The 141,366-nt window shown below is 43.7% G+C and overlaps 2 protein-coding genes and 2 long non-coding RNA genes across 7 annotated transcripts; 2 read left to right on the top strand and 2 right to left on the bottom strand.

Moving 5' to 3' along the window:
- Positions 1 to 29,530: 29,530 nt before the first annotated feature.
- Positions 29,531 to 38,665, top strand: LOC127044215 (uncharacterized). Its single transcript, XR_007772422.1, has 2 exons — positions 29,531 to 29,887; positions 37,919 to 38,665. It is a non-coding gene; the product is annotated as an uncharacterized LOC127044215 (long non-coding RNA).
- A 579-nt stretch (positions 38,666 to 39,244) lies between these two features.
- LOC127044172 (uncharacterized) lies at positions 39,245 to 48,503 on the bottom strand. Of its 2 annotated transcripts, XM_050938720.1 has the most exons (3): positions 48,152 to 48,503; positions 47,719 to 47,871; positions 39,245 to 44,011 (listed from the first exon to the last, which is right to left on the bottom strand). In XM_050938720.1, exons 1-3 carry the CDS (start codon positions 48,208 to 48,210, stop codon positions 43,345 to 43,347), a joined length of 879 nt encoding a protein of 292 aa, XP_050794677.1. In that variant the 5' UTR covers positions 48,211 to 48,503; the 3' UTR covers positions 39,245 to 43,344. The 2 variants fall into 2 exon arrangements, 1 of the variants encoding a protein (XP_050794677.1); XR_007772415.1 differs by lacking the exon at positions 39,245 to 44,011 and having other exon boundaries at positions 47,724 to 47,871; positions 47,975 to 48,503.
- Positions 47,882 to 73,861, top strand: LOC127044218 (uncharacterized). 3 transcript variants are annotated; one of them, XR_007772427.1, is made up of 3 exons: positions 50,782 to 51,317; positions 68,565 to 68,618; positions 73,630 to 73,861. It is a non-coding gene; the product is annotated as an uncharacterized LOC127044218 (long non-coding RNA). The 3 variants fall into 3 exon arrangements; XR_007772426.1 differs by lacking the exons at positions 50,782 to 51,317; positions 68,565 to 68,618 and adding an exon at positions 47,882 to 48,004; XR_007772425.1 differs by lacking the exon at positions 68,565 to 68,618.
- NPY (neuropeptide Y) lies at positions 68,755 to 85,397 on the bottom strand. Its single transcript, XM_050938784.1, has 4 exons — positions 85,123 to 85,397; positions 84,181 to 84,368; positions 76,218 to 76,298; positions 68,755 to 70,359 (listed from the first exon to the last, which is right to left on the bottom strand). Exons 2-4 carry the CDS (start codon positions 84,366 to 84,368, stop codon positions 70,335 to 70,337), a joined length of 294 nt encoding a protein of 97 aa, XP_050794741.1. The 5' UTR covers positions 85,123 to 85,397; the 3' UTR covers positions 68,755 to 70,334.
- Between the last annotated feature and the right edge of the window lie 55,969 nt (positions 85,398 to 141,366).

Here is a 141,366-nt window from a genome sequence, read left to right as displayed (position 1 = left end):
CTATCAGGGCAAATGGAGCCCAACAATGCTTGCAGACTATTGCTGGACAGTGACAAGAGAATGAATACAAGAGACAAGCCAAGAAGCGCCGAGTAGACACTGAATAGGACTAAACTATGTACATAATAGTTTTTTGCCTTTTGTTTCATAAATTTTATTTATATAACCCTTTTTCTGATATTTAAAGTGTTACATAAACAGGACAGGTGAAATATTATCATGTAAAGCAACCATAAACACATGAAAACCTAGGTGTACAATTTATGATTAAAACTCTACTATCCACACAATATACATAGACATAAAATGTAAAGACTTAAATATCTTAGAAACAGTAGCCAATCAGTTGTTTTCATTGTCATACTTGAATTTAGCACATCAAAATACATAATAATCACATTTTATCTCTGAAGCAGACAACTTCTCAAAAATTGTAGACCAGTGTTAAAGGTGCCTGACTTGAAAGATTTGGCATTAACCTCTCTCTGCCTCATTTTCCACATGTGTAACAGGGGACTACTATTCCCTTATATTACAGATTGGTTGTGACAATGAAATGGTTAATGTGTGCAATATGCCATATAAAACCCCTAACCTTGACAACGTTCATGCAAAAACCTCCAGTGGCTAAGGACATATCTGCACCACCAATCCCCAGGTTTTTGGAAAATTATCCTTTGCAAAACTTTTCCAAATGTCGGCAAGTACCCACAGACTCAGGCCAAAAAGAGCAACGTGACTCATCCTCTTGCTCAAGGCTGAGGGTGAGTCGGACCTAAAGAAGCTTATCCTCCACCTTCACATCAATGTAGGTTATGTGTAAGACACTCGTTAAACAAACAAAGGCACAGTCCAGTCCCCACTATGAAGAGCTCAGAATCTAAGACAACAGGCAACAAACAAAGGTGGTGAGGGGAAGAGACCAAAAAAGGTACAATCAACATCTGATGGTTTTTATAGGTAAAAGATATAAGTATCCCCCCCGGCCTTTGAGCCAGTCCTTGTGGGTTGGACGGTGGCGGGAAGAGTTGAAGAAAGAGAGGGAATTAGCCTTATGAAGCTGCTCAGGGAGGGTGTTGTATGCGTAAAGGAGTCTGGAAGACCGAAGGCCATTATAGGAGTAGACAAAGGGGTGGTGATCCAAGGCTAGCACCAGTTACACAGTAGGAGGAAGCAGGGCACAGTAAGAGACCAAAGAGGCTAGACAGGAAAGGAGAGTTGTGAAGGGCCAGTAAAATTAGAGTGTGTGGCAAACTCTGGGCATATTGGCAGTCAGCCAGATCCAAAATGCAACCAGCCCTTGAGATATTGGCAGGATCCTGGTAGACAGGAATCTTTTGCAGTTCTGAAGTCTCAGTGCAATGACTGACTGAGAATCAAGCTCGAGGTGGAAGAACTGGCTTGAAGCAGTGCTCACTGAGAGGCTTCGTGAGTGGCAGGGCAGCAACATTATTGCATGACCAATTACAGTAACGCCTCACTTAATGGTGTAGTTATGTTCCTGAAAAATGCGACTTTAAGTGAAACATTTTTAAGCGAATCCAATTTCCCCATAAGAATTAATGTAAATAGGGTTAGGTTCCAGGAAAATTTTTTTTTGCCAGACAAAATGTATTATATACATTTTAAACAAGCAATTTAATACTACGCTGGGGGGGGAGTAGTGTGCACATGCTGTGTGTTTAGTACTGTACTGTATGTACAGTATGTTTGTATAGTTGGGAGGTGTCCCTGCCTTACTCCACACAGGCACAGCCCACTGGCACTGGAGAGGAGGCAGGCAAGGGGGCTGAAGGTGCTGTAGACTAGGAGAAGCACGTTGTGCAGTAGCAACAGCTTCCCCTACTCTGCAAGCACCAAGGGTGTGCGAGGAGGGGGCTCAACCCTCAGCCCACCCAGTCCCCCCAAGCCCCCATCTTTGACCTGCCTTTTCTCCCCACCTCCTCCCCCTTTACTTCCCACACTACATCCTCACTCCTCTCCCCTCCCTCCCCTCCCTTCTAAATGCCAAAAGCCAGCTGATTGCCGCTGGCAGGAGGGGGGCTCCGAGTCCTCGCTCCTCCCCCCTCCCTCGGGCAATCAGTTGGCTTGCAGCGTTGGGGAGGCAGGGGAGGGAGCGGGGAGCCTGCGCACCCAGTCCTCACTCCTCCCCCCTCCAACCTTCCCCAAAAATGCTACAAGCCAGCTGATTGCTGCAGACAGGAGGTGGGGGGGAGGAGGGGGAAGGCGCTGATGCGTGGGTTCTTCTGGCAGGTGGGAGGCGCTATGCGGAGGGAGGGGCATAGGGAGGCTGCCACCTATGGAGACAGAAGGCAGCCAAACAAACAACATAAGAGTGGAGCATTGCACAACTTTAAATGAGTATGTTCCCAAATTGATCAGCAACGTAACAACAAAATATTAACTGGGATGACTTAAAGTGAGGAGTTACTGTACTATCATTTATTCTTTGTATTTGTAAAGTCCTAGACACCATTGTGCTAGGCACTGTACAAACATAACAAAAGATGGTCCCTGCCCCAAAGAACCTGCAATCCACATAGACAAGGAGGTGATCCAGGAAGTACAGTTATATTCCCCTTGCCTACATCCTATGTTACTAGGGTTGTCAGGGATCCTGTTTTTGAGAAGAAAGCCCAGTCAAAACAGGACTCTGGCAGCTCCAGTTGGCAGCACAGTGGGGGCCCGGGGCTAAGGCAGGTTCCCTGCCTGCCCTAGCTGCGTGTGGCTCCTAGAAGTGGGCACCAGGTCCCTGTGGCCACTAGGAACATGGGCAGCCAAGGAGGCTCCACGCACTGCTCCTGCCCCAGTGCCAGCTCCACAGCTCCCATTGACCGGGAACTGCAACCAATGGGAGCTTCAGGGGCAGTGTCTGAGGGTGTGAGGGCAGCCCACAGAGCCTCCCTGGCCACCCAAGTGCCTAAGAGCCACAGGACCCTGGTAGCTGCTTCCTGGGAGCCGTGATAAGGGATGTACCTCAAACCCCCTCCTGCACCTCAACCCTCTGCCCCAGCCCAGAGTCCCCTCCTGCACCCAAACTCCCTCCTGGAGCCCGCACCCCCAGTCCAGAGCCCATCTCCCCTTCCCCCTTGCATCCCAACCCCCTTCCCCAGCCTGGAGCCCTCTCCTGCACTCCAAACCCCTCATCCCTGGCCCCACCCCAGAGCCCACACCCCCCTCACGCACACCAACCCGCTACCCGCAGCCCAATGAAAGTGAGAGAGGCTGGGAGAGAGCGAGCGACAGAGGGAGGAGGGGGAGATGGAGTGAGCGTAGCCAGGGCCTCAGAGAAGGGGCGGGGTAGGGGTGTTTGGTTTTGTGCCATTAGAAAGTTGGCAACCCTACATGTTACCAGCTCAGCAACTCCTTCTGGGCACCAGTCTCCTCAGAACAATACAGTGCTGTCTTTAAAATGGACAAAAACGTGCCCTGAAAATAGACACTCTTCTTTTCAGGGACGCTTACTCACTTTATTTTGTTATAAATACCTAGCTGCGCTGTTCACTCACATTAATGCAAAGTGGTGTCTATTCAACTAGATTTTTTGGAGGTGGAAAGTAGAAGAGTCAGCCATTTTCATGGAGATACGATTTGCAGATAGTTCTGGCAAAAAACTGCTGAACTCAAGCCTGCTGGAATATTTTCTGGGTGAGATGACTCTTTCCCCTCATTTTTCAAAATGCACTGCAATTAGCAGGGGCGGCTCCAGGCCCCAGCATGCCAAGCGCGTGCTTGGGGCAGCATGCCATGGGGGGCGCTCTGCCAGTCACCGGGAGGGCAGGTAGGCAGCCTTCGGCAGCATGTCTGCAGAGCGTCCGCCGGTCCCTCGGACCTCCTGTAGGCATGCCTGCAGAGAGTCCGCTGGTCCAGCGGCTTTGGTGGAGCCTCAGGACCAGCGGACCCTCCGCAAGCATGCCTACAGGAGGTCCACCGGAGTCGCGAGACCGGCGACCGGCAGAGCTCCCCCTGCAGCATAACACCGTGCTTGGGGCGGCGAAATGTCTAGAGCCGCCCCTGGCAATTAGATAGCGTAAAACATGCAATCCACAGGAACAGAAACTTTCTGGAGGCTGTGAAAACTTGTTGGCCTACTCCTTGGTTTCACAAAGCTAGTTTGAACTTGTGAACCTTTTCTTAAACCTGTAATTTTAACCTCTTCCCCACCAAAACCCATATATTTTAAAATACATGTTTCTCTTACTAAAAGGAAGCCTTTGCTATGTACTGGAAACAGAAGAACCCTCCTCTTCCCAAAGCTAGACAGGTTCAACTGGACGCCCACTATAAATATATATGAATGTTATTTTTAAAGTTAGAATTCTTTTCTCTCTCATCTGACACATGACATGAATTGGCACCCACTGCTTGGCAGGCACACTTACATACAATACCCTGTAAGAAAAAGTTTTTGTGATTACAATTATTAGGCCCAGCTCCTGCAAACATTTTGGCATGCTTAAAATATTTTATTGTATGTGCTTCACTTTACCACCAGGAGTAGTCCCACTGAGGTTAATATTGCGTTTGCAGTGTGAACTACTTGCAAGGTTGGGGCCTTGGAATGGAGCCAGCAGGAAAGATACCTTATTGTGGCAGGAATACTATATCAAATGTCCTCATGCCTCATCTGCAGTGACATCAGTTCATTGAGAAGGACATTATGGACAGTTTCATTTTAGAAAGCGACTGATCATCCTTTCAGATTTTTCCAGCTCAGGACATATTTTTTGCTAAGACACCTGAACAGCTATGTAAGTGCAACACTGTGTTTACATGTTAGGGATGTAAGCAGAGTCAGGATGAGCTCTACCCTGACATCTGGTGGAAAGAATTTCAGAGTGTATTTGCATAGGCACGCCTACCCTATCCCAGGCTGCCGAGCTGTGGGACTGCTTTGTGACAGAAATGACTCAACCTCAGTTGAGTGGTACTTGCTAGACAAGGGACATGGGTTCCAAAACCCAGTGAATTGAGAGAGGTGGGGACAGGTATCTGTGCCTGGTGGTGCAGTCTCCTTGTGGAGCCAGAAGCACCAGTTCCACCCCCTCCTCTCTCCACTGTGGAATGTCAGAGTTGATTTTTTTATTCCCTCAAAAATCTAGATACAGGTTACTGAGCTGAACTCACTTTGGGCTAATGGTGCACTAGCACTGGGACTCCCCTACTAAGAGCTGAGATCACTAAGAGTTGAAATCACTAAAGAGCTGAAATTGCTGAGCTGAAAGCACTGAGTACTGTGCTAACTAGTGAGGGAGCCTGAAGCTATACTGCAGAACAGAGCAGCTGGCGGAGTGGAGCAGTTTGTGGGGATGGCTGGAGCGGATCACGGGACAGCTGGTGGAGCGGAGCAGCTGGCAGAGCGGAGTAGCTGTGGGATGGGTGGAGCGGCCCACAGAGCGAGCAGAGCCGAGCAGTTTGCAGGGAGAACTGGAGCAGAGCAGCTGGTGGAGGGGAGCAGTTTGTGAGGACGGCTGGAGGAGCAGAGTGGAGCGGCTGGTAAAGCGGAGCAGTTTGTGGAGAAGGCGGAAGCAGAACCCATGGAGAGGCAGGGCAGTTGGCCCCAGACCATGTAAGGTGCCCCTTTCTACCCAGGCTGGGGGGAGGGACTCTAAGGTGGCATTGACCAGAGACTTTTGGGTTGTTGGACTTTGGGGTGATTGGACTTAAAACCCTGTTTGTGGTGTTTCTCCAATGGGATGCCACATTGATTCCTTCCTTTATTAAAAAGATTTTGCTACACTCAGACTCTGTGCTTGCAAGAGGGGTAGTATTGCCTCCTAGAGGTGCCCAGGCGGGTGTGGTATGTAAGTGCCCCAGGTCACTGGGTGTGGGGTCAAGCCGGTTATGCATTGTGTTACTGAAACAGAACCCCTGGATACTGAACCCGGCCCTTGTTGCTGCCAACTCAGAGGGGCAGAAGGGTTACAGGAATATTGCAGGTGTTTTGAGGAATGTAGTTTCACTTGCTGGAAGATTACACAAACTGTTATAAAGCAGCAACTCATTTATTTATATTCACTGGTATCCATTTTCTTTACTCAGTTCTTTCATAATATATAGAATAGATATTACTACGCTGTTAAAACGGTTCTTCTTTTATTGTCCCACTAGAGGGTGCTGTAGCAAAATATCTTAAATACTTGATTTAACACTCCATGATAGAATCATCAAGTTATAGGGGAGGGGTAGGCAACCTATGGCATGCGTGCCGAAGGTGACACACGAGCTGATTTGCAGTGACACTCACACTGCCTGGGTCCTGGCCACCAGTCTGGGGGGCTCAGCATTTTAATTTAATTTTAAAATGAAGCTTCTTAAACATTTAAAAAAAAACTTATTTACTTTACATACAATAGTTTGGTCATATATTATAGACTTAAAAAGAGACCTTCTAAAAATGTTAAAATGTATTACTGGCACACAAAACCTTAAATTAGAGTGAATAAATGAAGACTTGGAACACTACTTCTGAAAGGTTGGTGACCCCTGATATAGGGTAAATTAACATTGAAAAATGCCCAATTATTTTAAGTTGCTATGAAAAACATGACAAGAGTGGAGCAAAGATTCTGCAATGTGTCTGTGCGAGTGCAAGAGGGTGGTCAGCATACAAATAAATTAAATAATGCAAATGACTATTGTGCACATTAGTGGCAGCTTTATGAAAGAGAAATTTCCTAATATCTAATGCTTTACAAAAACAATAACCCTGAAGATCCTGGCTGCCTTGCAAAAACATCAATTATATTTTATCTCAGTTTGCTAGTATCTTGGGTTAACTCAGTGGATAAACATCAGAGCTGGTCAATTCAAACTGTCTCAGTAACTGTTACGTTGATAGTTTTGCAGTGTTTCCAATTATCATTGTATTGTGAGTTTCAAAATATTGGGTGTTTTTCTTAAAGCCCCAGGTCCTGCAGTCCTGTGATTGCCTGAGAATCAAGGTGTTCATGGGGGGCGGGGGGAAAAGGGTATAAGGCTTCATTGAAATCAGTGGCAAAACTCCTCTCCCCATCCAAAGGCTAGGATTTCACCATGAGCCCTCATACTTGCAGAGAAAAGTTTGAAAATATTACCCTGAAGGCTTAAAATTCAAGAGCCAAATAAAAACCCAAACTTTATTCCTTTAAAAAAAAAAAAAAAACCTCTTGATTTACAGGCTTGGCTTATAGCAGGGGTGGGTAAACTACAGCCTGCAGGCTAGATCCAGCCCATCAGGGCTTTGGATCCAGCCCACAGGATTGCCATCCCTGTGACACCATGGGCCCCCATGCCACTCCTGGAAGTGGCTGGTATCACCATATCCCTACAGCCCCTGGGGGAGGGGGCAGCAGAGGGCTCTGTGTGCTGCCCTTGCCTGCAGGTACCACCCCCCGCAGCTCCCATTGGCCGGGAACTGGGAAACACGGCCAGTGGGAGCTTCGGGGGAAGTACCCGCAGGGGAAGGCAGCGCATGGAGCCCTCTGCTCCCCTGCCCCCAGGGGCCGCAGGAACATGGTGCTGGCTGCTTCCAGAAGTGGTGCAGGGCCAGGGCAGGCAGGGAGCCTGCCTTAGCCTCACTACATGCCACTGCCACCCTGGAGCCACTCCAGGTAAGTGGTACTGGGCTGGAGCCTGCACCCATCCTGCACCCCACCCCCCCTGCCCTGAGCCCCCTCCTGTACCTCAACCCCCTGCTGAGCCCCCTCATACACCCTGCATTCCTCCTGCACCCCAACCCCTTGCCCTGAGCCCCTTCCTGCATACCACACCTCCTCCCAGACCCCAACCGCCTGTAGGAAATTCCCCTGTAGCTGTAATCACAGCCTAGACAAAGTAGCAGATCTCCTCAGTGATATGTTCATATTGTGAAAGACTATACTGGGTCTGACTGAGCCAGGGTTTAGTCATAGTGTCAGATAATGACAAGGGAAAGAGGCTCTATCTCCTTCATCGCTGGTACTCAATAGAGACCTGACGTTTATCATCAGATAAATATGGCAAGTAGTGGCTGTTGAAGTTTACTATATTGTAGCTGCTGAAAGACATAGGCAGCAAAGCAGTAAAACTGGAGGTGGTTTTACTGTAAGCTACAAATCTGTCATTAGTGGCATAAGTAAAACTTCACTAACAGTCCAAAGGAGAATTCTACCAGTGTTGTCACATGACAGTAAAAGGCACTGAAATCATAGAAATATAGGACTGGAAGGAACCTCGATAGATCATCTAATCCAGTCCCCTGCACTGAGGCAGGACTATTATCTAGACCAGCGGTCCCCAAAATTTTCATGGTTGCACCCCTCCCTTACCCTTGTCTATGCCTCACTCCCCACCCCAGGAGCCAGGGCTGGGAGTGGGATCATGGCTCCTGGGGTGGGGGGAGGGGAGACTGGGGCTGCAGCTGGGGGAGGGTCTGGGGCCAGGAAGGGAGCCTCGGCCAGGGGGCAAGGCTGGAGGTGTGACTGGGGATGGGGCCAAAGTCCTAGACTGGGGCTGAGGCTGAGGGTGGGGCCAGGAGGAGAGCCATGGCCGCAATGGGGCTGGGTGGTGCTCCCACCCTGACCCCCGGAGGCTGACCCAGGCCCCACCATGCATCCTGAACATTTCTGCACATAACCCTGGCGGGGGACGCACCCCACAGTTTGGGGACCTCTGATCTCAACCATCCCTGGCCGGTGTTTGTCCAACCTGTTCTTAAAAACCTCCAGTAACTGATTTCACAACCTCCTTAGACAATTTGTTCCAGTGCTTAACTACCGTTACAGTTAGGAAGTTTTTCTTAATGTCTAACCTAAAGTCTCCCTCGCTGCAATTTAGTCTAGAGTCCAAACAAAAGTACCTTGATCTACAAAATAGTTAAACAAATAAAGCTTCTCAAAACTAATCTCACCTTTTCTTTTTATTTTTCTCTAATATCGAATTCATGTGGTTGACTTAAAGCTCTTCGGTTCATCTGCACTCTTCTGGATATTCCTGGGAGAGTGTCTACTCATCCAAATGCGTAGTTAAATCTGGGAGAACACAGATGGGCTCTGAGCAGAATAAGATTTAAAACTAATTGGATTTTTATAAACCAATTTGGTTTGTTTGTAAACTGTGTAATACAAGTAATTGATTTATATGTTAACCATTCATATTATACATAATCTACTTTTTCAAATATAGTTACAGTTAGGTAGCAAATGGTTAACACATGAGAAGTTTATGTACTATGGGAAGTTTATGATGTTTTATTTTGTGTGTGTGTGTGTGTGTGTGTGTGTGTGTGTGTGTGTGTGTGTGTGTGTGTGTATTAAACATTTAATAAAACATTATATGAACAAATGGGCTCTGAATTCATTTTAAAAAGACAGATTCTCTCTCTCGCTCGCTGTGTCTAAATTGCCTTTTTTTCTTGAAAGAGTTCCCATTTCTGCTAATATTGGTGCAGCTCCGCTGAAGATATAGCAAGCACTTAGCGAAAATAGAGCTCTAGGCAGCTGCTGGCATTTTAACTACAGTGCCATCTGAGCCTCCTCAGAGCATTTTTTAAATGAAATGGTGGTAAAAATACTGGCGATAGGCAGTGCAGGCAGTGGTACCTGTAGTTAAGATAGCCAGACACTTCTCATTGTAAGGCCCTATTTTCAGTTATTTACCACTTAGCCAAACTTTAAGTTTCCCAGGCTGAGAGCATGCCCCCAGGCTGAATTTTGTTGGAAATTTTTAGCCAGAATGGTTCATCTGTGTCTAAGAATAAGGCTAGGAGAAAATACATTGTTTTGCCCATGTTCAGGAATTGGTTGAATTTGTCTTTTTTTTTTAAGAAGCTCTAGTGTAAAGCCCTGCACAGATACCCACTTCATATCCATGGATATCTGCATCTGTGGATATAAATTTTGTGTCTGTGGAGCTGCCAGGCTCACCAGGAACCGCAGCAGCAAAAGCATCACCCCCTCCTGAATCCAGCCAGAACATAAGGCAGCTGAGGTTCGACTACCTCATTAATTTGCATCAGGATTAGTTTCTCCATCATCTTGACAGTAAAACACAGCAGAGAAATTGGTCACTAGGTCTTTGGGTCTGTCAATGGTTTCCGTGCATGGGAACACTTAGCGACCTTTGCTCTGTGACAGACTTTTGGGATGCTGCAAGCATGGGGACGAATCAGAAATCAAAGCAGCCAGCTTTAGGCTATTGATTCAAAGTGAGAGGTGAACTCGTGGATGTTATCTAGCCCAGGAGCCTTGTGAGGCTGCAGTTGGTGTATAACCAGGCCACACTTTTGATCAGTAAAATGAGGCATTGGGTTCGTGGCCACTCTCAGAGCCTGCCTTGATCAGTAAAATGAGGCATTGGGTTCGTGGCCACTCTCAGAGCCTGCCTCTCTCAGCAACCATCATTTTAACTGCCCAGCAGGAAACTTTATACTGATTAGGAGCTCTGCCATCTGCCACCAGCTGAGATGCCATGGAGTTTGCTGTGAGTGGTTATTCCCACTTGTTCTAATATTATAAACTACGAGACAGAATTGAGCTAGAAGGTCACTAAGAGAAGTAGTTTTTTTAAAACAGGATTCCTGAAGAAAGGTGTTGCAGCAAAAGGGCATTTCCCCTCTTTGGGCCTGACCTCAGGCTGACTGAAGCCAATGGAAAGAGTCTCATTAACTTCAATAGGCTTTGGTCAGGCCAGTAGAGTGCTCTGGGCAAATGACTTTTCCAGTAAAAACACAAGGTGACTGAGATTTTAACTCTAATTACACTGAGAAAACCTAGAGAACAGGGAAGTTACTTGCCTTTAGAGTCATTTGGGAAAGGAATGCAGCCCTGAATCACAACTGATAGGAAGGAAGGGAAAAGGTGGTTTTCTTAAGTGATTTGAGTTAAAGCCAGATCCAGTATTTTAAACAAAGGTCCCCACATCCATTTTCCTCATTAGCATGTTATAAATCTTGAGTGTTTGTGCTATAAAGAAGATAGGTGAAGGCTGGAAGCTCTGTTCACTTTTCAGCCATATGGAGACTTATGTGCTTTAGTCACTGCTGAAACCCAGCATTCAGTCTGCAAGGCAGGGTAATGGTATTATCCTCATTTTACAGATGGGGAAATTGAGGCAAAGGTTAAATGACTTTCCCAAGTTGAAACAATGATTCATAGTAACCTGTACTCACCATAGGTAGTACTGCCTCCAGGCCACTCTGGGGATTAGCTCTTTCAGTCCAACGCCTTCTTCTTGCAGTTCTTCAGCCTCTTATCTCCCTCTCTTGGTTTGCAGCCACTCTCTTGCTCCTGGGGACCTGCCGCACCCATGTTCGTGGCTTAGCCACTAGAGTCCTCCCTTTCTAGGGTACTATTACAGTCTTCCACACCGTCCCAGGCAGGCCTTATCTCCATTGCCACATTTGGGCCACTCCTTCAGTGGCAAGAACAAATAGTCCAGGACAGCCTCCTATTTCACTATCCAGACTGCGCTTCTCACACTGTGACTGATGGGGAACCCAGGTCCCCCCCCCATACACTGGGTTCCAGGCCAGGGATCCTGTCTGCAGCAGCAAAGAGCTGGGCAACTACAAACCTTCTTGCCACTCCCCTGGACTTCTTCCTACCTTGCCTGTCCTAGCTCACATTCTCTACCCTTCTAGCTAAACCCCTGTCTCCTGGGTCTGGTAGACAAACCCTTCTTCTTGGGTCCAAATCTCTTTCTTGCCTTTGTCCTAGGAAGAATGGCTGCACCCCCTCTCTGCTACCAGCTCCCTGGTTTTATATCAGCCCCGCCTGTTCCTGCACAAGTGAGCTTCTCTTAATTAGGGCTCTCCTCTTAGCCTAAATGTCCCCCAAGTTGCAGCCTAATTGGTTAATTGACCCCTCTGGCCAACATTAACCTCTTCAGGCAAGTGTGGGGAGCACACGCCATCACAGAGTCGCAGCGCTGGCAATAGAACCCAGTGGTCCTGCCCACTAGGTCTTCTGTGCTCCAATGATAAGACTGTACTCCTGTAAAAGATCACTTGTGAACTGAGTAAGATGAAAGTGAGGAGAGGAGAAGGAGGAGCCAAATTATGAGATTATGCCCTCACCATAAAAGGTTCCTGCTGTTCCCGCAGTGAGGATGGTGAGTTTGGTAGGAATGGAGTGCGAAATTTCCCCCCAGGGCATGATAAAGGCAGCCAGGACCAGAAGGGAACTCTTGGTGCACCCATGTTCCTTTGATTCTGAGACTCTTGGGGAACAGGAGATGGAAGCAGGGATTTTACTGAATAGAGAGGGAATAAGACAGTGATTATTTGGGGATATGGGTGAGTTCCCAGATGGCATTTCACATATTACCCATGCTGCATGTTAAAATTTGGATTTTTAAAATTGTGTCCACTGCACACCCCAGACAATAACAGCTGGGACAGAAATACAGGTCCCTGTCACTGGAGCTGAAGGAGAACTCTTTCAGCAGTGCAGGGCCTAGGACACATGGCAGTTCTTGATCCCATCCAGTACAGCACAGTAGTACACTTATACCAGCCTGTTCATTATATTTTTTGCTCTTCTATAGTACTTTTTAGATGCCCATCACCACTGGATCATAGTCCCAAGGTATAATGACAGAGCTAAGGTGGTGGGAATAGGCTAGGAATTTGGAGTAGCAGTGGATTTTGTGGGGGCAAGACTGGGGATGCCCAGGGAAAGGTGTTTGGTTTGGGGGATTGGGTCACCCATAACTGGAACAAAAGGGGATGTTGCAGGTCTGGTTTGGGTTAAAATCACTAACACATCCTTGAAACAAAACTTCATCTCTGGGTGACTCTTAGATTCAGGAAACCCAGTAGGACTCAGGAGAGATTTCTCTGCCAAAAGTGGTGGTAGGTCATGCCAGGACCACTACAGCTAGTCCCCTGGAGTGGCTGCCCCATTGTTACCTCACTGCCAAGGTATAGCTCAGCCCATTTTTTATTCCATAATTAAGCTGCTGGGGAGTTCTTCAGCTGAGACCCACTGAGCTTCATGGGGAAGGGGAGCAGAAGGTGCTGGTGCTGCCTGGGTGTTCTTGTGGTTTTTACAAGCATTAAATAGTAAACTTAAAAAAAGTTCTCTGTAGAACTGGACACTAAACCCTCATCCCCGTGATCTGATCAGAGGGGATTTAAAGATGAAGGACAGAGAATGAGGATGGGCTGACTCATGATAAGGGAGATCTTTTACCCCTGTATCTGAGACAGGTTTATGCGGAACTGCATGGACACTACTGATCATCTATTAGGAACACTGGAACTCTGGGCTGGTCTACACTAGGGGGGGAAATCGATCTAAAATACGCAACTTCAGCTACATGAATAGTGTAGCTGAAGTCAAAGTATCTTAGATCGAGTTATCTACCATCCTCAAGGCGCAGGATCGACGTCCGCGCTTCCCCTGTCGACTCCGCTACCACCATTTGCGTTGGTGGAGTTCCGGAGTCGACAGGAGCTCGTTCGGGGATCCATATATCACGTCTAGATGAGAAGCGATATATCGATCCCCAAGAAATCGATTGCTACCCGCTAATACGGCTGGTAGTGAAGACGTAGCCTCTGAAGGGAGTAGAACTAGGGTTTGTTACTAGAAGAAATTCAGATAAGTGCTGACATGTAGGGGAAATGGGAAAAACAAAGAGAAGAGTTGTGGATAGAACAGGTTTTGTTCTCACAGGCCTGAGAGAGGGGAAGAAATCTCCCCCTTCTCATTTATTTTAATTCTCTGTTTAAGTCTTTTTCTTATTCTTCCTCTTACAATAAAACCCCAGGAGGCTAAACCTTCCCCTGTGAGAATGGGTTTGAATCACCTTCCCTTTGCTTCTTTCCACCTTTATCTTTGTTGACAAGAAGAATGAGCCAAAATCAAAATCCAAGATCCAAACACCTTGGGCCAGATCCACAGCTGGCATAAAGGTGTAAATCAGCTGAACTTCACAGAGGTGAGTGGAGCTTTGCCTATTAACACAAGTTGAGAAGCTATGCTCTTGGGAGCTTGAACCTGGATCAGAACCGCATCTCCATTTGATCGAAGAGCAGATTGGCAAAGGGATTTGCTTTCTCCGGACATTTTATTCTGCCTGTTAAATTCTGCTGCCTGTATTTTTAACAGACCGTGGTGTCCAGGGAGTGTAAAGCTAAAATCCCTGGGAGGTGATTACATAAGGTCACATTGTTCCCAAGCCAATGTTGGGGCATGGGGTGGAAACTAGCTTTCATTCCTCTCTGGCTCTTCTGTTCCTCTGTCATTTGCTGCTGCTTCCACCTGCTCTATGGTGTTGAGATCAACTGCTGGCCCCCTCCCAGTTCTTCTCAAGGTTTCTGTTGGGCACCTTTGTTTCCTCACACCAGTTGGTTTCCCTGTGACAACTTCTCATGGCAGTCTGTGAGTTGGTATCAGAGAACATGTCCCAAATATGCCCTGTGCTTCCTTCTGATTTTAGTAGAGGTGAGTTGCAGGTTGATGATTTCTCAGATCTCTTCTTTGGTGACTTAGGGTACGTCTATGCTGCAGTGTAAGCCCAGGATTCAAACTCAGGCACAAGCCTAACCCCTGCTTCCTTCTACACACTAGCTCAGGGCTTGGGCCCAGCATCCCAGGACCCCACAGGGGTGGAGATTCTGAACCTAAGTAAAGCTGGGACCCACTGTTCAAGCCCTATTGCATTAAAGGCAGTGTAGATGCAGCCCCACTGGACTTATGCTTTGGCCACCCACAAAAAGTATCCCACAGTCCCAGGGGCTGACTTTCTTTGTCTTTGGACAGGCAAGTTTTCCCACACTGCACAATGAATAAAAAGCTAAATCAGCCACATTTTGGGAGGGTGCTAGGAAGTCTGGGATATGGGCAGTTAGAACCAGGCCCGCATAATGCAGTGTAGATGCTGGAACCACAGTCTGGACCAGGGTTCAACAATTCCTAACCTGGGATTATAAATGAGTGTAGACATTCAAGCCATAGCTTAACAAACCAGGGTTTGCCAACTTGTGTTCTACCCATCCTAGGCTTACATTGCACTGTGGACTTACATTGCACCTTGTGTCTTTCTATCCAGTGCACAGGATCTTTTGTAGGCACTTACTTTCAAAGGCATCTAGTTTTCTGTCTAACATTTTGTTAGCTCTCCAGCTCTTGCGGTCACGTTAGCACTGAGATAACATTTGAGTGGAAAATTCTCAGTGTTCTGATGCTATATATCTTTGATTTCCATATGTTGTTGAGTTTAGCAAATGCTGTGGATGCCTTTCCCTGTACTTGATGTCACTTCCTTCTCAAGGTCTTCATTGACAAGTTAGGTGCTGCCCAGATAGATGGACTGTTTCTTGGTGTTTTTGCCTTCTAATGCGATGTTGCAGCTTGATGTCTGGATTTCGAGGATATTTATTTTGGCATAACTGATTATGAGCCCTGCTTGGCCTCCAGTTTTTGTATGTCTTTGTAGCTTTTAGTGGGTGTCACTCAGGAGCAAAGATCATCTCACTATTATTTAGTTTATGTAATCTATCCTTGCTATCACACATCCTAGAACAGCCTCCTGGGGCTCAGCTTTTATTTGTATTTCACCTAGATGTTAACCAAATTGCAAGACCTACTTCAGGGTGTAAGATTTAAAAAGGAAGATACATAAAAACATCCACTATTACTTTTTTTCCTTAAATATTTCACCCTGAAAAGGTTTGAACAGGGGTCCCCAACCTCTCAGGGGCATGTCCTAACCACTGAGATATGGGATGTTCTGATGCAGGGGCCCCTTAATTAATTCTGTTGAAACTGTTCCACTTTGGATCAATAATTAGTCCCTGGAGCAGGGGTACTGGACCCTGCATCTCTCACATCTCAGGGGAATGGTCTAACCACTAAACTAGAAGTTATCAGGTAGGCACTGCCACCTTCTTGTCTCCTGGGATTTTGTATGGGCCCCAGTCTGGTAGGCCTGCTCTGAGCACACCAAATGGAGAGGCCCACATGGAAGACAGGCAGAGGAACATCAGTCTTCATCTAGTCTGACAATCCTGCTGGGCCTTATGCCTGAGACAGGTTTAGGGGCACTGGGTGCCTAGATTGAGTTGTTCTGTTGATGCCCAGAAGTAGAAATATAGGGGACTTTTATGACAAAAATTTAGTAAACAAGGGATTTTAGTCACCCACAGAGGTAGATAGCAGATGAGCAGGGGTCTTGAGGATTACAGCACTGCCTAAATTTTGGACTTAGGCACCTAACTACCCACTATAAGGACCAATATCCCCTTGTGGATCCAGGCCTTAGCTTCTAATGTCAGGGGAGGGCTCTGAAGACACAGCAATGTGTGAAAATAACCCTGTGAAGAGGGCCAGCCCCAAAGTTATGCACCAGGCAAGCTCCAGTTTGAAGGCTCTTTTTGTACTCCAGTGAAGCCTAGGCCTTTTGCACAGAGGTGAACTGCACCGCGGGAGCTGATCTATTGCATAGTAAAATCTCACACAGGCAAAGAGGAAGCATAGTCCATAAGGAAGAGATTTCCTTTAAAATATTTGTGTAACTTTATCCTCAAACTAATCAGGTAATTTGAGTAAATCTAGGTGGAGCAGCCAGATTCTATAGCCATGCAGCAAGAGGGAAGGAAAGGTTATCCGTGCTTATAATTATGTCATGAGGTCTTATTCCTGGTGATTTACTGCTTAAACAATAAAATGGTGTACATCTGTTTTATATCAGTTTGATCAGGTGATACCATCAGCACAGAAGAGTGATTAACTCTTTGCCGTGAGGACATTTTTAGAAGGCACTTGCTATCAGCGGTTTGTATAAGAGTAACTTTCTTTAAAACCTCTAATTTAGACATTTGTCATATCATCTGACAGATCTATTTCTCATTCCATAATAACACTACATTGATTTTAAAGCTAGAAGTCAAGCACTCAAAAATTAGGAAACGCCAGAATTAAAGTTGCCCACACAACCTTAGTTCAGTCCCTTAATTACATGATCACATACTATTTTCACCATGGGACCTCTGCCGCATTCAGTACACAGAATGGATGGTGCTCAAAGAGCAGCTACTCAATATTTTGTTTTATCCTCATCATTCAACATGTGGTGCATGCTTTATTTGCCAATCACCATCTAAACCTTGCACCAGATACAGAACTATTCATTTTCTCATGGACTTTTCTATGGGATTCTCATCCTAATATCTTTGGGCATGTCTACACTACGAAATTAGGTTGATTTTACAGAAGGCGATTTTTACAAATCTATTTTATACAGTTGATTGCATATGTCCACACTAAGCACATTAAGTAGGCGGAGTGCGTCCCCACTACCGTGGCTAGCATTGACTTACGGTATGGTACACTGTGGGCAGCTATCCCACAGTTCCTGCAGTCTCCACTGCCCATTGGAATTCTGGGTTAAGCTCCCAATGCCTGATGGGGCAAAAACATTGTCGTGGGTGATTTTGGGTACATGTCATCAGTCGCCCCTCCTGCCATGAAAGTAAAGGCAGACAATTGTTTCGTGCCAGACACCAGGGCGATTAGAAGAACACAGCAAGGTGCGCTGTGCATGAAAGAGGCTTTGAAAACCAGTTTCATGACTGACCAGGCTTCAGTGTGACAGCTGTGTGTGTGTTTCTCCTTGATGCAAACCCACCCCGTTTGTTGATTTTAATTCACTGTAAGCCAACCACCCTTCCCCCTTCGAAATAAAGTAATTATTGTTTTGAAACCATGCATTCTTTCTTTATTAATTAAAAAAATTGAGATAACGGACAAGGTAGCCCAGGTGGGGTGGGGGAGGAGGGAAGGAGAAGGCCACATTGCTTATTGTAGCCACACAAAAAATCAAACTGTTTGAATGACAGCCTTCTGTTGCATGGGCTATCCTCTGCAGTGGAGTGGCTGGTGCCCAGAGCCTTCCCACCCCCACATTCTTGGGCAGCTGGGTAAGGAGGCTATGGTACATGGGGAGGAGGGTAGGCAGTTATACAGTGGATGCAGCAGGGGGTTGTGCTCTTGTTGGCTTTCCTGCAGCTCCAACAGATGCTTCATCATGTCCGTTTGCTCCTCCATTAGCCTCAGCATTGCATCCTGCCTCCACTATTCATGCTCACTTAATTCTTTCCTGGCTTCTGCCACTGAATGCCTCCATGCATTAAGCTGTGCCCTATCAGTGTGGGAGGACTGCATGAGCTTGGAAAACATGTCATTGCAAGTGCGTTTTTTTCACCTTCTAATCTGCGATAACCTCAGGGACGGAGATGATAGCAGGAGCATAGAAACATTCTATGCTCTACGATTCTGTGCTACTGAGTTTGCCACACTGACCAAACAGGAAATGAAATTAAAAAGTTCCCGGGGCTTTTCCGGTGTACCTGGCTACTGCATCGTAGTTCAAAGTGCTGTCCAGAGCGGTCACAATGGGGCACTCTGGGGAAGGCCGGCTCCAGGTTTTCTCCCACCTCATTAACCCTGGTGTCCCATTCAATCCCCTCATACCTATAGGCAGTGATGAGCTGCCAAAATATTAACAACCGGTTCCCTCCTCCTCACCCCACGAGGGGGTCGTCCCCCCCACCCCCCGGGACTCCTGCCCCATCCAACCTACCACATTCCATGACACCCCACCCCCAGGACCCCTACCCCATCCACCCCCCTTTCCTGCCCCCTAACTGCCCCCTGCCACCCCATCCAACCCCTCCTCTTATTCCTGATGGCCACCTAGGACCCCTGCCCCATCCAACCACCCCTTCTTTCTGTCCCAACTGCCCCTGGAACCCCTGCCCCTGACTGCCTCCCACTGCCCGATCCAACCCCTGCTCCTTCCTGATTGCCCCCCCCCCCCCCCGGGACCCTTGCTCCCATTCAATTCCTCTGTTCCCTGCCCTCTGACCACCTCGAGTCCCGACCCTAATCCACCCCGTCCTCTATCCAACACCCCCTCCCTGCTACCCTTACTGCGCTGCCTGGAGGCGCGCTGCCTGGCCGGCCGGAGTCGGGGCCTGGGCCAGGGTCCAGCCCAGAGCCACGCTGCCCGGCTGGCCGGCGTCAGGGTTGGGGGCCGTGGCCGGAGACGTGCAGTGCCTAGACCCCTCCTTGTGCCCCCCTCCCCAGCTCACCTGCAGGAAGCTGCTGCTTCCTTCTCAGCCCTCCCAGGCTTCCCCTGCTAACAGATGATTGGCGGGAAGCCCAGAGGGGGAGCCTTCAGAGGAGGAGGCAGAGGCAGAGCTGGAGCCAGGTGAGCTGGGGCCGGGGGCAGGGCAGGGAGCTGCTGGAGCTTTTGTTAAATTTAAAAGGGTTTCTAAATTTAACAATTGGTTCCCGCAAACTGGTGGGAACTGGCTCCAGCTCACCACTGCCTATAGGCCCAATACACCAGAAATTTAGGATAAAGTACATCACATGTTTTTGTAAGACTGACACAAAGGTGAACCCTACCCTAATTCTAATCTGGTTACAAACACTACTTTTATCAAGGTAATCAATTTGGAACACTTGGTGCTATATCACCTCTTCATCCATTCCTAGCTATATCAAACATTTGATTCCATTCTTAAGTTCTGACCAAATGTGTTACTTAATACAGCCACAATGGAATTCAGCAACTATTTAAAAAAAAAAAAACCAAGCCAAGCAAAACCAATCAAAACACTGTGTATATTGGTCAGGGAAACCTCGCTAGAACAGTGGTAAACCATGTTTATTGTTTCTAAAATGGTTTTAAGTTGTAGACCCAGATTCTACAAAGAGAACCATGGAGGATCTGTGTGGACTCAGGGGTCTGCCTATGCAGAAAAAGTTGTTGGATGGGGACAGTAATGTGCACAATGTGTCAATTACATTGTTTGAGAGACATTGTATAAGGTTCCTGGGAACAATCCCAGTTAAGTAGATGCACCATATATCAAGTACTGTATTCAAACCTAACATTTTGGGGGCAGGAATTAATGCAAAATATTCTTTGATAAATGCCACAATAACACTGCAAAATAACAATTTAACATTTAAGTGTATGCATAATTAGACTAGATAAGTTATATAAATAAAGTAAAAGCTGTGATCATTACTATAGCGTAAAAGTACAATATGTGTTATTTTATTTTTTGCATGCAGAAAAAAATTATTTGGCACCAAGAAGCAATTGTTTAGCTTAATTGTCTTACTTGATTGTGATTATACATCAGTCAGACAGCATTTAGTAGACGTATTAAAGTATATTAGCTCTCTGCTGGTGCTTAATGACAAACAGGCATAGTCCATATTCACCAAGCAATTATTTATATCATGACCTTTTACAGAGTTGTGAATTATCCCTTAGGATTTTCACAGTGACTGATATTTCTAATACACTCTTAATTTTGTTCCATAAATTGGTGGTATTTTTTTATGGGGAACTAGAAGCTGTAAAATTAAACTCCCTATGCAAGCTGTGCAAATCAGGTCTATGAGATTAAGAGGCAGTTGCAGGTCACTCTAACGTAACAATACTGCACCATTACAATACAAATTATGGGAAACATTACTATCTACAAATGGACTTTTGTGAAAATAGCTGTATCTAAATTGCTAATGTAAAGAATTTATGTAAGTGCTGCCACTTCTGCTATTGAGACAGGCTTTAGATATTTTTTAGTACTCACCAGATATACCCTCATTTTTCTGTAATCGAATATTGTGGTTGTTGATGATATGTTAGACAGTTGTCACACACTACAGCTGTTGTTGTGGCCAGCACTTGGCCATCAGGACCCCACTGATATGGGTACTGCAAAATTTTCATAGCAATTACAAATAACCATACATTGAAAAAATAAAATGCAGTTCCTGGGCCTGATCTTGCACTCTCTTACTCGAGCAAAATTCCCTTTGATGTTGACTAAAGATTTGGCTGAATAAGGAACGCAGATCAGGATCTCTGATTTTTGGCCCCAATTCAGCAATGCACTTGGGCCCAGTTTTTGAAAGGTATTTAGGCATTGCTCCACTCAACGTTGCAAGGCCCAAGTGACTTAAGTTATATCTTTATTATAAACCCTTCAGTGTAGACCTCATGGCAGTGATGGGAGGGGTTTTTCTGTTGCCGTAGTTAATCCACCCCCACAAGAGATTTGTTCCATGGAAAAGCACTGTAATAACATTAATTACATTGAGTTTTGGGTGAAGGGGTGTAGATGTGGCCAGTGGATCTGCAACTATGAGCAATCATGAACTGCAATGGTGAAAGCAGTTTCACTAGGGCTTCATGGCCCAGCAGGAGAGAATTCCATCTCCCCAAACCACACAGAGAGAGGTTTTGTGCAGGGAGGCAGGATTTGCCCAGATAATGGTGTTTCTTTGAATGTTCTGTTTGAAAAATCCAAATATTTCACAAGCAGGTCTGTTTTCCACTTTCTGCTGATGTACTTTCATCATTTATACAACAAGAACATATTCCTGTAGGATCCTGTGACATTTTTTACAATGCTTACATCATAAAAAATGACAAGTACCATAATAAAAATGCCAAAGACAGACTGTGACAGACTTTCTTATTGTCCACACACACAAATGGAAATTGTCTTTTTCCATAAAGGGCTTTACCCTCTCCTGCAATATCTCACAATCTAATTTTGTATGGAATCCTGTCTACCAAGAAAGCATCAATAAGAACATACAATATTGTGTAAACATATTTCTGTCAAAGAGAAAAACCCTGATGTGTTCCTGAGACTGTGGTGATTCCAGTTTGGGAAAAGTAATCAACAGCTATAGTACATGATTTTGTGATGGTGGATAACTGGGAAAGATTAATGTCCTGGCCTCACAGTTCATGGAGAAGTATCTCCAGTTACCCAGAAATAAAGTAACACCACCAAAAGCAATTGGTTTTAGATTGCTTCTTGACATATAGGCTGGAATGACAACCATGGGGAGTTTAAACAAGATTGCTTACTTTGAAATGTCTCAAGTGGCTGAGGAAATATCAGAATCATTGTAACTACAACTATTGGTGTTACTTTTAAGTCATTTTAGTTCCTCCAAGTTTTTCCTAGTCGTAGTATTCAAGATGTCAGACTTGTATAGTTTAGCATTAACAAAAGTGAAACTATATTTCCCTAGACTGCTGTGTCTTGACAGGAGCTCTTCTTATTTATTAATACAAACATTGCTTTCCATTTTATCTACTACCTAACCAGTAATTAGATCTGGACAACTGTAGACAGTAATTTCTTAGTCAGTTTTAGTCCTTTTAGCTGTTTGGAAAGTGTCTTTGAACAGACAACAGTTTCTTCAGATTTGTTTCCTGGTTGAAATTGTTTAATATTTTATGCCAACACATTTTAGCCTGTGCGTTGCTTTCAAACTGTTAGTTGTTAGTATTACTTTAAGAAGTCAAAATTTATAATTGAACTGTTTTGCTGGGACACATAGATCACATGGTATGTTTCTGTTCTCTGATTGGATGAGAACAAAGAGTTCTTGTGTGAATATGAGTAAATACAAATTCAGATTCACTTTCCACAAATATTTTGCAGTAATTGTTTAGAACTGGATGTTTGGCTGAACAGTCTTGTCAGTGAAATTAACTAGAGCATTAACAGAAGACAAATTTAAGAGAACAAACATATTAAAAAAAACCTCATTTAAAAATTGGCACTCATTTCTGAAACTCCACAAAGCTGACACAATCTTGCCTCTAAACAGAGTTGTCCTCTGGAGAACATGCTACTTGCAGTGTCAGACTGAAGTATTGCCAACCCCAAGCATTCAAAAAACACGAGGCAGGACTCAAAAAAACCCATGAAATGGTTAATAGAAAAAATGGGAAATTCAGGTTTCTTTTTGGCTTGTGATTTCTCCAAAGCCTTTAAGCTTCACCCTTATAACTTTTCTCTGCAAACCTGGAAGGATAGCAGGGTCTAAACTGATTTGTTTATGAAAGCTGAGATTTTCATTGATAACATGACTCCAGCAGCTGGAGCTTTAAGATAAACCCACACATTGCAAGACTTATAAAACTGTGAAAGTTGGCAATAATGAGACTGTGAAACCAACATAGTAGTTTGCTTATCAAAGAGCACATACTTTCAGTCCCTGGACCAGGCTGTGGTGGTGGCTTGTTTGTTTTACGGGGTTTTGGTTTGGTTTGGTTTTGGTTTTGGCACAGCAGAGGCTGAGAGTGCTTCAAGGATAGTCTGCTCAACGCTGTAGAAGGAGGCATGAAGAGGGACTAATACACCTTTCTCAGCTGTGCCCTTTTTGGCTGACTGAGGAGTGGTGGTATCAGGGCCTGAAGGAAGTCCTATCCATTTTTCCTTAGATGGAAACAGGGCCAGCTCCAGCTTTTTTTCCACCCCAAGTAGTGAAAAAAAAGAAAAACCCGATTGAGCTGCCACCAAAGTGCCGCCGAGGAGGAAGCCAGGGACGGATGGACCCGCTGCCGAAGACTCAAGCGGGCCGATTGAGCTGCCACCGAAGTGCCAACGACAACGACCTGGATGTGCTGCCCCAGCAACAAACGAACTGCCGCCCCTTTCTATTGGCTGCCCCATGCACCTGCTTCCTTCGCTGGTGCCTTCAGCCGGCCCTGGATAGAAATATGGTGGCCTTGACATGTGGCCTTTGAGAGAGGTTACAGCAAGGGAAATGAAGAACCTAGGCCCACCTTAACAACTTGAAGAAAGGCCATCCCTCATTTCCTGCAATCATTCACATAATAAACAATCACTAGGCATTTTCTTGTCCTCAATGAACCCCTGTTCTGCCTAGGCTGACAGATCCAGCCAGGGGAAAAGTAAGGAATTAATGGCTTTGTCTAGCTGTGAATTATAACCTCACAAGACTGTAGCTACAATGCCCTGCTTTGGGGATGCCATGGAACCACACCACCCCAACAGGGGCACCAGGAGGGGCTGTGGCAAGGAACATGCCTTAGGACTGTGAAGAATGCACTTCCTTCCAGGGCTGGCCAGATTTGCAGGCCAGTGCATAGGTATGCTGGGCTAAGGCCCTGCTTCCTTTCTGCCTCCTTTGGAGGGACTTGAATCCCAGAGGATGTTAGGAGGTAATGAGAAATTGGAGGGGAAAAGGGCAACTCTGTAAACCCCAACTCTGTACACAGTCACAATCTCACCCATCCTCTGATCTGAGTCTGCCTGTGTTAAGAGAGGAGTCTTTTAGAGCAGGCATACTACTAGCTGCCACTATCTACTTAATCCAAGCTCTATATAAGAGGGTAATACATTTTTAATATTAAGCATACATTAGCAATAACACAGCCTGAGACATGACAGACTTTATTTAATATATCGGCTTTAAAGTGCTGTGTATAGTTTCAGCCTTGTTGAGGAAATTCAAGGCTCATGTTGTTTGGACATAACTGACAGGGTGAACTGCTTTTGACAGACTACATTAAGCAATACCTTGCAGAAGGCAAATACTTGATATTCTCAAATCATAAAGCTTTGTAGATTGCTGACAGCCTTCTTGGTCCTGCTCCTGTTTAGCTCCCCCCATTCCCCCCCCAAGAAAGAAAGAAGAGAGTTATTAAGGAATTTATAAACAATAATTTTCCATTACATTTGTACATTTCTAGAAACTTTTGTCTGACCTCTAAAAATATCCGAAATATCAACCCTGAGGAGACTTGAAAGAAAGAAGCCAATACCATGTCTATAAATTAATTTGTAAATTTGTAAATAACATGTTTTAAGAGACTATATTTCTCTTGCCATACTGTCAAAAACACTTTACAAATATCAAGTCTCACAACAGCTCTGTTGAGTAGAGACATCTCATTACCCCCACTTTATAGATAGGGAAAATGAAGTCCCACAAGGTTAAATGACTTTCTAAGCCTACATGGCTTCATTGCATTTATCAACAGAACCCAAGAGTCCAGAGCCCCAATTCCCTGTTCATTGTTATTTCTGCCAATTACAAAAAATAATCATTCCTATTCTTTCTCACTTTCTTTTATCATAAAGTTTTCATATATATAAATATGACACCCACAGGGTTTAGTTCTGTATTATTAATACTGCACTGATCTTCTGTTAATATAACTGGGAATTACTTGTGCAATTATAGAAAAATATCCTTGTAAGTAGAGCTGGGGGAAAATTTTCAGCCAAAAAAATTTTTCAACAAAAAATGCAGATTTGGTGACATCACAATAATTTGTGAATTGTCTGCTTCTCCAAGTTGTTCATTTAGAAAACAAAACAAAATCTGAAAAAAATCAAAATGTTCCATTTTGACATTTTCAAAAAGAAACATTTCAAATGTTTAGTTTGAAATTAATTTTCACTTAAAATTTCCTTTATTTTAATCAAAAAATATGTAAAAATGGTTGAAATCAATACAAAATATTTTGTTAACCCAAAACATAATTTTTTTTACTTTTTATTTTTTGAAATTTTTGAAAATTTTAATTTAGGCCAGGAAAATAATTTTCCGCTGGACTTTTTGAAATTTCCAACAAATCAAAAAAATCTGTTCCTGCTCAGCTCTACTCAAGTTTTTCTCCTTTCTGTTGTCTTCCGAGTACTCTCCTACAAATCATTGGTTGTGAAAGATCTCAAAGAAAATACTCAAGTCACAAAATGTTATTTTATTTTTAGTGCCATAACCTTAAAATAATGTTACAGTATTTATGAAATCAGATCAGGAAGATGGCACCTTAAATTTCCTCCTTCAAAGTGGACCCTTGGACACTCTTCAGTGAGCTGACAATGGGTGAGCTGCTATGCATATCTTCACCTCCACTTATTTCAGAACTTCAACCCAAATAAAATAAATATGTTTCCTCATGATGGTCCTTCATGCGGAGACTAGGTGTGCCTATGTATTGATGAATGAGAGTGGCTGCAAGCCACACTGTAGAACTCAATTGACCACTCTTTAGTTACCCCAAACCATATACAAGCTGTCATCAGGATTTTAGGTGGGGTCAGTTTAATGGTGGGGATCACAAGTATGAGCCATGTCTACATTACCATTTATGTCGGCAAAATTTTTGTTGCTCAGGGGTATGAAAAATCATACCCTGGAGCTACATAAGTTTCACCAGCATAAGTGGCGGTGTGCACAGTGCCATGTCAGCGGGATAGCTTCTCCCGTTGACATAGGTACCACGCTCATTGAGGTGGCTTTATTATATCAGTGGGAGAGCTCTTGCCCGTCAGCATAGAGCAGCTATATGAGCAATCTTCCAGTGGCACAGCTGCATCAGTACAGCTGTACTGCTGTAAGCTCACTAGTGTAGACATGGCCTAATACACCTCTTAGGAGAAAGTGTTAGGGGATTTTTCCTCTAAAAAAATCTTCACACTAAAGAAAGCTTCAGTATTACAGCAGAGGGCCTACCTGCAAAGTGCCCCTATGGGAGGTGACAAGGCTGCTCTATGCCTTCCACTGGTACAGGTAGTTCTGTACCGAACGGCCTCTTAGAGGCTGTATCTTCACTACCAGCAGGGAGCAGTTGTAGCAAGACTAGCTCCTCTCCATCTCCCCCTAGAGTTGCCAACTTGCTAATCACACAAAACCGAAACCCTAGCCTCGCCCCTTCTCCAAGGCCGCACCCCACCCCTTCTCTGGGGCCCCACTCACTACATTCCCTCTCCCTTGGTGGCTCGCTCTCCCCCACCCTCACTCACTTTCACTGGGCTGGGGCAGGAGGTTGGGGTGCGGGAGGGGGGTGAGGGCTCTTACTGGGGTTCAGGCTCTGGCATGGGACCAGAAATGAGGGGTTCAGGGTGCAGGAAGGGTCTCCTCATGGGGACAGAAAGTTGGGGTGTGGGAAGGCTCTGGCTTGGGTGGGGCTGGGGCTGGGGATGATGGGTTTGGGGTGCAGGAGGGGGCTTCAGACTGGAGGATGGGGCCAAGGGATTCAGAATGTGGGAGGGGGTTTGCAGGTTGAGGCAGGGGATTGGGCTGTGGGAGGGGGTATAGGCTCTGGGCTGGGGCCAGGGATGATGGGTTTGGGGTGCAGGAGGGGGCTTCAGTCTGGGGGATGGGGCCAAGGGATTCGGAGGAACGGGGTTGGTGTGTAGGTTTGGGTAGGAGTTCTGGGATGGGGGTGCAGGCTCTGGGGATAAGGGGTTTGGGGTGCAGGAGGGGCTCCAAGTTTGAGGGGGCTCAGGGCTGGGTCAGGGGATTGGGACTTGGGCACAGTCTTACCTCAGGCCGCTCCTGGTCAGCAGTGCAGCAGGGATAAGACAAGCTTTCTGCCTGTCCTGGCTCTGTGATGCACCCCAGAGGCAGCCAGCAGGTCTGGCTCCTAGGTGAGGGTGGCCAGGAGGCTCCATGTGTTGCTCTCGCCCACAGGCACTGCCCCTCCAGCTCCCACTGGCCGTGGTTCCCGGCCAATGGAACAGCAGAGCCAGTGCTTGGGGCGGGGGCAGTGTGCGGAGCCCCATGGTCTCCCCCACCTAGGAGATGGATCTGCTGGCCACCTCCAGGAAGCAGCACCGTGCCGGGACAGGTAGGGACTAGCCTGCCTTGGACCCTGCAGCACTGCTGACCAGACTTTTAATGGCCCAATGGGCAGTGCTGACTGGAGCTGCCAGGGTCCCTTTTTGACTGGGTGTTCTGATCAAAAACTGGACATCTGGCACCCCACATCTATACCCTACCCTATTTCCCCGTCCCACCTCCACTGCAAGTAATTGCAGCATGACTTGAAGCCAAGGATTCCTCATAATCCCTCCATGCCATGACACAGTTTTAATCCCTAACAAAAACACTTGGTTAAAGGAGAATTAGGGATGCTTAGCAGAGCCTCAGACTCTTCCAGAACATGCAGTTGGCAGCTAAAAACAAAAACCTCTCAGCCACACAAAACACAAATGTTAGAAGAAAGCCAGCAAACGAACAGCTGAGGTAAATGCAGTCTGAGACATACTATTCTTTCTAATGTCAAAGGGAGTAATTTCAGTCAAGACAGTTTCTAGTACTGGCCCACCCCATCCCTGGCCTACCCTGGATATGCTAGCCTAGTTTTGATATTGCTTTGGTTTTCTTTATTTTTATTCTGCTTTTTGAAGATTATTTTTTTTAATCAGAAAATGTGCCAGAGAGGCTGTGTCAGAAACTGAAGTCCTCTGTCTATCCACAAAAGTGGAGAAACATGGGCAGTGACAATGCAAGCACAAATTTACCTAAGCCCTTTTCAAGAGAAACCACTAAAAGTGTTGAATCTCTTCTGCAATTTACAAGCATTTCTGATTTGTATAAGAAATACAAAAAAATAAATAAAAATAAATAAAACAACCAACCCCACTGCTTTCTAAAGATGTGGACCACTGAAATCAGTGAAAGCCTTTCCACTGAAGCCACAGGGCTTTGATCATGCCTGAACACACTTGAAATTAAGACTGAATAACCATTTCTAGAATCTTTAATAATAGCCAAATATAACTAATTATATGGTTTATATCTATACAGAGTTTTCATGTCCATTCAGGCCTTGGCCAACAAGGTTCTCACTTAGTGCCAGTTGCGAGGGTGGGTTTTATGACTCACCAAAACTCATTTCGTTTAGACAATTCAACAGCCACCAAAAGCAATAACATTTGCTTGAACCAATATGTACTGCATTTCCAAAAACCTTATTTAGGATAGAAAAGTCTGAAATCTGGTTAACATCATATCAATAAAACATCTGACTGCCTTTGTTAAAGCTGTCTTCTTCAGAAAGAAGTGGGAAAAGACATGGGGGTGATTTCAGTAAATGCAATTATCCAAATATATCTGTAAAAGATAAAAAAAAATCTACCAGCCCACCGCCCATAATATAACGCATCTCAAGCGCTATTTGTCAGTATACATGAAGTCACTGATGACACTGCAGACTACAGTTATGGAGCTGAAAACTATTCTAAAGAGTCTGTTCTGCTTAAAATATAAAAATAGCTGGCTGTTGGGATTACTCACTATTAGCCATATAATGTACAATAGCAATGAACTGGAGACACTGCAGAATTCAATGATTTGCCACTCTAGGAGGGTTTTGGAAGAAAATGTAGAAAATGACATGCTCAGACATTTAATAACAACAAAGCATAAAATGAAATAAATAATACAGCTCTGTACTTACATAATGCTGTATATCGCCAAGTACAAATGTTATCTATTTAAATAAATCCACAACACTTCTGAATTACGTAACTACTATTATCCTCGTTTTCACAAATGGAGAAACTGAGGCACAGCGTGACTTGCTCAAGGTGACATGGTAAATTAGTGGCAGTGGCAAGGTTAGAACTGAGCAGTTCCTGGCTCCTAATCCTATGCCCCAGCCACCAAATCACGCCTGTTTGAACTCCTTTTATTATCTATATCAAAAGCAGCACCTGGCTGAGAACGTGCTTACTTAATTAACATCTCTTTAGTGTCTTTCTTCCACTCTTATCTTTGCAGCTTCTTCTGGTCATTCCATATACTCCGATTATTTTCTCTAGTTTCTGTGCCAAATGACCACAAATCCTTCCTTAAAATACCCTGGCTCCAAGAAGTCCACCTGCAATAACTCAAAGTAAATGGTATATTTATTTGAAACATTATTTACAGTCTCTTTGAGATTAAACTATCAAGCACCTGGTCATCTCATTCATTTCCATCTGTCCCTGTAGTGAGGCAGACTGGCCTCCCATGGACCTGGAGGGGGAGGAGCCCCTCACTGAGCCCTGGTGGGAGGAGCCAGGCTGTGCTCACCCCTCCCACCAGAAGTCTGTGGGCAGGACAGGAAGTAGAAAAGGCAGGTCTGGGAGCTCAGTTGGGTTGCAGCGGCTGGAGGAGCTAGACATTATCTGCTTGCTCCTGAGCTGGGAGACTGCTGCAGGCTCCAGGGGAGCTGAGGACTGGCCAGAGCCACCGGAACCATATGCTGACCTGACCTGACCTGACCTTGGAGGAGTTGCCAGGGCTACCACAGGCCTTCTACCCTGGAGAACTCTCTGCAGACCCAGGTACAACCCGAGGGGGAGTTAGGAAGTGGTCAGGAGCAGCTGAGCCTAGTCTGGCTGCGTTGTTGCCATTGACCCAGTCAGTGTGTTGCGGTCAGGATCCCTTCTGACCCAGTGGCAGGCCTCTCTGCCACTGCTAGGGCCCTGGGCTGGGATGCAGTGGAGTGGGTGGGCCTGTCCTCCCTGACACCCAACCCTGGGATGGTAGTCTCACTCTCTCTAGGCTGAGAAGCCAGTGCTTGTCAGCCATCTACCGGAGCTAGGTTGCTGGAAACCCTTGCTGCTTGACCCTGACCACAGGCCTGAGCAATAGACTCAAGCTGCAGACTGCTGTTGCCCCACTCATTCCCCATGGTAGGTGATGAACAGAGACATAGTGAGGTGGAGTGGCCTCCCACCGACCCAGAGGGGGAGAAGCCCCTCTGCTAAACCTTTACAGTCTCACTCAGAAGTAAGCTCCAGGAGGAAAGGAAAGTTTCTATAGCTCTATGCACATTGACAGCCCTCAGTAAACAATACCTACTTTGCTAACTGAGGGTAGTTATCAAAGGACTTGGATAATAAATTGTTTCTGCTGGTTATCCTGATCTGGTTAAGCCAGCTCATTAATCAAATGTCACCTGCTGTCATATGTAGCCTTCTCAATATATTCACACAATATATGAAACCTGTAATTTCAATAAAAACAAAAAATCTATATCTGATTATTGCTGATAAGGTTCCTCCTTGCTATTACAATTACTTATTGTAATCCCCTTTGCTTCCCACACACCTTTCTTCAAGCCCACATTGGACTGATTACCCTTCTGGCTAAGGAAGGCTGGCCAGAGCTCCTGCCAGTGTCCATCGGTGCCAAACCTCAACCCAGAGAAAGGGATGCTGCTAGAAACCATGGCAAGGCATATCTTCCCCACAGGGCCGGCTCCAGGGTTTTTGCCGCCCCAAACAGCCAAAAAAAAAAAAAAAGCTGCAATCATGAGCTGCGGCAGCTCTACCACTGCCGCTTCATTATTCAATGGCTGGTATACTAGGAATGATCCAAAATTACAGTTTCCACTGGGAGGGAGCTTCGACCTTGACAGGATTGTGCGCCTGGGGGGTGCACTTCTTGCCAACGCCGTACCACAGGGGCAGTTCAATGCGTATCTTAATTGGCATGATGAGACAGTAAAACGGCACCAGGAATTCCAAATAAGGGGTCTTAAGGACTCCCAAGAAAAGTTAAACTTTAACTTAAAAAAACTCAGAAAAAACTAGTCTGTGCCCAGGAAACTCAGAAAAAGCTAGTCCGTGTCCAGGGACTGTCGGGCCAGTCTGCAGCTGGTCCGGGAGCCCCTCTTTGGGGAGCGGCGGCCTCTAGGCTGCCACCTTTATCCCCACCAGATAATTTAAATAACTTATTTATGAAATATAAACAGTGGCCCCCACCAGTAGCCATTGATGAAGGGGAAGGTCAAGATACCTCTCACCCTCCCATAATTGCAGTCCTTAATTGGAAAGGCAAGAATTTAGAGGGTATTTTAGCTGCGGCACAACACTTTTATAGGCAACTGGAAAGGGAAAAGGACAAGACAGAGTCTAAGCTTATGGCTCTGCACATTCAAACCATGCAGGACACTAGTAAAAGGTTGCCCAAACAGAGACGGGTACCGGGGACGAAAAAGGTGAAGCCTCTGAAAAGGGTGAAGCCCCTGGTAAGCCTCCCAACTAAACCCAGTGCCTGCTTTTCGTGTGGGCAAGTAGGACACTGGAAGGATGAATGCCCTCGTAAAAAATGCTGTGCCTACTGTAAGCAGGAAGGCCATCTTATAAGAAACTGTCCCTCACGACCTCCTAAGCGTTTTCCTCGTCCTGGTGGAGTTTTGAACCAAGCCTTTTTTATTGTCAGCCAGTCGATCAAACTGGCCCCTCAGTTCTTGTATAATAAACGGAGTGCCCACCTCTTGCTTAATAGATACTGGAGCTTTGCGTTCCGCTCTTAGGGTGCAGGATTTCCCTTCAGCACCCTTTCCTCAGAAGTTATTACTGCCATCGGTGTGGGAAATAGTCCCATTCCCCACTCTGTTTCCTCTCCTTTGTTAGTCTCAATCGGCCCTCTCACTGAGTACCATGCGTTTCTTCAGTCCTTGCTTCCCTGCTAATCTGTTGGGAAAGGATTTGCTGTGTAAATTAAATTGCACTATATATTGCTCTCCGAAAGGGGTGTTTCTGGAAGTGCCTGATCCTGTGCAGAACAAAGTTTTAGCCCTGTTACAGAAGGAGCAAGCTCCTGTGGGGGACACCGACTCCAGCCCTTCCTCATTCCAACAGGAACTGCTGGTTAAGGTCTCTCCCTCCCTGTGGGCATTGTGAGCCAATCATGCTAGCCAAGATGGGCACATTGGGTCTGCCCAACTGGCTAAAATTTGTCTAAACTCAGCAAGACCACTTCCCAAAATATAGTAAAACTCTCTCTCACACTATACCGAAGAAGAAATTTTATTTTGCTGTTTATGCTGTTGTTCTCCCTAAATAAAATGCATCTACATGTTATGTATGTAAATAAGTGTGCATAAACAAGTAAAAGGGGATTTAGTCAAAAAGCCCACCCTCCTTGTTAAATTGGTAGTAAAATAATGCCTGTGCCCATGGAAAAAATAATACAGGATGAAAAAGGATTGGGCCCAAACAAACGGCAACCGCAGTTTGAGGAAGTTAGGGGGGAAAAAAGTTAACTTTTAACTCTGTAGTTATTGGGGAAAAATTATATATAAATATACTTTTACCAAAACACAAAACTAAACAAAAAAACAATCCAAAGTTGTGACTGCAACAGGGCAGTCAAGGCCAGGAAAATAGCAAAAGACTTAAATCTGTTTTGGTAACAAATAACAGATAAAAACTGTAGTAAGTGTCCCACACTAAGCCTTAAGGTGACTCTGTGTAATCAACGGTCATGTTGCCAGAGGAAAGCCAAAATAAATTGTGTTTTCCATTTTAAATCAACATGTATTCAGAGGCAAAAGTTAAAAAGGTAAAAACCATTAAAACTTGACCTGCCTATATAAAAATAAATGCAGGAAATTATGGGGAATAATTTGAGTATTTCCTCAGTTTTGCCTACATTCAGCAGAAATATTTGTAAAAATGATTTTATTCAAATGTTTGAATGTTGTAATTGCAAGACTTGACCTTAAACAAGGTCACAGACCCCATCCCTTGGACATCAGAGGCTAATGAGGCTTTCACTCAGGATAAGCAAATCTGGCCTGAGCATTAGCACTGGGCCTCCCTGATTATAAGAAAACCGTTTACTCTCTATTGTCATGAAAAGGAAGGGATGGCCCTAGGGGTCCTCACGCCTCTTTGGACCCAGTAGCTGATGGCTTCGATCATGGCTCAGCAATATTGTAATTCCTGCCCTATCTGCCTGGCACACAGCAGTGGAAAACCAGTCCGGACTAGCCAGGCGGCCCACCCTACACCATGGGGGCTTTTGTAAATATTTAAATTGGTTTTATAAGTTTACCAAAATGCTGCTCCTATAAGTGTGTATTAGTGTGTGTCTGTATGTATTCTGGGTGGGTAGAAGCCTACCCTTGCGAAAAAGCTGATTCCATTACAGTTGAAGAAGGAAAAAGCTGTTAAAGGATTTCATTCCCTGGTTCGAATTACCTGTCTCTATCAACAGTGACAGAGGCACCCACTTTACAGGCCAAGTCATGCAGCAAATCTGCAAGGCTCTCAACATAGTACAGCACCTATACTGTGCCCACCACCCCAAAGTGCGGGGGCAGTGAAACGTAAGAATGGGGAGCTGAAAAACAAACTTGCCAAGCTTTGTGCTGAGACAGGCCTTAAATGGCCTGATGCTCTGCCTCTGGCTCTAATTCAAATAAGGAATACCCCTATGTGAAAACATGGCTTATCCCCACACCAAATTCTCATGGCACGGCCCATAAAAATGCCTGTTTTCCCACCTTTACTCCCTAGTCAAGTAAACTTGCAGTTAATTGATAAAACTGTTTTAATTATTGCAGATCCCTAATTCGCCATGTTAAAATTTGTTCACTCACAGGTCCAAGGCGCCTTGCCCAACCCAGCGGAGACTGTGTGCCATCCTTTACAGCCTGGAGACTGGATTTATCTCAAGGTTCCCCAGCGTAAGTCTTCCCTGAAACCCAGGTGGAAGGGCCCATATCAGGTTTTGTCAACCACCCATACTGCGGTGAAGTACCAAGGGCTCACCAGTTGGGTCCACGCTTATCACTGTAAAAAGATTTCACTGCCTTTGGACCCCACCAGTACACCCTGCAGCCCCGCGAATCAGGCCCCAGGTGTTAAAGAGACTCTTCATCCATCTGAGCCCTCCCGCAACACCTAACACACCAAAAAAGAAACTAAAATTTAATCTCAGAACCAGAGAAAAAACTAAAGGGAAAGGGTTGTAGGACTACTATTAAACTGGTCTTGCTGTGACTGGTCCAAAATCCACCATGGCACGAAGGTGGTTGATGCTTTCCCTTTGTTTTATTTGTGTAACCATGCTTCTTTTGTTACTTTTAGACTTGCTTCTTTTGTTACTTCTAAACTTTCACGATTCCTTTAAGTATTTCTGGATGCCCGGAAGGACTGGTACTCCCGTAATACCACTCCATCCTAGCCCTCGTCCAGACTAACCCGCGGCATCGGCGGGTTAAAATCGATTGCTCGGGGATCGATATATCGCGTCTAGTCTGGACGCGGTGTATCGATCCCCGAGTGCGCTTACATCGATTCCGGAACTCCATCAATCCGAATGGAGTTCCGGAATCGACACGGAGAGCCGCGGACATCGATGCCGCGCCGTCCAGACTGGTGAGTACCTCGATTTTAGAAATTCGACTTCAGCTACGTTATTCCCGTAGCTGAAGTTGCGTATCTAAAATCGATTTTAATTCCTAGTCTGGACGTGGCCCTACACCTGAGAGCCACCCTAAAGTGCCCCTAGACCTCCCACTACATGGAACAAGACCATTCTCAGCCCCGAAAGGAGAAAGAACTGTGCGATCAGTGGCGGAGCAACAGGGGAGGAAGTCCCTGACTATTAAGGATGTTAAAGGTTGGCCGTGGTATAAAAGACAAAACATTGTTACCTGGCAAGGAGGGGCTTGTGGGGTGTACTCCTGGGAATGTGGGACAAACTGGGTTTTGGGTTTCATTCCCCAAGCAGCTACCTGTAAGTATGGCCAGGTACCATATCTGTGTCAAGTGCTCCCTGAATTATTAGATAAACCTAGCCCCTCTCCTCTGACTACTCCCATGCCCCGGTCCCGACCCAAAAGGACATCCCAAACAGCACTCCTGTGCCTCGGCCCCATTCCAATTTTAGCATGGGCATTACCTCTAACATTATACAGTGGCCCAGGCCATCCCCTTCTGGCGATCTGTTTTTTTTTTTTTTTTTGCTCGACTAAGTTATTTTTTTCAGTCCAAGGCCTCATTTATAAACAGGTGGTCGAATGGGAAACTTTTGAAGCCGTGTATATCAGCTTTGTAAACATACCTACTGACCCCCATGATCGACCCGTTAAGACCCTTTATTTTGTACATAATTGGCGAAAAGATGTAAATTCAATGCTAATCCCTGGCCTGTGTTCCACCCTTAATGAACGAGGTCCCTTTTGTTTCTTAATTACCCAAGTAACCAAATTTGCCGTAAATACCCGAAGATTCTGCCCTTCTACAGTGTCCTTCGGCTGTAAAGAAACCCGTCCCCTGACTAAAAATATATACCCCTGCACGTACAACCAATATAACTGCATCCAAACTGGGCATTCAAGTGCTCAGACAGCAGTTATGGTACGAAGTTACAAGTAAAGGGGCTTCTGCAGGGTTTAAATGGACCATACTTACTGTTACTTTGGGAACTATTAGGTTTTCCTTACCCTTAACTCACTTCCAAATTGCTGCTACCTACTCTAATTGTTCCCAAGGAACTGCCCTCAGGTTACTACAGCAACAGGTTTGGAGCCACTCCTCTTGAAAGAAAAGAGGTATCACAGATACCCTGTGGAAAGGGGCTAACAGTGCCGCCTCTGCTTGAAATATCTATCAGGCCCAACAGCATGAAAGTAGATCAGAACAGTTAGAAAGGGCTGCAGGACTTATTTCCGGGGCACAGGTAACTGGGGTCCGGGCTGGGGTAGGTAAATTACATGTGATCTCCACCCTTAGTGTCTTTACCCAGGATTTGCTCAAACAGATAATTATTCGCGCTACAGAGGCTGGGAAGGCATTGCAGTGGGACCATGCTTGCTCCAAGGTACAGGATTTCCTTAATGTTCAGCTAGCCTCCATTCAAGAAGACCTCAAGCACCAAACCTGGCCCACTGCCCTCACAATGCCTCGGGCGTGCCACATAATTTATGGTCATGGAGAGACACTTGGAAGTTTTCGGGGTGGAATTGCTGGCACTCACAGTGTTCCTTCCAGGCTTATGGCCCTGTGAAAGGAGTGTGGGCCCCCACATACTGAATCCTCCCGGGCCCTTGGGGAGGTTGTATGTGGGATTGGGTGATCCACCGGAACGTATGGGAAATAAAACCACCCTGCAGCCCTAACCGATTCCTTATTGGTGTCACGGAAATAACGCCTGATCTTTGGATAGGGCTTGGTAACCTGTAAACCTTTTGGCCTTTAGAACCTCCTCAGCTCCAGTGCATTAGGAAGCTCAACCCTGGGGAAATTGTTACCGTTCATGAACACATTTGTTGGGAAGGTAATGGACACATAACAACCATTGCTTCCCAGCCTCTTATCCAGGCCAACAATAGCTGTGTTCATGTTAACTCATCTGTTTTACGAGATGTGGCCTTTAATCTGAACACGACCACAGGCACTCATGTTATTTATTGGCCTGCGGACAAAACGTACCAGGCTTCCCTATCGTTCCATATCCCTTCCAATTGGACCGCTCTGGTACCCGATTGTTTCCATTCCTTGGTGTCCCTCCTCCCGGAGGTCCGGCAAATTTCCCAATTGCATAAACAAGTCCATCTTCTCAAACGTTTACCAAATTGAACTTAATGCCTTCCAAACGGCCCATAGAGTTACAACTCTCTCTGTTAAAATGGATTTTCTATGTTCTATTACTAAAGCCCTCCAACCCCCCCATACCCATCAGTACATACTATGGGGCTTGTTGGGGGGAGGGTTGTTATTATTATTAAATATTTGCTTTTGCTACTGTTGCTGCAAAACATGTTGTTCCCACCCTGCACCTGCTTTGTATACCCAACCCCATCAGGTGGCCCTTGTCCCCTTAAAAGAATTAGAGCCTTATCAGCCCAATTCCCTGACATATAAAGTCTTGGAATCACCCTATAAAAATAAATTCGCAAACTCTGAGATCAGGAATTTAATCAACATTCAAATCTAGGGAGTTGATGCCAAAAAATGGCATCAAAAGGAGGGAATGATAGGGAAAATAGCCCCCCCCCTTGTCGATTCAGAGTTTCAGAATAAGAATAACCTATACCCCCCTCGACCTTTCAGGTCCAAAGCCTTTAGCTCAAAACTATGCTAAATAAAAGCAAGAGTTACAAACTTCTGCTAAAATTGTTTATCAGCATACTGAGCACTGAGGCGTGAAGAAACTAGATATGAAGAAATGGGGTATGACACGCTGACAAAAGAGGAACTGGGAGGAGGACAGGAGGTCTCTTGGGGGCTAGCTCAGCTTTAGGCAAGTATAGTATGGCAAATATTGCTTACTTAGGTAACTGCAAGGAGGGGTCACAGAATTACCAGCGCAGTCACTGCCAGAACACATGAAACATGTTGAAATAGCTTGCTGATTTGCAACATTTTATGCCAGTTACAGTAAAATATTAATCTTTATTTGCAGTGTTACCCATATTTGGGTTAATATTGCTATGCTTATATGTGATGTTTTGCAGTTTTAACCTTTATAAGCTTGGTGAAAATTGTAAAGGGCAGAGCAGCCTACCTCTTGCATGGGGTTACGCTGTCTCTCCCTGTATGCATACTTGTAACCTTGTAGTCTTGTTATAGCAATAAAGGTGCCTCAGGCTGTCTGATCCAAAACCAACCATGTGGTCAATTTTCCACAATCCCATGTGCTTGGGGCACTGTCTCTGCAATGCTCTCATTCCTTGCTGATCTGGGTGCAAGTGATCAATTATACCTCTCTATGCAGACTCTCTCTCATGCCACTTGGTGCAGAAGGGTGGTGGTTATGGCTCCCTAATTCCCAAGGTGCATCTGTGCCAGCCCCAATGGGCCATACACCAACTGAGAGTTGGCACAGCATAGTTATACTCCAACACTGCCCCTTCCTTCCTTTGCAGAGCTGTTGTAGCCGTGTTGGTCCCAGGATATCAGAGACAAGATGGGCAAGGTAATATCTTTTATTGGACAAATTACTGTTGCTGAAAGAGACAGCTTTGAGCTACACAGTTCTGAAGAAGAGCTTGTATGAGCCTGAAAGCGTGTCTCTTTCATCAACAGAAGTTGGTCCAATAAAAGACGTTCTCACCATCCTTCCTTTGACACCATGGTAGTTGGGGGCATAGTTAGTATAGCAGTTAGATCTGCTGGCTTTACACCAGCTGGGATCTCTCCCATGCTGGAGGAATTCTCAGCTGGCCAGAACTAGTTACTTTCCAGTCACTTTGCACTATTCAGAAACTCAAATCTCGTGCATGTTTAGCAAAAAAGTGCTTCCTCAGACACAAACATGTTTTTTACTGTCAATGTACATGTGTGTTATTAATAAATCTTAATAGTTCATTTATTTGAGGACAGAGATTTCCACTACTCATTTGTAGCACAATTCCCTGGCAATGGCTGAAGGCCACTTCTTTGCAAAATGTATATCCATTAAAAAATGTAGAAGATGACAATGAAGTGACCGTATTATTCAATCTGGTTCTTAACTGGCAAGTTAAGAGAACCAGTAATTATCTGTTTGTCATCTCTACCCACGACTGATGGTTAAAGCACAGTGGAAGGATGCATTAAAGGGTAAGGTGGGTGTTATAATTTGCATTCACTACTTCAGTAGTTTTTGGTTTTTGTTCCTGTAAAGATCAAAAGATGCTCTTGTGCCATTCCAGACACTGGTCTTGTATTAATCTCAGTGGAATAAATGGACGAGGAGATTCAAAGGTTTTAACAGGGTGCTGTCACTGTATATTGCCAATGTTCCTCAGAATCAACAAATTTGATATAGAAAAGTCCTATTAGGTCACCTAGTCTTTCTCCATCCAGTACAGTAGTGTTCCCTACAGTGTATTTCCTAATGATTGATAGATTCATGGTATAAATCAGGGCTGGCTCCAGCTTTTTTGCCACCCCAAGCTGCAAAGAGAGGAGAAAAAAAAAAGGCGCAATCTGCGGCAGTTCAACGGCTGCTTTAACGTGCTGCTTCATTCTTTGGTGGCAATTTGGCGATCGGTCCTTCCCTCCGAGAGGGACTGAGGGACCTGCCGCTGAAGACCCGGACGTGCCGCCCCCTTCCACAGGCCACCCCAAGCACCAGCTTGCTGCGCTGGTGCCTGGAGCCGGCCCTGCTATCAATGGCACAGTATACTAGCACTTGATGTGTGTTGTTAATATCAGGCATATTAGAACTGGGTAAGTAAAATAAGCAGATTAGGATTTGCAGAACTCTGAGCCAAACTATATTAGATTCATATGTAAAGCTCCCCTTGACTTCAGTCTCTGTCTCTCATGCACATATGGCATCTGCAGAGCAACATTCTGTAGACACAGCTGTAGGTCTATAAGCCATTTCAAGGCCCACTGTGATGTTTTAGATAGCAACCATTTCACCTTTGAATCCATATTTGGGACATTATGTTATGCTATATTCAGTGGTTTGGATGTTCTCACCGTAGTGCATGAAGGGGAATCTTTGATTTTCCACTTGTGCATCAAGTAGCCTCATCTTACATGGTTTATTTGGATGCAGTTCAGTGTGGTCCAAAGTCTGTGTGGCAGGTCAAAACTATGAGGACAGTTTGGTGGGTCAGTGATAATGTGCTTGTTTATAATGAGGGATGGTGTCCAAACACTTCGCCAGTCACTGGCCTGATCCAGAGACATGAGGAGACATAGTGGTTTTTGCAATTTCAGGCATTGTTGAGGTATGTTGTCCACAGTCTGCCAAATGGGAAGTTCTTTGGTGTATTTAAGTTCTCATGCTGTAGCTATATCTCGACAGATAGCTGGAGGTTCACTGTTTGCTAATACAGAAATCCACAGTAGAGGTGTTGATTTTTAAAGTTCCCATGATGATTCTCATGGTCTGAGTCAGTTGGTATGGCAGCTTGCCCACCCCAGTGCACAGTACTCCACAATTGAGTACAAAGGGCCACAGCCAATGTTCGTAACTACAGGTTAGTTGATCTCTAGCTTGTTCTTGCTAACTTTTGAATAACGTTGACATGAATCTTCTCTTTGGAGGCTACTTACCTGAGGTAGTCATGAAAGATGAGGGTGTGGTCAAGACTGACAGTGCAATGTGTTGGCTTTGGGTCATAACACAGTTTCACCACAAAACTCAACAGTTAGAGTGTTTTGTGCAGTTCTGATGTCAAGGTGGAAAGCAGAGAACACTGATTTGCTTGTATTTGGTCTCAGCCACCACTTTTGGAACCATGCCTCCATGATCTGAAGGTCAGATGTATGGGTCACATTAAGTTCTTTAACTGAATACAGGCCTGAGTTGCGAGTGCCAGATCAGGAGCATAAACAAACTTCTGTACTATCATTTCAGGCATATCACTCATGTAGACATTGAAGCGTGTCAAAGTGAGTACGGAGCCTTGTAGTAGCCCATTACTTAAAGTGTGCACTAGCTGGTTTGACCTCCAAGGCATATGCATATATTTTGGCCACTTTGCATGTGTTCAGCAGCCAGAGACTCTGTGCACAGGGGAATACTTTGGCCAGTTTTGGTAGCAGTCTGTCCTTCCAGATTGTGTCATATGCCTCTGACTGGTCGATGAAAGCAGTACCAGACTTGAGTTTTCATTGGAATCCAACCTCAGTGTTTGTAGTGAGGGCTAGGACCTTGTCACAGCAACTTCTGTGTGGCTGGACACCAGCTTGATCGTTGGGTGAGCTGGTGTCCACAGAGGGCCCAATTCAGTTCAGCATCATATACTCCATCACCTTGTAGGTGGTGCTTAAGAGAGAGCTTGGCCTTTTACTAGAAGGGTCATCTGCAGATTTTCCAGGCTTTAGGAGTGCAACGACCCTGGCTTCTCTCCACAGATGGGGGATTTCACCAGTCTCCAGATGTTGGTGAAAATCTGCACATCCATTTCCATGCCAGAAGCCCCAGGTTATATAGGAACTCTAGATACATGACTTCAATAGGAGTTGTACGCATGTATCAGCACTTAGAATTCAGCTCCTAGAGTTTCCATGCCTCCTCAGAGGTAGATCTCTAGATCTGTATCTAAAAACATAGATACTCAATTTACACTACTGAAATAGGCATGTCGCAGGCTGCTTGGCTTAAACTGATTAGTAGAAACCAAGCACCTCACTGTAGTTTGCACAACACTTAATAGTTCCTTTAGTGCCTTGTAATAGCACTTCTGAGCTTGAAGTGTGATTATGCCTCTTACAGCAGCAGTCATTGAGCTGCTTTGGCTGAGTGCCCCAGAACTGTTTGTGCCATGATGAGCACAGTAGTGTAAAAGGCTCACCAAGAATGGCCCAAAAAGCAAACAGAATGCAAAAAATCTTTGCTCATATATGATCTACTATTTGTAGCTTTGCTCAGATAAAGAAAACAGCTGTAGCCGCAAATCAGGTGACTTAATAAGTCAATACACTTTCAGCATATTTCCCTTTGAGGCTTTTACTGAATAGTAGACAAAGAATGTCTGATCAGATTATTTTTGTTTGCAGTGTTGTAGCTTTGTTGGTCCCAGGATACGAGAGAGACATGGTAGATGTAGGCTAATAAAAGATATTACCTCCCCTATCTTGTCTCAGATTATTTTTATAAGGGACAGAGAAAAAGTGAATAAACAAACTGGATTTGACCATAATTCACTGATGACCTGAGGTACAAAATTTAAGTATTTCTGACCTTACATATAGTTACCACAGAAAAACTTCTGGTCCTGGTTCAAGTCTGTGTGTATCCTTACTGTTTTGTTCTCTTTTAAAGAATCCTGTGGCACCTTAAAGACTAACAGATGTATTGGAGCTTCACCTTTTGTGGGTGAATACCTACTTCGTCAGACGCATGTAATGGAAATTTCCAGAGGCAGGTATAAATATGTAGGCAAGAATCAGTCTGGAGATAACGAGGTTAGTTCAGTCAAGGAGGGTGAGGCCCTCTTCTGGCAGTTGAGGTGTGAACACCAAGGGAGGAGAAACTGGTTTTGTAGTTGGCTAGCCATTCAGTCTTTGTTTAATCCTGATCTGATGGTGTCAAATTTGCAAATGAACTGAAGCTCAGCAGTTTCTCTTTGAAGTCTGGTCCTGAAGTCTTTTTACAGTAAGATGGCTACCTTTACATCTGCTATTCTGTGGCCAGGGAGGTAGAAGTGTTCTCCTACAGGTTTTTGTATGTTGCCATTCCTAATATCTGACTTGTGTCCATACATCCTTTTACGTAGGGACTGTCCAGTTTGGCCGATGTACATAGCAGAGGGGCATTGCTGGCACATGATGGCGTATATAACATTGGTGGATGTGCAGGTGAATGAACCGGTGATGTTGTAGCTGATCTTGTTAGGTCCTGTGATGGGGTCACTGATTTAGATATGTGGGCAGAGTTGGCATTGAGGTTTGTTGCATGGATTGGTTCCTGAGTAAGAGTTGTTATGGTGCAGTGTTTGGTTGCTGGTGAGACTATGCTTAAGGTTGGCAGGTCGTCCGTGGGTGAGGACTGGCCAGCCTCCCAAGGCCTGTAAAAGCGAGGTATCGTTGTCCAGGATGGGTTGTAGATCCCTGATGATGCGTTGGAGGGGTTTTAGCTGGGGACTGTATGTGATCGCCAGTGGAGTCGTGTTGGTTTCTTTCTTGGGTTTGTCTTGCAGTAGGAGGCTTCTGGGTACACGTCTGGCTCTGTTGATCTGTTTCTTTATTTCCTTGTGCGGGTATTGTAGTTTTGAGAATGCTCGGTGAAGATTTTGTAGGTGTTGGTCTCTGTCTGAGGGGTTGGAGCAGATGCGGTTGTACCTCAGTGCATGGCTGTAGACAATGGCTCGTGTGGTGTGCCCGGGATGGAAGCTGGAGGCATGAAGGTAGGCACAGCAATCAGTGGGTTTTCGGTATAGGGTGGTGTTAACGTGACCATCACTTATTTGTACTGTGGTGTCTAGGAAGTGGACCTCCCATGTAGATTGGTCCAGGCTGAGGTTGATGGTGGGGTGGAAGCTGTTGAAATCGTGGTGGAATTCTTCCAGAGTCTACTTCCCATGGGTCCAGATGACGAAGATGTTGTCAATCTAGCATAGGAAGAAAAAGGGCGTGAGTGGATGAGAGCTGAGGAAGCGTTGTTCCAGGTCAGCCGTAAAAATGTTGGCATGTTGTGAGGCCATGTGGGTGCCCATGGTGGTGTCACTGGTCTGGAGGTATATATTGTCACCAAACTTGAAATAATTGTGTGTGAGGATAAAGTCACAATGCTCAGCAACAAGTTGTGCTGTGTCATCATCAGGGATACTGTTCCTGACAGCTTGTATTCCATCTGTGTGTGGGATGTTTGTGTAGAGAGCCTCTACATCCATGGTGGCTAGGATGGTGTTTTCTGGAAGGTCACCAATGCATTGTAGTTTTCTCAGGAAATCAGTGGTGTCACGGAGATAGCTGGGAGTGCTGGTGGCATAGGGTCTGAGTAGAGAGTCCACATATCCAGACAGACCTTCAGTGAGAGTGCCAATTCCAGAGATGATGGGACGTCCAGGATTTCCAGGCTTGTGGATCTTGGGTAGTAGAGAGAATAACCCCGGTAGGGGCTGTAAGGGTGTGTTGATTTGTTCTTGTGTTAGTGTAGGGAATGTCCTGAGTAGATGGTGCAGTTTCTTAGTATATTCCTCAGTGGGATCTGAAGAAAGTGGCCTGTAGAATTCTGTATTGGAGAGTTGTCTGGCAGCCTCCTTCTGGTAGTCAGACCTGTTCATGATGACAACAGCACCTCCTTTATCAGCCTCTTTGATTTATAATGTCAAGGTTGTTTCTGAGGCTGTGGATGAGTTTGAGTTCTGCCATTGTTCTCTCCAGACAGGAGCAGTGGAAGCTCCCAAAAAAGTGGTATGTACTCAGGGAGGCTAGCCCCTTCCACCACTTGCACTGTTGTGGCTAGTGCTCTAAAAATAGAGCTAGCACAGGCATGTCTCCTTGGGCTTGGATTCACACACACACACACACTGCTTGAAGTGTAGATATATCCTAAGAGGCACAACTGAGAAGCTGCCCATTGAGTTATATGGGACAACTGGAAGAGAGATTCTGCCCTTAGAAAATAATTTATCTGAGAGTTGTCAACTGTTTAGAAATATTGTATTTGTCTCTGTTTCGGTGACATTGCTATTGTCTCTTTCAATAAAGCTTCCGTTTTAATGATGCTTCCCAGCAGCAGAACTAGTCTGATGATGCAGAGAAGGCCTTTGGCATTTGGAAGTATTGAAGTGTCAAATGTGTAAGGTAAGTTTTTTTTAAAAGGGGCTTAGAGGTGGCTTCCTGTATGGTGTTGGCATAGTGTAAGGTGAAGAGCTGAATGCTGTAGGGAGGGTATGAGGCGCAAAAAGCGGTAATGTGGTAAGGGAACAGAGCTGGGTACTGTGGTAAAGAGCCACTTTTAAAGCAAATACTTATGCTAAATCCAGTAACTAGAATTACCTAAGATACAGCCCTCTTTTTGGCAGATCTTCACAGCAGCATAAATCCACAGGGAGGTTTCCCTAGTATCTGCAAATTCAGCTCCATTAGGCTTAATCCCCTTAGTGAGAATTACGAACCTCCCACATCTGGAGTTCAAGAGTAAGTGAACAGGCCTGATAACTGGGAGCTGCAGATAGCTAGCTCCACTAGGGCTGAGCAAACACTGTAGAGAGAGGACTGGAAAACCACTCAGTGCTTTAACACAACACAATAGGCTAATGCTGCAGGCAACTATCCATCTTTAACTCCCGCTCACCTACGAGAGGCAAGCTGTATACTAAGGTAGAGGTAAGGGAAAAAGCAGTTCGGAGCTAATAAAAAGTCAAAGAAAGCATCACAATGTGTGCTCGTAAAAGATTAACACAAGGAAACATGTGACATGAGACATCCTCTTATCTCCTGGGAACTCATATGCTCTAACTTGTGTAAATAGAAGGGGAGGAAATTCCACAGAAACAAACCTAGGTGCTGGAACTAGGGGTGCTGGGGGTGGACTGCTGCACCCCCAGGCTTGAAGTGGTTTCTACCATATACAGGGTTCACAGTTTGGTTCAATGGCTCTCAGCAGCCCCACTATACAAATTGTTCCAGCGTCCATGGAAACAAATGAGGTAAACACTGGAGGTGTGAGAAGAAATGTAAATCAAAGATTCATTGAGCATGCCAATGAATGGTCTTTAATAGGAAAAGCTTGGAGTAGAGCAATAAGCCACGACAGGGTGTGTATTACTCAGTGACAGGTGCGCACTGCACAGCCCTCGAAGAGGTGCACCAATAGCCTACCTATGTATGCCCTGCTGTGTCCTATTACAATCAGAATCTTTAATATTACATTTAATGTGAAAAAGGCTTTTGAAAGTCCAGTTGTGGGAGGTTTTACACAGCAGTAACTTTCCCTAGGCAGAATAGTCTCTAGCAGAAGGCCATGAGCAAAAGTCATTAACCAACCCTCTTTCTTGACTATTTAGACTCTATTAATCCGTTATCACTTTTAACCACCTGGGCCATATGGAGTCTGGCTGCATGGCCAGCAGCAGTTTGTGGCCCAGAACCTATTTTCAACTCATTTGCCGAAAACAAAATCATGTGGCCACAAGACTGAAAACAGCTGCCTACAGAATATCTGGGATGATGGGAAAAGGGGGCAGATGAAAACTATAACTTTTATCCTTTCTCCTGTAACAGTTCTCCTTTCTCCACTTCCTCTTCCCATTGGGCACCCTCCACCTTTCTCTTTCTGCCTTCCCCTCTGTCCACATAGTGGCGTTTAACTAAAAAGCAGGCTGTCGGCTTCCTGATGCTGCTGAGGTGAGGGGGCGGAGGCCTTAGTTTGCCTTAAGTGCTGCAGCGGAAGAAGATCTGTCAGTGGAGCCTCAGAGGAAACCAATGCTTCCCCCTGCAGCTCAGCCACTGAGCTTATCATTGCCTGGATGCACCTACGCTGGGGAAAGGGAGGGAATGAAAAAGGAAGGAGAGAAGAAGCCCACGCAAAACCTGGAGACTAGGGGCTGGAAGAGAGAGAGCCATTTTAAAAGTGGGAGGGCAATGGGGGTGTGTGTGAATGGGGCAGAGAGGAGCAAGTGGTGGCAGGGTACTAGGGGGAAGAGGCGTCACAGGGGCAGGGCCTTGGGGAAGGGGCGGTACAAGGGCAGGGGCTTGGAGAGAAGGGGCAGCATGAGGGTGGGGCTTCGGGGTAGAAGGTGGGGTCACTGTTCAGGCACCCATACTCCCTCCCCAGCCTGTGCTAGCTCTATTTTTAGAGCACTAGCTGGATCAAAGTGTAGCTACAACAGCGCAAGTGGTGGAAGGGGCTAGCCTTCCTGAGTACATACCATTTTTTGGGAGCTTCCACTGCTCCTGTCTGTAGAGAGGGGCAGACATGAGGAGAGAATACAGACTTTGGAGGCAGCAGTGTGGCCCAAAAGAGACACAAGAATCATTAAGATGCTGTCCAAGACACTATGCATGTGCTCTGGCAGTTAGCCCCTCCCGCCGTTCACCCCACCATGACTACACGCTATTTTCAGCATGCTAACTCGATCAGAGCTAGTGCTGGTACAGCTTCTCAAGCTGGGAATAACACACAGCTCAAAGTATAGGCATAGCACAGACCTTGCAACCCTGAGCAATGTGGTAGCTGAGGTGACTTTTAAGATACCTTGGTGCCCTCCTGATTCTGGGCTGTTCCAGGAGCTGGAGAGGCCCCCAACATAATTCTGACAGCCCAGGCTACCTGCTTAAGTTATGGCAGTCTCCCTGAGCTGCCCTATGGGCCGCTGCCCTATGGGCCACAGCCCTGCCCAGAGTCTCCGTGGCAGTGTGCGCTGCAGCCATGGTCCTGACACAATCCTCCTGCCTCCAGCTCTGTAGTGCAGGTACCAGGGGAATTCTTTCCCAGACAGATATGGGGCTTTTAGGGACCCTTTATGCCACTCTGGCCCTTTTATGTGATGTAAAGAAGCCAGAGCAGGGATTAGGATCACCCGAAGGGACAACCAGGAGCAAGATACTGTTACCCTGAGTAAGGGTGGCAGAACTGGGCTATAAATAAGCAAGTATTCCAATATAGAAGACAGCTTTCTGTCTATCTAAGACTTCGGTTCTCAACTGTCCATGGAGTAATTGCTAGTGGTCTGTGGAGAGCTGGCTGGTCAATTTACATGAATTCTCTTTCTTATTTCCATCTGCTAAATTACATTATCAGAAGATAAAAATACATTAAAATCCTTCCTAATATTAATTTCCATGCAAGCAATTGCTTTAGTTGCCACGGGGATGTTATGTACATTAACAGGAATTGAGGTGGTCTATGCAACTGCAAATTGGAGGGAAAGTGTCCCCAAGAAAATCTGTTAAGATGTTACCCATAGTATGAAAAAATAAGAGAACCTCTGGTATAAGATATCCTACCCAATTTTTAAATTTATTTTCAAACATACCTCCATGAGTCAGGTTTTTTATTTTTGCATAATAATGCTTGTAGTTGCTCAGATTCAGTGGTGCAGACATTTTTCCATGTGTGTTGATCCACGGACTCCCAGCTTATCAGTAAAAAGCTCTGACGTTTGAAGCTGGGTCCCAGATTAAATGATCTAAAACAGAAAATAAATTTTAGGCTCTAAGGAAAAAGACAGAATCTATTTTAATTAAATGCCTAGGGTTTTCCTCTAAAACCAAGAAGAAAATGTGGAATACCTGATCAAAAAGAAATGTTTTTAAGGAAATGTAAGTATAATAGCACATTGTACCAAATTATTTCCTCTACACAGAATAAGGCTGAAACTTTTTTATTGGGGGTGATTAATTTGGGGGAATTAAAAAGAAGCTTCTTATAAATCAGAACTATTACATGAAATGAAGAACTATTCCTACTCATTTAAATGTAGCTCATTATGAATAATATTGACGGTCTCATTGTACAGGAAATGCATTTCAGTCCATGGACGGCATTGTGACAATTACTATGAACACTGAAGCATTCTGACATCAGCATAGCTGTAGCAAAGAGAGGCACCTCCATTTGTATGTGAAGGAATGTTAAATGTACTTCTGGCTAAGACAGATAAGGCAGTCAATTTAGGATGGGTTTTTAAGTAGCTCTAAATACGATTCATCTTTTAAATGTAGATTTATTTTAAGCTCAAGGTGCAGCAAACCATAGCTTACATGTCAAAGTCATAGCAATTTTCTGTAATTTCTCATTTTGCTTTGGAGGCAGCAAATGATGGTAAGTGAAAATCAAAATGCTTACATAGTTACCTATTAAAAGGAAGTTATCATTTCTGATCTAATATCTAGGTTTGGCACAATTTGCTCTTTGCATGAAAGGGGCTTATCTTGTCAAGAAGGGTCTTAGCATCTGGTCTATTAACATTCAGTCGGTGATGTTTATTTTCTGTTTTAAATTGTGATTCAGTCTTCACAACACAGTTGGGGGGGGATGAGTAATTGTGGATACGCTTCTCTGAAAAATAATCTGAGACACTAACTCTGAGGTAGGATAAATCAGAATCGCAAAAGGTGGGGGGGGGGAAAAGGTGAAATCCCTGCTTGAGTCTACCATGGTGATGCTTAAAAGAAATCTTTTTTGTTAGGAATGGTTTTTTTAGGAAAATTTCAACATTTGGTTACAATCATAATGCAGAGATGATCATCATGGTAAAATACATACATGGATGATATCAAGCTACAATAACATTACGTATTATAACTGCATAATCTCAGTTACATTCCCTCTTTTTCCACATAAGGCAATCAAAACTAAACACAGCAATTAAAAAGATTTTTTTTTAAAGGAGAAGATCCTCTTGTAAGGAGGAACACTTGCCATTGCTGAACAAAAAGACAACAACAAAATGTGTCTTGAGATCTCTTAAACAGCCAGAAAGTCACACTAGGAAACATACTCAACAAATTTCATTACATTCTCCTAATTAAACTAAGATATCCCTGTGCCAAATAGGCTTTCAGCTCACATAAACTTCTGAGAGTGGCTGCCACAGTATATCCTACGTATGAGGTTTGAAAATCTGGTGAAAAACACTGATTACCTCAAGCAGATTGTTACTCCAATGCATAATATTTGGCACTGTAGGCTGTTTCCACAGTTAAAGTTTTCAGCAGCAATCACTTCTCTCACCAATGCCACTTTAGGGTATGTCTTTGTCTACACTGCAATTAAAAACCAACAGCTAGCCCATGCCAGCTGACTCAAGCTTCTGGGGTCAAGCTAAAAGGCTGTTTAACTGCAGTGTAGATGTTCAGGCTTGGGCTGAAGCCAAAGCTCTGGGACCCTGAGAGGTGGTAGGCCCAGATTTTCAGAAGTATGTAGTAGCCTAGAGAGGCAGACAAGTGCCTTGTGAGGTTTTCTAAAGTACCTAAGTAGAGATGATTGAAAATTTTTTGTCTGAATGACTTTCTGGTAAAAATGTCCCTTTCATAAAACCAGAATCTTCAGTTTAGCAAAATATTTTGATTTTTCTGTTGAATAAATTAAAATGACAGCTCCCTGGCTGCCCCTCTCCTCGCCACCCCGCAGACCTGGGGGGTGGTGAGGAGGCCGAACTGCTGGATTCTCAGCCTCTCCACCCCAGAGCTGTGGAGCCAGGCTGCATGCCGCAGCTCTTCTTTGCTTCTCCAGCAGCTGGGCTGAAAGAATCTTTACCCATACTACTTCCTCTGATAGCTTGCTCTATAGTGAGCTCCAGACAGAGAGGCAAGGTGGTTTGTTATGAGTGAGCTTGGATTTCACCCAAAAAAAAAAAATCCCAAAAACCATGCCTTCAAGAAGAAAAATTTAGGGTTGTACGGCACCCAAAAGCCAGGAAATGCCAAAGGTAAGGCCAGTCTGCCTTCTGGCAAACATGCGTCACAGCAGCCTTCAATTATCTTATCATATACAATTTTTCAAATAATGATACCATACACTATCATAACTTTTTTTCCCTACAACCTCATGTGTAGCATTTGTAGTACGGGGCACTACACTGTATAAGGCAGTTGCAGCATAACCATAGCCTGAGCCAACCCAGGGGTGCCAACACTAACCTTAGCTTGATCCCACAAACTGGCACTAATACCTAATCCTTGCCTGTGCCTACTAACTTAAACCATAGCCTGAGCTCAGCTGGTGTCACATCTGAGCCAAACAGCCAGCTGTCTATCCCCAGGCCCATGAGCTAGCCCCAAATTTAGCCCTATTAAGCCAGTCAAGATATTAACCTAAACCCATAAACCAGTGCAAACCATAATCCTAGTCCAGGGCCACAAATTTTCCCCATGCTAACCTTCACCTAGACTCACAAACCAGAACAATCCAGATTCTAGCCCAAACCTAGAATGGGACCTGACCCCACTGTGACACTACACCCCATATTCATCATAGTAATATTATTATGATATGATTATGGCATAATTATGATGCATTTTGTGAAAGATGGGTCATGTAAGATGTTATTGGAAAAGTTATGATTTACTGAATATGATTATCCTATTTGAATGCATGTATCATTTTTGTATCTGAAGTTATAAATATTGACTATGTATCTGTATTTCAAATGTGGTTAAATCTGGGTGACAGCCACTAAGCAAAATGCTTCCAGCCTAGACAACTGGTTGTGAAGGGTCTATTCAGGGTAACGGGCCATTCAGAAAAACAGTAGGCTTTAGGAGAAGCTTATCCCCCACCTGGTTAGTCTTCCTGAGAATGCTCCAGACTGCAAGTAATGGCTGCTATGACTCAGCAGGTAATGTAAGGACATGTGACCAGACCACATGACATTGATCTCTATTTTGGGTACCTGTATTTTTCCACAAATTGCCTGGGAACTGTTTTTGAAACAAAGGGTTCCCGCCATAAGGAAAACCTATATAAGGCAGGAAGTGACCATCATCTGTGGTTCTTCACTCCCCCACAACTCAACACCTTAGAAAAGCTCCAAAAGAAAAGGACTTGAAATGGGAGTAGGGAGCCCAGGCTGCAAAGCAAGTCCAGCTTGTGCCTTAAGAATCTGAAAGCCTGCTTGTATCATCAGTCAGGGTGAGAAACTGCTAATTCATATTCAATCTTTCTAGTATTTTAGGCTTAGTTTGTGATTTTGTTTATTTACTAGATAATCTGCTTTGATCTGTTTGCTATGACTTATAATTACTTAAAATCTCTCTTTTTGTAGTTAACAAACTTGGTTTTGCTTTATCTAAACCAGTATGCCTTGGAGTAAAGTGTCTGGGGGAAAAATCTCAACTTGGTTAACACAAGCGTATTGTGCATATCCTTCCCACATCGAGGGGAGGGTGAATTTTATGAGTTTATGTTGTACAGATCCCTGTGCAGTGCAAAACGGCACAATTTTGGGTTTATACCCAGCCAGGGTCCAGGGTGGAGGAGCTGGGAAATTGGCTGTTGTCTCCTGCCTGACTTTGAGTAAGGCACTCAAGTAACTTAGTTTGGGTGTGTAGCACCACCTGGTGTCATGTTGAGTGACCACAGGACCTGAAGTGGCTGTGAGTCACCAACAGAGCAGTGTGGGAAAGGCCAGGCCAGCTGGGAGGTTAAAGGGGTGCAGCAGTTCCCATGGCTCACAAACTGCACCCCAAGGGTGACAACCTGTCACACCCACCCTCACCTCTAACCCTCAAAATGGTCCATATCCTAACATGATTCAATGAACTGGCACCAAAACTAACCCTAGTTTGATTTCACAACTCAGCCGCAACATTTACCTGAGTCCAACCCCACTAGCCGGTGCCAAACCTAATCCTAACCCCAGGCCACAAACTGGGACCAATACTATCTATAACCTGAACCTATGACCTAACATTAAGCCCAACCCTTGGGCCTTGGCTTCGGTGAATACTGTGTTCAGTCTATGGGCTCAAGCTCAGGCTAGCATAGGGTAAATTCACAGTCTCATGCTCAGACTGAAGCTAGTGTCAGTTCATAGACGCAGTTTAGGCTAAGGAATGGGCATGTGGTAGAACTGGATGTGGATCAGGTTAGGAAAGGATACAGCTGCAAGTTTCGGCTAGGTAAGGTATGGAGCAATTTCTTGGGCTGGTGTAGAGGTGATGGTGGTTGCACACTCCCAGGCTGGGGTTTGTTCTCAGAGTGGCTTGGGGGTTCTAGCTAGAAGCAGGCCTATATGAGAAGCAACCGCATGGATCTGAAATAGTTTTAGCGACTGCATGTATGAGCAGGAAATACAAGATATATAATACTTGCCTCCATTTGGAACTTCATATTTTTAATTTCTTTAATCAAAAAATATATAAAGCTTATGCAGGGAGTGTGCTGTGACCACTGCTTACCCTACTGATCATAACCATTTTATTGTTACCTTGTGCTTCCTCCACCACCATCTGGTTTCTTAGATTGCAATGCTCTTTGGTGCAGGGACCATCTTTTTGTTCTGTATTTCTACAGTGCTGAGCACAATAGAGCTCTCTTTCACGACTGGGGGCTACCACTATATAAATAAATAAATATTAGTCACGCAGCCCAGCAATAAAATACAGCTGATTAATATGTATTGCACTATTTTTTTGCATAAGCAAGTTCCATTCTAAATATTTTCACACACATTGTGTTCTGAACCAGTAGAACAAAGTAAGGAATATTTGTAATTTACATTAGTAACTTGTATTAAGGTATCTGTGGAGTATTTATTAATAGATCATTATTAAATATTAAAACTGAGCAACCAGACTTGACATAGTTTGAATTATGGTGTAATAATTCAGAGTTTGTGAATTACCACATGTTATCCAGTCATTGGTTTCTGAACTCAAAGGAGTATCACAAATCCAGGTGACATCCCTACATGATAGATTTTGCAGTTAGATTTCTAATTTAGCTGAAAGCCATGTAAAAATTCATGTAGCAGACAGCTAGCTACCTGTTGGTATCCTAGCTAATCAGCTTTACACATAAAATTTTCCAGCTACTGTAAAACTGGCATCATTTTGGTTTACAAAATGGTCTTGAGATCAACATGTTTCAGATCATCGCATATGACGATTTTCAGGGTTTAGACCACTCACTTTGTGTCAGACCATGTCTCTTTTCAGGGATTTGCCATCGTACACATGGAAGGCATATATCAGAGATCTGGACAGTGGCAGAATAATAGCCCCTATTACAGTGTTTAAGTTATTCCTATTTCTGGATATACATGGGTAGTTCTGAAGACAGATTTGTCAAAGAGAATGAAATTGTAGAATATGCACTGGGTTTAATTTTTAGAAATCACACAAATTTAAAAAGCCTTGCAGCATATCTCTGGAATACTATGATCACATTCAAGGACCAGTAAAAATTGTAATAATTTTGTAGAATAATTTAGCTTTTCACAGATGAGAATTAATATATTTGCATCTCCTTTCTATCAGTAATTCCCAGGTTAGAATTCATAGACACGGATGCATTCAACAGTTTTCTGTTAAACATCCAAACTGATAGAAAGCCCACAGAAGACTGATAAAGAAACAAACCATTCCATTCTCTACAGAAGTATAATGGACAAATGTAATGTTCCTAACAGATAATAAAGAGATATTCCTAAAATCATAAGGTTGCTGTATGCTACTGAGATGATCACAGATGTAAATCATAGAATGTCAGGGTTGGAAGGGACCTCAGGAGGTCATCTAGTCTAACCCCCTGCTCAAAGCAGGACCAATCCCCAGACAAATTTTTACCCCAGGTCCCTAAATGGCCCCCTCAAGGACTGAACTCACAATGCTGGGCTTAGTAGGCCAATATTCAAACCACTGAGCTATCCCCTCCCCCCAATATCACTTTTACTATATATTTAGACACTGAGGGGCTAATTACTGCCCTAACCCTTTTAATACTTCCACATCACAGCATTAAAACAAAGGCCTTGATAAAATAAAATCAGCGCATTCAACAATATGCCCCACATAGCAGCAGCCCATAATCCAACTCATTTAGAACATAACATTGTCTATGAAAATGGGCACATATAAGAACCCACCTTTCCTTTTGTTTGATGCTCCACATCACCTGTAGCTCTGTTTACCAAGTGGTAGCGACAGCCCTTGATAAAATGCTGAGCAAATCAGAAAATTCAGAACTTATGGGAGATAAAACCAGGGATTTTCGCAAGTGCTGTTACTTTTTAGTGGGTGTGGGGTTTTCTTCCTTCTCCCAGCTGGATCACTTCCTGGCAACCTAGAGGAATGAAGATGTATCCTGGCTGCTCTGGTTCATTTGTTTAGTGTTACTCGTGCTCACATGTATCAAGTATATGGGGAGAACTCCTGTTACCAGTTCTCCAGAAAGCAAGAAGATCTTCATTCAAACTGATAGACTCCACCAAAACCTCATGTGATGCCTCACAGAGATGGATGAGACTAAAATTACAGGTTGAGCAACATAAATGTAATGGAGCCCCTCATGGCTATTTAGTGAGCCAATATAAACCTACTAATACCCCTTCCTAGTAAAAGAAAGAAGGAACTACTGAAGTTATTACTATTAATCTAAAAAAGAGAGAGAACAAATTTGATTACAGATTTTGCAGGATGATACTATTACATCAAATTCTAGACATTTGGTTAATTTAGTTCCAATATTGATCAATTGCCTTTTTTGGTGGGGAGGGAGTGTTACAGTTTTGTTTCATGGGTATCAAGTCAGTTTGGATATGGAACAGATTGCAAATTCTGCAGATGGTCTGTCATTAAGAGAGCAATTGCATGCTACAGAAAAGCCAATTGCAATTGCAATATTTAGTAATAATTTTAATACTGTTTAAGATACCAAAACATTAGCAAAAAATGTGGGTATTACAAATAAATTTCCAGTTCAAAATAAAAATGATTTAAAAGCCATTTCTTTTTCTCCTGCATACCAAGAATTTACCTAAAGATTACATAATCTCCTCTGTAATCACTGATGCTATTGCAAACACCTAAAACAGTACATGCAGTACATTCCCTTCAGTGTTATCTTTACTTATGTGACAGATGGGGCCAAGGTCCAAGGCAACAGTAAATGAGGGGCAATGTGCAATAGTCAACAGAGACATACACTAAGGTTTTTTCATTTAAATCTTTCCATTTTCATTTCAATTTGGCTCAGATGTGCATTTTATACAGCTCCCTGGATGTTCTCTGATTAATGCAACACAGTATTCAATGCATTCTCTGTTGCTGATGTTTTGACCATTAGCCAAATGTAGTGCCAGTACCACAGGCAGCCTTCAGTGGCTGTAGGCGTGTTCTTTTTGGTTTTATTTTCTTCCCTTATAGGGATTGTGCCAAAAAAGTGATGGGTGAGTGTAACATCCTAGAACAAGGATTATAATTGACTACCTGTTTTAAAAACATAGGAGTAGTAAATGTTCAAGTTATTAAAGCTAGAATTAAAATCTAACATCAGGGTACATAACCTTAATCAGGGATTGTACAACAGTGTTTAAGATCTCTTTGTATAGTCATTACAAGCAAGAAATGTAGCAATGTAAGCGAGATCATTCACATCAACCCAGGGCTTTCTTATTTAATATCATTAACTTCCATTATGCGCATGCAAGACTTGTAACTGAAAAGGCAATAATTTACTTTTAACAAAATAATTGATCGAGTTGCCTATTATATAAACACTGCTGATAATGTAGATTAATGACATATTTCAAAATGAAAACAAATTTGAAGATTGAGCCCATATCTACAGTAGTCAGTGAGACAGATTCTCCATGCTCATTTGTACTAGTGTGACGACCCAACATGCAATGCAGAAGAGAATCAGGCCCACTGAAGGATTTAGGAGGGTGACCTCATCTAGCCCTACCTGTGAACGAGGCTACTATAGTGAGTGCATGTAACTGAGAAGAAAGCAGGTGTAAACTGTGGTCCCAGAATGAAACAATGGAGGAAAACCTAAGGATCTTAGATAAATAAGTCCTTAGAAGAGACCAGGCATGATTGGTTCAGGAGCTGCCACTTCACTGTGGTGCAGGCACATTCTATCTCCATCTGCCAGGAATGTCTATGGGATGAGCCCCCATTAACTCCGTCACAACCAACAAGGCTAACACAGCAGCAGCAGCAGGACTGGGTCTAGCAGCTGCTATTTCACTGCAGCTCTGGCCCACCCCAACTGTAACAAAGATGTGACCCATCAGAGAGCCTGTTTTTTTATTTCCTGTCCCTTGTCACATGACTGGGGTCAGTCTCCACTGATTCCAGCAGCTGCTGTTTCCTCCCACCCCTTTGTATTAAAACCAAATGTAAATAAAAGATATCAGCCAAAATTCACCCCACATTAATAAAACACACAAATAGAGATGTGTAGGAGGGAGGCCAAGGGAGATGACTTGACAGATGAGACAATTCTGCCACTTATTGGACAATAACTATTGTTTGACCGGTGCAGGCAGCACCTCCACCAATAGGTGGTATTGTAGTTTTAACTTAGTGGTAAATTGTTGTCTGTTTCGATAGTGTATGTTGTCTTGGTTCAGGGGGATTAGAGAAAAGATAGTTACCTTTTCCGTAACTGGTGTTGTTCAAGATGAGTTGCTCATGTCTATTCCACAATAGATGTGCGTGCTCACCACGTACACTGGTGCCAGAAGCTTTTTCCCTAGCAGTACCCATAGGGGAGCGCCCTAGCGACCGCTGGAGTGGTGCCTTCATGGCACGGTATAAGACGTGCTGTGCGCTCCCCCACCCTCATTTCCTTCTTGCCAGACAACTCCAACAGAGGGGAAGGAGGGCAGGATGTGGAATGGACATGAGCAACACATCTTGAAGAACTCCAGTTACAGAAAAGGTAACTGTCTTTTCTTCTTCGAGTGATTGCTCATGTGTAGTCCACAATAGGTGATTCCAAGCAGTATGTGTTGGCGGTGGGTAGGAGTTCACAAGCTCTCAGGATGGAGAATGGCCCTGCTGAACCTAGCATCCTCCCTGGTCTGAGAGACAATCACATAATGCAAGGCGAACATGTGAACTGAAGACCATGTGGCAGCCCTACAAATGTCCTGAATGGGGATGTGGGCCAAAAAAGCAGCTGACAAGGCCAGCGCTCAAGTTGAGTGTGCCCTCACAATCGGTGGTGGAGGGATTCCCGCCACATCATGACAGGTACAGATGCATAAGGTGATCCAGTTGGAGAGCCACTGAGTGGAGATTGGATGACCTTTCATGCGCTCAGCCGAGGCAATGAACAGTTGCGAGGACTTTCTGAATGACTTAGTCCGCTCCAGATAAAAAGCCAGAGCCTGTTGCATATCCAGTGTGTGGAGGCGGTGCTCCTCACTGGACACATGGCGCTTGGGGCAGAGGATCAGCAGAAAAAAGTCCTGACCCATGTGATAGGTGGAGACCACCTTCGAGAGGAATGAAGGGTGTGAGTAGAGCTGGACCTTATCTTTATGAAACACCATATATAGGGGCTCAGAGGTCAGGGCCCTGAGTTCCAAGACCTGCCTAGCCGACGTGATCGCAACCATGAAAGCCGTCTTCCATGAGAGGTTTGACCAGGAGCACATGGCTAGTGGCTCAAATAGGGGCCCCGTGAGACAGACCAACAGCAGGTTTAGGTCCCACTGTGGGACTGGGGGCCTAACATATGGGAAGAGACGTTCTAGCCCCTTAAGGAATCAGCCAGTCATAGTATGGGAAAATACTGTGTGTGGCCCTGCACACTGGCGGATGGAAGACCAATATGGTCGCCAAGTGCACCTTGACTGACGAGGGCGCCAGGCCCTGGGCTCTAAGGTGAAGGAGGTAGTCCAGAATCAGCTGGATCAGGGTGGCCACCAGGGAAATGCCCCACTCGTCTGCCCGTCTGGAAAACCAAGACCACTTTGCCAAGTAGGCTCAGCACGTGGAGGTCCACCTGCTTTCCAGGACATGCTGAACCTCCTCCGAGCACGTCCTTTCCTCCCTACCTAACCATTGAGCAGCCACACCTTGAGATGGAGTTCTGCTAGGTTGGAGTGGAGGAGGCGGCCCTGGTCTTGGAAGAGCAGGTCCAGGCCGGACGGCAAGATGGAAGGCCTGTAGGCAGATGTCATGGGCTATACAAAAGTTCCACAGCTTGAGGGTTTCATGGCAGAAGACAGAGGATTGGGCCCCGCCTTGCCTGTTGATGTAGAACATCAAGGCTGTGTTGTCCGTGAGGACCCTGACTACCTTGCCCTCCAGGTGCGAGCGGAAGGCCATGCATGCCAGCCATACCACCCTGAGCTCCTTGACGTTTATGTGGAGAGTCATATCCTGAGCCGACCATAGACCAGGGGACCTTGGGTCTGAACATTCCCCAACATGGGCCCCTATTCCAGGTCTAACGCATCGGACACCAGCTCCAGTGATGGGACCCTGCCCCTGAACTGGACCCCTTGGAGCATGTTTCTTGAGGAGGGCCACCACTGTACAGAAGTGATCACTGGTTCAGGAACCGTGAGGACTTTGTCCATCCTGTCCCTGGCCTGGGAGAACTCTGAGGCCAACCAGAGCTGGAGGGGCCTTATCCTGAGTCTGGCATGATGGACCACATACGTGCATGCTGACATGTGACCCAAGAGTTGGAGGCACACTCTGGCAGTTGTCACCGGAAACCTTGTGACCATGTCGATAAGCCCCTTCAGGATCTCGACCTGTCTGGTGGGAGGGAGGCTCTGGCTGACGAGGCATTCAGGACTGCCCCGATAAACTCTATGTGTTGTACCAGGACTAACGTGGACTTGGTGCTGTTTACCAACAAGCCCAAAGTGGTGCACGTGGACAGAAGGAGCACCACATGATCCCGCACCTGTGACTGGGAGCTGCCCTTGACCAACCAGTCATCCAGATAGTGGAAGATCTGGACCCCCCCAGTGCCCGAGGTAGGCCGCCAGCACCAACATACATTTTGTGTGCCAATGGATGGGCCAAATAGGAGGATCGTAAATTGGTAGTGTTCCTGCCCCACTGTGAAATGGAGGCAGCATCTGTGCCCCTTGAATATGTGAATGTGGAAGTACATGTCCTGCAGATCGAGAGTGGCATACCAGTCCCCGGGATCCAGGGAGGGGAGGATGGAGGCCAGGGAGACCATGCGAAACTGGTTCAGTCCTTGCAGGTCCAAGATAAGCCTGAGCCATCCTTTGGCCTTTGGGATATGGAAATAGCAGGAATAGTACCCCTTGCCTTTGAACTCCCCGGTACTGCTTCCACCACTCCTAGGCCCACCTCCTGCTTGAGCAGAGCCTCGTGTGAGAGGTCCCGCAGGAGGGACGGGATGGAGGGTGGTTGGATGGAGAGGAAGTAAACTGGAGGGTGTAGCCCCTGGAGATGGTGTTGAGGACCCTTCGGCCCAAGGTCAGCCACAACCGCTTCGGGAGGAAAGCACACAACTGATTGGAGAAGGGAAGCTTTATTGAGGGTGGATCCCTGATGAAGACTGGCAGGGAGCCCCCAAGTATCTCGTCAAAACTGCCTTTTCCCTGCTTGCTTGCCCTTGGAGGACCAAGGCTGGGGGGCAGGCCAAGACTGACTCTGTGGGCACCTTTTATAGTCCTGCATCTTCTTATAAGTGGTCTCGTATTTTGACTGAGTGGCCTGAGCAGGAGTCTGCTGCTTGAACTTAGGTTTAGCCAGAGCCAGAACATAGAGACTCAGAGTCTGGAGAGTCGTGCGGGAGTCTTTCAGGACATGCAGCTTTGTATCCGTTTGTTCCGCAAACAGAGCTTTTCTGTCAAATGGGAGGCCCTACAGGAAGCTCTGCGCCTCGCTGGACAGCCCAGAGAGCAGGAGCCATGACGCCCTTCACATGGACACCGCAGAGGCCGTGGACCTCATGGCCATGTCCGCTGCATTTGAAGCTGCCTGCAGGGCTGTCCTGGCAGCTGCTGTGCCCTCCTCCGCCAGCGCTTTGAACTCTTTCCTGTCGCGCACCTGGAGGGAGTCCTCGAACTTGGGCAGGGAGCTCCACAGATTGAACTCATACTGGCCTAGGAGAGCCTGGTAGTTTGCCACCCATAACTGGAAGCTCGAGCACAAATACATTTTTCTTCCAAATGAGTCCAGCCTCCTTGAATCTTTATTTTTCAGGGTAGGGGCTGGTTGTCCCTGCCGTTCCCTATGGTTGACCGACTCAACCACCAGGGAGTTAGGAGAAGGGTGGGTGTGTAAGTATTCATGCCCCTTGGTGAGTACAAAATACTTGCGTTCCACTCTCTGAGAGATGGAGGCCAATGAGGCTGGGGTTTGCCACAGAGCATTTGAAATTTTCACCACCCCTTCTTGGAGAGGCAAGGCCACCCTGCCTGGTGCTGAGAAGGGCAGTACATTAAACAAGGAGCCAGAGGGCTCCTCCCTCTCCTCTGCTTGGAGGTGGAGGCTTGATGCAACCCTTTCAAGAGCTCTTGGTGGGCCCTAAAGTCCTCCTGCAGGACGGAGGGAGGAGGGGCCGTAATCACTTCATCCAGGGAGGGTGAGAAGGCCGGCGCGGTACTTTGTGTGTCCACTGGCACTGGAGGATCCACCATCTGGTCGGTCTCCGGGTACAGTGCCGAGGATGTATGTCCCGCTGACTCCTTCCTTGGAGGTCTGGAGAGGGAGGCCAATGGTCCTTCTGATGCTCCGGCCACCAAGCGAGCCCGCACCGGGAGCTGCGTCGGAGGCCACAGTGCCCACTGGTAACATTGGGCTGGCCACGGGGCCCAGTGCCACTGCACCTGCTGTGGCACTAGCAGAGCTGGCTGTTCGGCCTGGCTGGCCTGGCCCGGCCCATCGATGGATGACTACGAAGAGAGGCTAGGCTGACATACAACCTGCCGCTGTCCCTGAACTGGAAGGAGTGGCATTGCTGGGAGCGATGCTGACCAAGGGACTATGATCCTGACATGGAAGACCAGTACCGTCGGTAACAGCTGCACTGTGATCGGCTCCAGCGGGTGGACCCACGATGGCAAGATGCCGGCAATCGACGCACAGGGCTGCAGAGGCAGTGCCGTGATGGGGTCCTGGAGCAGGATGCCGAATGGGAACAATGTTGACATTCGTGCTGTGAACAGCTGCGATAGCCCCTCTGAGACAAGGACTTTTAGCATTGTCTGCCTCAGTCCTGGAGGTGTTTGCTCCTCAAGGCAGAGCAGTACCAAGAGTCTCAGTCAGATGGAACCCAACCAAACAGCCTGGTGGGCGCTGAGGGCGATTCACATGGACTTTGCCCTGAACAAACGCTGAGCATCGAACAGCGTCGGGAACATTCCCTCCACCGAAACCGGTACCGAGATGGGGACGACTGCGGAGATCCCAGTGGTGGCTAGCATCTGGAGTGCAGGGCCGACATCGGTGCTGCTCCTGGTACCAGCATGGACATAACGTCCCAGGCCACCTGCAGGGTTTCTAGTGTGGAGGACAGCAGGACATCCAGGGAGTCCTGCTCCAAATAGGCTGGGCTACTCTGGAGACCTAGAGGCCAGCAGGGATCGAGGACTGCCCAACATGGGTCCAGTCTCTGTCCCGGGTTTACTCTGCTGCTGCAGTGAAGAAGGCCTCTTCCTAGCCTTCTTGGTGTGCCCCGTGGATGGGGAGCGGTACCAACTAGTCAATGGTGCCAAAGGGTCACTGCGCACCGACACTGCGGTGTCCAGTGCCGACTCAGAGAGGCACGCCAGAGCTGGGATCAGTGCTGATTCCATCAGAATGTCCCTTTCTGTCTTGGTCCAAGGCTTAAACGACTTGCAAATTTTGCAGTGTTTGCTGAGATGGGTTTCCCCCAAACAGTGTAAATAGTCCGTGTGCGGACCACTCACTGGCATAGATCGCCTACAAGTGTTGCACAACTTAAAGCCCAGGGAACAGAGCATGCCCTGGCCCGTGTGTTCTAGCTAAACTAAACAACTAATTAACTACAGATACCATACACTGAGTGAACAAGCAGTTTTGGGGACGAGCTACAGCAAAGCTGGAGAAGACCAGTTCTGAAGCACCTTCACTGGCGGCAAGAAGGAACTGAGGTGTGAGGAGCACGGAGCGCCCCTTATACCGCGCCAGGGAGGCACCACTCCAGGGGTTGCTGAGGCGCTCTCCTACAGGGGAAAAACTTCTGGCACCAGTGCACGTGGCAAGCACGCACACCTATTGTGGAATACACATGAGCAATCACTCAAAGTAGTTATGTTTTGCCTGTGTGTGCTGGAGTTGGTATTTGCAGTGTTTGCATTAACCCTTGCGATTCTATAAGTGAGTGTTGCAACTGCTGGCAGTGCCTTGTGCCTAAGAAGAAATGTACCAGTTATGCAGATGAGCCTGGAATCTGTGAGTAGCTGACAGACTTTGGGGTGTTACTTTCTGAGAACGATTGGACTGATGAGAAAACATCACTGTACCTAGCAGTGTTTTTGGACGGTATTGCCAAAGCTTTCTACCAGCAGCATCTCAGTGCACATTGTGGGCCTTATGACCTGTTCTGCAAACACTGAAATGACTGCTATGGGGGGAGATTGGCTCTTTTGAAATACCAGAAGGAATGGCAAGCCAGGTGACAGCAGGAAGGCAAACCCCTGCATAGTTATTTGTGAGTTTGATAGGACTGTCCCTGCGCCTCCCTGGCCAGGAGATGACTTGAGTGAAGCAGAACTCACTATGCCAAAAGTAGGCCTGGCAATGCATAGAGGAGACAGTGCCCAGTGACAAACTATGAGAGAAGCTTGTGTGAAGAAATGAGTATAAATTGTTTAATGGCTGAACCTTATAATCTGTTAGTGAAGGAGCGTCACATACTGGATAAACCTATGGACCAGATTATATGCGGAGTTCAATGTGTGGAAACAAAAATTAGGGGTTCCTTAAAGGTATCAGCTCAATTCCCTCCTACAATGTGACCCCTTTATACCAGATGCAGCACTTCAGAAATGATTGCTAATGAAGTAGTTAAAAAATTGCAGGAGGCCCAGGTGCAAGCTATTCACAAACTTTCTGTGGGTCAGATGAGAGACACTATTTCCCTTGTGGGTCCCAGGCCAAATGACATTTTGCATACAGTGTGGAAGCAAAGGACATTGGAAACCAAACTGCCCAAGCAGGGGGAAGTAACACCAGGGAAACTAAAAGTTGCTGACACAGTAAGGTCACCATCATCAACTATTGGAATGGCCCATGTAAAGAGTGGCCCAGATACCCGTATCTATGTGCCTGGATACATGAACAGTAGGAAAACCACAATGCTGTTAAATTCAGGATCTGAAAAATGTCAGATCCATGGGGAACACTCTGTGCTGAAGGGGAAGAAAACTTGTTCTGCAGAGGTTAAATTGTTGACTATGAATCATTAGCTATTGCAGGTAGCAGGCAACTGTCTAGACAGAGAAACATCAAAAAGCTTTTGAATCAATGATGGCAAAACTTCGAAACTATGCTGTGCTTAAATTCCCAGACCTTTCCTGTCCATTTATGATAAGCTATGACTGTTGTTGGATTTGCACTTGAAAAAACTGATGAGCTCAGTATGTAGGCATATTAAAGAAGGTACTAACACTGATTTCCCCCAAATGACAGTAACCCCCCCGTTTCACCAAGTACAAAAATCTTTTAGTTCTTCTGTTAAAACTTGTAAGCTCCTATCTGCAGAAAACATTGATTGTATCTGTCCTGTGAAAGATACTCTATTACTATGTAAATCTTACAAATAAGTTAATTGACTTTGTTCTTGAAGTAAACACTATGCTAGCCTTAAGCTGTAATTAATATAATGTAAACAAACAGACCCCCACCCTCTGTGATTACAGGGCCAGGAGTCTCATAGAAATTAACACACACCCCGAAAGTGGTGGAGACAGTAAATTAAAATATGGTTAAGATATGGAATGTATGTTGATGAATGCTTGATATACATGAATGGATAGGGAGATGCCAGCCTAGAAAGGAAGTATCCATCGGCCGAAGAATGCGTCAAGTGTACCACCAGACAACTCCCGGAGGGTAAACTGGAATCCACCCCATCACCTGGAAGGATGAGAAACACAAACTTTGAACAGAGTGAAGCCACCAGGAATGTGCCACTTTAGACAATGTGGAGCCACCAGGAATGTGCCATCTGCTGATTGAGTCAGCAACAGCAGGATGAAACAGCCCCCATAGACTAACATAGGAATTAATTCCTATAAGAATGAACTCCAAAGACTGAGAACTTTGAGTCTCTGGTTCTGCTGCCAGCCTCCAGGAGCATCAGGTGCATCTGACACAGACTCGGCTCCATCCTCATGACCAAGATACCTGGCCAGTAACTTGGCATGAGCAACTTCTAGGCTGGTAACTACAACACCGGTACAGAACCTGAATGAATGATTGTGTGAATGAATATATATATAAGGAATAAGTATATATGTGTGTATATATATATATATATATATATAAAGAATAAGTAGCGATAGGAATAAGTAGTTAAAGGTTGTTTATTTTATCTTTTGTTTTATTATTATATTTACAATAAGTGTGGCATCTTTGCCTAACCCCTCTTAATAAGATCTTGCTGGTTTTTATTATATTGGTATACCAAGGAGGCACAGATGCGTAGCTTTTGGAGGTCACAAATTAAAAAGAGAGAAAAATCAAGTATTCAGCTACAGAACTGGACTGTCTGGCTATAGTGGATGTCCACAATGCCTATTGTCCATATTTACTAGGTACGGAAATCATCATGTCCACAGACAACTGTGTCCTGCAGTGGCTTCTTAAGAATCACAACTCCAAAGAATGCCTGTGGAGGTGGATTCACAAACTCTCTGAACATACATTTGGACCATAAACCTGGTCCCAGCTCTTCAAGGTCTCCAAGATGCTGGGAGAATATGGGGGTTGAACATGGCAGAAAACCAGGGTCCAGAACCTTCACAGATTCATAGACTGGAAGGGACCTCGAGAGGTCATCGAGTCCAGTCCCCTGCCCTCATGGCAGGACCAAATGGAGCGGGTCACCAAAACTCTCAGTGCAGGTTGGGTCAAGTACTGTGGAAAGCATTGATGAGTTCATCCACCTAGGCTGCAAGCAGAGTTTAAATGGTCTCAGCAGTCCGGATATACTTTAATGAGCAGGTCTCACTGCCTCCTGCATGAAGACCATTTCTCTCTTATGGATACAAAAATGTTTTTGTGCTGAGACAAAATTCAGGATCTATCATACCTGTGTGATACCTGCATTGCTATATGGTCAGAAACCTGGACTCTCTTACAGGCTGACTTGGAGTGGCTAGATGCATCACCTTTGTGCTGTCAGTGCCAAATTTTGATCATAAAATAGTTTGATTTTGTGCAAAATGTCACACTCTTTCAAGGATCTGGCCATCCTTCCAGTTACTCATTGTGTTCAACAGCAGTGTTGCATACTCTTCAGTCATGTCGCTCAGATGGACAAAAGCACATCACGTCACTCTGGGTACGTCCAGACTACCCGCCGTATCAGCGGGTAGCAATTGATTTTTCAGGGATCGATATATCGCATCTCATTTAGACGCAATATATCGACACCCGAACGTGCTCCCGTCGACTCCAGAACTCCACTGGAGCAAGCGGTGGTAGCGGAGTTGACACGGGGAGCCGCAGACGTCGATCTCGTACTGTGAGGACCCGAGGTAAAGCAATCTAAGATACTTCGACTTCAGCTACACTATTCACGTAGCTGAAGTTGTGTATCTTAGATCGATATCCCCCCACAAGTATAGACCAGCCCTCTGTTGTTCTCTCTGGGCTGAAGAGACAGGAGGCAGCTGGAATGCAGTGTAAAGTTTGAACCAGGTATGAAATTCATCATCCATACCTAGAAGAATTAATTGGGACAGGGAATGTTTAGATAGACGCTATTAGGATTACTTTTTATTTTTTGTAAAGCTTGTAAACTCCTCTTTGCTAACCACAGATGCTTTTGTTTGTTTGTAACTTTTAAGCTGAACCCCCGAGAAAGTTATTTTGGGTCCTTAATTTTTGGAATTGCTCTTTTAAAATCTAGCAAAAGCCTAAATTCCAGATGTATTTTCTTTTTTTTTTTTTAAATAAAATTTACCTTTTTAAAGAACCTGATTGGTTTTGTGTCTTAAAAGGTCTGTGCATATGTTTTTCAATTAGCTAGTAGCAACAGCTGGGTTTCCCTTTTGTTTTTTTCTTGGCTTCCCTGAGGGAGAGGTGGAAAAGCCGAGGGGCCTCAGGGAAAACTTCCCAACTGAGTTTTTCCAGGATTTGCAAGAGGCAGGTTTTCACTTGAGTGGTCGCAGCATTTACCAGGACAAGGTCAGAGAGAAGCTGTAACCTTGGGAGTTTAATACAAGCCTGGAGTGGCCAGTATTAGTTTTTAAAGTCCTTGCAGGTCCCAAACTTCTCCACTCGAAGTGCCAGAGTGGGGAATCAGCCTTGACACCTCCCATCTTGGAAGAAGGTAAGAGAGCAGCACTGCCAACCCCAGAAGTTCAAAAGTCATGAGTCAGACACCCTAAAACTCAAGATTGGACCCTAGATCCTGAGGTTTTTTAAACACTGTTGTGCTTTTTTCGGTCTGTCTGTTGCTCCCCAGGCCCATCCCCAGTATGTCTCTGTGACAATTAGTATCGCCAATTCTTCCAAATTTATAGACAAAGGTGATTTTGGTCCCTGCTTCAGGAGCTCTCACTAGCTGCCTGATGGTGCAGAGCTTCCAGCTTCTTCCCAGACACCAAATTCTAGTTCATTAATTCTGTCTCTTCCTCATCCCTACATCAGTTTTGCCCCCAAATCAGTTCTGCCCTCTCAGCCCTTAACTATGCACTCTCACATCAGCTCAGCCTTTAACCCCCACATCAGTTATGCAATCCCCTGTCCCCACATCTGCCTGTCCCCCCAGCTCACCTCTGCTCTTCCTGCAGCTCTGTAAGTTCTTCATCCCCTTTCCTCGGGTCAGGAGTGGGTGGTTCTCCTCTGCCCTGGTATTGCAGGGACGGAGAAGGGAGGAGCAGAAAGCAGACTGAGCCATTTGCACAGGAGGGGAAGGGCAGAGCTGCTGTTGGACTCCTTCCCTCCTGGGAGAATGATGAAGGCTACTCCCTCTCCGACCCCAAAACTCCTGCCTCCTGCAGCAGCTCTGATTGGCTGCTCTACCTCAAGGAAGGGTGCCAGTCAAAGCGAGGGCGGGGCTGTGGCCTCAGGTAGGACTGAGATTTGAGAGAGGGCTGGAGTCATCACCATTAGCAGACTGCAGCCCCAGCCAAAATCATGTTGCAACATGGAGAGGGTCAGAATTTGGAAGAAGTGGAAGACTGCGGTGGGTGGAGGAATTAATTCATTGTTGCGCAGGAGACTCCTGGAGTCAGCAGAAAATGGGATGGGGTGGAGCTTTTAGTAGAGTGTGTGTGTGTGTGTGTGTATAATTTTCCTTTTACAAATAGGATCTACAGAATGCGTATGATCTGTCTTATTTTGGAAACCCTCTCTTTGGATAAATCAGAGTTGGGCGGAAGTATATTTTGGAGAGTTTGTCTTTCGTAAAGGTAGACATCAATATAATAGCTGGCCTGTCACTTATATGGTTCACGCTGCAGGGGTAGGCGGAAGTTCACTGTAAAGAAGGAGACAGAGGTGGAGCAAGGGAAGTTATTGAGACTCAAGCGGGTAGGGAGCTAACTAAGGCTAAGAAGGGGGTCTCAGCGGTTTGCTCTGTGGCCTGATCCTGGAAGCTGCGTCAGCCCCTCAAACTGCCTCCACCCTCCAACCCCCATGCGCATGCATGAGTTTCTGCATAAATCCTCCCTATTTGTGCTGCCCCTGGTTCACACTATGTTTCTTATGAATCCAGAACTCCCAGTAGAACCAATATAGTGTTGACAATTCTCATGATTTTATTGTGAGTTCCTCATTTTCTTAAAGCCTCGAACTACTGGAGTCATGAATCTCAGCTTTTTTTTAGAAAAAATTAGGATCTACCCCTCATGGCTGTGGAAAAGTTTGAAAATATAAATCCTAAAGGCTCAAAAACCAGAAGGCAAATCAAAAGAACCCCAAATTTACTGTTTAACATCTCAGTTTCATGATTTTGGGGGCCTGACTCGTGATTTTGAATGTTTCAGTTTCCTTAGTATTTGGAAGATGAGGTACACAAAGCGTTCCTCAGAAGGAAAGTTTCACTCAATACTATAAAGAGCTTCATTCGCAACACAGGAAGATTTAGAAAGAAAATCCAAGAACCATATTAGTATATATAATATCATGTTGTTTGATTGCTTTGACTCTGTCATTGATGACTCATTAAAACAATAAGGTAAATAAAACTTAACATCTTAGAGATCTCACTAGCTTTTATACACAGGTGTGTGCTCCATAAGATGAAGAAAATTCACAGAATTAAGTGGGACTGCATAGAGTGAGTAACTTGTGGATATGCTTCTCCTTTAACTGTTCCTTTCTCCATTCGGGCATATATATTGAAGATAGTGCTAGGCAACTCTAATTTAACAGTCATGGAATCTACTAACATCCTCAATACCATCAAATCATAGTCCCCCAAGATCACTAATGTATTTATTATACACAATGCAAGAAATCAGTGGTAAATACAATATATATCTCATTAAATTCAATTTTTGTAAAGACTGCACCAGAATAGACCAACTATATAGTCTAAATCAATAAAGTGACAATGTAGGTGTTGAAACAGTTTGCCTATTAAAATACCATCTGCGTGTTTTCTTTAAATGAATATGTTTTTAATGTTTCACTGAAGTAGGCATGACATACATTAACTGGCAAATGTGGAGGAACTGCAAAATGTAACAACACATCCAGTGTGTATCTGTAATGAGGAGATTAAAAACCCACTTAAATTGTATAGATGTATTTGTGTTTTAGCAATATAACAATATTTGTAAAACAGATATGAAATGTTTATACATCAAACTTCCAAGCAGATTTTTCTCTGACTTACAATTTTGGCTGTGTTCTTTCAAACGATCCCTATGCACTTATCTCTGATGTATAAATAAGGGGTAGCATGCTGAAACATCAGGGACCAAGGACCAGAATCTGTGCCACTCTATATAAAAGGCCAAATATAATACAAACAGCTACTGACAATATTCCACACTGAATCTCTGACAGTGACAGAACCATATATAGAATGAGAGTAGAAAACGCTGTTATAACATTAAGTAGTTTTGAATGAAAACATTAAGGTTATTTTCAACTCAATAAGCATCAGTAGCTCTCCCACCAGGGTAATGGGAATTTTACACATGGAACATTTTGGAGAATAAACACCAAAGAAAATACCATTGTACCTGATCTAGGTACTCTCTGCTCATGGAAAGGGTGACTAGGACAGAAATCAAGAAATATCACCAAGGAAATATCAAACATTCACTAGGTAGCTTTTCATGGAATCAACTATTAACTCTCAAACACTTCCAAATTCATATTGCAATATTACCTAGGAATTATATTGTTTCCTGTCACTTTGTATATTGCCAGAATGATGAGATTCCATTTTTTAAATCTGAACTCTTAATCAGTCTTGACAGTTTAGCAGAATTAAACCTCTTTGTATTTTGAAAATGTTATTAATTTTAATATATGAGTTAATGTAAATAATAAACAATTGTTCTGTATAATGAGTATGAAAAAACACTTTCCAGATCATTTTATTTTCCTAAATTATGTAGGATATATTGGATGTTATGAAACATAAATAAATTTGTATAAATCAAAACAGAAAGATTGAATTAAAGGCCCAGGTAAGTTTGTAATTATTTCACCTTTCACAATTACTATTTTAATATTTGTGAAATGATCACTGTACATGCTACTTTAGACTGCAGGGAGGTTGTAATTCAGTTTTAATAGTTTAAAACAAATCTTTACTATGCCAATAATAGTGTTGTTGTCTTTCATTTAGTATGTTACATTGTGGAATGCATAAATAAATTATTTAAATAAACGTATATACAAGTATGATGAAGGAAAAATGCTACAGAATTCAGTACGATGGTTGCATGCACTGAGGAGTGATAAACTGTGATTGGTCTTATAGCAATAAGTATGGATTGAAAACTAGGAAAAGTTTGACGATGTGCTGAAATTTCCATCACCACATAGAAGGGTCTTCAAACCTGTAACACACATTAAACATGTTATGAAATTTTCTCTGAAAGATTTGTGATAGAACCAAATAGATTTTAAGATAAAAGATCATTGATTAATAGGAAAAAGTAATAAAAGGTCTCACTTTAATACCACTAGTAGAGTATGGGATACATTTCCAATGTGAGTATGAAGACTGAATTGCTCCACTTCCATGAAAATGAATGGAAGTCAGGTGGCTAAATACCCACACGTTGTTATGTAATGGGCCCCTAAATGTTGCTGCATCAGTGCTGTGTCTTTGCAGTACTAAGACCCAGTGCAGAAAAAAATGCATGCTAGTGGCTAACACTTGCTAAAAAATTATGGCATGTAGAGATATAAACATGCCTATTAGCACACTTGTATCTCTGACTTAGCAGTACAACAGACATTTTTCAAAGAGAGGACTTACTGAATTTAGCAAAATTCTATAATGCTGTTCTCCCAGAATTTAGTTTTTTCTAGAACTCAATCTGAAGGTAACAGCAGCGATTGTTAAAATCTTACAGTGCATTATTGCTTAATATTTTAAATAAATGACATTTAAAATATTTGCTAAAGCAAATGCCGTGGGCCCAAAGTATTTCTGTATCTTGGTATTGTACTACATGTGTACAGAAAGCAAGACAAAAAGAGGGAAAACATAACTGAGACAAAAGACAATACACATACAGTATAAGGATTTCCTAATGACTACATGGAATCCACAAGATCAAACCCATGCACCCTTGCCATAAGAGAGTCATTTGTATTAAACTCAATGCTTCCCTTAGTTTCCCAGGGCATTTATTTTTGATCTATTTTCTCTAAGAATCTAGTAACGATGTTCCACTGAGGGAGAAACTTTCTTTAGATGTCCAAACGTACAGTGTTAATTCAAGACATTTATGGAGTTTCTCTTTATTAGCTGGTAAGAATGCACATCAGACGAGACTCAGCCAATCTGAAAACTATTCAGGTTTTTCTTCATATTTCATTAATTTTGGGTACAATGTCTAAGTTCACAGAAGTGACAGAGCCATGAGATGTGACCCTTCTGGTGATGATACAGCAATGGGAAACTAGATCTATTCTCTAGCTACCCGTGCGTTCATCTATTTCTTAAATATATACATAATTACTTTATTTTAAGTTTTGAACTAATTTTAAACTGCTTTTATTTTTTATTAATCTTGGACCTTGTTTTAATCTTACTGTTGATTACAATACCCTGTTGAGGGCATGAAACTAAAATCTCTTCTTTATAATTTCTTCCATTTCACACGCACACTTGTTTATTTACTTTTGTTCATAAGCTTTAAGTTATTAATGATTATCAGCTCTAGGTTTTTTGCTGCCCCAAGCCAAAGCAGCAACAACAACAAAAAAAGCTGGAATGCCGCCCCTTGAAAAGGGCCACCCCAAGCACATGCTTGGAACGCTGGTGCCTAGAGCTGGCCCTGATTATTATTATAAATAAAGCATTGTAGCATTTTTGGAGGGGGGGGGAAATTATGTATAAAGAATTACATGGAGGAATTACATAAATTGTAACACTACATGTGTGCTGCCCCAAGCTGATGACACTGATAGCATTCCTTGAAGAATTAGCGTTCTGCCTTGTCTTTATAAAGCATAGAGAACCTCCATAACTTATTTCACTACAGTTTACATTAATGTTTACATCAAATCAATGAGATAAATTTTATCACGGCAGGTGCACTTAAAGTTATAACCATAATGCTGTATTTAACTTTGTAGTAGAATTTCCTATACTTGGGCCTAATCTTGAAAGTCCACTGCTCGGACAATTTCCATAGGTATCAAAGGGTTTGCGGGATTAGGCCCTTCAGTCCCAATGCTGCAATGATTTACATGTGTGCTTAGTTTTAGGCACGAGAGTACTCCCATTGGGCTCATGCATATTGATTTATGAAGCACAACAACTGGCTTGGGTATTATGACATAGCTACTGTAAAAACAGTTTGCTTCTACAGTAGACATTATCATCAATCTTTTAAACATAACAGTTAAGGCTTAAACACTGCTTACCCACTCTTAACTACAATTAAGATTAAAAATACTATTTTACATCTTTATTAAAAAAATAAACTCAATCCAGATGAGGCGGCAAGTAGAATTTTGCAAGACTGTGTTAATCTTAGTGATTATTATAGTATTTTAATCAGATATGCCATTACCTTAAATGGATGTATACTTACAGGCTGAAATTCACCCCTGTGCAAAGGGCCAACACCAGACCTATGCATCTTTAAGGTTCTGCTTATTCCACACAACATCAAGTTTAAGTGGAATTTCAGTGATGCATAGATCTTATACTGGCCTTCTGCATTGATAGTCATACCTTAGCAATTAACATTATACTGAGATAGTCAATAACACCTTTAATAAAATCAGCCACCCTGGACAATGTTGTTTTATATGATGTTATAGTAAAATCACACATCCAGATCATGAGCTTTCAGATGTAGATATTCTTGTGTGTGCCAAGCAAAATTTACCAACTTGTGACCTTTTCACTTTGTAAAATATTAGGCACAAAACTCATGCAAAACGTAATATTTTAAAGAAAGCATTGTACATAATCTGTGTTTAGATTAAGATAGTCAGAGATTTTCCCACCTAAAGATATTTTAAAAGAACCCAGGATTTCAGAGAGAAAAATAAAACTAAGGAACTTAACAGTTAATGGGGAAACATGCCTCAGGTTTCAGTATGTAGGTGGATCACTGTGACATTCTGTACCTCATGGGAATACCCTACAACCCCAAGTTCATCCTTACAATATGATTGTGTGGTATCTAATGCAGTTTGTCATGTCGGCTGTCTTTGGAAGGCTCATGATGTACTAAGCATTGTTGTTATGGTAATATTATAGTAATCACTGTTATAGCAATGTTATAGGTTGTAATTTCATGTATATAGTTCTGAGGCTGAAAATGTGTCCTCATAGCTTAAAGCATGCCTAGGCAAAAACTCCTCAAGAGCAGAGGGGCAGTTCACACCTCATCAGGGCATGTATGGGACAAACCCAGCCCCGCCTCACAGGAACAAAGGACACTGGCCTAGGCAACAAGGAAGGATCTGTTGGACTCTCAAGTGAGTCACTCCTTCTTCTTTTGGTCAGTTTGGGACTGCGATGAGGTAATGCTCACCTGAGTCTGATGGAGGGGGCAAAGCCAAGAGGGAAGAAAGAACATGATAAAAGGGAGATATGTTTGCCATGCTCTTCCTCTCTCTTCCACCTCCATCTACAGACATCACCATCAAGTGGCTGAAGCACTGATCAAAGGGGAAAGCCTGGCTGAAGGGCAACCAGCCAGCCTGTGGTGAGAAGCATTTAAGTTCGTAAGGGCATTGGAAGTGTTAAGATCAGCTTAGAATGCGTTTTGCTTTTATTTTATTTGATCAAATCCGACTTGTTATGCTTTGACTTATAATCACTTAAAATCTATCTTTCACAGTTAATAAATTTGTTTGTTTATTCTACCTGAAGCAGTACATTTGGTTTGAAGTGTGTCAGAGACTCCTCTTGGGATGACAAGTCTGGTACATATCAATTTCTTTGTTAAATTGACGAACTCATATAAGCTTGCAGTATCCAGTGGGCATAACTGGACACTGCAAGATGGAGGTTCCTAGAGTGGTGTCTGGGACCGGAGCTATTGGCTAGTGTATTTTAGTTGCAAGTAGCTGGGAGCAGTTTACATGCCAGACGCTGTGATTGAACAGCACAGGAATGGGGGTTCTCACAGCAGAACAGGGTAAGGCTGGCTCCCAGACAGGGCTGGCTTTAGGAAGTGCGGGGCCCAAGTTAAACATTTTTGGTGCGGCCCCGGCAGGGATGACTAAAAAAAAAAAAAAAAAAAAGTAAAAAAAAGCCTTTCATTTCTTAGCAACCAGTTCCCTATAAAAAGTTCTGATTTAAGGGATGTGCCACAGTATGTATTTTTTGTACTAATAGAGTTACCATTCGTCCGTATTTTCCTCCCGGATGGCGACATAAGAACCAAAAAGCCTGACATGTCCAGGAAAATATGGATGTATGTTAACCCTATCTAAGTTCTTTTTAAAAAAGATGGGCCTGAACTAGAAATGAGCTCCATTTCACATGTGTGGGTCCCCGCACTCCCTGAGGGTGTGCTAAGGTGACCAGATGTCCCAATTCTATAGGGACAGTCCCGATTTTGGGGTCTTTTTCTTATATAGGATCCTACTACCCCCCACCCCCTGTTCCAATTTTTCACACTTGCTGTCTGGTCACCCTAGGGTGTGCACATGTGTGAGTTCCAGCTGCTCCCTGCTCCTCTCATTGAAGCAGGTGAGCAGGGTTACTGCCCTGGGAACTGCAAGGCACCAGTGGACATGGGGCTGGCTGGAGGCAGGGCAGGGGCTGACTGGAGGTAGGGTCTGGCTGCAGGCAGGGCAAGGGGTGCGGGGCTGGCTGGAGTCAGGGGGATGTGGGGTGGGCTGGCTTGCTTCAGGCAGGGCTGCAGGGGGGTGCGGCAGGGGTTGGCAGGGCTGGAGACAGAGGAGCGCAGGACTGGCTGGCTTCAGGCAGGAGGTGTGGCAGGGGTTGGCTGGAGACAGGGCAGGGGGTGCGGGGCTGGTGCAGGCAGGGCAGGGGGTGCAGCAGGGGCTGGCTGTGGGCAGGGGGTGTGGGACTGGCTGGAGACAGGGGCTGGCTGGAGACAAAGAAAGGGGTGCGGGGCTGGCTGCAGGCAAGGGCTGGTGCAGGCAGGGCGGGGCTGGCTGCGGGCAGGGGTTGGTGCGGGGCTGGCTGGAGACGGGCTGGCTGCAGGCAGGGGGTGCAGGGCTGGCTGCAGACACAACTGGTGCAAGCAGGGCAGGGGGTGCAGGGTACAGGGGGTACAGCCCACCCTGTACAGTGAGTGCTGCCTCCTCCTCCTCCCTCCCCCACCGGGTAGCAGCAGTAGCCCAGGGCTCGGGGGCTATTTAAACAGCCCAGAGCTTCCCTGCTTCCACCGCCCTGGCCCTTTAAATAGTCGAGGGAGCCCTGGGGAAGCGGTGGGGCTCCTGCAGCTATTTAAAGGGCTGGGGCAGTAGAAGCAACCGAGCCCCGGACTTTTTAAATAGCCCCCAGAGCCCCACAGCCCTAACCCTGGGCTCCAGCAGTGGGGCTCTGGTGGCAATTTAAAGGGCCTGGGGCTCCCAGCAAGGGCGTGAGCCCCAGGCCCTTTAAATTGCCCCCTGGGGAAGCCAGGCCACCCCGGTACAGTGCACTGGCTCTTGCTGGTACGCCGTACTGGGGCTTGGGCGTGGGGCCCTGTTAGGGGCGGGGCCCAATTCAGGGGAATTGGTTGAATTGGCCTAAAGCCGGCTCTGCTCCCAAAGTCAAGGATTGGAGTGACCTAGCAGATCACTGGTCTGGATAACACCAGAGGGGAATGTCACAATCACCATCAGGAGTCAGGGTGGTATTCTGTGCAGCATTTCACAATAAGGGAGGTGCATCATGGGGATTCTTCCCTTCCTTTAAACATCAGGTATCAGCTACTGACAAAAGTAAGATACAGTACTTGACTTGGGCCAATGGTCTGATCTGGTATCATAGCCCCTATGTTCCTAGGATATTTGTGTTGTTCTAATAATGGATAAATAATTGTATTTGTGTGTGTGTGTGTGTGTGTGTGTGTGTACACACACACACACACACACACACACACACACACACAAATACAATTATATTATATATATAAATTGACATCCAAAACAGTGTTCTAATTTCTGATGCTTACGTATTTTCTGCCTATAAAAATCATTTACTGAAATAGCTAAATTTAAAACAGAAATAAAAGTTATCAAAAAGCACCTTTGTACTTACCTAGATCTAGGAATATTCTCTGTGCTTTCTCTCAACAAAAGATCTGAGATCAGTGTCTCTGGGCTTGATCTCTTTCCATATCTATTAAATGAAAAAAAAAAGTACTTATTTTTTCATACCTCCAACTTTAAAATTGAGACTAACTTTGGAATGTTCATACAAACCTTTATTGTAAAATTTTGTAGGGAAAAAGTAAAGGCAACTCTCCAGCAGGTGTTTAGTTGAACCCAGTTTGCTCGTATGAGAATGTGTCACTCTAGTGTCACATTGTTAAAACATTAACAAATATGTTAATAACTAGTACATATCAAGACCCCTCATATAGAAATATTTTCCATAATCACCTGTTATAATGTACATGATAGAAACCGTACATTTCTAACATTTCTTTGTTTGGTGGGTATTAGCAGATATCTGACATTCACACTTTTTGTGCGGGAGGATATGCAAGTGAGGGAAGGAGAGAGAAGTTGAAATATGACAGCAGATCTGAGGTTTATGATCCTTTTCTACAAATGCAGTTAAGGTTTTTTTGTTCAATTCCAGCACAGTTTTGGATAGTGCTGCATCTTCCATCAGAAATTCACTGAGTGAGAAATCCACAAAAACTACCTGCATTAGATAGATAGTGAACACAAAAAAAGACTCATATTGCATCAATTTACTATACATATAGACCAAGATTTCCAAAATTAATTAGTAACATGAGATGAGATTCCTTAAAGGGGCCAGATTTTCAAAATGTGTTGAGTATAGACCTGTGGAAAATCGAACACCTTAAAGTTGTCTCAAGTGGGGGACCCAAAACTTGAGCTACCCAAACTCACTAGTCACTTTTAAAAATCTTGCCATTGTAGATATTGTATTGCAAATCAGAGCATTTTAGTAAGATGGTATGACAATTGTTGTCAGGTGTTATCTTTGTTCTTAGTAAACCTGACAACTGTGTTTCCACTCCTGCATTTAAAAAAAAATCCTGAAAACAGCAGAATCCATTAGGAACATTTACTTGAAAAAACAAACAATCCCAATTCCCATTTCTTGTAAAGGAACGTGCCCTTTTTCTCCTTTCTGAAAACAGTATCAATAATCAGCTGTCAGCTTGACAGGTAATCCATTACTGCCTAGGATCACTAGGTTACAATAGTAATGGTAACCACAAGCGAACACTTCTTTCACTGTAAAGAAATAAAGATCATGGTTTATTACTTGTATGGATATATAGTAGAACCTCAGAGTTCGGGAATGGAGGTTCTTCATAACTCTGAAATGTTTGTAACTCTGAACAAAAGATGGTTGTTCTTTCAAAAGTTTACAACTGAACATTGACTTAATACAGCTTTGCAGAAGAAAAATGCTGTATTCCCTTCCAAAATATGAAAGGGAATACACTACATGTTTAACAGCACTGTAGTGTATTTGCTGCTTTTTGGGGGGAGGTGGTCTCTGCTGCTGCTTTATTGTGTAATTCCGGTTCCAAATGAGCTGTGTGGTTGACTGGTCAGTTCGTAACTCTGGCATTAGTAACACTGAGGTTCTATTGAATGGGTAAAACGACAGTAAAATTACATTGGCAAAGAATTACTAAATGCATGGGATGAAATCCTGGCCCCACTGAAGTCAATGGTCCTCAAGATGTCCCTCCAGTGGGTTCAGCTAGATTGCAGAAGAGCAAACTTCCAACAAAAAACTCTCAGCTTTTCTTGATACAATTTGTGTGGTGATTTTCATATGTTTACCATGATATTTGACTGTGGAAACAAGGCTGACTTGTTATCATTATATCTTAATGACTGGATTTTTTTCCATGGTCTTTGTCAATTTAGTATGTTGTCCATGCTTTAGAGAGATGCAGTATCAGTTTCAAGTTCTGGAAGCAAATTTCTGTTATATAAACTGATTGAAAATGAATATCTGAAAAGAACCAGCCGCACACAGTGAAATGCTATTATAGTAATTCAATCAAGCGTGATGCTGAATCAAATGTCTTATGCTCCATCACCACAAAGGAACTTGTTTCTAATTACCTACTCCAATTAATATGGATGTGACTGGGGTGTCCCCTAAGGAGGAATCTAATTTCCCTGATTAAAATATTTGGTTTTAAGACATTGATTAAACAAATTAAAAACTGGATCCAGTAGTCCATACCTCGGCAAAATTCCCACTGACTTCAATGAGAATTTTGTCTGAATAAGGACTGAGTCGGGTCCCTTGCAAGAGAGGAGACATGGCTCAGATACATGAAGAGGATTCTTATTTTAAGATACTCGACACACTCTGTCCCTGAAACTCCCTGGCTCCCTGATTGAGGACAACACTTTGTGCTGCACTGTGTTGTCATACAGGATGTGTCTGTGTCTGTGTCCTGAATAGGGTTATGCCATCATGGAATGGAGTGCTGACTGAAGGATCAGCCCCAGTGGCAAAGGACTAAAAAGGAAAGCAAATTCTTCTAATATTAAATGTTCAAGGCTTGGCTGAGCCCCTTAGTTTTGCAGTCTCTATCACCTAGGATAGCCCTTATGGTCACAGTAGAACAATGACAAGAGAACTGAACTGAAAGCCAAGGGCTGAACACAAAAGAAAATTAGTTGCCATTGGAGGAAATCCTTCATAAAGTCTTTACACCAGAGTAAATGGTACTTTCTCCATATCTATCTTACACTCAGAGACTTTCCAATGACAGTATCCCAACCTACTGTTTGCTGTGTGCAAGATGTTTGAACAACCACTTCCATCAAATAGTATTAACATTTTAAAGATCAAGGACCAGCTTTGCAAAAGTGGCCAGTAGTGTTTGGTGCCCAATTTGAAGCCCGGTCTACTCCTAAAACTTAGGTCAACCTAGCTACCTAGCACAGAGCTATGAAAAAAATCATGCCCTGTGCAACACAGTTAGGTCAACCTAACCCCCACTGTAGATGCAGCTAGGTCAATGGAAACGTTCTTCCATCAACCTAACTACTGCCTTTTGAGAGAGTGAATTCACTACAGCAACAGAAAAATCCCTTCCATCACTGTAGTGTCCACAGTAGTGTTACAGTGGTGTAGCCGCAGTGCTGCAGCTGTGCTGCTGCAGTGCTTGTAGTGCAGACATACCCTTAGACATCAAGGCCTGTTTTCCAGAGGTGCAGATAATCCACAACTCCAGTTGAAGTCAAGGGGATCTGTGAGCACTCAGCACTTGTGACAGTCAGGCCGTTGTTGTTTCACATTGCGCACCTAGAGCACCACTTTTGAAAATTTGGGCCTGGGAATTCAAATCTTATAAGGTGCTCAGCACCTCTAGTAGGGGTTGAGGGTGCTCAGCGGCAAATTGTAGGAGGTGCTCAGAACCTTGCAAAGTCCTCAATATCAAAAGAATCTGCATGTAACAAAGGCTCTTTTTCACATTACAGATCTGATATAGATGTGAAATGGGAAAAATCTAGAGCCCCTGGATTAGAGCCTCTTCCTATAGGAATTCCACCTTCTTGTTGGCTTATAATTAAAACGATATGTTATATGTTTCTTTATAACACAGAATGGCAATACATGCAAAGAACAAGCTGGGGGAGGCAAGTGGTGACAGTGAAAAGCCATGGGGGAAGTGAAGAAGAGAGGGAAGATTCAGGGGTCAGAAGCTGCGGGCAACAAACTGGCAGGGCAGTGCCAGTTGCAGGAAGGAAGCCACTGTACAGGGATAGCAGATGGTTTGAGGAAGGATGGGGTTCTGACTCAAGCAGCAGGACAGGGATGAGGTCCAGACGAAGTTCCCAAGGGCACCACTGGAGCGAGAGGGTACAGCTAAGAAGGGCCCTGTCTGGGAATGAGGAATAGCCTCATGGAAGGTGAGGCAGAGGAAGTACAGTACAACAGGCCTTCGTGACCACCCCTGACAAGAGACCACCTGTCATGAGTGACTACTTGCAGAGGCCATGGGAATGTTTCCCCCCTATAATTTAACTGTGAAGAGTAACCACCTGTCATCTGCGACCAGTGACCACATTTTCTTACTCCCATCCATAAAAACAAACTTGTAGGAGGAAACTGATCTTCCTTACTTCTACGCTGCTGCTGGCAGTGGCACTGCCTTTAGAGCCAGGTGCCTTTCCAACAGCCACCGCTCTCCCACGTGCAAACCTTTGAAGAGAAGCCACTTATTACAAGCAATCACTCTTGCTAGCTCCCACGAATGGTCACTCTTGGCGGCAGGTTTTACTGTAGTTGTGGGTAACAGTAGCCCATGGGAAAGAGATAATAAGAGGTCTTGGTTAAAACAGCAGCAATTGCCAGGAGGGATGGGACAGAAAAAAGCCATCAGTAGCTACAGAAGCATCAGACAACAAAGCAGGCAGTGGAAACCTAAAAAGAAAGGGCACTTATCTCTGCCTCTTTCCTCTCAAACATACCCTTTCCCGTATGTTTCACCAATTGTGTGGTGAGCTGGAAGCTCATGGCTGGACCTAGGGGGTTCCAGGGTAATGGAGAGGCTGGGGGCTGTAGCACTTCAGTGCAGACACTATCTACGCTGACAGGAGGGGTACTCCCATTGGTGCAGGTAATCCATCTCCCTACGAGGTGGTAGCTTGGTCGACAGAAGAATTTTTCCATCGACCTAGTGCTGTCTATACCAGGGGTTAGGTCAGCTTAATTGCCCAGCCCACGGGTGTGGACTGAGCAACGTAGATGGGTTATCCTAACTTTTTAGTACAGACCAGGCCTTGGATCTTGCTTACCATCAGTGAGACATGATGAGCATGCCGAAATTCCCTCTTCCTCCCATCTGGAGCCTCCCTGGCTATGTCTACACTTCAAACTAAGCCCAGGCTCTAACTCAGGTTTGAGCCCATTCCCTCTTCCATCCACACACAAATCAGTCTGATTCAAGAACCCGGGTCCTCCTAGAACTCTGCTAAGGGGGTGGGTCAAAGCCTGCATCCTGCTGTCACTTGAGTTCAAGCCCTATCATTTGCAGTGTGGATGCAAATACAAACACATTAGCATAGCTGAGAGAGCTGGGTCCAGAAATTGTAAACCCAGATTTACAATGCAGAGTGGATGGTCAAGCATGGGCTTGAAAATGCTGAGTACACAAGTCCAGGTCCCACAGACAGAGGCTTAGTTTGCAGTTTAGCTATGCCCTCTCATCACAGGTCTCTCTGCAATCACAGGTTCCATCGAGAGTGCTGGAACAATTTGTATAGTGGGGGTGCTGAAAGCCATTGTACTGAACTATAAACCCTGTATATAATGGAACCCACTTTGAGCCAGGGGGTGCGGCAGCATGCCCAGCACCCCTAGTTCCAGCACCTAGCTCGTCAGAACCAGTCCTGAAAACCATTATCCAGTACTAAGTAACATGAAATAAAGTTCCCACCGAAGAACTTTGACTTTAGCTATGCTGTTCATCACGAGAAAGGGAAAACTGTAAAAGTATAAGAGGTGGAGAGAAAGAAATGTATTGACACTTCTGCTAGAACATATTGAATATTACTCAAGATCCTAGATCAGACCTGAAAGACGTTTATGCCACACAAAATTTTCTATCATTGCTGAAATAGGAAATGTGCAAAAGTTAAATTAAAACCAATTGCAAGCCTGTTGCCGTGGGTTGTTTCAGTGCAGTTAATGCACTGAACAAGAGAAACGGTGCATCATGCTTTTTAATAAAGTCCTATTTGGGCCTTCATTCCTCTGATTACAGTGTGGTCCACTCTGGAAAGTGACATTGTGAAACTGGCACTGTAGGGTTCTACATTTATTGTCTCTCAACTCTCTAACTGACTCTCCAACTCAAATTTACTCCATTTAAAAGTAAAATGATTGTTCCCCCTACTTGCCACCTGGAATATAAAAATCATACTTGATTCTTTTTTGCTTCATGCCTTATGATCAATAAAGACTTTGGTTAATCATTCTATTTATAATGTGCACACTAGGATGGAATCTAGCTTATTCTCCCCCTGCTATACTGACTTTGCAGCACTAAGAGGGATAAGGAGGGAGTAAAATCTTATTTTTGTCACTAAAGGAAGCAGATATGAATATGATATAAACGCAAGCAGTGGATCTGTTAAGTAAGATGATGTCATTTTTACACAGTCACTTTTCAGACTAGAACCACACTTGAAATACTGTCTAATGCAGCGGTTCTCAACCAGGGGTACCATGTATCTCTGGGTGTAAGCAGAGGTCTTCCAGGGGGTACATCAACTCATCTATATATTTGTCTAGTTTTAAAACAGGCTACATAAAAAACACTAGCAAAGGCAATCAAAGTAAAATTTCATTCAGACTATCGCTTGTTTATACTGCTTTATATACTATACACTGAAATGTAAGTACAATATTATATTCCAGTTGACCTATTTTATAATTATATGGTAAAATTGAGAAAGTCAGCAATTTCACTATTAGTGTGCTGTGACACTTTCGTATTTTTATGTTTGATTTTGTAAGCAAGTAGTTTTTAAATGAGGTAAAACTTAGGGGTACGCAAGACAAATCAGACTCCTGAAAAGAGCACAGTAGTCTGGAAAAGTTGAGAGCCATTGGTCTAATGAATAAATCAGCTGATATAAGAAATTGTATTTGAGAAATGGGATATGAGAGAAGACGTGGGAAACCAATGTAGTGATTCAAGAGTGTGAAGAATGGGCAGAGCCTTGGGGAGAAGAAGAGAAAATCTTGGCATCTGCATTTTATGTGAACTAGAGGGAGGAAAGCAAAAACACAGCAGAAAGGAGGTTCCAATAGCCTAGATGGGAAATTATCAGAGCATCAGCTTTTGTGGGTGACGCATAGTTCAAAGGAAGCTTTCTCTTCTATTAGCCAGCTGAACTAAATTGGACTGATGCCCCCAAATAAAGGGATTTGACATTGTAATTTTACCTTTCACTTCAATCTGACGTTTCACCACACACATCTGCAGTAACATGAGCAAGTCAGGGCCATTCCTAGATAACCATTAAAGGCAGGCTTGCCTACCGACACAATGCGCTCTTTAATTATTTGTTAAGTGACTGGTGTACTAAGCAGCTGTCAAAACAAAAGATTTCTGAATTACTACAATTCTTCAGCAACAATAAGAACTGTCACTCGCTCCAGATAAACACCAGATAAATATGAGACACAGCGGCAGTAATGGAAGTGTGAAATTGTTCTGCTTTTTTTCCTGGTCTGTCTCACACTCTCATGTTCCAAGTTTATGTTTTATTTCCCCCTTTGCTTCTGCTGGTACACTCTCCATAAAATAAACTTCCTATTACTTTCATGTTCCTAGCCCCGAAAGCTCTTCGTGTTAAAACTGACAAAACTGGATGAGCCCATATTGGTACCACTCCACCAATCCTTTATTACATGTTATTCACATTGGAGGTCACATTTACCTACACTTTACACAAAACCCATGTGCTGTATCCGGACAGGAACTGCCTCATCATGAAGCAGTGGCTGTGGTTGCTACAGAAATGGAATTCACCCTTATCACACTTTTTTCTCTATTACTGTTTTTCTTCGGGGCCTCATTTTGTGAATTCATAAGTGCTCAGAGCTCTGACTGGGGCATTTTAGCTTCCCCACAATTGTGCCCCCCTCACCACTTCACCTCTCATATTGCTCTTTCCATACCCCACTCTGGACCATGCTCAGTCTCTGGTGCCTGATCTCAGCCTTGACCAGACTGTCCTTTAGGTCTGCCCACCTGGCTGGTGTAGAAGGACCATGAGCTAGAGATCCTAGTGGAGTTAGATCCCACTCCCAGCAGTGCTCACTAGTGGCTGCTGTGCAGAGGGAAAGAGCCTCTCATAGAGAGCAGAGCCTGGGCGAGATCAGAACTTATTTCCCCAGTTTGTTTTCTGAGAAACAGGATGGGGGTGAGCCTGCTGAATACACAGGCTCTCCCCCCACCCCACCCCACACACAGGACAGCCGGTCTGTGCTCGCCCTTCCTGCCCGCGCTGGGGTGCCCAGTACCTACCTCTGCCGCGTGATGAGGTTGATGTAGTGCCTCAGTGCCGAGTAGTATCTGGCCATGTCCTCCGCAGGCGCGTCCTCGCCGGGGTTGTCAGGTTTGGATGGATACGCCTCCGCCAGCGTCCCCAAGCAGATCAGCAAGGACAGGGCGAAAGTCACCACGGACAGCCACAACCGCAAGGTCCCCTGCATCTGCACGACACCCGGGCGGCGGGGGCGGGAGAAAGGAGCGTGAAAGGGCGGGCGCCGGGCTGCAGCTGAGCCTTCCCGGGACTGAGCGCTCGGCGGCGGGACTGTGTCAGTCCCACCCGGACACGACTTGCAAAGTCTGCGCGCCCCCCCCCCCCCCACGCCTTTCTGGCGGGCATCGGCCACGCGGGAGCCGCTCGCGCTGGATAAAAGTCCCCGCGCCCCGAGCTTGTGCAAGGAAGTTGCACTTGTTGTCGCCTGAGGCGGGGGGTGGTTATAGCAGCAGCCCCAGGACAGAGCGGCACGAGCCAGGACACGCTGCGGGGATTTTCTAGGAGGATGCGAGGAAGCGACCCGGAGCCTCCAATGCAACGTGAGTGGGGAGAGAGACCCACGCACCGGCACACTTGGTTTCCCCTTAAAAAGCCTGTGGGCGCTGGTGGTTTCTGACCGCCCGCTCCACCGGCTGCTGAGCTGGACCCAGCCCGGGCAGGAGGCGGCACCCAAGCCGGGGCTCCCCCCTCCAAACGGGCAGCGGCTTCGCACCTCCTCCGAAAAGCGGAAGAAACGAATGTTTCTGCACCCGAGCCCGGGCGGGCGAGGCACCGCCGGAGACCCCCGCCGCGGGGCCGGTGCTAACGAGGGGCGCGGAGCCGCCCCGCACCCGCTCCCGGCTGAGGCGGGCCCCTGCCCGCTTTGCGCGCGGCGGGCTGGCAGCGTCCCCCGGCCGGCACCAGGGGGCCCCGCGGGTACTCACGGCGGGCTCTGTAACTGGGGCTTTTCCCGCGCTCAGGTCGGCGTCGCTCTCTTGCCGTGGCTCGACTCTCCGGTCTGTGGCTCGGCGCCTCGCCGAGGTGTTTTATGGCTTTCCCAGCAGGCAGGAGGGGCCTCGGGCGGTCACGCTTGACGCTTCGGCGACTCCAATCCCCTCGCCGCCTGCGCCCTGCCCCGGGATTGGCACCAGAGGCTGCTGCTGCCTCTTGACACTGACACCCCCATTCCCGGCACCCGGGGAGGGGAGAGCGGGGCGGCTGCTGACGGGTCCCAAGCCAGCCCTGCCCCCTCCACACACCCACCTGCACCGCCCGCGCAGAAGCAGGGTGAAGCTGGGGCTACCTGGCTCCGATGGAGCCGCCCCGTTGTCCTCTCCAATCTCCCACACTGCGCTGGCAAAACTGTAGCTGCTCCTACTGCACCAGAACAAAAAAGCCCTGGCCCCCGGCGCAAACGTGTCGCAGAGTCCGGTGCAAACCCGCTGTCTTACTGGATCGACTCACTTTTGGCAGCCACCTCCCAGTTTCCACAGCCTAAACGAGGTGCAGCTGCTCCTACTGCACCCATAAAAACTGCTCATGATGGAGCAATAGTAGTTCGGGTGCCCTGGATCTTACACCTGAATCCTGCCAGCTACAGCCCTTGTTTTGCACAAATCCTCTAATTGTACAGCAAAACTAGAGAACAGGTGTAGATATGCCTTTTACACACACACACACACACACACACACACACACACACACACACCCAAAATAATACAAAACCCTGATGCATCCTGGCACAACATCACCACAGAAAACTTGCACTGCCGGATATAGCCAATTTTTCACCCTAATCTCAAAATTTCACTGCTTAAATATAGAACAAGGTTAATTGTTCCTGTTACACCAGAAGGCTCCAGACCCTGATGTACAACTGCATCATAAAAATCCAGATTTTGCATCTGGATCCTGCCAAAATTATAGTCACAGACCCAGAAATTGTACTTTCCCAATAGAGATGCCTTGGGGCTTGTCTGTTCAGGGAAATTGATCAAGTCTAGTTCTAATATAACTCCCCATATGCACACTCTATTCTGGAGTAAAAGTGAGTTTTTTCAGTATAGCTTATGTCACTTCCATAGCAGAGGATGTTCAGCACCCCACTAACCTATGATGCCAGCAACAGTGTGCCCCTCAAAGTTCCAGGAGACACCGATACTTTAACTTTCTTTCACCATGATAGTGCTCACAGTCTGGAAAAGAGAAACTGCTTATAGTAGTGGATGTTGCGTAGGTCTCTAATGGCCTCTCAGACTTTGTTGGAAGGACTTTTGTGGAACCATGGAGACGTTTTATAAAGTAACATTCAGTAACCTAATAAAATATGGAAAATATATGTTACTAAATGAGGTGATGCCAGCCTTTAAAATCAAATCATTCTGACTGACATCTTGCCATTAGCCTCACTCTCTCACTTCAGCGCTAATACAACTTTCTTTCAGTTATTTTTTTCTTTAGATTTAAATAGTAGTAAAACATAAAATGCCTACAGAAGAGCTCTAGGGCCCCTGACAATTAATCTTTCAACAGTGTAATATACCAGGCAGCATTAAAAATCAAACATTCAAACAGGAACAAATTAACTCAGCCAGTAGGCCATCTGAAAAAAAGCTCCTTTCTTCCTCCATCATTTCGAGATCATAGTCAAAACCTTCTCTCAAAACCCTGTCAAACAAGTGCCTTGTACAGCATGCCTGGAAGGTAACCCAGTTCTGGCTATTTCAGACCAAGGCCGGGGAGCAAGTTAAAGAGACCCAGAGCCCTCACCAAGATAATAGCCAATAGTTTATGATTCAGTAAAGCATTGACCGTGACACAGAAAGAGAGACTGTGGGTTATATTTTACCCCATGCAGAAGACGACTTTCAATGAGTCTCCATGCCTGGAGTTCCCTGCTCTTTTTCCATGGAATAGCCAGGGTCTTTGGCTCCTAAAATCAGCAGCTCCAGAAAGGGATCCACAGAGCTCTGCACAGCAGCTCTGATAGCCGTCATCCTCCAAGCAGTGCAACTCTTGCAGGACTAGTAAAGAGACATCATATGCATGTTATCTTATAAAGAGTTACCCTATTAATTCTGCAGAACTTTACCAACACTGGCTGACTCCCCTCAGGGAGGCCCATTGGAAATTCATGGGTTCAGCTAAAGAGTATGTGATAGAAACCACCTCCATTTCCAGCTTTGCCTCCAAAATTCTGCTGAATCCAAACCCTGCAGTGCTTCAGTTTATTAGCTTTCATAGGGTTCTGGGAAGGACAGATGATGGTGGCAATAGCATATTGGGAGAGCATGGTCCAAAACTGGCATTCACCATCTTTACCACTCACTGGCCCAGCCCTGCTTGATTTGGGTCCAATCAGCTCACAGAAGTGGAGAAGAGTTTACTACATTAATACTTTTCGTCTGCAGTGGTATTGTAACTGTGTTGATTCCAGGACATTATAGAGACAAGGGGGATGAGGTAATATTGGACCAACTTCTTTTATTTCTCAGATCAAAGATATTAATACTTCCATACAGTCTGAAAATTGAGACTCCTTGCACTCTAATATTGCTAGTATTTCTAGTACTGGTGATTCTCAAGATAGCACCTGTCATAAACAGATAGTTAAGGGTTAATGTCCCTTTTACCTGTAAAGGGTTAAGAAGCTCAGTGAACCTGACCAGAGGACCAATGCGGGGACAAGATACTTTCAAATCTCAGTGGAGGGAAGTCTTTGTGCTGTTTGTTTTGTTCGTTCTTCGCTCTTGGGGCTAAGAGGGACCAGAGGTGCAACCAGATCTTTCTCCAATCTTTCTAAAACAGTTTCTCATGTTCAAAATAGTAAGTACTAACTAGAAAAGGCGGATTAGTCTTATGTTTGTTTTCTTAACTTGCAAATGTGTATTTTGCTGGAAGGATATTTTACCTCTGTTTGCTGTAACTTATATCTTAGGCTGGGGGGGAGGGAGTCCCTCTAGTCTATATAAGCTGAAGACCCTGTAAACATTTTCCATCCTAATTTTACAAAGATAATTTTTACTTTTTCTTTCTTTAATTAAAAGCTTTCTTTTTTGAAGAACCTGATTGATTTTTTTCCTTGTTTAAGACCCAAGGGGATTGGGTCTGAACTCACCAGGGAGTGGTGAGGGGAAAGGAGGGTGGGGAAGGTTAATTCCTCTCTGTTTTAAGATCCAAGGAGTTTGGATCACAGTAGTCTCTCAGGGTAAGTCTGGGAGGAGGAAGGAGGAGGAATGGTTTATTTCTCTCTATTTTAAGACCCAAGGAGTTTGGATCAGTGTAGCCTTTCAGGGTAACCCAGGGAGGGGAAAGTCTGGGAGGGAGAAGGAGGGGAAATGGTTTATTTCTCCTTGTTTTAAGACCCAAGGGGTTTGGGTCCTGGGTCCCCCAGGGAAGGTTTTGGGGGGACAGGGAGTGTACCAGACACTGGAATTTCTGGTTGGTGACAGCGCTATCAGATCTAAGCAAGGAATTAAGCTTAGAAGGGTACATGCAGGTCCCCACTTTTTGGACGCTAAAGTTCAAAGTGCGAAAAATACCTTGACAGCACCCATTAAAAATCAAGTTGAAATAGAAATAGGAGTAAATGAAGAAGATGGTAATCAGAATGAAATTAATGTAAAGTCCAGTATTTAAGGACTTACCAGGGCTAGAACAAAAGCTGCATAGTGCTAAAAAATCTGTGAAAATACACCTTGTGTGCATGCCTGTATCATTCTTTTATACCAGGGACCATCTTTTGCTGTTGTTGCTACTGTTGTGTATTTGTAGAGCACTTAGCACAAATGAGGCCCTGGTCCATAACTGGGGTTCCGAGTTGCTGCAATGATAAATAAACAAACAATAGCATTGTGATTCATGAAATATCAAACCATTAATTTCTCACTATTCTTCGGGATGCCACTGCTTTTTTTGTACCAAGATTTAATTTAGGAAGCCCAAGACCTTGGACCAGTATATGTTCAATCTCTGTATATATGTGTAAATGGGCTGCAGTAATATAAATAATTCCAACAGGTTTTTGTTTGTTTGTTTGTTTTTAACATTTTAAATAGAACAGCGCTCTGGGCTATTATCTAGGCCAAGATTCAGGAAAGCACATATGGAGTGCTTAAATCCATCTTTTTTCAGGGAAGCACTTGAGCATGTGCTGACCTTGAGGCATGTGCTTAAGTCCCATAACATATATTTAAAATTAATTACATACTTAAGTACTTTCCTGAATAGGGATGTGTTCCTGATTCAGGGACATATAGAATTGTAGTAATCCATATAATTCACTGCAACTTTTTATTAACGTTTTCTCAGGGTGGTTGGGTTTTTTTGTTTTTTGTTTTGGGGTTTTTTTGTTTTCAGGTTTTGGGGTTTTTTTGATCTTATTTCTCAAAACACTGAAAGCCTCTAGGGGTTAATCCTGTTCCTATTGGAGCTAATGAGAAAACTTCCACTAAATTCAATGGGAGCAGCTTTGGCCCCTTAACATGTTAACTAGTGCAATCTCCATCTACAAGGTATTGAAGCTATTAAAATAGTATGGTATGGCCAACATTTGCAAACCTGGTACCTAAAGTTAGGAATCCAATTTAGGCATCTAGGTGGCCTGATTGGTGGAACTGAGCACCTCTCCATCTCCCATTGATTTCAGCAGGAGTTTTGCAAGAGGTCTGCAGGCTTAGGGCTCTCGATGCACTTAATCATGCATCCGACGAAGTGGGTATTCACCCACGAAAGCTCATGCTCCAAAACGTCTGTTAGTCTATAAGGTGCCACAGGACTCTTTGTTGCTTATGCACTTAATGACATCATGCATACATTATGTTCCCACTTGGGTGCTTTAATTGCCTTGTTGTTCTGCAGGACATCCAGCATCAAGCGTGCTGGTGTTTGTTGCTTCCCTTTGCCGGCAGAAATGAGAGCTACATATTCAGCAGGAGAAGGCTTTTGGTAGAGGAGTGAGATGGGAGGATAGTTGGAAGAGATGACTGTGATAACATAGGGCTGGAGAGGAAGGACAGAAAAAGATGAATGCAGTTTGGGAGTGTTAGACAGATGGGTATGATCCAAGTGCAGTTTGGTAGGGAGATAAGAAAGAGACAGAGTCAGGAGTGTTAGCAGCTTAGTTAGTTACATTTACTTTTTGCCAAACAATTAAATATCCCATCCGTGTCCCCAGAAATGTAGCTGTCAGATGAGTGCGTTCTCACTCTGTTCATCACACTTTCTCTTTAAATGAAGTCCACACACACTTACACAATATCCTGTTAAAAAATCAATACACTGAATGGTAGCATTACATATTCAGAGCAACTATTCACATCAGAGTATTACTGCATAAAGTGCATGATCACATAAAATGTGTTAATACAACCTGTGTCAGTCCACCGTGTCATGAACCTGTTTATTCACATCAGCAAGCAACTGGATGGATATTGATGTCTACAGAAGTAAATGTCTGAGCTCACTGGTGCAAGCTAACTTCAGTGACAGCATAAAAAGGCAGTTAAAGAGCCCGAATGTGTGTAACACTATGTACAGAGTGAAACGCAGGATTGTTTCAAAGTTGCTAGCAAATATCAGATCAAAATACAGCATTCAGAAAAAAGCCAAAAGGAACATGAAACTTCATATTTACATATATTTTAATTTCAAGGTGTTTAAAAGTTAAATAGAAGGCTGTTTAGCTACAATTTCAAAGATGAGAACTTGAATTCTTCCAGTATGCCAATTTATTGAAGATGACATTGTTTTGCAAATACTATAAATGTGAATGAAAAATTAAGCCATTTATTAAAGGTGATATACATGATTGCACTAAATATGGGACATGATAGAGCGTGATTAAACTGAGATGTAGTGTGATTAAGTTGTAGTGTGGATAGACTATTACTCATAATATGTAGCCAATGAATTAAGGGGGGGATCTCATTATTTAAAGAAACAAAATGAAGTGTCATGCATCAATGATCCCATTAATAGCACTTGTTATAAATGCAAGAACAAGATTAACACTTCACTTAGCACACGGAGAGTATTTAAGAATACAAGCTCCAGCCTAAGTCTTAGGAGATATGAAGCAACTGGCAAGGGCATATATCGTCCATCAACTGATGATGGCTGTGCTCCCTTGTAAGTCACAGTGGTAATTTGAAGTTAACATGTTTAAAATAATTAAAATGACTCCCTAAGGGTTTCCATAGTTGAACAAACCTTCCAGAAATTTTGAATCTTTAAAATGGGAATTTTGGAAGTTCACTCTGATAAGAGTAGTACAATTATTATTCAATAGTTGCGTGAACTTATCTGAACCTACAGGGTAAGAAAACTGGGCAAGTAATCTCACAAAATCAGGCTCTCACACAAAATTCCTAATATTTTTGGTTTCGATTGTTTAAAAATACTTATAGAATAGTCCCTTTCATGGCACTTTAATACACCTAGCCAATGCCCACTTTTTCACTCTTTTAATCCAAGACTCTCCCAAGGCCAAAGGACTTGCCTTGGCTTTTTACACATACTGAGATCCCATTCTTGTTAATCATTTTACATATCAATACGATTCAAACATAGGAACTTCAGTCTTACAGCATAGCACTTCTCTGTCTGCTAATATTAAAGGAGCATCTTTACTAACTCAGCAAGGCCCATGATATCCAAGAAGGTTCATGATATTCCACTAAAAGCAGAGATATGCCTGTACCCCAGCTAACTCACCGGGCACTTTCTTTTTTATTTATGCTCACTCAAACAAGTGAGGAAAACTGGCAGAGCACAGCACAAGTCATTCAAGGAGCAACACAGTCAATTCATCCCTTATCAGGAACACTCAGAAGAGCATAAGAATGCAAGCCAAGTGCTGAGACACTTGGAGAGCTCCCTCTTACGTATTTAATGCCATGGCCCAGATCCTCAAAAGTATTGAGGTGGCTAGCTCCCATTGATTTCAAGGGGAGTTAGCTACCCAAATACCTTTGAGAATCTGGGTCTATATTCCTATATGACTCCCATCAAAGTAACTGAATATTCCAACACTTTCACACTGAGAAGGCCAATTATATTCAATGACCAAGTCAGAGAATTGGAATTTCAAGCACCACAGAATTTGAGTTCATTTTGAAAGCTAAGGTGTAGAACTACAATGATGAACTAAAGAAAAATTATACAGCTAGGTTCCCACAGACACTCAGGCCACCATGAATCTCCATCTACCCCCTCTCTCTTTTAGGCAAAAGGAAATAACAATTTTTGGTAATGACTGAGTGACTCTGTTTAAACTGCTTGGATTGGAGCTGGAGTTTCAAGATTTAGTATAGATAAATTCTACTTTATTTAAAGTAGTGCTGTTCACACCAGTGTAAGCCTTTGCCTTATAAACCACAGAAATGTACAATTGGAAACATGAAACTTTGCTTCAGTGGAACCTTGCAATAAATATAATTGGTTTTGCAAAAACACAGCAATAAACCCAAAGTTCTGAGAATGTTATTGTGAGGCCAGAGGGGATCAGTAACAATTCTCAGGACACGTACAGAAACTCACAGTTTTAACAGGAACACAACCATACTAGCCAAAGCAACAAAAACATTATTATTGACAATAGGGAGTTTTTCCCCAACACCCCAACCCCTGAAGACAACACAGAAACACAGACACATTCAAGAGGATGTAGAGACTAGAACAAGATCTCTGGCAACACCTCAACTACTATCACCAAAAACAGCGAGTAACGACATAAAATAAAACATGGGCTTCACAGCAGAAAAATACAATCTCCCAGCTCTAGGGGGGGAAGTGATTCTGCAAGAATACGAGACAAGAGAGATTGAGAAAACTGCAGTAGTTCAATGACAAATAGAATTACTAAAATGTACAATAATACAACTGTAATGTAAAAAAAGGGGAAGAGAGAGAGAAGTCCAGGTAGGCTCCACAACAAGTCTGCTAAAATGAGGCATCTGAAAAAACTACAAAGGCTTGTCTGAAACGCAAAAGACTTCAAAGGCTAGTGGGAGTATGCTAAAGATTGAAGAAAACCAAACACATCCAGATAGAGGGTTGTCAGACATCCTACCTGCAGGGAGTAAATTAAAGAAGGGGATACAAGAATACGTATGCTGAAGCTTTCAAAAGAAATCTCAGAATATTCATTAGTAAAACGTTACCACTGACTGATATGTGTCCAGAAATGAATTCATCTAGATCTAAAGCACTGAAGCTGAAAAACAGCCTTGTGCTTAGAATGTGGTTATGGTTAGGAAATTAACTATATAAAAATGCCACCTTCTTTCTCAACAGATCCACAATCCGGATGTAGTCATATTTGCTTATTTTACTGATAAAGATCAATTTTTACTTTTGGTGAAGTTTTGTTTGTTTGTTTTTTTGTACTTACTCGTGTTAGCACTGCAAAGCCAATACAACTAAGAGAGGGTTCGTGGGAGTCAGCCTGGTCTAATAATTTTCTATGTATCAAATACATTGTTGCTGGTAACGCTGAGTTACCCACAAAAGCTAGATTGACTTGCAAATCCAAAGTTGAATTTGCAGCATTGGCAGACATTAAAAAAAGATTTTATGTTGGAGATAACTGTGACTGATCAATTATAAGCCTGGGCTAGCCTAGCATGGGTGAAGTGTGCCCACTGGAAAAGTACTACCCATGCTAACACTGTGTAACTGTGACTGCAATGGTATTGCACTAGCCAGTGTGCTGGGATGATTTCTGGTGGGATTTCCCATGGTTCTTAGTGGTGCATTAAACTGAGCAGCTTTATGTAACTATTCGCAGCATACTGTGGGAGAACTTCTCTGTAGTGCATGGGCTTGCCATTTCAATAAAGCAAACAACCAGTGGCAAGGCCTGGGTTCTATTCTGGAAGAGGACCTGTTCCAGCTGCTATTAATGCAACCCACATTAATAAATGAATTCAACCAAAGGCAAAGGTGCAGAGCATGAGAGCAAAGGACATAAGGAATGCCTTATGAGCCCACACCCTTGCACTGCAGGAGGAATTACCATAAGGATATTAAAACGTTGGCAGCGGGAATTATGTGACCATAGGTTTGGAGAGCTGTAGCAATATACCTGGGTGAATCAGCATATGGTATAATATTTACCAATGTAGTAATCAACTAGATATATGTTTAAACTGAGATTTTATTAAAAGCTTTTTCTTTAATTCACGTGTCCATTGACTGCAAAACAATAACAAAATGAGCTATTGATTGAGCAGCAAAAAATAATCAACAGTGTGTCAAGGTACAATATAAACAATCATTGCAACAAACTGACTCCAACATACAAAAGCCACCAGAGCAAGAAAGCAGCGAAGGCCAAGACACGCAACAACCTTCTCAGCAAACTGGTAGGTTCTTCATGGGGAAGAGATGCTCCAACCCTAAGGACCTCAGCTCGTGCCATCTCGTACTCAATAACAGAGTATTGTGCGCCAGTATGGAGTCAATCAGCACACATCAAACCTGTTGATGTGTAACTCAACAATGATCATCATCACAGGAACTCTATGACCGACTCATCTTCCATGGCTTCCAGTTCTGAGCCACATTGCTCCCCTTTCCATCAGGAGGGAGATTGCAGCTGGCAAGCTGGTTGAGAAGGTACATGCCAACCCAAACTTACCCTTGTTCAATGACCTTTTTAGCCCGCAATCTATGTCTTTAATCACTACACCCATTGTGGTCAAGGCTGCCATGTCAGGACATAACAGTAGAGTCCCTGTGGCGGGAAGACTGGTACTTAACACCAACCACCAATCAGTTCCTTGTCACAGACCCTACTGCTTGTCCACCCAGCTTCGACATGCTATGTGATCAGTGGGCCCTTCTTAACTGATTCTGGACTGGGCAAGGCCTCTGTGCAGCCAAACAGCACCATTGGGGTCTTCGATACAATCCAAACTGCAGCTGCAGCACAGATCAAACAATGATACACATTACTGAGGAATGCTCACTAACCAAATTCAGCGGTGGGCTCTGAAAGCTCCACTTGGACACTAAGAATGCTATTGCTTGGCTCAGCGAATATGCAAGCACTAAATAAATTGCAACGAAAAGAAATAACTTCTTCCTTCCCCTTCTCCCCCTCCCCCCCTAAAATCACTGACTATAAATGGTAATTGGTTTAATTAGCAGCAAGGGAGATTTAGATTAAAAATTAGGTAAATCTTTCTAACTGTAAAGGTAGTTAAGCTCTGGAATAGGCTTCCAAGGGAGGTTGCGGAATCCCCATCACTGGAGGTTTTTAAGGACAGGTTGGTCCTGGATGGTCTAGGTTTACTTGGTCCTGCCTCAGCACGAGGGGCTGGACTTGATGACTTCTAGAGGTCCCTTCCAGCCCTACATTTCTATGATTCTATGAAATGATGAGACTAGTCCTCAAGATCAGACTTGTTTTCCTTTCCCCTTTGCTGTGCTTGACTAGAATGAAATAGGTACATTTGGCCATGTGCACTATGTACATTACGTGCACTTCTTCCATGTACTGTACTGTGTGATTCATTCCCCACCCAAGCTTGTCTTCTGAATGCATGGCAGGAGCTAACATCGTGGCTGGCATTTTCTGCTGCCTGCTGGACATTATGCTAAACAGTCAGTCCATATCTCCCTATGTTGATTTTACTGTCACCCACTGCAGCTCTTTATCTTCCTTCCTCACATCACAGTTATAGGCAATGTAGTCCACTATCAGTTTCTTCTCCTTTTCCATCATCTGCCTGTGTTGTTCCAGGAGCCAGTCCACCTTGCTGGAAAATTCCCTATGTATTTTTGCAGCAGTTAATCTCTGGCCTTTTTTCTTTTCTTTTCACCCAATAGTTCTTGCACTCCTCTCTGACAGTCCGTAGCATCACGGTGCTGTACCTATTCATCCTTGGGTCAGTATGTCTCTGAAAAGCAATGCAACATCATTTTATTTTTATGTCCCCCAAAAAAGAAAAAATCAAAGAGTGGAGAAAAAACATCAGCAAACATAAACAGGATGCTGAACGAGGATGCAGCTGCTTAGAAGAATTACAGATGTGTGTTCCCACTCACCCCCCTTCCACCTGTATCAGCTATCCACCAAACTCTCAAAAACTTTGCAGGTGCTCTGGCTGGGCTTCATACCAACAAAGGTCATGCAATGAACTTAATATGCAGACCGCCTCAAAATATGATACATGCATATATTTTTGTTCTGCCCCCATCCGTGTATTTGCAGGCAGTGCATTGCTGTGCTTTTACTAAATCCGTGCTTTGCATACTTTCAGCACAATATATTGCTGTTTTCCTTTTTGTATTTTTCTCCTCACTAGGAATCCATCTTGAATCACACATGACTGCAGAAGGCAGGAGGTGGTGGAAAGAGTACCAGGGAAAATAGAGTCTTTTCTACCATCAACTGAAGCTTTGTAGGCAAAGCCAGATCCCTTATGTTGTATTAGGGCCTATAACAATAATAAACCTGGCTACACGCTACTCACCCTGATGCAGAGATGCTGGTTTCACTTCATCCTGGGATCAGTCCATGAATAATTCCAGGGTCAACGTTAATTTGAGGTTGTTGTCCAAAGCAGAGGCGGTGTATGGTATGGTGGGGATAGGGGTTGGGGTTGAGGGTCTGCTCCATGTCTTCTGGCCCCATTTCCTGCTGCAGCTGCTCTACACCTTCTTTCCTCCATATCAAAAGATCATCAGAAATTAAAGGGGGCACCATGGCATCAGAAGTGGCCAGCACCTGGTCAAAGTCATTGTAGAATGGGCATGTTTCCAGAAATTTGCTAGACATGGTGGTGTGATCCATGGCTTTCTTGTACATGGTCTTAAGGAATTTAATTTTTTCCTTGTGCTGAAATCCTGTCAATTCAATCTCCTCCTTTGCCAGAACTGTTGATTTGGGTTCATTTCCCCAAAGTATGGGTCTTACTGATATCATACCATGGCTTTACCAGAAGGGTGGTTGTCACATTTTAGGGCAACTACACCTGTATTTCCCCTCAGTGATGCAAAAGGGCACCCACTTTTAGCTTCCCAGCCATTGCCTTTCTTGGGTGGAGACACACATCCCTCTCCCTAGACTGTTCTCAGTGGTACCTGATGTCAGAACAAGGTGTAATGGTCTCAAGCTGCAGTAGGGGAAGTTTAGGTTGGATATTAGGAAAAACTTTTTCACTAGGAGGGTGGTGAAGCACTGGAATGGGTTACCTAGGGAGGTGGTGGAATCTCCTACCTTAGAGGTTTTTAAGGTCAGGCTTGACAAAGCCCTGGCTGGGATGATTTAGCTGGGAATTGGTCCTGCTCTGAGCAGGGGGTTGGACTAGATGACCTCCTGAGGTCTCTCCCAACCCTGATATTCTATGATTCTCCCTTGTGACCAGAGTAGTTCCAGGCTGCACAGTTTCCTGCTTATATTGAGTTATTCCCAACACAGGCAGATTGCCTTAGGACACATGATTGCTTTCTCTTCAGTGACGGTTTACAGGTATAATTGCTACAGTTATAAGGTACTACATAGCTCTTCTTATGCAAGCCTACTTTAGTCTTAAGGTAAAAACCATTACAGAGAAAATACATTCAAAACAATAAAAGAACCTTCATGAATGCTAATAAGCCTACCACAGCTCACTCAACCCTAAAATGGATTCTGGCAGGAACAGTCTCAAACCCCTCACCCAAGGGGGATTCCTTGTGGTTACCAGTTCATTACAGCTTCAGCTCAGAACAAGCACCCAGACCTTCTAACCATACCGTAGGGATTGGGGCCCTCTGTGGATCAGGGGTCCTGACTGTTTGCTAGATCAGGAAGGCCCTGAGCAGTTTAAAACCAGGATATTTATCCAGAAACCCTCTCTTTGTATGTTGGTCCCCAGAGACTCCAGTTTGAATAACTATGCGAACCTTTCCAGGGAGTGGTTTCCAAAGGTTGATAATGGAGGACATATATTAGCATCCCCCTTCCCTACTAGAGAAGGTACATACAGTGCCACAACACCACATACACAATTGCATTTTAATACAATAGACCCCAAAGGCATTAACCCTAATTCAATAAGGTTTGTTCAGGATATTGTCAGTCTAATACAGTGGTGTCAGCTTCTGGCTAGCTGGTAGTCTGGGAAGATGATACCTTAGCTGGCATCTTTCTCAAGTGCCGTGTAAGTGCAGCAGAAATGCTGCAGGCAAATAAGGCAGTGTATGTGTTAATGACTTCCAGTGCAGAAGGAGGTGGAAAGTAGACAAGAAAATATAGCCCAGGTGGAACTGTGGGATAGTAATGGAGGACTAACTGCACCCAGGTTCCTCACATGACTGTGGGGTCAGAGCATAAGTACAATGCTTGCCATGGAGGACCCCCAACATTTGACTCACTTAGTAATAATTCTTTACCTATCAATGAGTCTGTAAATGTGATTACACATTGGCCTGGGATTCAGAACGCAATAACAAATTAATTACTTTTCTAAGGAGCCTGACTCTGATGATCTTTCTGAAGTGGGGGGACATGTGACTGATGCTTATTGATTTATTTTGACATAAACGCAGAATGGCTAAAGCACAGCTAGGGCCATTCAACAGCCTGGGTAGCTTGGCTGTGGTCTGACTAGGACCGTTTCACTTTCATCTGCTTAGGCCAGTTGTTTTTAACCTCTTCTTAAGAGGATTGGTACAATAGAATGAGCTACAACTTTAGCTAGTAATCCAATAACTCTGACACCAAGGAGAGGAGACCTGCTTACCTGTTGTTCTGTTTCTTCCTCCAACTTATACTTTGGGGGCAGGTGGGGATGGGGAAGGAGAGCATGATAAATGTAATGATAAGAACTTGTCTGCTTAGTGCATGATGAACATAACTGTGCACGTAACAAAATTTACCTCTGAAATACTTTTCTTTAAAGTAGGCCTACACTATTAAACAGATTCCTATAGAGTCTTGAATCTAGCTGACATTCCCGCTTTTATAGTTTTTGCCTCCACATGCCCTTAAGACTTATTAGATAATGAATCCACAAAGTCAAATCTAAAGACACCTTCAGTTGACACAACCGAAAATGTATTTAGCCCATTCTGATCCTCCTACCCTGCCTGATGTTGTTTATCATCATGATTACTATTAATAATGCAGGAATGTATATGGTGCCCATCAACTCATTGTTATGGTATCTGTTGCTTCACTTATTTACTGTTGCTTTTGTTCAGCCAGTTTATAGGTAAATATAGCACTGGTCATTTGGTAGTCATGCTGATCAGTGGTATGTTAGATTTCTGTTGCTATAGAAGATATTTCAAAATCTCCTTCTCTTTTATGGTATATTATGAGAGAAAAAAAATCTGAATTACTGTGGGTTCCTCCTGTGCATTACTCTAAACTCCACCCAAAAGGGGAAACAAATATAAGAATCTATTTTTGGTAGTGTATGAATGGAAGCCAAATTCTAGAATTGGCATGGTGGTTAGGTTGAAGGAATTAGCTGCAGGCTGGAAGCCAAAGAAGGCACATCGCCAGAGTAGCTAGAAGTATGATTACTAACTGGAAGAATGGTCTATTGAGAAAACAGTAGCACAGAATAAGAACCCTGTTCTAATTTTCAATAGTTGAAATCAGTGGAGTCACATTAGTGTAGTTCAGGACAGAATTTGGTCTTTACTCTGCAAATTACACTTAGCAGAGCATTCGTGTTGTCCATTCTTTGAGTCTTGGAAGGATTTGACATAAGAAGGCCCCCTGCTAATTGAATTTGTTGTTATATATGCTCGATACTATAATACATGTTTGTTATCCATGTTTTTTTGAAGAAACTGATGGGATTTTGTCAGTGCTTCGCACAATGAACAATCACTCCTGTGCACTGGACACCAATGGAAGCTGTCACATCACTTCTGAACTGTCAGTGTTCACTCTAAATGAACATTTTCTCTTTTTCTCTATTTCCTCATAAAAAGCAGAATTCCCGTACCAGTGATTAAAAACTTAGTCAAACAAATCCCAACAGAAGCCAATACAGAGCTTTGTACTTTGGAGATTCTCTTTGAAACATGCGGTTTTCCAGCATACCATCCAGATGCAGAATGGCAGAAAGGAAGACTTGCAGGATACCTATTTTATGGTTTTGTCTAGTACCCATCACCACAGTGGTTTAGTGGTTGAGATTATATAATGTATATGTGCTTGTGTAATCATATATACATATAGAGAGACATTCCCATTAACTCAGTCAGACTGCATCCATTCATATAATACGCCTCTATAATATTTTAAAATAGAGTTAACATGACACATTGTTCTTGGAGAGCAAAACTTTGATTGTGCAGTATATTCTGCCTTTTAGTAGTCTTGATATCTTTTATAAAACCAGTCAATATTTTTCCACTTACAAGATTTGGTATGATTTCTAAATCAATATTAAAGACTTTTTGGCATTTGTCTTGATGACTGTTATGCCCTGAACTGCTTAGAGAACATCAGCATTGCAATATTTTCCAAAATTTCCCAAACTATTTGTCCTTACTACAGGATAGAACAAAACCACCTTAGAAAAATGGAATTTATTATTTAAAGCTATTGGACCAAACTAATCCCTGCTGTGTCTCTATCAGCTTCAATGGTGTTACACTGAGGATGAATTAACCCAAGTATTTGTAGTTTAGTTTGGTCAACATTGTACTGCAGGGTTGGTTTATGTTTTTGTATTCTCAAGCATGTTAATCTAACTGAGCTGTCAATGTTTTTTAAACATTTTATTGAAAATTATAATAATACATAGAATATACAAAAGCTTTCCAAAGACCAGGCAGACAGACCCAAAAAGGGGATCCCATAGTAAAATCCCTCTATTAGATCAGAAACTCATTCACTGCACAGTCCCTGCAGAATTTTATAGGTTCCTAAGGGCGGAGTCAGTCCATTGTGCTGAAGATTTCTGCAGAATTTTTCCAAAGCCATAAATCCTCCCCGCAAGGAAAAGACCATTTTAACGTTCCCACCACAAAGGAAATTGAACTGTCAGTGGAACTCATTTTAAATATGGTTAAAGCATAGTACGTGATTTAATCACAACTTGTCTCATCAGCCTAGCCCAGGCATTACATTTCTAAGATATGTTTAAAAACCACTCTAGAATACATTTTTCAAATGCAAATTTAAAACCAGTTCTGCTTGCATATTTTTTTTTGCCAGATCTTAATTTTCCCTCCCTTTAATAGAAGGATAATGAGACCATTGTTGTAAGAAACAAACTAAATTGAGACTCCCTAATGAAGGGCCCACTCATACAGCCCTTACTCAGGCAAAACAACTCCCATTGACTGGCTAGTGCATATATTTTCTAAAATGGCATAATTAAGAAGTAGGTTCCTGGACTTCTGGTGATTCTGCAGAAGGACAAAGTAGGGTGAGCAGCACCAAAATGCTGATGGGGGGCCTCAGAGGAGGCAGAAGGAAATGTACACAAGTAGAAGTGTGTAAGGAGTGGCACCATGGTACCTCTGGGGAGGATTATTGTCCCATGCAATATTTAAGGCAAAATTACTACATTAATTGTAAATATATTTGACACTCTCTCATAAACTACATCCCTTGTATGCTGCCATGGTACAGCGATGGTTGGTCCACCCAGACTTTCACTGGCCAAATTTATTCTTGGGGCAACTCTACTAAGTCACATTTATTTAGCAGCTTTTCTGTGGCAATCTTTATTCTAGTGTCTATTCTATAATCCAGGTACCCCATAAACATGAATGAGTTCATCTTCACAATATGTCTGTTAGGTAGGGAAGTGTTAGCCTTGCATTTTACAGATGAGGAACTGAAGCAGAGAGAGAGAGAGACTGAGTGATTTTGCCATGGTTACACAGAAAGTCTGTGTCAAGCCTGGGAATAAACCCAAACCTCTTGAGTTCTAGTTCACGTAAATGTGGCCTCCTTTCTTATATAAAAAATTCTATAATAATGTGCAGTGCTCTTGTAAAACATTTTCTGAGGCTTCTCTAAATACTTGAGAAGAATCCCATGTCGCATTGAAATATTCCATATAGGAGATGCTCATCATGCAGTTTCTTAGATGCCTCCACCAACAGCAAGCCTTCCCATAGACATCAATACTACACATTACCCAGATACAAAGGACTATAACTACAGCTACATTACACTGGATGAAATCCTGGCCCCATTAAAGTCGATTGGAAAACTCCCACTGAACTTGAGAGGACAGGATTTTACCTGCACACTACAATGGAGTTTTACTCTGGTATAACAGAGAAGAAGTGGGTACAACAATTGCAAGATATTGGGAAAAAAATCAGGAATAGTACAGTGTGTAAAATCTATGTGACTTAGTGGATTAAAATCAGAGAGGTGGGTTTTGAGCAGAGGGTTGGTGGTGGAGGAGTTAATACCATGAATACATGCTAAATCAATTAAAATGAGGAAAAGATGAATCCTTATACCGTGTGACAGGCTCTCTGCAATTTCACTAATTTCAGTTTCGTACATGAGCAGTTTTACATTCTGGTAACAGGAATATACTAGTTGCGCCTATCAGTAATTTTAGAATTCCACACAGCAAACTTGAGCATCACTAACAAAACAAAAAAAAATATCAAAAATATGTTTCTACAAGGAAGAAATTGTGTCTATTAAATGAAAAAACATCATTACTGGAGAGCATACTAGGAACAAATCATCCCCATACAGAAGGCATGTAGATGTTAGAATCTTGCAGTATTTTATAGGAAATACACATTTTGTGAGTGTTTTTAAAGCACAATGTAGATCTGTAATGAGGTTTTTAAATGTTACATATAGGACGCAGTTTTATTAAAGCTCTATATGATAGAATGAGCCAAGATAATTTCCCTCTTATTGTACACATGTTCTTTATTTATTGAGCTAAACCTGCAACATGATAGATAGCATCCCAGCTTGTCCATTTTTAACCCCTGGACTTTGTCTAACCACCAGCACCCAGTGCTATTTGCATCATTGCTTTTGTTCAGTTTCTCTAGTCATTCTGGACACTTGTCTGAAATACTGAACTTTTCTCATCATTCTAACACAGTTCTTAAAGTGTTCATGTTTCATTTGTAAAACCAAAATTATTCATTATTACATAATTTATGCAATCATGTATTTCTAAAACCAATTGTCAGTACAAGGGCTGGATCCAAAGCCCATTGAAGTCAATGGGAGTCTTTTCATTAACTTCAGTAGGCTTTGGATCAGGTTCCCATTTAGATTTTATAAGAAAAATTAAAACTTCCTAAAGGTCTCTCTTTGTGAGGCACTAATGACCATGTGTAGTGAAAAGAGGAAGGGATATACAAAGGCAGCCTGGGCAAATAAACATTTCGTAACATTATAAGAATGGATCCCTGAGAAGTCAAAAGCCCCATTACAAATATAACCTCAACTAACACAGAACTTGTTCACCCCTTTAGCCTCTCTCAATTTGCAAAGGCCAGGGTGGGTCACCTGGCAGACTTCAGAAACAGGGGATAAGTCCTGCCTCCCCGAGTGCCCCAGATACAGCACAATTCTGCAGTATGTATTAGTACCAAGATTTGGGGGATCTCCACTGATTGTCCATGCCACCTAAGTACCACTGAACTCAGCTTTGTGAGAATGCTCTGCGCATTCCCACACAGCAGGTTGGATGGGTAGCAAGGGTAGGCCAGAAGAGAACCAATGGTAGGGTTGTATTCAGGGCTGAAATTATGGCATAGGGACTGTGAACTTGGAGTCATATGATTATATCTGAATCACAGTTTTGCTTTGTTTTTAAAAAGCAAGTTTCTAGCCCTTATAGGCAGAAAGGAAAGCTTGAAAATGTGAAATGAGTGTAACACATGGAAGTCTGCCTGCGTCTGCAGAGAGCCTGAAACAATAGCTCTGAGAGGTAAGAACTATCCCAGGCCACTGCTCTGGACTAGATCCCAGAAAAGGATTCTGTGCACAGCAGGAAGGAAGAGTGCATCAGGAGCACCCACCTCAGTAGCTACACCCTGGCTACTGGGGTAAGTGGTGTGGGAGGGGGGCCCTGACACCACTATTCCAAATCAGGGGAGGGCCATAGTGGTGGAGCTCCAGGAGGTCTCTTGTCATGGTGTGCCTAGAGCCCTAGACTGCCTTTATCCAGCCTTGGCTTGGACTACTGTTACACAAATACACTGGCCATTGACCCCAATGGTGAGGGATCACAGGAATGATGGATTCTGGAAGACATTCCTTTCCTCATGTCCCTGCAGAACAGCTCTGTTCGAGAAGCACAGCAATGAAGGGGGAGAAGAGCGATGTTAATCCTATGGGGGAAAATGTGCAGCAGATAATCAAAGAGGATGCAACTAAAGCATTTCTACAACCAAATAAAACATTATAAAATCTATTATCAAAAAGCTATTAACAATAAAGAACACAGGAGAGTATTTGTAGGATAGGGGTGAATATGGGATTCCTGGGAAGAGAAGACCTAGAGATGGGATGAAATGAGTAACTGTCAATAGCATCAGGTTTGAGGGGGGAAAGGATCACTCAGTGGTTTGAGCATTGTCCTGCTAAACCCAGGGTTGTGAGCTCAGTCCTTGAGGGGGGCACTCAGGGATCTGGGGCAAAATCAGTACTTGGTCCTGCTAGTGAAGGCAGGGGGCTGGACTCAATGACCTTTCAGGGTCCCTCCAGCTCTATGAGATAGGTATATCTCCATATATTATTATAATAAGGAAAAACACTAAACCTGCATCATATACATAACTCAAAATACAGTTTAAGTAGATAAATCTCCATCTGCAAAACAGTAGGTGATGTTCTCAACTATCAAATTAAATGGAAGAAATAAATTATTTTCTACCCACTGTTCCCAGCCTTTCTATGGTTAAAACCTTTCTGTTTGAACACAGCTTTTAATCTTAGCCTTATGATTTCAATTTCTTTCAGATCAATCTCTTCATCTCCCAGAAATCTCCATAGGTCCATGGCTGGAGTGTGAACAACATAGCCAATGACTTGCTGTTAACAATGATAAATGCAAAATAGGCATAGAAGAGAGAGACTCCCTCCCAGACCTTGTAATTATTGACTTGGCTCAGGTCATAGAATCGTAGAATTGGAAAGGACCTTGAGAGGTCATCTAGTCCAATCCCCTGCAGTCATGGCAGGACTAAGTATTATTCCACAACCTTCCTAGGCAAATTATTCCAGTGCTTAACCACTCTGACAATTAAGAAGTTTTTCCTAATGTCCAACCTAAATGGCCCTGGATGCAATTTAAGCCCATTGTTTCTTGGCCTATCCTCAGAGATTAAGAACAACAATTTTTCTCCCTCATCCTTGTAACAACCTTTTATGTACTTGGAAACTTATATCCCCTCTCAGTCTTCTCTTCTCCAGACTAAACAAACTCATTTTTTTCAGTCTTCCCTCATAGGTCATGTTTTCTAGACCTTTAATCATTTTTGTTGCTGTTCTCTGGACTTTCTCCAATTTGTCCACATCTTTCCTGAAATGTGGCACCCAAAACTGAACACAATACTCCAGTTGAGGCCTAATCAGTGCAGAGCAGAATAATTACTTCTCATATTTTGCTTACAACACTCCTTCTAACACATCCCAGAATGATGTTTGCTTTTTTTTTTTGCCCTAGTATTACACTGTTGACTCATATTTAGCTTGTGATCCACTATGACCCCCAGACCCCTTTCTGCAGTACTCCTGCCTAGGCAGACATTTCCCAATTTGTATGTGTGCAACAGATTGTTCCTGCCTAAGTGGAGTACTTTGCATTTGTCCTTATTGAATTTCATCCTATTTTCTTCAGACCTTTTCTCCAGTTTATCCAAATCATTTTGAATTTTAATCCTTTCCTCCAAAGCACTTGCAACCCCTCCCACCTTGGTATCATCCTGCAAACTTTATAAGTGTACTCTCTGTGCCACTGTCTACATCACTGATGAAGATACTGAACAGAACTGGACCCAGAACTGATCCCTATGGGACTGCACTTGATATGCTCTTCCAGCGTGTCAGGATATTCTAAAAATAAACAGAGAGGGATCAAATCCAATAGATATATTTCAGTGGAATTACAACAGAGTGAATCTGGCCCAGGCTGTTGATTGGATGTATAGTTTTCATTATGTGGGTGTCCACTTTTGGTATACTATGCCGAAGATGAATGCACAAATTAGAAACCATCAACAAATGAAATGTTTAATGGAGAGTCTTTGAAAATGTAGCCCATTTTGGGGAGCATCACATGTGCAGAGCTATTATTCAGTCAATGTGTGGAGACTTCTAGCTTTTCTGCAGTGATTCTAAAGAGTTCAGTGCTTGAGTTGTCTCCAAGCATGATCAAGACAAGCTTTTAGTCTCATAGTTTTGTTTTGTCTGAGGAATTCCTTTTGCAGCCCCAGCAGATAGAAAGTCAATTTCTTCACTGGAGCTATGCTCATTGGGATGGCTTATAAGCAGAGAATATGCATAACTGTTCAGACTGGGTGGGGATGGGGGAGAGGCAAATTAAAGATTCTGGTAGTATGCTGTGGAGTTCAGGGCAGGGCATATAAACCTTGGCAGAAGTGGGGAGGGGACACGTGACCTCTTGCACACATCGCCTCTGCTTACATGAGTATGGTGATCACAACTCAGTTCTTCTTGTTCTCTGGACTAATCTGGCCATTGCTCTAAAAAATAGATGAGGGATCCGTAGAGACTGGGATGTCACCTTAGGCTCCTAAAAAAATATTGAAGAGGAGTCTGGCTTGTGGTCTCTCTCCAATCTGGATTCCTGTGCAGAAACAGCACATGGCTTCTTGTAAACTGAGATCTGTGCTGTGTTATGCTACAAATCCTTAACCACATGTGACAAAAAACAGTCCAAGTTCAAAGCAAATGAAATACAATGCAGAGTAAAAGATACCTTCTTATATAACCACTGTGTAAAGGTAAGGCCAGTTTTAGATACAGCAAAGCTGTCAAGATTACTTTTGGTTTTAACTGTTATGTATGTGCTTTGAAACAAATAAAAACAATTTAAAAATTGTATCTGTCTTATGTATTTGTGCCTCACATACGCAGGGTGGTTCCATGGTAATAGAACCTTTTGTGATACATTTACCCTACTTTATCCTTCAGCAAGGAGAGAGCGAGCAATTTTTTAAAGGTTGTATTTATTTTTTAAATGGTAGAAAGAAAACCACACATTTTGTCAGCCCAGTCAGTACATAAATCACCCCCAGGCTGAAATGAAATACTGAGAAAATTTTACAAACTAAATGAATGAATGACTAATTACTTTTGATTAATAGTGTTGTCTCTCAATTGCTCAAGGCAGGTTAAGGAGGGTGAGGCTTTCTAAAAAAAATGATGAGTTTCCACAGTGTTAGCTGGTAATTCATAGATGTGTTTTAGTTTCCACGTAATCTAGACAACTTTACTAATGTTCTAAGAGTCTGAGAATTAATTTTGTCATGCACAGTAGATGGGTTACTTAGAATATATGTGATCCTTCTGGCATGACAGATGGGTGGCCAGACCAAATTTGAGTGGCACTGCAACCCAGTCCACATGCTCCTACTCCCAGTCCTGGACTCCACCCCATCTGTTGGAGCATGTGTACATGGGGAACAGAGACTGGGAGCAGCAGAGAGAAAACATTCGAAAGGATGTTTTTATTATTTTCTTTGATTAACCCCTCTGTTCCTCTGAACTTTGAAAAAAAAAAAAGGTTAGTGAAAGATTGATGTGTAAACTGTGGTGTGGGAGTTCTTTTGTTTTGTTTTTAAAGGTTGTGCTAAAGGTTGTGCTAAAGTAGCTGATGCACTCTCCCGTGAGAGTTTCCCAGAATCTAGTAGTTAAAAACTGTTCTTAAAATGTAAAAGTCTGTTAGTTATATACTTAGTGGTATATGTAAGGGTGCATGTGTTGTAGTAATCTGTTTATTTTGAAGTTCTAGAAGGAAATCGCCGCCAGTGAGCTTCCCCACTGTCTGCAATTTGGGGTGTGTGTCATAAACAGATAGCTAAGGGTTAATGTCTCTTTCACCTGAAAAAAAAGTAACCTGAAGCACCTGACCAGAGGACCAATCAGGAAACAGGTTTTTTTTCAACTCTGGGTGGAGGGAAGTTTGTGTCTGAGTTCTTTGTCGTCTGCCTGAATCTCTCTCAGCTATGAGGAGGATTTTTCTATTTCCTGCTTTCTAATCTTCTGTTTCCCAGTTGTAAGTACCAAAGATCAGATAGGGGATTTTTATGTTCTTTTGTATTTACATGTCTATAGTTGCTGGAGTGCTTTGAATTGTATTCTTTTTGAATAAGGCTGTTTATTCAATATTTCTTTAAAGCAATTGACCCTGTATTTGTCACCTTAATACAGAGAGACCATTTGTATGTATTTTTCTTTCTTTTTATATAAAGCTTTCTTTTAAGACCTGTTGGAGTTTTTCTTTAGTGAGGACCTTCAGGGAAATTGAGTCTGTACTCACCAGGGAATTGGTAGGAGGAAGAAGTCAGAGGGAAATCTGTGTGTGTTAGATTTACTAGCCTGACTTTGCATTCCCTGTGGGTGAAGAGGGAAGTGCTTTTTGTTCCAGGACTGGAATTAGAGAGGGTGGACTCCCTCTGCTTAGATTCACGGAGGTTGCTTCTGTGTATCTCTCCATGAGCACCTGGAGGGGGGGGAAGGGAAAAGGATTATTTCCCTTTGTTGTGAGACTCAAGGGATTTGGGTCTTGGGGTCCCCAGGGACGGTTTTTGGGGGGACCAGAGTGCCCCAAAACACTCTAGTTTTTTGGGTGGTGGCAGCAGTACCAGGTCCAAGCTGGTAACTAAGCTTGGAGGTTTTCATGCTAAGCCCCACATTTTGGACGCTAAGGTCCAAATCTGGGACTAGGTTATTGACATGGTGTGCAGCGTCATGGGAAAGATAGAATCCAGAAGCCAGTAGGAATATTATATTTTTCTTTTCTCTGCTAGGGGCTTTTTAGCAGAGAGAAACAGTTTGGTTTTAAAAGGGAACCAGAGAGAATTTTTTTTTCTCTGCTCTCTCTGGCAGTTGTGGCTTGCATATTAAGCAAGAAACCATTAAGCTGTGACAAACAGGTCTTTTGTCGGACAATAGCACTCCCATTAGGAGTCATATACCAGCAATATACATGCAAATAAAGTGGTTTTTCTGGTTTACTTTACATTGAAAAAATTAGCTAGGAAGACAGGGAAAAAGACACTGTTGCTAGGCAGACCCCAGGAGGCAACAGAGCCTGCAGTTCAGACAACACACACCGGAGGGCACCCCAACACAAGAAAACAGGAACCATGCCTAACGAGACAAAAATGGAGGCCGAAGAACAAATCAGACGCCGAGCACAGGCGACAGATGGAAAAAAACAAACAGGAACTAGAAATAGAACAAAAAGAAATGGAAATGAAAGAAAGAGAAGAACAGATCAAACAGGCAGCCCATAAAAGAGAACAAGACGCCCAAAATGCAGCCCACCGCAGGAAACTAGAAGAAGAAGAGGTGGCCCACCGCCGAGACATGGAAAAACAACAAAAAGAAATGGAAAAGCAACAAAAGGAAAATGAAGAGAAGGAAAAACAGAGAAAACATGAACTGGACTTAGCGCAAGCTGGGCTGCATGCGCCAGCCAACCCTAACAACCCTACGCCAATCATTGTTCCACAGCACAGAAAATTTCCCACCTACAAGGCAGGTGATGACACCGAGGCCTTTTTGGAAAATTTTGAAAGAGCTTGTCTTGGGTACCGCATCCCTGAAGACCAGTACATGGTAGAATTGAGGCCACAGCTCAGTGGACCTTTAGCAGAGGTGGCAGCTGAAATGCCTAAGGAGAACATGAACGACTTTAAACTTTTTCAAACCAAGGCCAGATACAGAATGGGGATAACCCCGGATCATGCCCGTCGGCGTTTCAGAACCCAAAAGTGGAAACCAGATGTGTCATTTCCCAAACACGCCTACTACGTTGGGAAAAATTATGAGGCCTGGATATCAGGACACAATGTTAAAACCTTGGAAGAACTGCACCTCCTCATACAAATGGAGCAGTTCTTGGATGGTGTTCCTGAGGACATAACACGGTACATACAAGATGGAAAACCCAAAAATCTTGCTGAGGCGGGGGAGAGTGGAGCCAGATGGATGGAAGTGGCAGAAAGCAAGAAAGCTACGGTCAAGGAAAACGAATACCCCAGGGGGCACACCGACCATAAACCCTACAACCGAGGACAGCCAAAGACCCCACATACAACCCAAGTAAAGCCACAAACGCCCTATTCTTCCACCTCACCAGTCTCCAGTAACTCACCTCGGCCCAGTGACCCATCAGATGGAAGATGCTTTAAGTGTAATGAACTGGGACATATCAAGGCCAACTGTCCAAAGAACACCATGCGAGTGCAATTCATTACACCACCATCACACCAAAGATCCCCAGGCCCAGATGCCTCTCAAATACCCTTGGAGCGGAGGAAAAATTTGAGAGTGGGCGGAAAGAAGGTTACTGCGTGGAGAGACATGGGGGCACAAGTGTCAGCTATCCACCAATCCTTCGTAGACCCCAAATTCATCAACCCAAAGGCTAAAGTGACAATTTACCCCTTCATGTCACAAGCTGTAGACTTGCCTACAGCTGAACTGCCTGTCCAGTACAAAGGCTGGTCAGGAATGTGGACTTTTGCAGTCTATGACAATTATCCTATCCCCATGCTACTGGGGGAAGACTTGGCCAACGAGGTGAAGCGGGCCAAGCGGGTGGGAATGGTTACACGTAGCCAAACCAGGCAAGCTTCCAGACCCATTCCTGTTCCTGAGCCATCCACAGACGCCTCGTCTGTGTTACCAGAGACCCAGACAGAGATAGTGGACCCGGATTCCATGCCAACCACTGAAACAGCCACAGCACCTCCAGTCCCAGGCCCGGAACTGGAACAGCAACCAGCACCAGCAAGTGCAACCACATCTTCAAACTCAACGCCAGAGGGAGCCAGCGAGCCAGAACTGGCAGAAGCAACAGACAGCCATACCCAAAAGGCTCAGCCTGAGCCTGAAATACCCTCAGGTGCACCAGCGGAGAGCGGTTCACCGGCAACGGAAACAACCCCATCACCTACATCGCTTCCAGAGGGACCAAGCCCAAGTCCACAGTCTGAGGAAGAACTGGTGACCCCAGCCTCAAGGGAACAGTTCCAGACTGAGCAGGAAGCAGATGACAGCCTTCAGAAAGCTTGGGCGGCGGCACGGAGCACCCCACCGCCTCTCAGCTCTTCTAATCGATCCCGGTTTGTTATAGACCAAGGACTTTTATACAAGGAGATTCTTTCTGGTGGACACCGGGAAGAATAGCAGCCGCAAAAACAGTTGGTGGTTCCAACTAAGTACCGGGGGAAGCTCTTAAGCTTAGCCCATGATCATCCCAGTGGCCATGCTGGGGTGAACAGAACCAAGGACCGGTTGGGGAAGTCCTTCCACTGGGAGGGGATGGGCAAGGACGTTGCCAAGTATGTCCGGTCTTGCGAGGTATGCCAAAGAGTGGGAAAGACCCAAAACCAGGTCAAGGCCCCTCTCCAGCCACTCCCCATAATTGAGGTCCCATTTCAGTGGGTAGCTGTGGATATTCTGGGTCCTTTCCCAAAAAAGACGCCCAGAGGAAAGCAGTACGTACTGACTTTCGTGGACTTTGCTACCCGATGGCCGGAAGCAGTAGCTCTAGGCAACACCAAGGCTATCACTGTGTGCCTGGCCCTAACAGACATTTTTGCCAGGGTAGGTTGGCCCTCCGACATCCTTACAGATTCAGGATCTAATTTCCTGGCAGGGACCATGCAAAAACTGTGGGACACGCATGGGGTGAACCACTTGGTTGCCACCCCGTACCACCATCAAACCAATGGCCTGGTGGAAAGGCTTAATGGAACTTTGGGGGCCATGATACGTAAATTCGTCAACGAATACTCCAATAATTGGGACCTAGTGTTGCAGCAGTTGCTGTTTGCCTACAGGGCTGTACCACATCCCAGTTTAGGGTTTTCACCGTTTGAACTTGTGTATGGTCACGAGGTTAAGGGGCCATTACAGTTGGTGAAGCAGCAATGGGAGGGGTTTATGCCTTCTCCAGGAACTAACATTCTGGACTTTGTAAGCAACCTACAAAGCACCCTCCGACACTCTTTAGCCCTTGCTAGAGAAAACCTAAAGGATGCTCAGGATGAGCAAAAGGCCTGGTATGACAGACATGCCAGAGAACGTTCCTTCAAGGTAGGAGACCAGGTTATGGTCTTGAAGGCGCAACAGGCCCATAAGATGGAAGCATCATGGGAAGGGCCATTCACGGTCCAAGAGCGCCTGGGAACTGTGAACTACCTCATAGCATTTCCCAATTCCTCACAAAAGCCCAGAGTGTACCATGTTAATTCTCTCAAGCCTTTCTAATCCAGAGACTTACAGGTTTGTCAGTTTACAGTTCAGGGAGATGATGCTGAGTGGCCTACCGGTGTCTACTACAACGGGAAAAAAGATGGTGGCGTGGAAGAGGTGAACCTCTCAACCACCCTGGAACGTCTGCAGCGGCGACAAATCAAGGAGCTGTGCACTAGCTTTGCCCCATTGTTCTCAGCCACCCCAGGACAGACTGAACGGGCATACCACTTCATTGACACAGGTAATGCTCACCCAATCAGAACCCCACCCTACCGGGTGTCTCCTCATGCCCAAGCTGCTATAGAACGGGAGATCCAGAACATGCTACAGATGGGTATAATCCGTTCATCTACCAGTGCATGGGCATCTCCAGTGGTTCTGGTACCCAAACCAGATGGGGAAATACGCTTTTGCGTGGACTACTGTAAGCTAAATGCGGTAACTTGTCCGGACAACTATCCAATGCCACGCACTGATGAGCTATTGGAAAAGTTGGGACGGGCCCAGTTCATCTCTACAATAGACTTAACCAAGGGGTACTGGCAAGTACCGCTAGATGAACCTGCCAAGGAGAGGTCAGCATTCGTCACCCATGCGGGGGTATATGAATTTAATGTCCTTCCTTTCGGCCTTCGAAATGCACCCGCCACCTTCCAGAGGCTGGTAGATGGTCTACTAACAGGACTGGGAGAATATGCAGTTGCCTACCTCGATGATGTGGCCATTTTTTCGGACTCCTGGCCCGAACACCTACTACACCTGGAAAAGGTCTTTGAGCGCATCAGGCAGGCCGGACTAACTGTTAAGGCCAAAAAGTGTCAAATAGGCCAAAACAGAGTGACTTACCTGGGGCACCAGGTAGGTCGAGGAACCATAAACCCCCTACAGGCCAAGGTGGATGCTATCCAAAAGTGGCCTGTCCCACGGTCAAAGAAACAGGTCCAATCCTTCTTAGGCTTGGCCGGGTACTACAGGCGATTTGTACCACACTACAGCCAAATCGCTGCCCCACTGACCGACCTGACCAAAAAGACCCAGCCAAATGCAGTTAAGTGGACTGATGAGTGTCAAAAGGCCTTTACCCAGCTTAAGGCGACGCTCATGTCTGACCCTGTACTCAGGGCCCCGGACTTTGACAAGCCATTCCTAGTAACCACGGATGCATCTGAGCGTGGTATAGGAGCAGTTCTCATGCAGGAAGCAACAGATCACAACTTCCATCCTGTCGTGTTTCTCAGCAAGAAACTGTCTGAGAGGGAAAGTCACTGGTCAGTCAGTGAAAAGGAATGCTACGCCATTGTGTACGCCCTGGAAAAGCTACGCCCATATGTTTGGGGACAGCGGTTCCAGCTACAAACTGACCATGCTGCACTAAAGTGGCTTCATACTGCCAAGGGGAACAACAAGAAACTTCTTCGTTGGAGTTTAGCTCTCCAAGATTTTGATTTTGAAATTCAGCACATCTCAGGAGCTTCTAACAAAGTAGCTGATGCACTCTCCCGTGAGAGTTTCCCAGAATCTAGTAGTTAAAAACTGTTCTTAAAATGTAAAAGTCTGTTAGTTATATACTTAGTGGTATATGTAAGGGTGCATGTGTTGTAGTAATCTGTTTATTTTGAAGTTCTAGAAGGAAATCGCCGCCAGTGAGCTTCCCCACTGTCTGCAATTTGGGGTGTGTGTCATAAACAGATAGCTAAGGGTTAATGTCTCTTTCACCTGAAAAAAAAGTAACCTGAAGCACCTGACCAGAGGACCAATCAGGAAACAGGTTTTTTTTCAACTCTGGGTGGAGGGAAGTTTGTGTCTGAGTTCTTTGTCGTCTGCCTGAATCTCTCTCAGCTATGAGGAGGATTTTTCTATTTCCTGCTTTCTAATCTTCTGTTTCCCAGTTGTAAGTACCAAAGATCAGATAGGGGATTTTTATGTTCTTTTGTATTTACATGTCTATAGTTGCTGGAGTGCTTTGAATTGTATTCTTTTTGAATAAGGCTGTTTATTCAATATTTCTTTAAAGCAATTGACCCTGTATTTGTCACCTTAATACAGAGAGACCATTTGTATGTATTTTTCTTTCTTTTTATATAAAGCTTTCTTTTAAGACCTGTTGGAGTTTTTCTTTAGTGAGGACCTTCAGGGAAATTGAGTCTGTACTCACCAGGGAATTGGTAGGAGGAAGAAGTCAGAGGGAAATCTGTGTGTGTTAGATTTACTAGCCTGACTTTGCATTCCCTGTGGGTGAAGAGGGAAGTGCTTTTTGTTCCAGGACTGGAATTAGAGAGGGTGGACTCCCTCTGCTTAGATTCACGGAGGTTGCTTCTGTGTATCTCTCCATGAGCACCTGGAGGGGGGGGAAGGGAAAAGGATTATTTCCCTTTGTTGTGAGACTCAAGGGATTTGGGTCTTGGGGTCCCCAGGGACGGTTTTTGGGGGGACCAGAGTGCCCCAAAACACTCTAGTTTTTTGGGTGATGGCAGCAGTACCAGGTCCAAGCTGGTAACTAAGCTTGGAGGTTTTCATGCTAACCCCCATATTTTGGACGCTAAGGTCCAAATCTGGGACTAGATTATTGACAAGGGCTTTTATATTTAAGAACACTTCAGGTTTACACTGTTAATACATAGTTAATTGTATGCTAAGAATGCTGCACTGTAGCAAACGTTTCTGAGTTATGCAATAAGTAGCCTCTTTAAAAAAATGTAAGGCCCACCAAAGGGTTTTAGTGGGTTTTTTGGCCGTCTACTACCTTAAAGTTGCCATCCCTATTCTAGACTTGGATGAGTTGGAGTGAAAGGTAACAAACCATCCATCCTCTCTATACAGGCTAGATGAATCACTACTCCTATAGCTTTCTCTACCTATCTTTTAGTTCCCTCTCTTGACTTTGGTCTCGGGCCCCATATATGATATAAAGTGGTCCTAAAGCAAGGTAAATGTTGGGCCAAGGTCAACAAACTGGTTGAATATCAATAGGCTAATGAACGTGTGTGCACCTCCACTGCCAATGTCATCATTATTAGGTATAGAACTGATCCTGGAGAAATTTGAAATTGCTTGATATCTTAAAATTGCTGCTAAATACACAGGCAAGAACTCAGAGTACCATATATACTTGATTATAAGCTGATTTTTTTTTTAGTAAAAAAGGGAAGCACCAGGGAAGGGGGTCAGCTTATGAACAGATATAGAGAGGGAGAGGTGGTACACAGCCCCTCCCCCCAACAGAGGGAGCAAAGAGAGGCAGCACAGCCAGCAGAGCCAGAAGGGAAGAGGCAGTGCCAGAGTCTCTCTGCTTCTGGCCACGCTGCTCCCCTCAGCCTCCGAAGCAACTGCAACTCCAGGGCTGGCAGGCTGCAGCCTTGCAACTCAGCCCCACCCCCCAGAGCAGGCTGCAGCCATGCCGCCCGGCCCACTAGAGCACACTGTGGCCGTGCCACCCAGCCCAGCCCACTGGAACATGCTGTGGCCACGCAGCCTGGTCTGGCCTCCTGGAGCAGGCTGCAGCCATGCTGCCCAGCCTGCCAGAGCTGCTCCAGCCAGGCCAGAGACATCCTCCCCTGGCCCTCTCCAGATAAGCTGGGAAGGGATGGGATGGGGAGAGTGTGGGAGTCCCAGGCTAGGGATGGGGTCATGTGGGGGGTGGTCACAGGGATTACTCCCCTGACCCCCAGCTTCTCCCCCACTAAACATTTCCCCACCAGTTGCTGTCCCAGCCCATCAGGGTAAGCAGCTGGCACGCCCGGACACTTTGTTTACTTAGGTTTACCTAGGGTGACCAGATGTCCCAATTTTATAGGAACAGTCCTGATATTTGGGGCTTTTTCTTATAAGCTCCTATTACCCCCCACCCCTGTCCCAATTTTTCACACTTGCTTCCTGGTCAGCCTAGGTTTACCTCTGTGCCTGCGGACGCTTGAGGTAAACAAACCATCTCGGCCCACCACAGCAGCTTATTCTGATGGCCTGGGAGCCAAAGTTTGCTAACCCCTGAATTATAGGGTTGGCTTATAAATGAGTCATAAAATTTTTCCATTTTTACTTATCCATCTGGGGGCGGGTATCAGCTTATAAACGAACCATCTTATGATCGAGTACATACCATGAGATTTTTTCCTAGAGTTCAGAACTCAACACGGGTAAGAAATAGCTTGGACAAGAATATGGGAACTGGCATGCAAATGAGTCACCTGCTATAAGATATTATGTATTTAAACCAGGCTAGTGTTTAATCAGACAGAGTGTTCTAACTCTGAATTAATTAGCCAGGGGAGTGGAATTCAAGAGTATCTGCCCCAAAGCAGAGGCAATTGTAAAGTACTAGCCTTGGCCCCAATCCTGCAGAGTCTTATATACATTCTGAACTTAATACATTGAGTCACTCCCTTGAAATACGTTCAGTGTTTCATGCTGTGCCTCAGACTATTTCTACATTGCCAAAAGAGTTTGGTAGGGACGGAGGGCATTCACTAACCATTTTCTGAGCTATAACTAAGCACACGTAAGTTATAACACCTGTAGCTCAGGGGGATGGGAAAGGGTGTTGGGCTTCAACAGTGACCACAAACTGAGTGCACAAATTCTTAGCATGAGGAAAGGGAAGAATGACAAAGTTTGTTCTATAATCTAATCCCAATGGGCCATATTGTGCCCTTGTCTTACTTGTCCCCTACTTATTAGTCATTAACTTACTTACCTTGTCCATTGCTCAGCTGGTGAGCAAGACCCTTCCATCTCGTTCAGCTGAATGAGACCTATGTGAATCTTGGTCTAAGACTGGCATGAAGTGCAGTCCCTGCTCGTTGGGTACTCCCTCCTGTCAGCAAGTGAATAGGATGGGGCTATGTGGAAAAAATTAGGTGATGTGTTCAGTCACTGTTACGTTGTGTATGAGATTGTAGAGGAAGTAAAGACGGGAGTTGGACATGAGTCAGTAATGCAACATCTGAGGACTCTGTTGAGGCCCACTTGGTTGCCAGGAGCCAACACGGAATGTTTGTTCACACTCTGGCAGCTGGCCAAGCACTGCTGGAAGGGAAAGCTGACCCTGGCTGGCTGGAGGTGACTTGATCCAGGACCTGGCTGAAGTGCAGAAAGAGACTCTAAATTAGTTCATTCGTGGGTTTACATGATATTAATAAATAATTCATTAATCAAATCTGGAGTGTAGCTGTGGTGACCGAATTTTTCCTGCAGTGACCATTGAAGAGCACCAATGATATCTATCAGTGATCACACTGTTCCTTGGGAACAGCATCTTTGGAATGAGGGAGCAGAGCGAGGCGCAACACATGGTAAAATTTCCAAGTGTAAAGCTAGGTGGTGGCAGAAGTTACCTGAGTCCAGGCTGTAGAAAACCTGGGGTTGTGACAAGCTGAAAATGGGCAAAGCCTTGGCCCAATCCCCCACCACTCACTGGCCAGAGTAGCTGGTCAGATGGAAGGGGGAAGTAAGCTTCACCCTTATGAGGTCTGCAGTAATTTACTCTTCTTGCTAGCACAAAGAGAAAGAGGGGAGGAACTATATCTCAGAGAGGACTCTCTGAGGCAAAATACCTCCATGGGCTGCTCCAGGGGTGATTCAACTTAAATATGTACCACCCTCTGCTGAGTGCTGTGCAAAAAGGCACAATCTGGGTGTGTTGTAACTGGATTCCTTCCACTGATGTGGGCATCTTGTAATTAAAGAGCTTTGCATTGGACAGGTCAGCAGCCAGGTAACATAAGTGGGGATACTTACAGTTAAATGATTTGGTGAAGCATCAGTCATTCATTTACGCTACAGTCACCTGTGTGCAGTGTGCGCTTCTTCTGCTACAAAATCTACTCCAAGAAGGCAGCTAAAAACATGCATGAAAAATTCATTACTAGAGTAACTTATTCCAAGTGCTACAAAACCTCTCACTGTGGATATGGCTACACTGCAGAAAAGATGCAAGGCAGGGAGTCTCAGAGTCCAAGTGAATTGACTTGAGTTCATGGGACTTGTGCTACGGAGAGAAAAATAGCAGTATAGATGTTCCTGCTCAGGCTGGAACCCGGGATCTGAAACCTAATGGAGAGGGAGGGACTCAGAGCCCGGGCTCCAGCCCTAGCAGTAATATCTACACTATTATCTCTAGCCGTGTAATGCGGTCCCAAGTTAATTGACCCAAGCTCTAAGACTTACGGCCTAGTGGGGGACGGGGGAAAGAGTTTGCAGTGTAGACATACCCTTACTTGATTTCCTATTTTTAACTGAAAATCCATTTTCTCATGCACTTACAGCTATAAACATTAAAAAGCTTCCTATACCATTCAGTACAAAGGTAGCATAGGGAACCCAAAGGAGAAACTGGATTCTTACAAGAATCAATTGGATAAAACTAGTATTCTAATGCCCAGTATAAAATAATGTTGAAATTATTAAATCAGTAATATTGCACTATACCAATATATTTTTGTTAATAACTTACAGGAAAAATAGAAGAATACAAGAATACAAGAAAGAAGTTTCCTGTACATTACTAATAAAACCGTAATCTGTATAATGTAGTAATACTTAAATAATTTTCTTTAAGATTTGCACCAGAGTAAGTGAAATGTATTTGTTCCTGTAATCATATATACTCACATGCAGACATTTATATAAATTATAGCTATATCTGACATCATGTATTTGTAGATACATATACACACGTATATTCTCTCAGAAGAATTAACTTATAGCTGGCTCCAAGACCTCTGCTGGGACATCAACAACTAAATTATTTCACTCAGAACTATTAATGAACATATTCAAACAGGAGTTACTGAACTAAGGAATATATATATTCCACAAGATTAATCACAACATTTTATCTTCCAATGCTAATATACTTCCTGGAATAGCTAATTGGTTTTTGAGTCTCAGTGCATGGTTAATCTTGGTTAGCTGTGCATTAACAAAGAGTAACATGCTGACCCTAGCACAGTGAGACATCATTACTTTCAATCAGACCAGGCCGTTTCAAGGGTAAATTACAAATCCATTGAATATTTCTGTTTGTTGTGCCTTTTGGGTAGTTCAAATATTTGACCCTAATGGAACCTCTCTCACTTTTTGTCATTAAGAGATAAAAACTAAATTGAATTTCTTGTTTGTTTGGCGTTTTCTGTTAGACAAACTACCAGCTGCCTCTTTGTTTTCAGAAAGCCATTAATTTATTTTCTGGCTTACTCTAGAAAGAAAATAGATCTTTAAAAAAGGCTTTCAAATATCACTGTACAGCGCAAATACATTGCTGGAAAGGGCAAATAATATAGTGATTTTGACTGGATTATGCTTTCTTTTGAAGGTGTTGTTCTAATACCTCTTGAAGAATTAATCTCAAGAGAAATAGCTAAGGGCTAGATTTGGACTCAGACTACGAATTCATTCAGGACAAAGAGAGGGACAAAGAAGCCCATTCCCCCTGTGTAGGGTACCAGGAACTTGGTCTAAGTATATAGGAGTAAGTGGAGTTACTCACCTGCTTACTCCCTTCTTCAGCACAAATAAGCATAGGCACGAGCACAGCCTTGGTTCTTCTCCCTCTACTCTATGGTCAGAGTAGGTAATGCCAGGATCAAATTGTTACCTCACTCTACCCCTTACAGCAAGAAAGCAGCAGAGGAGGAATTGTGACTCAGAGGCTGTCTGTGAAACAGTGCAGGGTCAGTGCCTTAAATTAATAATACTGATATTTAAATAAAGACAAATATTTAATTCGTTAATAATAAGATGCTCTGCAGTTAATTTTTGCCAGCTCTTTTTTCAAATGTTTGAGCAGCATTTTCAACTACAGGTTGAAAATATTGACATTTTCATTGAACATGTCTGTTACCCCTACAAAAGAAGCTGTGTTTAAAACATGTAAAGATTGCTCTGCTTGGCGCTCAAAAGTCTGGAGATGCCTAAGATAAGGTTTCACGTGCAGCCTTAAGTCTGCCCCTTTTGGTGTAGGCCTGATGATTACCTTACCATCTTCAATTTCATGATCACATTATTTCTCAAATAACCTATCTAATATAATGCAGTCATTTGTAACAGGGTAACTGACAGACTTAATTCATTTCCATATTGGTTATACTCACTTATGGAATGCTATCATCTCTCCCTTTAGAACACAGGAGGCTGGTGCTTAACCAGCAGGGAAGAGGGAAGGGAAAGTGTTTCCGGTAAAGAGAGAAAGACATTCCTTGTCTTCTTCCCCTGAGTATTACTTCTCCCAGTTCCATGCCACTAGTCCTCTATGAGCAGGACATATATTGCTTTCTGCACCAGCCCCTTATGCCACAGCAGCCTCTGCCAGCAGTGGAGAGGGCCAGGACTCTTTTAGAGCTGTTCTCCTTCTCTACTTGGTCCAGAAGGGGCAGCCTGTGTTAGTGCTGTGAAATACTGTCTGTAAAGCTATAATAAAGCCCAGCAAGTAGAGAAGTTCTCAGAGAGGCAGGATGTTCCAGTGGCTGGGACTTGGGAGATATGGATTCAATTCCTTGCTCTGCTGCAGACTTTGCGTGTGCCCCTGGACAAGTCACTTAGCCTCTCTGTGCCTCAATTCCCCAGCAGTAAAATGGGGATAATAGCACCTCCGTACTTCACAGCAGTGTTACAAGGAGAAATACATTAGAGATTGTGAGGCACTCAGACGCAAAGGTGCCAAGGTCGAGATAAAAACTGCATTAAAGCTAATGTTAAAATTATCTAATACATGGGTTAAGGAAAGAGTTTCTCTAGTCTGAGTATAATGCTTAAATTATCCAAAAGTATAAAGTTTGGTTTAAAAGCCATAGAGTACACATAGTGTATATAATCTGCGGGATGTATCAAACTAAAGATAGATAGCATCCTACAGCCTGTTCAATTCTCCCTGCACCCACGCTGTCCTGCTTCAACGCCCCTGTTTGGGAATAGAGATCCCAACTAACATTGCCCTTAGCAAGGTGCTCAAAGCCATTACCCCCAAACGTTTGACAACACCTACTATTATTAGAAAAGTTCCTGTGCTTCGTGTTTACCTGGGGTGGTGACTGGAACTTACACATTCATTCCCTTCAATATTTGCAGCTGAAACGATGTATTATTGCGCTAGTGCAAGACAATCAGAAAGCAAAAATCACTAGATACAAAAGTGAAACTACTCTGATGATGTTACCCGAGCAAAATAGACAAAGGGTGAAAAATAGATTTTTCGCTTATTCTTTTGGGGCATTGTACTGATGTAAATGAAAAATATGTTTTTCACAGGTTTTGGAGCTTCAGGATACTTCTGTTCTTTGGCAGAACCATGTTTTCCAGCAATGCAATAGTATTGCTATACTTGCATTAAGTGAAATTAGGCTGATTTTTTAAAACCTAGTTTAAACCCATTTCGAGTTAGTCACATTTTCACAAACACAACAGTAACTACGAAGGCACGTATCCTGAACGAGGAAGAGGAAGGAAAAAAACAGGATAAAATTATTCAGGACAAAATTATAGCATATTAACTTCTAGTCTGCTTTTCTATTTCATGGGACATGTAGGATGCACTTGAAAGCTCCATGATTAGGTTAGCTCTATATTGGTAAAGCAGATGAACATTTTCAATGAGAGGTAGAAATGACAAATACCCTGGAGAATTTACTTTACAATGGTATCAAACAGGAAAACTTGACTTACAGATTGATTTCTCCAACATGATGTTTTTAATCCCGCAGAATAACATTTTAATAGCACATTTACAAAATATTTATCTTCCTACTGAGCAGACTTGATTTTTAGATTGGATGTTTATTCTACATTTAAATGTAAATTGATCTGGCAAAATTAGGTAGCAAATTATATTGGAAAAGTGACAGAAAGGAACATTACACTGAACAGTCTTATCCTCTAAACACACATTGGGCAAAATGTTCACTTAGGTTGGCACCTAAATCATGCTTGAATAATTTGTAAAACGCTACTTTGCCCATGCACATTTGTATGTGCAGACAGAAAATTTGCTCACATAAGTGGGAGTGGATTCAAATTTTGTAGGTGCAGTTTAGGCACCAACTTATGGCCGTTTACACTTGAATACATAGGGCCAGAACCTCAGTTATTGTAAATCAGCTCCAAGTCAATAAAGACACACTGATCTAAACTAAGACTCTGTCCCTTCTTATTCCAAAGATGCATCACCAGTAAGGCAGGCAGCTGTTTTTGTGGATACACAAGATCACAATGTTATTTACAAAGTGCAAATAACACGTGCATGTAGGTAGTACTTGCCTAATCACAAGCTATATGTTGCATGCTCACTGAGGTGTCCAGGGTCAACCTCAGGCTTGCTGTATCCACTAGCACTCATTAACCCTATTGCATGGCAAAACCATCCCCACAGACACATCTCTGCCAATAGCAAGCCCATTAGCTATGGGCCAGGTGTTTCTAGAGTACAGCTACTTACATCCCTGGCCATGCTCATTTTCATACAAGTAATGAGCCATCATCATGCAGGCACATCTACCAGCCTTGCAGATTCTACTGTTTCCATTGCTCTCTAGCTGTATGTATAGTGTTCAGGATGCATAAAGTCTCATTTTTAGCTGTAATTCTTCCCTCTCCTCCCTCAGCCACACAGCCACACACACTTTGTTATGGAAAGAAATGGACTTGATGGCTTAATAGACCATCTCCGTGCCTATGTTTTTATGATTCAATGACATTGACATTACTAATGTGAATAATAATCGGGTAGGCAAGTGGCAAGCTGAGAGTCCTATTTATCTGTTTATTCTCTGTTCATTTTGTTACCTCATCTCACCCCCACCCACCTCTCTTGTCTGTTCTGTCCATCTGTGTTGTGTCTTATATGTAGATTTAAAGCTCTCTGGGGCAGGGATTGGCTGCTCTCACGATTCTTATCCTTGTTTATGCAGCATCTCTTACATTAGGGCCCTAATCCTCCTTGGGGTACTCATGTGCTAATGTAAATTAAATAAAAGAAGATGCAAGAAAGCAGCAGAAGCATTCAAAGCAGCTTTGAGTGCAAGCAATTCCATTGCCAGGAACAACAGAAAGCAACATACAGATGTCTCATAAGTCTACACAATAAACAGATGCAACTGCCCATCCAATAAACAGACTACCAAGTAGCCATCTCAGTTAACAGCAGTGGCAAATTTAAAAGCTTGGGCAAGCTCAGCTCTGGACCTCAGCAGGCTGAAAAAGAGGCTTCTCCTGCCCAGACTGTCTGCAGTGTGTGTGTTTGTGTTTGGGGGTTACTTGCTGTGTGCTGAGCTTGTGTTTGTCAGTCTGTTTGGCTGTTTGAAGGACCGTGTGCTGTAGCTGGCAGTTAGAGGCGGAGCTACCAAGGAAGGTTTGAAAGCTAGAAGCCTCTGGTAATTGGCTGAGCCTTAACCAGTGGGCGGGGCATTCACTCAGGCCAGGGCTTTATAAAGCTGTGCACAAGCGACCAGGGAGCTTAGCTAACAGGAGCTGCTAACAGGGAGTTTCGCAAAGGAGTTTGGAAGGGGAGTAGGAAGGGTGTGGGGGTCCCTTGTCGGTCTCATCTGTGACACATTGGTCCCCTGAACCTATAAACCAAGCCACATCCAAAACCTTTCTGTTTAAAGCAGAGCAGAGCGGACAGGGAGCTGCAGACGGGAATTTGAGAGAGTTTGACAGAGGGAGGCCTACGATGGTGAGGAGGACCCGCAACACCTGTGGCAGCACTGCATCTGTCTCCTCCACCTGCGCCTGTAGCCGGACAGAGCACCAAAGCATGGATGCTTTTACCCAGATTCTGGTGTGGGCTTGCAAAGACTGTAACTTGCAATTTCCACTTACTGATATCCAGGCTGGGGGTGACATCCAATGTGAAAGGTGCCTACTGGTGGAATCTCTCAGGCAGCAGGTGGGAGAGCTACAGGAGGAGGTGGCTAGGCTGAGGAACATCCATATCCATGAGCAATTCCTGGACAATATCCATGTGGAGACAGCTGACGCAGCTGTCTCAGTTCACAGGACTACTGACACACCAGTGGAGGAGGAGATGGCTCAGGGTGGACACTGGCAGCTGGTTACTTCTGGCAGCAGGCAGTGCTCCACCCCTGCTGCGAACCCTCCTGCTGTGGTACTAGATAACCGTTATGCTCTTCTTGATACAGGAGAGAAGGAATCACCCCCAACAGTTAAGGAGGCGAAGCCTCGTACCCCTAAGGCTGGGAGGTCTGCTGCCACCACTGATAACAAGAAACGTAGGGTAGTGGTGGTTGGAGACTCTCTGCTGAGGGGGATGGAGACACCCATCTGTCGCCCTGACCGTTCATCCCGGGAGGTATGCTGCCTACCAGGGGCCCGTATCCGAGATGTTACAGAGGCATTGTCAAGGATTATCTGGCCTTCTGACTACTACCCCATGCTACTCATCCATGTGGGCACAAATGATACTGTGAGGTGTTATACTGAGCAGATCAAGAGTGACTACAGGGCTCTGGGAGTACGGGTTAAGGAGTTTGGAGCGCAGGTGGTATTCTCTTCGATTCTTCCTGTCGAAGGTAGGGGCCTGGGCAGAGACAGATGCATCGTGGAGGTGAATGCCTGGCTGCGAAGATGGTGTCGCCAGGAGGGCTTTGGCTTCCTCGACCACGGGATGCTATTCGAGGAAGGACTGCTAGGCACAGATGGCATTCACCTTTCGAGGAGGGGAAAGGCCTTATTTGCGCACAAACTGGCTAACCTAGTAAGGAGGGCTTTAAACTAGGTTCGACGGGGACAGGTGAGCAAACCCCACAGGTAAGTGGCGAACAAGACCTGGGAGATGGGTTGCAAACAGGAGGGAGCACGGGCTATAATGGCAGAGAGAAAGGAGGATCAGGGCAAAGCTGGGAGGCAAGATCGAACCAGTATCTTAGATGCCTATATACAAATGCAAGAAGTATGGGTAATAAGCAGGAAGAACTGGAAGTGCTAATAAATAAATACAACTATGACATTGTTGGCATTACTGAAACTTGGTGGGATAATACACACGACTGGAATGTTGGTGTGGATGGGTATAGTTTGCTCAGGAAGGATAGATAGGGGAAAAAGGGAGGAGGTGTTGCCTTATATATTAAAAATGTACACACTTGGACTGAGATGGAGATGGATATAGGAGATGGAAGTGTTGAGAGTCTCTGGGTTAGGCTAAAAGGGGTAAAAAACACGGGTGATGTCGTGCTGGGAGTCTACTACAGGCCACCTAATCAGGTGGAAGAGGTGGATGAGGCTTTTTTCAAATAACTAACAAAATCATCCAAAGCCCAAGATTTGGTGGTGATGGGGGACTTCAACTATCCAGATATATGTTGGGAAAATAACACCACGGGGCACAGACTATCCAATAAGTTCCTGGACTGCATTGCAGACAACTTTTTATTTCAGAAAGTTGAAAAAGCTACTGGGGGGAAGCTGTTCTAGACTTGATTTTAACAAATAGGGAGGAACACGTTGAGAATTTGAAAGTAGAAGGAAGCTTGGGTGAAAGTGATCATGAAATCATAGAGTTTGCAATTCTAAAGAAGGGTAGAAGGGAGTACAGCAAAATAGAGACAATGGATTTCAGGAAGGCGGATTTTGGTAACCTCAGAGAGCTGATAGGTAAGGTCCCGTGGGAATCAAGACTGAAGGGAAAAACAACTGAGGAGAGTTGGCAGTTTTTGAAAGGGACGCTATTAAGGGCCCAAAAGCAAGCTATTCTGATGGTTAGGAAAGATAGAAAATGTGGCAAAAGACCACCTTGGCTTAACCACGAGATCTTGCGTGACCTACAAAATAAAAAGGCATCATATAAAAAATGGAAACTAGGTCAGATTACAAAGGACGAATATAGGCAAATAACACAGGAATGCAGAGGCAAGATTAGAAAGGCAAAAGCACAAAATGAGCTCAAACTAGCTATGGGAATAAAGGGAAACAAGGAGACTTTTTATCAATACATTAGAAGCAAGAAGAAGACCAAGGACAGGGTAGGCCCACTGCTCAGTGAGGAGGGGGAAACAGTAACGGGAGACTTGGAAATGGCAGAGATGCTTAATGACTTCTTTGTTTCGGTCTTCACTGAGAAGTCTGAAGGAATGTCTAATACAGTGAATGCTTACGGGAAGAGGGTAGGTTTAGAAGAGAAAATAAGGAAAGAGCAAGTAAAAAATCACTTAGAAAAGTTAGATGCCTGCAAGTCACCAGGGCCTGATGAAATGCATCCTAGAATACTCAAGGAGTTAATAGAGAAGGTATCTGAGCCTCTAGCTATTATCTTTGGGAAATCATGGGAGACGGGGGAGATTCCAGAAGACTGGAAGGGGGCAAATATAGTGCCCATCTATAAAAAGGGAAATAAAAACAACCCAGGAAACTACAGACCAGTTAGTTTAACTTCTGTGCCAGGGAAGATAATGGAGCAGGTAATCAAAGAAATCATCTGCAAACACTTGGAAGGTGGTAAGGTGATAGGGAATAGCCAGCATGGATTTGTAAAGAACAAATCGCGTCAAACTAATCTGATAGCATTCTTTGATAGGATAACGAGCCTTGTGGATAAGGGAGAAGTGGTGGATGTGATATACCTAGACTTTAGTAAGGCATTTGATATGGTCTCGCATGATATTCTTATAGATAAACTAGGAAAGTACAGTTTAGATGGGGCTACTATAAGGTGGGTGCTTAACAGGCTGGATAACCATACTCAGAGAGTAGTTATTAATGGCTCCCAATCCTGCTGGAAAGGTATAACAAGTGGGGTTCTGCAGGGGTCTGTTTTGGGACCGGCTCTGTTCAATATCTTCATCAATGATTTAGATGTTGGCATAGAAAGTACGCTTATTAAGTTTGCGGACGACACCAAACTGGGAGGGATTGCAACTGCTTTGGAGGACAGGGTCAAAATTCAAAATGATCTGGACAAATTGGAGAAATGGTCTGAGGTAAACAGGATGAAGCTCAATAAAGATAAATGCAAAGTGCTCCACTTAGGAAGGAACAATCAGTTTCACACATACAGAATGGGAAGAGACTGTCTAGGAAGGAGCATGGCAAAAAGAGATCTAGGGGTCATAGTAGACCACAAGCTTAATATGAGTCAACAGTGTGATACTGTTGCAAAAAAAGCAAACATGATTCTGGGATGCATTAACAGGTGTGTTGTAAACAAGACACGAGAAGTCATTCTTCCGCTTTACTCTGCGCTAGTTAGGCCTCAACTGGAGTATTGTGTCCAGTTCTGGGCACCACATTTCAAGAAAGATGTGGAGAAATTGGAGAGGGTCCAGAGAAGAGCAACAAGAATGATTAAAGGTCTTGAGAACATGACCTATGAAGGATGGTTGAAGGAATTGGGTTTGTTTAGTTTGGAAAAGAGAAGACTGAGAGGGGACATGATAGCAGTTTTCAGGTATCTAAAAGGGTGTCATCAGGAGGAGGGAGAAAACTTGTTCACCTTAGCCTCCAATGATAGAACAAGAAGCAATGGGCTTAAACTGCAGCAAGGGAGATTTAGGTTGGACATTAGGAAAAAGTTCCTAACTGTCAGGGTAGTTAAACACTGGAATAGATTGCCTAGGGAAGTTGTGGAATCTCCATCTCTGGAGATATTTAAGAGTAGGTTAGATAAATGTCTATTAGGGATGGTCTAGACAGTATTTGGTCCTGCCATGAGGGCAGGGGACTGGACTCGATGACCTCTCGAGGTCCCTTCCAGTCCTAGAGTCTATGAGTCTATGAGTGGTTTCTCTTATGACTATCCACTAGATACCAAAAACTAGTCCCAGCTCTCTCTACTTAACTCAGTCATTTGGAGTCCTGCCCCAGTCCAGCATGCCAAGTTATGGTAGTCCAATGAAACTCTCTGAAATCACCCACCCTGGGGTTCAATTTAAACCAACCAATGTCAAAAGCCATGAGCCGAGAGTCAGACTCTGGGGCATAGGTGTCAGCACAGTGCTCTCCCACAACAGACTATTCATCTCACTTAAGGGAATTGGAACAGAAGGGAACTTGAACTGCAGGTCATTGAGAAGGGTGGAAGGGAGGCAACAGGAGAGGATGTAAGGAACATTCTGAAAAGTGACAGCTGGGCTCAGAAGGAACAGCTTTTGAAATGCAATGTTGTTTTATGACTTATGAGTCTGAAGGTTATTTTTGCCCTGAATTAATAACCTGTATCTTCCAGCTTGCCTGCAGTGACAATTATATCAGACTTATTTGCCATTGGAGAACTGGAATATTACATTTCTCGTACACTTACATTCTGCTGGCTAGCAACTCCCCATTGAGAACCGGGAACCACAAGTTCTGCTACAAGAAGAGATATTTATAGTTTATAACCAGACGACTACATGGTTCTTATGACAAAAATCATGCGAAAGCTTCACCAATACTCTAATCTAAGAAGATATTAATATAGGTATCCGTCCAATGTAAGTCAAGTCCTGGTCCCATTGTAAATGATGGCAAAATTCCACTGGATATGAAGTAGTATTATATCACAAAATGTAAAGAACTAACAAAATAACTCTGGAAATTTCCGCTATATGCATCCAATGAAGTGGGTATTCACCCACAAAAGCTTATGCTCCAATATGTCTGATAGTCTATAAGGTGCCACCGGACTCTGTTGCTTTTAACAAAATAACTGTTACTCTACCTTGAAATAGAAGCTGACTTTCCAGACTATGGGGCCAATCCAGCAGTCCTTTTTCAGGTAATTAGATTCAAGGTCGATTAGTGTTTTGCCTGAATAAAGACTGCAGAATTTGGGCACACAGTACATTTGTTACTGATCACAAAGCACATGTTTTTTAAGTCCTGTTTCATATAACTTTTGAACTCTAAATTCTCTCTTTTACTTAGTGAATTGCTAGTCAGAGGCCAGCTACTACACCTGTTGAAATGAATGGGAGTCTTGGTATGGACTGCGACAAGAAAAGCTCACAATCCTAAAACTATTAATCCTCCAGATCATGAAAGACATTCTTATCCACATAGTTAATTCACTGACTTGGTGTTAAGGATTTTAAACATGAAAGACTTTGGGGAACAAGGGCAAAGAACCTTGATCTTCTGAAGTTCTGATCATACTGGGTTAATTCAATAGTCCTTCATTCTGTTCTTCAACATTGCTGCAAGATGCATCAACCCAGAAATTACTGTGAGTTATATTGATAACTAGGATAGGTTTGCAAATATCATTTTGACATGTCTTTATATATATATATATATATATAAAATGTATGTGCGATTTATATATATATATATATATATATAAAAATCGCACACGCATTTTTTTTCAGACACTGGAACGTTCATTATACCATTCAGAAAACAGGGTCTAGTGTGACAATCTGCTGAAAAGTGCCTCTGTGATTATAACGAGAAATCAGTCACTTATTTTGCTGGATTGTTCATAAGACTGATAGATAAGCTCAGTATGAATCTGAGAAGCCTGCACCTGGTCAGGAAACTGCAAGATATGACAACAGTCTCTTTGTTGCTAATAATTATGCATCTAGTTTAATCACCAACCTCATGCTTAACAAAATGGAAGCATAAAACTGTGTCAATGATGAAGCTATAGGTATTTAAATCATGAAGCATTTTTCATTCAATTAGTATGGTGATGAGTTGTTCCATTTGTTTAAAATTCTAGCTGATGCTGACAGTATTTAAAATTAAGGTTAGAAAGTACAGCAGAATAATTTGACTAGTGACATGCTACATAAAATTTATCGTTTTACTACCAAATGGATATAGATTTTTGATGGCTCAAATCATAACTCAAAAAACTGAAATGCAAATAAAATTAAAATATTATTGGTTATTTCCTATGTGAAATAGTCACTTTTTTGGTTCCACTTTGTTTTTAAATGGTTTCAAGTAACAAATGGACCGTATACAAATGAAAGTCTAATCTTATCCAACAATGAAGTTGTGCTGGGCCAATTAAACCTTTTATGTTACTCATTAGAAAGGGTGAAGAACAGCAGTGGTGGCTGGGTAAATGAGTGTTTACAGGAATAAACCCAGTCCAATGGTGTGTGTTTTGGTAATGGTGAGTCAGGGTTTTTTTAATTTTATTTTTAACATGTCACTGTGTCACACTGAAGTTTTTATATGAGTATAGCATGTATTTGACAGTTTTTTGACACTGGAAATTAATCTTGAGGCTCTAATTTCAATCCATAAATGACAACTTTAACTATTCTACAAAAAGTTAAAGGAGAAGCAATGAGAAGAAGGTTAAGGTTAGCGTTAAGCCTGTTCGAAAACAGTAACAATGCTGTAGAAGTTACTAGAAGCCTAGAGGGGAAAGAGTGGGTAGAGTCAGTTGAGATTAGAGACACGGGCATGCCTAGTGGGTGGCATCAACTGTCACTGGATGCTGAAGACAGGGGAGTAGGAAGAGCTGTGAATTATTAGAGGAGCTAGATTTGCTAGTATTTGGAAACTTCATGAAGATGAACATCTGATTAAAATGGTCTGTTTAAAGCTAGCCGATGTCTACATTAGAAAAACACATTGTGTTAGAACATGAGTTAATTAACACAATGTTAAAAACTCAGGACCTGTCCATACTAGGATAAAAGGAGTGTTTCAGGGTTTACCTTGACCCACTAATACCTGTTAAAATAAAGCTGTCCTGTTTATACTAGGACTATAAAATGTATTAGTTAAAATGTGATCAATAATTTGTTTTAAAATACACCTTATGACAAGAGTGTAATAGGTCTGTATCAAATTATGAACTCCATTTTGTATTATGTGCTGAACACACATCTAAACTTGTCATGTTTGCTATTCTTTCTGCACATCAGGATAGTTTGTTTCTGCACCCCCAATAAGGCTTCTTTAAAATACAGCCAGCTCTCCTGAAATCCTTTCTCCTTCATATTAGCCTCCCAAGGGATCCTGCCCATCAGTTCCCTGTGGGAGTCAAGTCTGCTTTTCTGAAATCCAGGGTCCATCTCATGGTCACTGCTGCTCAGGTTGCCACTTACTTCTACTTCCCCTACTAATTCTTCCCTGTTTGTGAGCAGCAGGTCCAGAGGAGCATGGCCCCTAGTTGGTTCTTCCAGCACTTGCACCAGGAAGTTGTCCCCAACACTCTCCAAAACTTCCTGGATTGTCCTTGCGCTGCTGTATTGCTCTCCCAGCAGATGTCAGGGTGATTGAAGTCCTCCATGGGCGTGAGTCTGAGGTCTGTCATGTTTCAGGATCGGCCAAATCCATCCTGCCCCCTGTCTCTCCTCACCGGCCTTCTTACATGTGGCGGTGGTTAGGCCCACTGCTCAGAACAAAGCCCTGCTCTTAAGAAGTCTGCTGTTTCTCTGCTGTGTGCTCCACTGGGAAACTCCTGCCCCCTCCCACAGTCACGCATGCCCCATCTGTGTGGAAAGACCATAGTTCTGTAGGAGTGGGATGGTAGTTGACAGTCATTCAGAGTCCATAACTCCAGATTACTCTCTGTGACACCTTTCAGAAGTGGTGTGCCGAGTCTTCATTTATTCACTCTAATTTAAGGTTTTGCGTGCCAGTAATACATTTTAACGTTTTTAGAAGGTCTCCTTCTATAAGTCTAACACTTGATAACACATTTTAACTGATAGTATCATTACAAGTTAAGAGATGGACTTTCACTGCTTGATACAGTACCTTCATGACAAATTAAGTCCTATTATTGCTAATTGGGAGGGGTAGGGGAGGCTGATTTGGTTGGTGTTTTGTTTTTCTTCTCCAGTGAGGTTGCTTTTAGGTTTCTGCATTTTTATTTGGAAGTTTTCATGAAATGGACAAAATAAAATTAATCAGTTACTTTTAAAGGCTTACTAATCCTGTTTAATTATATTGTGGTGTGAGACATTTCTGCCTGGGGGCCTTCTAATAACTCATTACTTACAATCTCTTGAATTTTAATAATAACGTGGGCTTTTCCCTGATACATATAAAGAAAAGAAAAGACAAATTATATCAGTACTACTTACACTTCCCACCACAAACTGGTACCATAGAAAAGCAACAAAAAAGAATTCCAATTAATTAAACAATCACTAGCTACAGAGTTATTCTGTTTATTTTCTGGCAAAGGCTGATAAAAATGATAACAGAGTTGCTAGATGTGTGTGTGAGCAACGTCATAGGCAGCGCTGCCCTTGATTATGTTGTTTTCAAATTATTTAGATAAGCTCTGAAAAAATGCAAAGAGGTTTTATTGGGAATTTAAATAAGAAAAAAATCTAGAATACAAAATCTGAATTGGTAACATGATGAAATACATTGGAAGGATTCATTAAATCTTGCAAAACTCTCCAATAAAAGGATAATATAGGAGTAATCTTCACAAATGAGTATTTTCTCATTTAAGATGTTTAAGAAAGTTATACTTTATGGGAGAAGCAGCAAAGAATCCTGTGGCACCTTATAGACTAACAGACGTTTTGGAACATGAGCTTTCGTGGGTGAATACCCACTTCGTCAGATGCATGGGAGAGAAATCTAAAAAGAGTGGATCAAAGTTTTCATTTCCCATCTGAAAACACAATTATTTATATTACTAATGTTAATTGTATTATTTCTTTAATTACCTCCCTTCCTATGTGCTGTCATATGCAAAGCATTATATGTATCTGTGGTATTTTATAAATAAATGAATAATAATTAATAGGCAGTGAGAATATTATGCTGATACTTTTTAAAACACTGATATTAATTATTACTATTGTCTTTACTTCCCCATTGTTCTAACTTTATGACCAGGTTTTTCCTCTTTCAACCTTACAAAGTCTCACTGTTGTGTCTTCTTTGGAATACTGTATATAATTGCTTTGAGATGCTATTTTAAGATCATATATGCATTTGTATTGGGGACTGATTCTCCATTCTTTCACACTGATATTACCCTAGTGTACCTCCAGTGAAATCAATGGAGTCACACTGGCATAAAACGGAGAACCTAGTCTTATATTTCACATATAGCGGCAAATGTAACGTCAAAGTTACTATGATATACAGAAATAAATTCAGTAATATTTGAAATGTAACATGGCTCTTAAAATTAGCGTGGTTTTACTTATATTGCTTCCTTTTTGTATACTAGCATAAAACTGAAGTCAGCACAGCTTGTGAGGTTCCTGCTGTTGAGTGGACCCTGCACCAAATGAAGTCAATAAAAAGATATCAGATCTCCATCACAACTCACATGTGGCCCTCTACATATGTCCTGCACAAGACCCTCCTTCATCCATCAACTCTCTCTATGCTAGATATGCAACTCTATCCCATTCACATCCCAATACCAGTTAGCGATATTATATTCCAAATATAGGTCAGAAATTAACTTTTTCAACATCTTGAACATATGATTGCGAATGCCTGCAGCTCCACGCACACCCTTTCAAGATGAGCCTGAACTTCCTCTTTACCTGGATATATACTGGAAGGAAGGGTGAAAGTTATGGGGTTGTACAACAGAATGTACTATGGTCTGATTAATCTCGCCTCAGCATGAAAGGGGATGGAGCAGATGACCTCTTGAGGTCCCTTCCTAGATTTCTCTGATTTTAAATTGTATGCACGATAAGAAACACATTCTTTCAGTGGGCAACTACTGGTGGGCTTCTTTCACAAATAAAGGGAGGCCAAATTAGTATAAGGAGAGAGGGGTGCTAGGACACTTGTGCACAGGACATTTAGTGTGCTTTGAAGTATAATCTTTGACTTATTTATTTATTTATTTATTACTTTAACTCAGAATTTCCTCACTTTCAAATGTTTGATTTTTATGAAAAAACTTCCTCATTGTAGCAATGCTGCTTTACATTCTATTTACTGTCTTTTTTGGTGGGGGGATGAATTAACATATGCAAAGTGCTTTGAGAACTTCAGACAAAGGGTTCTCTGTACAGTCAGTGCAAAGTATTATTATTATTATCATCATTTAAGTTGGGGTGAGCTTGTCTTTGACATGCACAAATGCTTCATGTCAGTGTGCTGCGTCAACAAGGTGCAGCAGTGATTTCTAAAGGCTTTTAGAAGCTTAAAAAGCTATCACGTTTCCTTTTGAAATTGAGCTGAAATATTCTCTTGATTAATTGTTTCATCTTGCAGTTCAAAGAAATTAAGTACATTCAGATTTTAGATAATTAGTTGTGTGGCATATTGCAACCTCCTCAAAGGAGATCGAAGATTTGCTGCCTGCACATTTAATGGATTACTATCTTGTCACATCACTAACCTTAGGCATGTTTAAACATCATTAAATTAATGTTTAATGAAATGAAATGAACTAGCAAACTGCTACGACACAACTCATAGTTCAACTGGCACGAATTTTACAGGGATAATACACAAAACTATAAAAAAGGATACGTTACCCTACAATTATATACAATTACTAAGAAAGGTATGGAGGAAAAGCAGCGCACTTTTTTTTCACATGGGCTGCCAGAAACTGGCACTCAAAAATGTAGAAATAATGAATGCTTATTATTTGAATTCAGCTTTTAAAATGTCTAAAATATTGGCTCTCTGAAAATGAAGACACATAAAACTGATCCAAAAATTACTCTCCCTTTATGTCTCTGAAAATGTGAGATTTCAAAAGAAATGTTATCTGAAGTCATCGATAACATTTTCTATGCTAATACACACTGCTGCGCAAAACCAACAGAAAGCAGCACTTTCTAAATGTACAAATTCTAAAGCCAGGCAATGTGAATCCTGGTCAGTAATTACCTGGTAAAAGCTAAATATCTTCCCCACTGTAAATTATATTTATTTTTTACAGTACTGCCTTGACCCAAGATTGGGACCCTGTTGTACTAGGCACTGTACAAACATATAGTAAAAGAAAATCCCTGCCCCAAAGAGTTTAGAATATAAGTAGACAAATATTATCTGCATTTTATAGATGGGCAACTGAGGCTCAGCATGATTAAGGGCACGTCTACACTGAAAACAAGGCAAAGGGAGTGTCTCTCTGAGCCCAGATCAACAGTCCCTTGTGGGACTCAAAATAGCAGTGTTGATGTTCCCACTCAGCCTGGCACCTGGGCTCTGAGACCCTTCCCACAAAGGAAATGCTTAACTCTTGACAAACAGAGAACGACCTAAGACAGAGTGTTCAACAATAGACCTAGAATGCTAGAATTTTAACATCTTCACCTACATTCACATGTACTATTTTTGCTTTGTTTGACATTTAGGTTTGGCACATGTAAAACTATTCATATTCACAAAAAAGTACCCATTCTACTGATATAAAATAATAATTGTGACTACTAAACTCTAATTTGATTATATTGCCAAAATACCTATTGCTATGGCAGAATAATGCCAAGAGAAGAATAGGAAGTATTTCTGTAGCTTTCTTTCTTACAAACACACTTACTATAGGCCAACTCCAACAGTTCTTGCTCAGGAAAATCTCTCATTGAAGCCAAAAGAGTTTTGCTTAACAACTGCAGGGTTCAGACCAATAACAGTACCAATAATAATAAAAAATATACCCCCACCCCCACCACCACCCCCACCACCACATATATAGCACTTTTCATCTTCAAATTTCTTTAGGAAAAAAAACACTAGGGCCAGGATCCTCAAAGGCATTTAGGTAACTAACTTTCTTTGAAATTAATGGGATTTAGGCTCCTAAATACCTTCGAAGATCTGGGCCTAGCTAGTTAATCCTAACAAACAGAAACTACAGTCTCCCTGCAGTGCTGGACTGCAGGACTACAGAACACTTGAAAGCTAACATCAGTGACTAGAAATTCTATGTTCTTTACATACTCCCGATGTAGAAAGGCTAATAAAGATAGGGACATGTCAAGCTTTTCAACTGTCCACTGTGAGCAATTGCAATATGATCATAACACAACAGAACAAGTGGTTAGCAGAGCACTTCTTGCTCCAGGTTTCAAATACTAGATATTAAAGTTAACTAGTTAACTTTAAATCAATACAGGTTTTAATAGACAGGTTCACAGAATTGATGGCTCCTAAATTTGAGGCAAACTGGGTTGCCATTCAATTATCAGTAAATCAACTTACTGTGAGTAAAAAATATAAATAAATCAGAAACTAACTTTCATTTTAAAAAAATGTAAGTCAGTAAAAATGACAAGATAATTTAGCTAAATATTTTCCAGACTAAACAAGCACTTTCAAAATATGTATTTCAGTTTTAGGATCTGCTTTTTATGCCCAAAGTGGTGTATTCTGCAGAAAAAGTAATGCATAGCCATAAACTGATGCTGTACAGACCCAAAATTGTTTTTTAAAAAATCCAATCTATGAGCACTTCTTACTCCAGTGAAAAATATGGATTTACTGGCCCATTGTTGTATTTAAAATTTAGTCAATTATGAAGCTTGCATGTTAAGAAAAAAGTGATTGTCAGATTTTTTTTAATGGAGCTTGACTGCATTTCTAGATGCAAAGAGAAGGAGGATATGCTCCATCAAGACATCAAAAAGTTGGAATTGTCTGAAGTAAACCTCCTTTTTAAGGCTCATCAATCTTGCATATTTTGACATCACAACATTTTGTATCTGCTTCTAAAGGGATGTGGCATTAGTTACTTAAAGAACTTCACTTGAGGTTTAAAGGAGCTCTTCCAGGGTTGGCCTTACCATGAGGTGAACTGAGGCAGCCGCCTCAAGTGCCAGACTGTCAGGGGGAAGGGAGTGGGAAAGGCACCACTAGGACCCAGAATATAGAAAATTTTGTCTGCTGCTGGTGCATGTGTATTTTCTGTGCTCTACATGAACAGAGATGGGGGACTGCTGTGCTGGAGGAAGGAGGGCATGAGAGACATAAGCAGGCAGGAGAAAAGGTGAGAGGGAATAATAGCAAGCAGCAGAAGCTGCAGGGAGAGAGAGGAGGAGCCTCTTATGTACCTCTCAGGCATCCCCAGGAGCCTGGACTGATTAACACCAGCTTCTCAGGGAGCTTCCTGTTTCCTGCTGCTTCCCTGAACCCACCTGAGGAGAACAGGCAGTCAATGAAGTAGTAGGAGTCAGTTAGGCCCTTAAGATGCTCATACCTTCCCTCACTCAGGCCCTGCTACCAGCCTGATTATTTGTCACCTTCAACTGAGTGTTGAGAGCCACTATAGCTGGCACAGAACAGCAGTCATGAGTGAAAGAAGAAAACGCCCCTCTAGGACAGCATTCAGAAAAAGAAAGCAAGCAAAGGAAGCTTTTCTATCTAAGCAGGAAGGAGCTCTCCTGAGATACATAGACACAAATGTTCATGGTGAGCCTTCCGGCCTCAGTGAGGATGTGAGTGGTGAGGAGATGCCTGATCTTCCAGTTAGTCAGAGTGCAGGTGACCTGGCAGCTACTGCCCCATCCATATCTGCATCTCAAATGGATGTATCCATGCACATTCCTGAAGAAAAGTGTAGATCAGAGAAGAGTGTGGTGGAGGTGCAAGAAACAGCTGCTGCTGAGTTTAGTTACTTAAGTCTAGATGATCCAGGACTGGGGACCCACTTGAGCAGTAGCCTGAGGGACTTCCTTGTACTGCATGAGCCACAACAAGTGAAAAACTTCATGTTCCCCAAAGACAATGAAAATAGAAGTTTCCATCCAATACATTACTGGTGTGAAATCCCCAATGGTGACAAAACGGAGAGGCCATGGCTTATGTACTCAAAAACCCAGAATGCTGCATACTGTTTTTGTTGCAAACTCATGCAGTCTAGTGCTCTAGCCACACTGGGTTCTACAGGAACAAAGGACTGGAAAAATCTGGCAAGCCATGAGAAGGCAGCAAATCACCAGAAAGCATTCCATAGGTGGAAAGATCTTGAGATGAGACTAAGGTTAAAGGCCACCATAGATGATCAGCATCAAGAGAAGATTGCATCAGAGTCTCTTTACTGGTAAAATGTTCTGAAAAGGCTCATTGCCATCGTGAGAATGCTTGCTACCCAAAACCTAGCACTGCGTGGCACTTCAGATCAGCCGTATGTGCCTAACAATGGAAACTTCCTTAAAATTGTGGAGCTGATAGCTGAGTTTGATGCTATACTCCAGGAGCATCTAAGAAGAGTCACCACCCAAGAAATGTACACACTCCACTACCTTGGAAAAACAATTCAAAATGAGATCATACAGTTACTGGCAACAAAAATCAAACAGAAGATTATGGCAGATCTGAAGTCAGCAAGATATTACTCTGTTATTCTGGACTGCACACCTGACGTCAGCCATACAGAACAAATGACTTTAATGGTGCATTTTGTAACAACAACAGAACCTAATGAAAATGTCCCTGCAATGGTGACTGTCAGAGAGCATTTTCTAGAATTTATTGACATTGACGATATTACAGGAGCTGGAATGACAAATGTGCTTCTTAAAAAGCTGGAAGATACAGGAATTGCAATAGCTGATGTGAAAGGTCAGGGCTATGATAATGGTGCCAACACGAGAGGAAAGAACATAGGAGTGCAGACATGGATCCGAGAGTTAAATCCTCGAGGCTTTTTTGTCCCATGCAGTTCTCGTTCATTGAACTTGGTAGTCAGTAATGCAGTGTCAGCTTCTAGTGAGGCTGCTGAATTTTTTAATGTAATTCAAAGCATCTATGTATTTTTCTCTGCATCAGCTCATTGATGGCAAATTTTGAAGCAACATCTGGGAGCACCCTCTCTGACACTGAAACCACTGAGTGCCACATGATGGGAAAGTCAAGTGGAGGTGATAAAGCCTATCAAACACCAAATTTGGAAGATAGATGATGCCATAGTTGCCATTATGGAGGATAATTCTATGACAGGAACTGTTCATGGGAGAATAGCAGCAGAGGGAAATGGAATCACCAGAAACATACATAATTTCAAATTTGTGTGTGGCTTAGTGTTGTGGCATGACATACTGTTTGAAGTAAATGTTGTAAGCAAGAGACTCCAAGGTGTTGACCTGGATATACCTAGAGCAATGGAACAACTGGACAAAGCAAAGTCATACCTACAGTCTTACCAGTTGGATGAGGGATTTCAAAACGTTCTGAAGAGTGCATAGAAGTTGGCAGAGGAACTTCACACTGAAGCTATTTTCCCACCCATTCAAGAATACAAGAGTCACCAAAGAAGATGACATTTTGATGACGAGGCACGGGATAATCCCATAAGAGACCTCAAACAACAATTCTTAACCAGGTGCTAGACAGTGCAGTTATACAGTCAGTTGAAGAATGTTTCATGCAGCTCAAGGAATGCAGCAGTATATTTGGGATGTTGTACGATATTCCAAAACTCCTCACTATACCTGAAAAAGACCTACACCAACAATGCAGGGCACTAGAGACAGTGTTGACACATGATGACGTGCGATATTGATGCGAGTGATTTAGGTGATGAACTGAAAGCCCTTTTAAGATACATTTTAGCAGGATCAACTCCAAAGGCTGTTCTGGAATATATGTGCACAAATAAGATGACCATCCTGTTTCCAAATGCTTTTGTTGCTTTGTGCATACTTCTAACACTTCCTGTAACAGTTGCCAGTGGACAGCGCAGCTTCTCCGAGCTGAAGTTAATAAAAACACATCTACACTCCATAATGACATAGGAGAGGCTGGTTGGCCTTGCAGCCATCTCAATAGAACATGAGCTGGCCCAGACTGTGGGCCTTCAGGAAGCAGTTCAAAGCTTTGCAACCAAGAAGGCACGGAAAGCACCACTTTGATTATTCAAACAGATAAAAATGCCAGTGTTTACTATGCAGACAAGAAAAGTTACATTTGCTGGTCAGGCGTTTGAAAGTTAAATGTTACTTAAAATTTTTGAACAAGGCATTTTAAGTTGTTAGTTCACCTTTATTGTGGTAGGTAGCAGAGCAGTACCATGAAAGGAGTAGAACAGGAAGAAAGCAGAATTGAGACCTTTCAAAGTTTTGGCCCAAGCAAGGAGGTATGGAGGCATCATTTGAGCTCCCTGCCTCAAGTGCCAAAATGTTGTGGGCCCCCCTAAGCTCTTCCCTCAATAAGCACTTTGAGATCCATACACCTCCATGTAGACAAGGAGACATCTCAAGGCGGGAGGGGGGGGGTTATGGTGGTCACTTTCACATTATTTAGAATTATCTGCATAAATCCCATCCTGCTTTCTTTGGGGAAAACCAGCTCTGACTTATTCTAGCTGTTAACATAGGTTCATATGAACAATTTTAGCTACTGCAGATATAACATTTGATTTCTCCATGAAGCTCCTCAACACTGGCGCATAAATAATGATGAGTAATCGCATCTGACTATACAGATGAGCTACCTACAAGTTTTCCTGCAGCACAATGGAAATCTGTGAGGGGGAGAGTTTCACTTTTGACAAGCTGATGTTTCAGAGTCGCATTGCACATTAAAGGATTCACTTAAGGTTTATGAAGCAATGATGAGACAGCTGGTGAGAAGAAAATCTCCTAGGAATTGACAGTGCAGCCTCCATGGACTATTAATAAAGGGTCATTCAAAGCAAATATCTGTAGAAACGAAGCAGGACAGAAATTCTGTTCAAACCCACATATCAATTCAATGGCAGCATTCAATTTAATCTTTTATCAGAGCAAATTGGATACAGAAAATGGGTCACACTTCCATAATCTTGATCTTAAAAAGCCTGTCCTTTGTCTTGCTGTCATAGGGCTTCAAGAACACAGTTGGTGTGGCTTCTGTACTGTGACATGAATTTTTAATCTGGCAAATTGTGGGGAGGTCTCTTTAACCACTTGTATTATTATCATTATAGCCATTTTTACTGAGATTGAATGAAAGCAAT

This window comes from Gopherus flavomarginatus, chromosome 2 (genome assembly GCF_025201925.1).
Source record: "Gopherus flavomarginatus isolate rGopFla2 chromosome 2, rGopFla2.mat.asm, whole genome shotgun sequence".
Classification (NCBI taxonomy): Eukaryota; Metazoa; Chordata; order Testudines; family Testudinidae; genus Gopherus; species Gopherus flavomarginatus.
Note: the sequence above shows the minus strand (reverse complement) of the source record. Positions and strands in the feature narration are given on the sequence as shown.

Coding starts and splice junctions, on each gene's coding strand:
- LOC127044172 (XM_050938720.1), bottom strand. CDS start 48,210: ATGCATTTCCTGTACAATGAGACCGTCAATATTATTCATAATGAGCTA. Junction 47,872..48,151: donor AATGAGCTACATTTAAATGA/GTAGGAATAGTT, acceptor TTTCTGTTTTAG/ATCATTTAATCTGGGACCCA. Junction 44,012..47,718: donor AAAAAACCTGACTCATGGAG/GTATGTTTGAAA, acceptor CATCATGAACAG/GTCTGACTACCAGAAGGAGG.
- NPY (XM_050938784.1), bottom strand. CDS start 84,368: ATGCAGGGGACCTTGCGGTTGTGGCTGTCCGTGGTGACTTTCGCCCTG. Junction 76,299..84,180: donor AACCTCATCACGCGGCAGAG/GTAGGTACTGGG, acceptor TTCATTTAATAG/ATATGGAAAGAGATCAAGCC. Junction 70,360..76,217: donor GAGAATATTCCTAGATCTAG/GTAAGTACAAAG, acceptor TGTGTGTTACAG/GTTTGAAGACCCTTCTATGT.